At 44.6% G+C, this 144,179-nt stretch overlaps 4 protein-coding genes across 7 annotated transcripts; 1 reads left to right on the top strand and 3 right to left on the bottom strand.

Moving 5' to 3' along the window:
- Positions 1–26,142: 26,142 nt before the first annotated feature.
- LOC311239341 (uncharacterized protein) lies at positions 26,143–33,220 on the bottom strand (the record flags this gene model as incomplete). Its single annotated transcript, XM_084327647.1, has 6 exons — positions 26,143–26,575; positions 26,607–26,830; positions 31,095–31,258; positions 31,632–31,713; positions 31,923–32,033; positions 33,014–33,220. The coding sequence occupies 6 exons, from the start codon at positions 33,218–33,220 to the stop codon at positions 26,143–26,145; spliced, it is 1,221 nt and encodes a 406-aa protein (XP_084183773.1).
- Positions 33,221–57,785: 24,565 nt separating this feature from the next.
- On the top strand, positions 57,786–74,557 carry LOC311238815 (sentrin-specific protease 5-like). Of its 3 annotated transcripts, none has more exons than XM_084327014.1 (9): positions 57,786–57,835; positions 59,533–59,638; positions 60,264–60,414; positions 60,859–60,906; positions 61,106–61,183; positions 62,185–62,322; positions 62,583–62,666; positions 74,138–74,188; positions 74,377–74,557. In XM_084327014.1, exons 1-9 carry the CDS (start codon positions 57,820–57,822, stop codon positions 74,485–74,487), a joined length of 783 nt encoding a protein of 260 aa, XP_084183140.1. In that variant the 5' UTR covers positions 57,786–57,819; the 3' UTR covers positions 74,488–74,557. The 3 variants fall into 3 exon arrangements, with proteins under 3 accessions (XP_084183140.1, XP_084183141.1, XP_084183139.1); XM_084327015.1 differs by having other exon boundaries at positions 57,800–58,486; XM_084327013.1 differs by having other exon boundaries at positions 57,800–59,429.
- A 2,962-nt stretch (positions 74,558–77,519) lies between these two features.
- Positions 77,520–88,698, bottom strand: LOC311239340 (protein crumbs homolog 1-like; the record flags this gene model as incomplete). Its single annotated transcript, XM_084327646.1, has 10 exons — positions 77,520–77,784; positions 78,936–79,058; positions 79,232–79,273; positions 79,387–80,305; positions 81,919–82,084; positions 82,257–82,807; positions 84,416–85,387; positions 87,670–87,920; positions 88,028–88,166; positions 88,509–88,698. 10 exons carry the CDS (start codon positions 88,696–88,698, stop codon positions 77,520–77,522), a joined length of 3,618 nt encoding a protein of 1,205 aa, XP_084183772.1.
- Positions 88,699–90,046: 1,348 nt separating this feature from the next.
- Positions 90,047–111,224, bottom strand: cryz (crystallin, zeta (quinone reductase)). 2 transcript variants are annotated; one of them, XM_084327217.1, is made up of 9 exons: positions 111,206–111,224; positions 110,330–110,449; positions 107,514–107,666; positions 106,707–106,870; positions 105,937–105,988; positions 103,169–103,318; positions 102,762–102,863; positions 93,882–93,977; positions 90,047–91,186 (listed from the first exon to the last, which is right to left on the bottom strand). In XM_084327217.1, the coding sequence occupies exons 2-9, from the start codon at positions 110,435–110,437 to the stop codon at positions 91,025–91,027; spliced, it is 987 nt and encodes a 328-aa protein (XP_084183343.1). In that variant the 5' UTR covers positions 110,438–110,449; positions 111,206–111,224; the 3' UTR covers positions 90,047–91,024. The 2 variants fall into 2 exon arrangements, with proteins under 2 accessions (XP_084183343.1, XP_084183344.1); XM_084327218.1 differs by lacking the exon at positions 111,206–111,224 and adding an exon at positions 110,697–110,747.
- Between the last annotated feature and the right edge of the window lie 32,955 nt (positions 111,225–144,179).

Here is a 144,179-nt window from a genome sequence, read left to right as displayed (position 1 = left end):
TCCCTGTGACCCCTGTTATTTTTTTGGTAAACTACTGGATCCAATAACTTGCTGTATGCAAGGTAAATGTGGCATATAACTGACATTCATTGTTTGATTTACACTAGTTGTAGGTAATGCATGCCAACGGTAAAGCAAATGAGAATTACACTAGTGTCTTTCTCTTTTTAATTGAGTAATTATTTGAATATTTAACTGTTTTCCATTTAACCCTCTGAAACATTTCTATTTCAGGATGGGATGTTCACCATTGAGCTGACTGGAGAAGGGGAAATTCAAGTTTCCTGTCCATTACAGCTGGTCCCTGACCTTGATGACCCACTTCATCCTAAACCCACCCAAAGCCCTACCAAGCAAATTGAAAAAGTAGTGTACCCTCATTATGTTCCCTTTACCCTTGCTCCTCACCAACCCCAACAACCAGAGCTCAAGCCAGAGAGTGCATTTGGGACCAAGCCTACACCTGCTGTACAACACCCTTTCAACCCATTCTATCCTCTATTCCCCCCAGAGAATCGTTTACCTGGTATACATCCTCCAGCTCCAGGGGACAGAGAAGGGCAACCAGTCTATCCTCTACCATCTAGGCCAGATGCATCTCATGTTGAGAAGCCTACATATAACTCTGTCTTGCCTCCAGTTACCCAAGCTCCTAAGGGCCAAGTACACCAACCATTCTACCAGTACCCTTTCTATCCTTATCCATTCTACACACCAGATGAGCCCAAAATGCCTAGAATACCCATCTCTGGCACACAGCTTCCAGCTACTGAAGCTCCTAGGGGCCAGGCACATTACCCTCCCTATCCCAACTGGCCTCACAAACCAGAGCCTGTACCAAACCAACCTCAAAAGCCTTTCAACCCATTCTATCCTCTATTCCCCCCAGAGAACCCTTTACCTGGTATACATGAAACTGGCCCTCAGAAACCTGAACCACCTACAAAGACTCATCCAAATGCCAAAGGACAACCTTTCAACCCATTCTATCCTCTATTCCCCCCAGAGAATCCTTTACCTGGTATACATGAAACTGGCCCTCACAAACCAGAGCCTGTACCTAACCAACCTCAAAAGCCTTTCAACCCATTCTATCCTCTATTCCCCCCAGAGAATCCTTTACCTGGTATACATGAAACTGGCCCTCAGAAACATGAACCACCTACAAAGACTCATCCAAATGCCAAAGGACAACCTTTCAACCCATTCTATCCTCTATTCCCCCCAGAGAATCCTTTGCCTGGTATACTTCCTCCAGCTCCAGGGGACCCCAACACATTCTATCCTCGACCATCTAGGCCAGATGCATCTGCATCTCCTGTTGAGAAGCCTACATATACCTCTGTCTTGCCTCCAGTTACCCAAGCTCCTAAGGGCCAAGTACACCAACCATTCTACCAGTACCCTTTCTATCCTTATCCATTCTACACACCAGATGAGGTCAAAATGCCTAGAATACCGGTGGCTGGCACACAGCTTCCAGCTACTGAAGCTCCTAAGGGCCAGGCACATTACCCTCCCTATCCCAACTGGCCTCACAAACTGGAGCCTGTACCTAAACAACCTCAAAGGCCAGCCTCTGGCACACAGCTTCCAGCTACTGAAGTGCCTAAGGGTCAGGCACATTACCCTTACCCCCCCTATCCCAACTGGCCTCACAAACTAGAGCCTGTACCTAACCAACCTCAAAAGCCTTTCAACCCATTCTATCCTCTATTCCCCCCAGAGAATCCTTTACCTGGTATACATGAAACTGGCCCTCACAAACCTGAGCCTGTACCTAACCAACCTCAAAGGCCAGCCTCTGGCACACAGCTTCCAGCTACTGAAGTGCCTAAGGGTCAGGCACATTACCCTTACCCCCCCTATCCCAACTGGCCTCACAAACCAGAGCCTGTACCTAACCAACCTCAAAAGCCTTTCAACCCATTCTATCCTCTATTCCCCCAAGAGAATCCTTTACCTGGTATACATGAAACTGGCCCTCAGAAACCTGAACCACCTACAAAGCCTCAACCTTTCAACCCATTCTATCCTCTATTTCCCCCAGAGAATCCTTTACCTGGTATACATGAAACTGGCCCTCACAAACCTGAGCCTGTACCTAACCAACCTCAAAGGCCAGCCTCTGGCACACAGCTTCCAGCTACTGAAGTGCCTAAGGGTCAGGCACATTACCCTTACCCCCCCTATCCCAACTGGCCTCACAAACCAGAGCCTGTACCTAACCAACCTCAAAGGCCAGCCTCTGTCACACAACCTCCAGCTACTGAAGTGTCAAAGGGTCAAGTGCCCTTTTACCCATATCCCTTCTCCCCTCAACAACCCCAGATTCCAAATCCTGTAACGAACCCTCTTAACCCATCTGCAACAAAGCCAGGACCAACCACACAACCTCCAGCTACCGAAGCTCCATCTCATGCAGTGCATCCATATAATTTGCCTCAGAACCCTGCAGCAACCCTTCCTGACCCTGTTCCGGCCGTACATTGCCCCCAGTTTTGTCCATCTGGAGTTTCTAACTGCTGCCCATCCATTTCATTCCATCAACATCACCATCATATTGTCCCTGCAGGAATTAAGGGTGATGGCATGATTCCAATGTACCCTGGATTTCCATTCCTTCCTGCATCGGAGTACTCCATATCTGGTTATGGAAAAGGGCTTCATCCAAATGCCAAAGGACAACCTTTCAACCCATTCTATCCTCTATTCCCCCCAGAGAATCCTTTACCTGGTATACATGAAACTGGCCCTCACAAACCAGAGCCTGTACCTAACCAACCTCAAAGGCCAGCCTCTGGCACACAGCTTCCAGCTACTGTTCAGGCACATTACCCTTACCCCCCCTATCCCAACTGGCCTCACAAACCAGAGCCTGTACCTAACCAAACTCTAAAGCCTTTCAACCCATTCTATCCTCTATTCCCCCCAGAGAATCCTTTACCTGGTATACATGAAACTGGCCGTCAGAAACCTGAACCACCTACAAAGACTCATCCAAATGCCAAAGGACAACCTTTCAACCCATTCTATCCTCTATTCCCCCCAGAGAATCCTTTACCTGGTATACATGAAACTGGCCCTCACAAACCAGAGCCTATACCCAACCAACCTCAAAGGCCAGCCTCTGGCACACAGCTTCCAGCTACTGTTCAGGCACATTACCCTTATCCCCCCTATCCCAACTGGCCTCACAAACCAGAGCCTGTACCTAACCAAACTCCAAAGCCTTTCAACCCATTCTATCCTCTATTCCCCCCAGAGAATCCTTTACCTGGTATACATGAAACTGGCCCTCAGAAACCTGAACCACCTACAAAGACTCATCCAAATGCCAAAGGACAACCTTTCAACCCATTCTATCCTCTATTCCCCCCAGAGAATCCTTTACCTGGTATACATGAAACTGGCCCTCACAAACCAGAGCCTGTACCTAACCAACCTCAAAGGCCAGCCTCTGGCACACAGCTTCCAGCTACTGTTCAGGCACATTACCCTTACCCCCCCTATCCCAACTGGCCTCACAAACCAGAGCCTGTACCTAACCAAACTCTAAAGCCTTTCAACCCATTCTATCCTCTATTCCCCCCAGAGAATCCTTTACCTGGTATACATGAAACTGGCCCTCAGAAACCTGAACCACCTACAAAGACTCATCCAAATGCCAAAGGACAACCTTTCAACCCATTCTATCCTCTATTCCCCCCAGAGAATCCTTTACCTGGTATACATGAAACTGGCCCTCACAAACCAGAGCCTATACCCAACCAACCTCAAAGGCCAGCCTCTGGCACACAGCTTCCAGCTACTGGTCAGGCACATTACCCTTACCCCCCCTATCCCAACTGGCCTCACAAACCAGAGCATGTACCTAACCAACCTCAAAAGCCTTTCAACCCATTCTATCCTCTATTCCCCCCAGATAATCCTTTACCTGGTATACATGAAACTGGCCCTCAGAAACCTGAACCACCTACAAAGACTCATCCAAATGCCAAAGGACAACCTTTCAACCCATTCTATCCTCTATTCCCCCCAGAGAATCCTTTACCTGGTATACATGAAACTGGCCCTCACAAACCAGAGCCTATACCCAACCAACCTCAAAGGCCAGCCTCTGGCACACAGCTTCCAGCTACTGGTCAGGCACATTACCCTTATCCCCCCTATCCCAACTGGCCTCACAAACCAGAGCCTGTACCTAACCAACCTCAAAAGCCTTTCAACCCATTCTATCCTCTATTCCCCCCAGAGAATCCTTTACCTGGTATACATGCTCCCTCATCTATCTCGGATCCTCAACAATCTGAAGCAACCAAAGCACTTCCTCAACCAACTGAAGCAAGTACCACTTCAGAAGAGGGAACTGCTCCACCTGATTCCCAAAAGGGTTTTGGTGGGTACTGGAGTCACACTACATCTCCCTCACTTCCATTTGGAAGCCAACCTGAAATGCAGCCATATTTCCAACCAGGTAGCTACCCTATTGCACCCCCTGCAAGTGACCCCAACAATCCAATGCATCCTTTTTTGTTTTACAATTTGCAATATCTCAAGTGGGCATATGAACAGCTGCCCAACAAAACCTCAAAACCTCAGGCTCCAGTGAGTGACCCAATGCTGCCCTATTATCAAGTCTCTGATTTTCAGCCCCTGATGCCACATGGCCAGGCGTCCTCTGAACCTCCCATGCAGCCTTACTTCATGCCATATGTTCCACAACATCCAAAAGACCCAAGGCAAAATGTACAACCGCCAGCCATGAACCCACAGTCTCTTGCCAAAAGGCTCAGTGAACCTGAACACCCAGTACATCAATATGAAGGCAAATTATTTAATCCTCAATTGGTCCCTTATCACATACTCCAGGACCACATGCTTCAGGACTCTCACGTGCCTCCTTATAGCAAGCCACCAGGCAATATAGCTGACCAACCTGTCAAACCCCAGCCACCTGTTGGTGACTCAAAGAAGCTCTCAAAAAACAAAAATGACTCTCCAATGAACCAATACCATCAGCCAAACGGTTATGTATTGCTTCAACATGGCCCGCCGCTTAGCGAACCCAACAGATCCCCTGAATATCTGTTGCCTGCCACAGACTCCAATGACTCTTCTGGACCTCTGCGTTCAATGCCTGTTTATGACCCAAATATGTTCCTGGCCCTTGAACCTCCATGGCATGGCAGTGGTAAGCCCCAGAATCTCCAGGAACCACAAGGAAAACCCCAACCACTTGAACATCTGGGCATGGGAACGTATGGTGATTTACCAGACGATGGTGCCTCTATTACAACTGAAGGTTATGGTTTGCCATCGTATTACCATGCTCCCTCTAGTCCTCATCACCTCTCCATGCCACAGAAGCCTTTCAGTCTGCCCCATACATCTTTAATGCCTGAATTCCCACAGTCGCTGAAGCCCGTCATGCAGTCGGGCTCTAGGTATAGGACTCCACCCCCTTATTCTGGCCTGCCATCAAAAGGACAAGACTCTGCAATTGATGACCAACCAGAGGGTAAGCACAGTATGTGGACAAACCTAAACTGATTTTTAAATGACAACTTTCAACTGATCTAACAGTTTGCCTTTTGCAGGGTACATGTACCAACCCATCCAGAGACACGGTGGACAAGACTCTGCAATTGATGACCAACCAGAGGGTAAGCACAGTATGTGGACAAACCTAAACTGATTTTTTAAATGACAACTTTCAACTGATCTAACAGTTTGCCTTTTGCAGGGTACATGTACCAACCCATCCAGAGACACGGTGGTCATCGGAAGCTAAATGGATCTTGACACTTTCTTTATATTTTGAGAATAAAATGATCGAAATGTACTTAACTGTGGCCTGTTTTTTTTTTTACCCTTGTGTTTTGGTAAAAGTGAGTTAAACTCATCTGTTTCTGGAAGGAATGAGGGTTGGAGCAGAGTAGTATTGGAACATTAACAAAGGTACAGTGTCATAGAAGTGTCATGACAAATTCTCAGTCAAAGTACGAGAAGCTGGCAAGTGGATCCAACTGTTCACTTCAAACCCAAGTCTTATCTAACAAACGCATTGGGGAAATGCTGTTGCATTGAGTAACTTGTAATGTATCGCAGCTTGAGGTATAAATTAGTTTTAAAGATGTTATAAATGTATAGCAATCTCCAAGAGGCTGGTTTGACTCCTCTCTAATATGTGCTTATTACAGGCGGGTGTGGCAAGGGTGTCTTGTATTGTTAGGTGTGGCAAGGGTGTCATTGGTGTATATAATTGACCACATCTGCAGTTGTACAGCCCTGGCCTTAATTTTTTGCTATATACACGGGTCCATTCCAAATTGAGGAGGTGATAAAGGATCCTATAATTCTTGATTATACAAGGTCACCTTCTCTCTGAACGCCTCATTTTAATCAACTTATATGGACCAAATAATAACTTTTATAATTTATTTCTAAAAATCTCAACACTACCAGGCAAATATATTATCGCTGGGGACTTTAACTGCACCCTCAACCCAAAGGATGATAGATCTTTTGGAGTGGATAACACTCACACAAGATGCAGGAAAACATTACACTATTTTATGAAAGAGAATCCATCAAAGGGAGAATGTTCCTGCTACTCGAGTACATACAAAAGGTTACTCCATCAGCAGAACTATTATCTAACGTAGAGGATGTCAACACAACAGCATAGTCATATCAGACCACGCAGCTGTGTATGTGGAACCAAAGCTGATGCACAAATCCCATAAATGGAGATTTCAAACAAAATTTAAATTTAAAATTTTTGGGAGAACAAATTTATATATACTTCAAAATTAATACGACTCGAACGTCGGCCACAATTAGATGGGAAGCCTTCAAGGCTAGAGGTCAAATTATGACAAGAGAGAGAATGGACATCTGGAATCCAAAATCAAAATGTTTGAGAACAAACGGTTTCAGAAAGGACAGAACGAACATGTAATTTCAAAACAATGATTAATACTTAGAACTCAATACAACGAGATAAAGTTGCTGCAAATTTGATGAGGCAAACAGAAATATTACAACCAAGGAGAAAAGCCTGGTAGACTCCTTGCATGGCGCATCAAACGACAGCAGACTGAGAGAACAATCACTAACATAGAGGATGGAAATAATATAATCGATCCATTAGAGATTAATACAGCATTTAAAACCTTTTATGAAAAATTATATAGTTCAGAATATAACATTAGTGAAGATACCCAAACTGAATTTCTTGATAAACTTAACATCCCCAAAATTTCTGAAAGAGAACCCTGGATGAACAATTAAACATAACGGAGATATCAGAGGCCATAGGTGCATTAAAATCCGGAAAAACAGGCGGTCGGGTGGTGTAGCGGAGATTGCGCTCGTCACCAATGCAAGAGGCTGCGGTCTCGACTCCCGGAGTCAGCATTGCCCTGCGGCTTGGGCCATTCGTCATACTAACTCGTTTGGCTGAGTTAGGGGGAGGGAAGTCGTGGGTGGTAATCTGGCATTGTGGACAGCGACGCCTACAGGTCAGGTCTGGGCGCCTGCTCAGCGAAAGACAGGAAGTGGTGAAGGCAGCGTGACCTCCCACGTGTTACGCTTCACCAATGAGAGTCCTCGCTGCCAGGTGAGAAGAGTCACTGGCTGTCTCCACATGTGTCGGAGGAAGCATGTGGTGGACTTCAGGGTTCCCTTGTACCGACCAGTGGGAGGAACATGCGCACAACAACCAGGTAGGGGAGGGGGGGAATTGGCATAACCAGGGGTGCAGTCGTGCACACACGCGGATTACAAGCCGTGTTACTAGATCACTGAGGCAGAAGTACGCGCGATCGCGCACGGATGTGTACTCGCGTGTACGTGCACACAAAAATGCGCTCTATCCATTTGTTGTGCGCTAAGTACCCGGCCACCCATAACAAAAGCGCGTCTTCAACCACGCCCCCGCCCGCAAAAAAGAAACTGATCATTTGACAATGATCCCACTGTCCCCCACAACAGAGACGGCTGTGCTGCCACTCCACAACAAGGCAAGTAACCGCATTTAAAACAGCTTTTCTTTTTTTCTAGTCTATAGGCCCTAATGTATTTGTCCAGATTGACTAAGGTAGGCTATTTGCCTGTTTGTTTATCTTGAAATAAATAATCGTGGCACTGGAAATAATCATGTTTTAATTCAATGTGATCACTGATTAATCTTGTACTGACAAAATGCAGATATATTCTTACAAAGAAATGTATTTGCCACACAATCACATTGGAAGAATAATAATACAATCATTCAGTACATTGTAAAAGCCATACTTGGTAATTTACTGTACAACTGGGTTAGGACATTTGTAGGGGCCAGTTTAGAATTGCAGTCTCCCGTAGTTGTTTTTTGATAGTTTTTGAAAGTGGGTAGTGATTCCCATTCCTTTACAGCTTTGGGTAGAGCGTTCCACATTGAATCCCTGATTCCCTGCCCCCTCATCAAGTTTGGTGTGAACGATGGGCTGTGTCTGTGATTGCCATGGAATGCCATTCCATCCATAGAGGCCATTAGTGACAGTGTCATTGTCTTTTAACCATATCTGTTGACAATATAATTTCTTTATATTGAAGGCTACATCCTGCTACCTTTTTCAGCTTCGCTATTTTATATAAAAAAAAAATCTGTTTTGTGCGCATGCACGTACCCACGCGCGGCGTGTTACCAGTTCCCATATTACCACTGCACCCCTGGGCATAACTACTAAATTGGAATGGGGAGAAAAAATAGAAAATCAGGCGGAGGATTAAAAAAAATTATAATAATCCGGAAAAACAGCGGGACCAGACGGCCTCTCAATTGATTTATATAAACATTTGAAAGATAAATTAGTGACCCCCTTTTTTTTTTAAATGTATCTAGAATCCTTTGTTAATGGCTATTTACCCGCTTCAACGAAAGAGGCCCTGATTATTCTGCTTCCAAAACCAGGCAAAACCAATACTAAATGCGAGAACCTCCGTCCTATAAGTTTGATAAACAACGACACCAAAATTCTTAGTAAAATCCTGGCCAAAAGACTAGAGGACGTGCTCCCAGAGATAGTGGGAGACGATCAAAATGGATTCATAAAAGGGAGACAGGGGTTTCACAACATCAGACAGGTTTTCAATATCCTCTACAACCAAAAAGGAGAAAGGGATACGGGTCTTCTCTCGCTCGACACAGAGAAGGCCTTCGATAGGGTTGAATGGGCCAATCTTTTTGACGTTATTGATCTATTTGGATTTGGAAATTACTTTTTTTTTGCCCGCCTTCGATAGGGTTGAATGGGCCAATCTTTTTGACGTTATTGATCTATTTGGATTTGGAAATTACTTTTGTAACTGGATCAAATTACTACACCTAAACTCTGTAGCTGAGGTACTAACAAATGAAGTGACATCTAAACCCTTTAATATCACCAGGGGTTGCCCTCAAGGTTCGCCTTTATCACCGCTTCTGTTTATTTTAGCTATCGAACCGCTAGCAATAGCAATCAGGGCTAACAGGCAGTTGCATGGGATTGAAATCGGTAATAATGATCACAGAATAGCCCTTTTTGCTGACTATGTCATTTTGTACCTAAAAAACCTAGACAATTTAAATTAAGATAAAAGTAAAAAAAAAAAAAAAAAAAAAAAAAAGGGGCGGACATCACATAGGGTCAAACATAAGACGGAACATAAAACAATAATACAATATATCAGACAGGCTAGCGGTTGTTCCTGGGGAGGATCCTTTACATTAGATCGTTATTACTTTTAGCAGAAGTCAGATCGTGTGTGTTTGACATATTCTGTCCATTTCGACCAGATCCGGTAGAACTTATCCTGCTGAATTTGTATTGAAAATGACATCTTTTCCATTATGTAGATGTCATGAGTTACGTCTATCCAATCATCTACTGTAGGTGCCTCTGGTTTTAACCATCTTCTTGTGATAGCTTTCTTGCTTGCTATCAGAAGTATCATTATCAGTTTTTTGTCGTTGAAGTCCCATTTTTCATAGGGAATATTTCCTAGGTATAGGGTGTTAAATTTGAAGGGGATGTCAATCTCAAAAATTGCTTCTAGGTTCTTGTGTATCTCTTGCCAGTATGGTACCAGGGTTTGGCATTCCCAGAATATATGTGAATGATTGGCTTCGTTTAGCCCACAGGATGGCCAGCATTTTTCCCCGGTCCCCTGATGTTTTTTTTGCCATGGGGTGATAAAAAACCTTACTAGGTTCTTCTAGCCAAATTCCCTCCAGTTGTTTGAGCCTGTTGTTTCCCATTGTTGTGTACATAATCTGTCCCATACCTCTCCTGAGATTGACATATTGCGTTCTTTTTCCCATTTCTCCTTTATGTACATTGTGTTAGTTGATTTCGATTTGGCCTGGCAGAGTCCTCTGTATATTCTGGAGACGATCCTATTACATTTTGATGATTTGACTGCTGATGTAAACACTTCCATGATTTCTTGTTCTCCTGTTCCTATTTCTCCCACTACATTTTTATTGAAGTAATGTCGTACCTGCAGGTATCTAAAGAAATCTTTTTGCTCCAGTCCGTGTCTTCTCTGTAGTGATTCAAAGCTCTGAAACACCCCTTTGTGGACAAAAGTAAAATAATTTGTTAGGCCTTTATCTGTCCATACTTTGAATCTGCCATCTGATTTATTTGGGGGGAAATTGGAATCGAATGCGCACCATCTCAACATTCTGAGCGGACCCTTCACTCCACACAGCTTGATCGTGTCCTGCCAGATTCTCAGTGCTACATTAATCCAGGGGTTGTTTTTTTCTTTCATGTTGTCTATTAATTTGTTATCTGCCACTATTGCTGCTAGTGGGACCCCGTCTGTCATTTCGCTTTCAATTTCCTTCCATCTTGCTGAGTACGATGGGGCGCACCAGCAAACTATTGGCCTCAGTTGGGCTGCATAGAAGTAGTCCCGTAAGCAGGGTAGGTTTATTCCCCCTTTTTCTTTTCTTGTCTGTAGCGTTTTGTATCTGATTCTGGGTTTTTTTCCCCTGCCAGAGGAATCTTGATATTAGTCTATCCCATTCCATGAATTGCTTAGTGGGTATCTCCACTGGGAGTGTCTGGAACAGGTATAGCAGTCTTGGTAAAATGTTCATCTTTATTGAGTCCACCCTGGAGGTTAAACTTAGGAAGGGGATGAGGCTCCATCTTAATATGTCTGACTTTAGTTTTTCATTTGCTCTGTTTTTGCTTTGTGGAGCATTTTTCCCTATTGTTAGGTTTTAGTGAGTTTTTCCTTACCTTCGTGTGGGGTATGTCTGGGAGTGCTTGCATTCTTTCATTTATTTGCATTTATCTTAAATTTTTTGGACCTTATGGTGTTCTTGTTCTGTTCTTGACTTATTTATATGTTTTCTTCTTGACTTGTTTAAAGAAGACCTGTACGGCCCATGGGGACATTAACGTGTGTTGTCGGGCCTTATAAATAAATTTGATTTGATTTGATTTGATTTAAAGGGCCATAGTTGAGATAAAATATTTTTGAGATATCCCTTGGCAGGTTCACACCCAGGTATTTTAGTGAGTCTACATCCCATTTCAGATTGTATTTCCCTCTAATATCGTTGGGAGGGTTGTAGTTGAACGTAAGAATTTGAGTCTTCAGGATATTTAATTTATAACCTGAAAGCGTCCCATATACTTCTAGTACGTTCATTAGTTTTGGTATTGTCTGTGTGGGTTGCGTTAGGCACACCATGACATCATCTGAAAAAAGGCTTAGTTTATGTTCTCCGTCTGCCATGCCCACTCCTTTTATGTCAACATTTTGTCGTATCCATTGGCTCAGTGGTTCTATAAAAAGCGCAATTTTTTTTTTGTCCTTGTTTTTATTATTGATTCTTATTTTTGTTTGTCTTTTATTTTATCTTTTATGTTTTCTTCTTCTCTCCTCTCTTTTTGTCACCTCCACCCCTTCCCCTTCCCTCTTTCTCTCCTTCCCCCATCTTTCCTCCCCAACTTCTGCTCACTCTATGTTACCTGATGTGTACCAAAGAATTAATCTAGTGGCCATTGCCCACTGGTAAAATAAAAAATGTAAAAAAAAAAACCTAGACACATCTATACCCGCACTCAGGGGCGTAGCTGGGGGGGGGGGGTAGCTTAGGACGATTCCAAGCGCCCAGCACTGGCCCACCTAGATATCACTCAGGTGTATTATTGATGCTCTCATTGATACTATGTTTGTTTCTGAAGTGTGTGTGTGTGTGTGTGTGTGTGTGAGATATATAGAGAGAGAGGGGGGGCTTTGGTAGACTATTGCATTGGTCCATTCATTGAAGATGAACGCAATGCGACATCCTTTACTAGGCTCACCCACCAACAGTGCAGGTGCTGAACTGCTGATCCGAATGTATAGGTAAAAACCATATTATGCGTTTTCATCAATAAAAAAATGGCAAAAAAAAAATCCGCTTACGCGCGCTCGCATTCACTGGGGGCCTACAAATACATTCTTTCATGGGGCCCAGTATCTGGAGCTACACCCCTGCCCGCACTGCTTGATATAATTGATCAGTTCTGTTAACAGAAATGGCTATGGGGCGACAATAATATGTACATGAGGCATGGTTTCCGTCTGTGGCCTTGCTCTGCTGGCAGCGTTTTATTCACATTGACTCATACCACAACAGCTCATGTGTGCTCCTCTCCGGGAGAGGCATTTGTGGGAAGAAGAAAAAATAGGAGGGAGCCAAGTCTTATATACTCCCAACCTGGCGTAGACTGTAGAAGCTCCGCCTATAGTGCCCTCCAGTGGACACAGATATATATGCAGTCATGGGAGCAGTAGAGGACAGTTAGTTAGTTACAACCATACATACACCCTCTAGATTCAACAAGTTCGGTAGTATCTCCCGATATAAACTGAATGCCTCAAAATCATCACTTATGCTGCTTAACGATAATGAGAGACAATCCGCTGACCAACAAGCATTTCCTTTCAAGCTCTCCCAACAGTTTCACCTATCTGGGCATCAAAATAATACCACAAATAGAAAATACAGCATCAATAAATTATGAACCTATGATAGACTCGGTATTCAAATCCATAGAGATGGATGTTCTTGCCCATCTCTGATAGGGAGGATAAACATATTAAAGATGTCCATATTACCAAAGTTCTTATACCTATTTCAAAACATCCCTTTGGCACCACCGGTAGGAATGTTCGGAAAGATTGCGTCTCTCATCTCAAAATGTATATGGCGTAAGAAGTGTCCTAGAGTCCGCCTATCTCTGTTGTACCTTCCATTTGATGCAGGGGGGTTGACGTGTCCTAACCTTCATTGGTATTATCTGGCTGCACAATTGAGAACTGTAATGTTTTATTTTTCTAAGGGAGACCCTCCATCATGGATGGAAGCGGAAGCATACTCAGTGCAACTACCACTACATTTATACATGTATTCAGCTGAGCCAAGAAAACATACTACACACCCCATAGTGCTTAACATGATTAATGTATGGTATGAGGTAAAGACATTTATGAAAATAACCAACTCCATGTCGCAATTCAGCCCAATTTGGGGAAACGTCTCATTTAACCTTCCTGCACCCCACCAATACGCTGCACACCTTTACCCCCTTGGGACGTTTTCTGTCCCAAAGGGACTTACATGTGATTTTTATATATTCTTTTATGAATATTCCTTTTTTTTCTTTTTTTTTAATCTCTTTATTAACTTCAGTCCTCAACATACATATCAAATATTCATTCATTTTCAGGATTTTAACCCCTTAAATACCAGTTTGTGTGATTGAAGCGTGGCTTATTTTCAAGACAAAAAACACTAAGGGTTAATTATTTTCCATCCCATAAATGCTAATGTCATTTTTTTGGGGGTGGGATTATGAGAGCCTGGAGTGTCGAAGATTGGCAAAAGAAAATAAGTTTGATACATAAAAATGTTTTGTGCAGTGACTGCACACCTTTACCCCTTTGGTCAAAAAACGTCCCTATTGACTCCCATGTTAAAGTTTTTTGAAAACGACGCCATTGCAGATTATACCTGTCGTATAATAGCAACTATATAAGGCAACGCTGGTACCGCCTGGAGACAATGGGTTCCCTCCGGGGTGTAAGGCCTGGAGGGTAGAGGAATGTTCGGATACTCAGTCTGATTCAATGAAGAATAAAGAGACTCCAGGTACAGGAGTCGGTCCTTGTAAATCCCTCGATCAGCAGCAAAGCAATAATTGTAATCCAAATGCTCGATAGCATTGATGACAGCTAGCCAGCCTCTGTCCACGAGGCCAGCCCGAGTTGTAATCCTCACGAGGTTGAATCCCAAACGATAGTGGAAATCAACGATGCTCTTCTCCGGGTAACACGTTCCAAATCAATATAATCCAACCAGTAATGGTTCTGCAATCGCCGACGCCGATTCTCCTGTGCACATGTCCAACGGTTCTCCGCCTAGGACTCCTCGGGTGTGGGCGACGTATTTAGGCCACACACCCTGGCTAAGTACACTAGCTAAAGACACGACGAACCGCTGGGTAATGCTACACACGAACGAACTGTGGCCGCACGATATACAATAAATGAACGACTATTTACTTCACATTAGATTAGGTCGAACTCGACGTTACTGCATTAAACTCTGACACTTTACTATTCTATTCGCACGTGGTTCTCAACGCTCTGTTAGACGCAAGGTTGCTCACTTCACTGCACGTTGACTCGTGATGAAGGTGGGGTAAGGTACTGAACGTAACGGTGTGCGCACCTTGCGCTGTATTTATACTTAAGTGAATATCTAGTCCCAAACCGCAGTCTTTGTCTGGTATCAATACGCTGACTCCGGGCATGTCCTGACATGCCTGAACTTGTCTTTGAACCTGCCGTTGGGGGCCTGCGCGCTGGCGCCTGGGGGCGCTGTCCAATAAGGAGAGCGAATATTACTCTGGTTTGAACGCAGGTAAAGGGATATTCCGTGTATATATATAAATAATATACAAAGTATATCAAACGATAAAGGTAGATTCTCAGTTTAATCTGGCCCTTCACAACATTGACCATACCCTTTAGTACTGGCATCTGAGAAATGATGCAGCTCCACCTTTGAGACTTTTCCAAATCCAGCAGGTGAGTAGGTACGAGATATGGTGACGTTTTCCAACTGTGCTAGTTCAGCTTTCCATTTCTCCCATTTTGGACGAAGCTCCTCTAGGAGAGGGTCATCCCAGCCTGTTCCACGCCTGCACATCTCCTGGAGAATCATCTTCCCTTTGAGCAGGACCGGTGCCACAAACCCGAGGGGGTCGTACAGGGAGGCTACTGTTGACAGGATGCCGCGGCGTGTAGGAGGCTGTTCTTTAAGGTTGACGTTGAGACATAAGTTGTCAGACTCCGTGTCCCATTGAATCCCGAGAGCTCTTTCAAGTGGCAGCTCGTCAAAGGTGAGGCGCATGCACTTTACGTTGGTTGCTCGTTCAGAGAGCGGGATACTCTCGAGGACATCTCTGTTGTTTGACACAAACTTATGTAGACGGAGGCCACCTGTGGCACAGAGTTTGCGTGCTTCTTTGGCTAACTGAATTGCACTCTCAGTGTTTTCAACACTTGTGACCCCGTCGTCCACGTAAAAGTTTCTCATGACGAATCGCGATCCATGCGGGTAAGTGTGTGCCTTCTCCTTAGCTAAGTGCTTTAGTCCGTAGTTGGCACACCCTGGCGAGGAGGCCGCACCGAACAGATGCACCTTCATGTGGAACTCCCTGGGCGGTGAGTTCAGGTCTCCTTGCTTCCACCAGAGAAAGCGCAAGTAGTCTCGATCAGCTTCCTGGACGTGAAATTGATGGAAAAAAATGTCAACGTCGCACATCAGAGCAACTGGGTGCTGGCGAAAGCGGATGAGCACTCCACTCAAGTTGTTCAACATGTCGGGCCCATTGAGGCTTGTTCCTTTGTATTTTGCTAAGCAGTCAAACACAATGCGAAGTTTGTCAGGTTTGTTTGGCTGAAAGACGCCGTGATGGGGAATGTACCACCTTTCGCCTTCTCTCCCACCATCTTCGACTAGTTCTGCGTCTCCCTTTCCTATAACCTCTTCCATGAACTTGACGTATTTCTTCTTGTACCCTTCGTCGCGCTGCAGTTTCCTTTTAAGGTGATTAAGGCGTATCAGGGCTGAGTTCTTATTGTTGGGGAGGCTGGGTCTGTTTTTGAAGGGCAGGGGCATTTCGTAATGGCCTTGTTTGGTTTTCCGTATTCCTTCATCCATAATTTTCAGAAACGTGATGTCATCTTGAGACACTGTTTTTCCGTCTTCACTGCCGTCCTTAAAGTCTGACTCTAGAATGCGGATAACATTGGCCGGTGTGGCTGGGGGTAGCTCTTTAACTGTGGTTCTGTGGCACATGCGACTGGTGCTCAACGAATCCTGGCTTTGAGCTGAGGGCCCCACGATACTCCACCCTAGATCTGTCCGTACAGCGTATGGTTCCTCATCTGCTCCGAGGATGACTTGGCTTGGAGCCATGGCTCTCGAGCAGTTATAACCTATGAGAAGACCCACTTCGCAGTCTTTTAGTGTTTGGATTTCGTCTGCTATTCCTGCTAGATGACTCCATTTCTTAGCCGTCTTACAAGTGGGGATGTGTGCACGGTTTACGGGTATGCAGTCCTTAGTGTAGGCCACCGGAAGATCGACTTGAGTGGCAGAGCTATATCCTCTTACGCGAAGGCCGCAGACTCTCTCACTTGTGAGAATTGTGTCCTTTCCGCTCATGGTTGTCAGCTTCAGTTTAACTGGATGCTTGTCTGTATTAAGACAGTCACTCACCTCTTGGTCGATAAATGTAGTATCGCTTTGAGTGTCGAGAAGAGCGTAGACAAGTCTCTCCACAGTTGGGTTACTTTTGGAGGAAACCCATACTGGTAGAATCATTGATGTGCTGGATGAGCCTCCAACTGCTACACTGAGGGATCTTGCCTCAGGGTCTTGATCTGATTCTGTATCAGGTGCAGGCCTTTCTTCTCTTTGATAGTTGTTATCGTGGAGGGCTGTAGGATGTTTTCTCTTGCAGGTGTCACAGGAGTGACGATGGCGACAGTCTTTCGCATTGTGTCCTGGCTTTAGACATCCATAGCATAGTCTCTTCTCCTTTATGAATTTGCGTCGCTCATCCAATGACATCTCTGTGAATCTTTCACATGCATGGAGCTGGTGTCCATCATCTTCACACTGAATGCATGGAGCCTTAGTCCTAAACTTCCGGTTCTCATTGTCAGTGTTCGCTTGAGTGGCAAGAACGCTGGCTTTGTTTCTCTTAGAGTCTCTGACATTTCCCTTATCGGCGCTAGTGGCTGATGAGTGTAGAGCTTGGAAAGACGTGATTGGATTGCAGGCAATCTCCGCTTCAGTTGATATGAATTTTGTGAAGTCCTCGAAAGTTGGAAATTCTTGACATTCATTCAAGCGTTTTGTGACTTGACGGTTCCACTGGGCGGCTGCCCAGTCTGGCAGTTTGTAAATGAGCTTTCGGTTCTCCTCACAGTCGTTGAGTATGTCAAGACCCTTGACATGAGGAATGGCATCCCGACAGGCGTTGAGAAAATCAGAGAAATCCCTGAGTCCCTCTGCATCCTTAGGCTGAATCCTCTGCCAGTTGGATAGCTTCTCTCTGAATGATCTCTGAATGGCAAATGGCTGGCCAAAGCGATGATTCAGCTTATCCCAGGCGTCTTTGTAGGCTTCCTTGTCGTTACGATAGAACGTGCCCTCTAGAGCCTGGCGTGCTGGGCCACCAACGTACCTCTTCAGGTAGTAGAGTTTTTCAGCTGGGGTTGTTGCTCTTTGGTCGATGAGTGAGGTAAACGTTGTTTTCCATTCGATGAACTGTATAGGATCACCATTGAAAACGAATGGCTCTGGTGCAGGAAGCCTACTCAAGGCTATGCTGTCATGGAAGACCTGTGCGAGAGAAGTGATGTCAGAATGAGAGGTTGGTGCAGCATGAGATGGAAAGAGTGTGGCAGCAGGTGCGTTCCTCGTCTCTGCATCGCTTTCATTGATGTGTTCGGCAGCTTCATGTCTGATCTGATCGTCGTAGACCTTTAGTTTGACTTGGGCTGCGAACACTTCCTTCTTGGCCTGCAGTCGCTCCAACTCACGCCGTTGTACCTCCAGAGCCTTTCGTTGTTGTTCCTCTAGTTCGCGTATAGCTTCTCTTTGTTTTTCCTCTACTTGCATCATCTGATAGGTGGCTTCCTTTTCGGCTAGTTCAGCCGCTGCCTCCACACGCTTCGTTGTTATTATAGACGAGCCTTGTGCAGACCTGCTGCTCTGAGTTAATGCAGAGACGTCAGAGGCAGATCCATAGACCGACCTTGCGTAGTCATGGCGACGCAGTTCATGAAGTCTGCTCCTTTCCCGTTGGACATTGAAATCGTCTTCTGTACCTATGGTTCTATCATGAGCGATGTTGACTAATTCCTTGGTTACTGTCTCGCACGTATCCATTCGTCGTCTTATGTCATTGGGAGGCGCGGCGGAACCTCTGATTTCGACATACATCGTACAAACGTCCGTCTTAGACCTATTTAGTTTGTCGATGAGAGTCCAGAGCTCCTCCTCTGACATGTATGTCTTCATCTCATCTCTTGATTTGCAAATGTTGAGCTTCCATTTTTCATACAGGTACAGCAGTCTTTTCTCCCTTTTGCATGCTTCTTCCTCTTGGTGCGCACGCATCCTTTCTGTTGGGCGCAGTGCACGGTGGGAGCGTCGGAGACCTTCAGTTAGGTCATCCTCTTCCTCAGGGATATCAGTGGGACCTTTTTCCTCTTCACTAGCTTCCTTCTGTGGGTTTTCAGACTCTTCCAACCCTAGGCCTACCTCTGTATGATGCTCTTCTCCTAAGCCTTTGACCTCATCTGGGGAGCTAGTTTCCTTATATAACCCTCCTTTCCCTTCTAAGGATGCCACGATGAGCTAATTATTGCACCTTTCAAGGTTAGAATAAAGTGAATGTGGTTGCGCCTTCATACAGAGCAGCATAGACATGGACAGAGAAATAGCACAGTATGCATACACTTTGAATGGTAAATTAGGGCAAATAACCAGCATTGAATGTGTTATCTATGGGCATTTACATCAGTGTTCATGCCAAAGCAATGACTAGAATACACACAATAACAAAGGAAGCTCTACATGAAGTGTGCATTTTTAAAACAAAAAAGGTAATTAATGATCAGGTCTATAGTAAGGTAATGAAACGGTTCCTTCTCTTAACAACTCAAGTGAGGGTGAAGTTCAGTGCAGGGTCCGGGAGACGAATATCCGATGTTCCACTTCACCATAGAGTAAGCTCTTAATGTAGCATCCCTGGGAGAGTGATGGATGGACTCCTTTACTGGTGTTTCATGAATGTTTATTTTCATTTCACAACGTAAGAGCTGAAGTGAAAAGACAAAGAAAGACAAAGAAAAGATACTCAGATATATATACATTATATATATACAGATATACATTAGATATACATAAGTGCCACATTCACATTGTTCAATAAGCTAACATAACACTTGACACAAATGGCTTCCAATAACAGTGACATAGCCAAATACATAAATGAATACAAATATAAAATAAACAGCCCATATCACTAAATAGGACAAATTGACATCCCAGTACCTTGTCCTCTCTCTCCAACAGGGGGCTTAACCATAAACCACATGAAAGTCTTCTTTCCGGATCTTGTAAACCATTTCCAAATAACAAAAGAATAACGAAGATATCCACGGAGATTTCTCTTTTCCTTTTAGCTGTAACCTAAACTTTCATTTTTATCCGTCAAGCTGAGCTCATGCTCGCGGTATCTGCTTCCGGTTAGTTACTTCCGGTTTGGCGGTGCTTCAAAATAAGGGTTCCCTATCACACACAAACCGAATGACGCTACCTGGAGGGTCGTTTACAGTCTGCTAATGTCGCACCAATAGCGTCCAAAGCAAATTCCTTGTATGTGAAAAGTATACTTGGCAATAAAGACCATTCTGAATTTGTTGAAAGGCCCCCTACTCCCTCACACAAAGTGACCCTCATAATGACGGAAGCTTATTAAACACCAGGCCATGTGAGCGGCGCGGCGCGTGAGCGGCGCGGGGCGCGGAGCGGGCGGTTTTAAAGTGGAGGAGTGGGTTTTAAAATGAGTCGGCGCGACGTCCGGAGCGAGAGTTCTCCTCCGCTCCAATCCACTCCAGGCCGCTCACAGTGGTTTAACACTGTTGATGTAATATATACATGCAGTACAATGCCAAAGCAACAGATGGCGATGTACAAACATGAAGGCCATTTTCAACCAATGAGAAGGGTGAACCTGTGATATCCTGTTCAGGCTTTGTCACTCACTCCTGTTAGAAAAAGTATCGACGCCATTGTTGTTGTCGTTAGCTTACATGCTAACGTTAATGGCAGCGACCATAGCATTGTGGCTCGGCTAGCCTATCATCGCTTAATAGAGCTAGTGAATGGATAAACAACGTTATTTAACATTGCAGAATGGGTACAATTACAATGCGGCTCAATACAAACAATTGTTAAGGGGCCCAGGGGGTGTAGACTGTTGTAGTTTGAGCTAATTTACACCATGCTCCAAAAAAATTTAAAAATCTGCCGAGCGCTCTGGCGCGGGGAGCGGAGAGCGCTCGATTCAAGGTGAGTGGGGAGCGAGCGGAGAGCGACTTGGGGGCGGGGTCAACATGAGCGATTAGCGGAGCGGACCAAGCTTTAAAGAGCGAAGAGCGGATTTTTCGGCCGCGCCGATCCGCTCACGTGGCCCGTTACACACTAGATCAAATGTTTTCTTTTTATCTCTAAATGTGTTTGTTCCTTCTACATAGGCTTAATCCTGGTCATTGTTTCAACATTTCTAGGACAAAATCGCATGGCAGAGGGAACAAGGAGAAAAGTGTTAGGTTAGGCGGCATTTGCGCATCAAAAAAACGATGAGCACAAAAAAAGTACATGGATGTGCCAGGTTGTTTTTGGTACATCGGGCTGATGAGTTTCTAACCTGAAAGTAGAACATTAACAACCTACCAAATTGGTTAAACGATGTCGGAAACTCTTGGCCCTTTGACAAATGCCACTATTGCCTATAATCATTTGATGAAATTAAAACAATGTCATAAACTTGTTCCTAAAGCCATAGTTTCTTAGTCTCAAATATTTACTTAATTATTGATTTAATATTTCTCCCGACTTTGGCATACGAACTGATAGATTTAGTTCATTGATGCCTGGTAATATCTTATATCTGTGCTTAGGCTGCTCTCTGTGTCTCCCTTTGTGCATGTGGCGTGACCTGATGACCTCTGGCTGAAGGCTCCTTCTACACAGGGCCCCCTGTACATCTCACGTGCACACACACTCACGTACACACGCGCACACCCAGCTGTCGCCCATGAGGATTTATGGAGATGTTGTTCAGAGAATAGGGGCTCCCTGAGTACATCTGGAACAAATTAGCCCCCCTTCTTCTGACCAAGTACACACACACACACACACACTCACACACTCATACACACACCCCCCTCCCCTGTCTCAAGAGTGTATAAAATGACATGTAATAAGGACATTCTGCATTCTGCCTCCTTTTTCTACTGGTGATGTGCCCGCGCGGGGTAACTGTCTTCTCCTCTGATGAATAAAAGCTCCGTTTGAGAAATACTCTGTCTTCCGCTTCGTCTTTCGGCCGACTGGTCCACTGGCAAATCAATTAAGAATTCACGAGGGATAGGAAATCCCTAACAGAACGCAAGCAGCTCTGGTGAAAAATTTACAATTCTCCAGCTCAGACCATCAGAGTTCCAGAGGACAACGTGGCACAAGGCTACATCATGGTTGGATGGGGCCAGAGAGTTCAGTGGATCGCCCCATGCAAGGACTGTGCTGCTGCCCTGCTGCTGTGCTCATTTCAAACTTGTGCTAGCTAGAGACGTGTGTGATGATTTCTTTATTATTCCACTGTTTCAACATATCTTCAAACATATGTCCAGGTTCTTGTTACATGGACAACCAACATGCGAGTCTGCAGTACTTATATTCAGCTGGAATACTTTTCTAATTACATACAAGCACAAATGGGGATTTTTAGTTAGTCTCCCTCTGGCTCTGTCGTTACGGTTACAAAACCTGCCCTGTTTATTCATAACCCATTAGTTTACAACCAGGTCTGGGATTATTTCAGAATGAATTGCTATCAAGATATAGCCTGTTACTTAAGTACATTGATAAGTTTGAATGCAAGCTTCTGCTAAAGCTATAAATGAAGGACTCCTTTAGGGCTGACCTTCGATTTTTTTTGGGCATCGAAGCTTCGGGGCCGAGATTCGATTTTAATTCGAAGCTTCGAGATAAAAAAATTAAAATGTTTAACACATCCTGCGCCAAAAAGGTTGTACAACGTGTTTCAAGTTCATGCTAATTCTGCCAATCCACAGCGTACGACGTTATTGAGATCATATTTAATTTTTTCGCCATGTTATTCATATTTCTCTCACGGAGCCTGGTCTGATGCAGTGTGAGCCGGCACAACTCTGCAACGCTTCAATACTGCCCCCTGGTGGATGATCGGCGAGTTGCCAAACCGGAAATGGACGAGTCGATCTCGGTGCGTCTCCGAAAAGCATCTGGCCACTCGCATATTGTTGCGGGACTGTATACACACGTCCGTGTGGAGCGATCGCTGCCATAACGCAATAATCGATATGATTTGGCCGTGTATTATGATTATAATAATAATAATGCAGGACCTGTTGCAGAGGTCTTTATTCAGCATGCAACGACACTCAATGTTTTTAGCGATACACACAGCGGTTCGTTTTTTTTAGCACACACACCAGAACACACACGCATGCATTGTCTCTTTAGAATCGCCAATGCGATTCGTCTCTGCGATTAACCCATCCCGTCGTCCTTCCCCTCCAAGGGCAGCCGGGAGCAGACAGGCGTCAACGTGAGCCTCGCCAGGGGACCAATCCAAGTGCTCCTGTCCGTCTTCGTCAAGGACGCCACAGCGTTAGCGATCTGTTGTTGTGCATGTTTTTCCATTGGGTTTATCTTATCGGGGGGGAAACCCTTGCGAGCACGGGGAGAACATGCAAACTCCACACAGAAAGGCCTGGGAGATACCCCACCTGGGTACCTGGCATCATGGAAACCTGGTCCCCAAGCGGGAATCGAACCCTGGACCTTCTTGCTGTGAGGCGACAGTGTTAACCACTACACCACCGTGCCGCCTATACAAACCGGAAATGGAATTAGGCGATCGCCGTCAAATAAGTGGGATCTTTTTCCTCCAGTCTCATCGTCGAACGGTAAGAGGACGCTGACGTTACTGTCAGCCTGTTTGTTTATTATTATCCATGCAAACTGCTCCGATCAATATATCACCCATACTACATAAAGCATTTAACGACGATCACGGAATTATAAACACCCCCCCCCCCCCCCCCCCCCCCTCCGTTCATCCGCGCATGATCAGTCATAACGTTTAGGATCATGTACAGTTGAAATTTTTAATATAGCGTGGATCGGCAACAAACGGCATTTGATAATCTATATATGCGTTTATGCCTATATCTCACGTTCTAGGAATTACTGCAGAAAACGATAAAAACATATTTATACTCTAGACGTTATTTTCGTATGAATGTATGAATGAAAAAGTAAAACATTCCTACATCCTGAACGATAGATAATCGATGTTGAATGGGCCATAGTAATGTCAATTTAGCAATACAATTTAAAAAGTTATAGCCCTGCAAAGAAGGTGAACATCTCCATAGACTTACAGTGCTGGCAGAGAATGGTATAAGATGCTCAAATTGCGTGGCAGGGAATGTGTTAATATATATTCAAATATCATTTTCCCATTCGAATCCCATGCCCATCGAACAAAGCTTTTAAGAGCTAGACTCCTTTCTCAGGTGTAAAACACTGATGCCCCCCCCCCCCCCCTTCTCCTTCTTGCTCTCAAACCCACATGTGACGTGTGTGCATTTACAAAATACTCTAGTAGTTGGAGGTAGGATGAAATGGGGGTTCCTTTACTCTTCAAACTCTTATAATTTGAATCCGAGGGCTGAGGTTTGAATGTAAGGCGAATGGGATCCGGCCATGATCTGTGTGTTGGGGAAATTTACTGTTATGAGTATACCACCACCTACACGCTCTGATTTATTCTGTAATGAGGTTACTGATGCCCATTACTCTTTCCACTAAGTTTACAGTCCAAGTCCAGTGTTCCAACCATAGAGATAGAGTGTGTGCTTCTGAAGAATCCTGTTCCCGACGCCATTATCTTGTGTGTAGGTTGAAACTGAGTGTTCTCATGTGTATACTGTACCACCACCTAGAGAGGCTCTGATCAATTCTGTGATGAGGTTACTGATCTTCATCACTCTTTCCACTAAGTGGCAGTCATGCACTACTTTCAGTGTTCCAACCACCACTGAATCTCAAATGAATTTTCAGAATTTGCCTCTAATGGCGTGGTAGACTGGTACTGTAGCATTGGGAATGCTTTAGCTATACGGTGTAGATAGGAAGTGCACACTTTAATCTGTTTAGTGGCAACAATTTGGCTGTACTGTGTTGACAGGAACTTCCCCCTCTAGCTTTTCTTTGGGTGCTTTACATCTAAAAACCTTCGTAATTTCCCCTTTGGCCCAATGGCCATGTGACATCTTTTGTATTGTGCCATTCATCACTTTGTTTATGTTGTTAGCGCTTTCATTGATGGTATTCACTTTTCCTGAATAGAAATTTGGCTAAAGGTGCATTGTCCTTGGTTGCAAAATGGGTTGCAAAAATCCCTGAACCTTGACCTGTTCCATGTAAATGGGCTCTTGGTAATACTTACACATACGGGCAAAGTGATTTCCATCAGAATACTCTTGCGTAGAGCTTAGCTGATGCTCCATTGAGCAGATGTTGAACAGCCAGAACCATACCGCCATAACTGTATTGCCATTGCCATTTATTCTGCATTATAATAAATGGTTAAACTAATGAAATGAGTGATTCCTGACAGAACCAGCTGAAATGGCCTTAGTATGTCTGGTCAACTCCGAAACAAATGTTAGACGATTACATGGAAATGTAAACCCTTTTGTGATATCTGCTGCATTACTTCAGTAATGTAGCCCGATTTTGGTTGGTTTGGAGTTATTTTGCTTCCAAAATCCACTGAATCCTTAAGTTGACATGTTGCAGTTATAGTTTATAGTAGTTTATAATGTGAATAGTATACCTTAAAACCATAATTATCCTTTCAAGATGTGTAAAATGTCTCAAAATAAATAGTTTAATTATCTCAGTAAAAATGTCCTCTCCCCCCTAAAACAAGATACACCCTTATACCCTGCTTTAATCCCAGGAAGGCAAGAGCAACGTATTCTCTGTTCACAAGTTACCTGCATCAATTCGATAATTTACTGGATCATTTAGATATTACGTCCCTTTTAACCTGCTTTGACACAATCCAATTGGATAAGTCACTAGGTCCACAAGGTTGGCATGGGTATGACCAACGGCATCAGCAAACAGAGACATGTCGCTGTGTGAATACAGTGGATGGGGAGTGAAAAGACCTCATGGAAGAACTCTCTCACCTCCAGCCAACTGCTACTTGAAGGGTTGAAACCATTTCATATGCTGCTAATTCTTTGTATAAAGCTTAGGTGGAAGAACCACCTTTAAAGTAATTTGAAATGCTCTACAAATGTTGCTGTGTTTGCTATTTTATGATGCATTTAAATACCAAGAACATACAAGGCTCTCACCCAAGCGTTTATACAGCTGTATAGAATGCCAATCTTTATTATCCACAGATATTTCCAGAGATTTGCCATGCAATAGGCTACACATTGTACACTGTACATATCTGTAAAAATGACCCCCCTCTGACTTGAGCACTTAGAAGCACAGCTCCACCTAGTTAGCTGACATTGTTGTTTTGGAAACAAAATGCTAAAATGTCCCATGTTTACACATCCTTTAGTATAAAATGTCCCCACATTGGGGATGGTTACTCTGGACTTGCATATGAGGACTGCAAGAGTAAAACAAAAAATTGTGTTTTGTGGGGGTGGGAGGCCTCAACACTTAGAAGAATTTCTTCTTCCCTGGGCACTGTGGCATAAGTGGAACGGGTACTGCTTGAATATGTGGAACGGGTACTGCTTGAATAAGTGCAGCAGGTGCTGCTTGAATAAGTGCAGCGGGTGCTGCTTGAATAAGTGCAGCGGGTGCTGCTTGAATAAGTGCAGCAGGTGCTGCTTGAAGAGCAGCAAGTTCCAGAACAACAGGTTCAGCGTCTGAAGCATCTGCAGGCTCAGCAGCCTCAGGTGCAACAGCCTCAGGCTCAGCAGCCGCAGGTGCAACAGCCTCAGGCTCAGCAGCCGCAGGTGCAACAGCCTCAGGCTCAGCAGCCGCAGGTGCAACAGCCTCAGGATCAGCAGGTGCAACAGCCTCAGGCTCAGCAGCCGCAGGTGCAACAGCCTCAGGCTCAGCAGCCGCAGGTGCAACAGCCTCAGGCACAGCAGGGGCCACCGGTACAAACACAGCAGGGGCCACCGGTACAAACACAGCAGGGACCACAGGCACCACCTCGGACGACACCTCGGACGACTCCTCCGACTCCGACAGAAGGCCGCTGAGCTCGGGGTCGTGGATGGTGGTGAGTTTGTGGTGCCGCAGACCGTGGTTCACCGTCATGACGTTTTGGAGGATGTTGACTGGTGGCTGTGCAGGGACCACGTCTGTAGTGTTGGCATCTACGTAAGTCTGAAAAACCATGTATGAATAAATGTTGATAATCATCAGGTAATTATAAATGGTTGAAGTTAACAGATGAAGTCATAACAGGTACATACAGTGTATGTATGGATGTACAGATGGATAGTTACCATAGGTAAATGTGAACCAAATAAAGACTAGGAAAATGTCATTGTTGATAATCAGCTTGATCTTAGACTCAATGTGAGAGAAATCTAACCTTTAATTGAGTTAAAAGACATTTAAAATTAGATTTGTCTTTTTTAACAAAGTGGTTTGTTTTCTCCAAAACATAAAAGATTTGTATATATATAAGTCGGGAATTAAATTACCTTTATTTATTCATCTATTTATTTTTGGGTGGAATGTTCCTTTAAACATAATATGGATATGTGGTTGAATTATATGGACGGCATTCAAGTCCAGCCCCTGAAAATATAAACCATCAACCTTCTGTCACTACATGTGTCAGTGAGTTGTCCCTGTTCAATGTTATTGTGTAAGTCAATGGAGAAATCTGAAATCTCACCTCTGTGTATTTTCAACATATCGTTAGCCTCATATGATAATTGCCTAAGTAATTTTTTGGCTAAATTGAGATTTCTGCTGTAATCTCCTCACACTGCTGCATCGCCCTGGCTTAGTGGCTATGTCCTCAGCCAATCAGAACGCTTGTTACATTAAAAATCCCCATCTGCCTAACTCACTCGTGTGACTTGTGCATTTTAACGTTACATACACAGATGGCGATCGCATGACTTAGGCAATTATCGTATGAGGCTAACAAAATGGTGTGTGTATGACATGTATGTATGTACGAGGAAAAAATGCCTAAGTCACAATATATTTTGTTTAACTCTTTGGTGGCCATACCCGAGTATAGTCGGGTTATCTTGCCAACCGTTGAGCGCGAAAACCAGAGTATACTCGGGTTTTGATCCTTTGATCTTTTTCTTTGATCCCCGTTCTATACGGTCAGCCAGAGCCCTCTAGGTCTCCCTGGCTCATCTGCCTACGTTGGAATTGCAATGACGATCGAATCTCACCAGGTGGCAGTATCGCCTACCTTCTGAACTGGAATAGCTTGGTGTGGATACACCTATTCTCTTTTTTTTCTGCAAGGGCCCCTCCTCCTCGGAGTCAGAGCGATTGCTTCGAGATTTTTTGCCTGAAGCCTATTTCCCATATAGACGAGTATAGACATATACACGGGTAATAGCGATGGCGATGCGATCACTGGGAATAATTCTTTTTGGAATACCTTCTGGCTAAGGTAAGGTATATTCTATGTCTATTTTACCGAACCTGAAACATGTTTTTGTAACGATCACAGTGTTGTGTTTTACCGGACGTAAAACATGCTCTACAAACACGATCGCAGTTTCTAGACCCCCCCTTGATGATTTTGTGAAGACACATGTGTACATGGTATATACCTTTGATTTGGGAGTATTTGGGGTTTCAGGCGATCAACCAGAACGATTTGGGCTTATTGCATATGTAACGGGGAAGCCTGTGGGTATGTCCACAGTCACGGAAACAGGTGTGTTGACGAGTGACTGTGGCAGTGCGGGTTGGTAAATTAAACTAACTTCCCCATAACAGGGTTAACAGACGCATAGGTACGGTAGTTAGGAGTGAATTCACTTCTTAGTGCAGCGGCCTATGTCGTCGCCCGCGGACGCGGGAGCCCCCTGTTCGACTCCCCCTCGGGACATTAACATTTAACATCAAACACAACGCAGACCAGTATGATCCGTCACAGTGGTGCCCAGTGACCCGGATGTCCTGAGGGGCGTGAGTTTAGGGAGGTGAGTGTAACGGGGAAGCCCGTGGGTATGTCCACAGTCACGGAAACAGGTGTGTTGACGAGTGACTGTGGCAGTGCGGGCTGGTAAATTAAACTCACTTCCCCATAACAGGGTTAACAGACGCATAGGTACGGTAGTTAGGAGTGAATTCACTTCTTAGTGCAGCGGCCTGTGTCGTCGCCCGCGGACGCGGGAGCCCCCTGTTCGACTCCCCCTCGGGACATTAACATTTAACATCAAACACAACGCAGACCAGTATGATCCGTCACACATATATAACGCGTCATATCTCGCAATCTATGAAAAAAGACTGGATTATTTTGGAAAGGGGCGCTGTTTAGCGTGTAGCGTGTAACAAACTACAGTATGTAGAAATGAACTGATTAGTCAGTAATGGACTATGAACAATGCCTGTCAAATGAGCCATACTATTGTCTCCATAGCTATAATACAGAACACACGATGGGTCTGCAAACATCGCTAAAATGGTCAATAACGCTGGTGCCAGGCGGTACAGATGGCGAAAGCTGGTGGCGCTCAAAGAGTTAAAAGTCACCTTATTTTGTTACGCAATGGTTGTTATGTTTTTGTATTTTTGCAAACTTGTTGATACTTGTGGAACTTATTTTCACATTTGCTAGAAAATTCGTTTTTTCTTCTTTTCCAAAAATCTTGAAAAATGACTTAGGCAATTATCGTATGAGGCTAACGATATGTATATATAATTTTCTTCTCTTTTTAAAAGCCACATGAAATAAGAGCAGACATTCTGCCCCCCCCCCCCCCCCCCCCCCGGTAATCACAAAGGATTGATATCACTGTGAGTCCATAAGGCTGGCATGGCCATGTGCCCATAATGTCGGCAAACAACGGCATGGGTCACAACTTCAGTCCCGCTGTGTTTTGCAATCAAGCTCAAATAGAGACGGGACATGGTGGTAGTGGTTTGTTCATTTGGACGTTTAAACAGTGTATCATGGAGCGGTAAAAGACCTTGTGTAACCTAGGAAGAACCCTCTCACCTCCATCGACCCACTGCTGCTCGACTATAGGCCTGTGACTGTGTGTGTACTGTATATACTGTATACGTTTTATACTGTACATGTATTATCTTACCATCAGAGCGGGAAATAGATTGCAAGCCACTTCAGAACCCCTCGCTGTGCAGAAGCCACGTTGCTGGTGGAGAAAAGAAAGGAAAAATTATATGCCGTCCTTTCGTTCACACCTAATTGCTATCATAGTCAATCTAATATAGTCTTTGTTAGGGTTAACCCTTAGAGATCCACCATAGACCCGTTTGTCTTTTTTAAAGGGGGGGGGGGGTCTTTACAGGGAGATAGCAGGTCAACAGTATATGCCACATAGAAGTTATACATCATCTGGAAACTGGGAGCCTGAAGATTAATTAGTTTCTAGTCATACATCTGGATCTAGCCTATTCAAATGTTGAACGTTTCGAGTATATAGGGTTTAGAACATTGTGATGGAAGTGTATGATGGCCATTGCCATGCTCAATTATGTTTCATAATTGCAATTTCTGGGTTGATACCATTTTGTTACACAGATTTGGTGCAAAATGTAACCTGTTTAGAAATATTAAAATACACCATTTTTAGAATAGGTGAAAATAACACATTCATACTGCATGTAGAACACTGCATGGCTTTTGCCCCAAACAACTGCATGGCATTAGCATAAAGTGGACATGCCTACACTGAGACTTGTGGATAACATTCAGATATCTTGAAGTGAGTCTCCCCTTCACCAGAGTGTTGCCTAACTTTGGTATTATTTAGCCCCAGCAGACAAGCTAGCATGGCAGGGTACCAATGGATTCCTAGGGTCGTCTAGTTTCATATGATACCAGTGTCCTCACTTTAGCTTTAAAAACGAGCCTGCTACGGCCTCTGAAATACAACAATGTCAGCCGGGGTCTCTGAGGGTTTTACATTTACATTTACATTAGTTACAGTAGGCAGATTGTAGAGAAATTCAAACATAATGAATTGTGCTCGATACAATTTTAAAACATCCATCATTCCCTGTACAGTATTATGCACTTACAAACTAAGTATTTTTTTTGATTAAAAAAATTTAATTATACATGTTAAAATACATTAACTGATGTCCTGCATACTTACAGCCATATTATGAGCCAGGGGCACACAGTTTCCACCAGTGCAGTTTGCTTCTACTATAGCATATTCTGCTATATAGATAGGTTCACCAGACACCATCTGAAATCAGTTGAAAGATCTTTGTAGATTAATGGAGTCTTCTCTGTAATGCTTTTAAAAACATAGCATTTTAATAATGGCATTTGCCCATTGACCATACTCACACAGGGGCCATTTTGCATTTGGCATTAGAGCAAAATGGCAGCTGTGTGAATATGGTCAATCCTTGCAGTGTAAGTGTCATTATGAATTGCAAACAAACCAAATCAGAGTATGTTTACCTGTGTTGACATCCTTCCAATCTCCAACAGAGCGAACAACACATCTGATTGGTTTAATTGTTTTTCGTTGATGGATACCAAAGAAGCAGAGACGAAGTCCAGTGCAGCGGTGTTGTTCAGGGGAAGCAGCGTGGGGCAACCGAAGCAGAGGTCCTCTCTAGATTCTGAATATTATCAGGGAAAGAGATGCATTTATATTTGGTGTGTTTGTGTATGTGCCCTTGTTTTCCCATGAGTGATGAAAACAAGATTTATTGACAAGGTAAGGGAACTCTTTCAGGGTTAGGGTTAGGGTTAAGCAGTAGTTGCTATGGTTAAGGTTAGGGTAAGGAGTTTGAGATGTAAGTCAATGGAATGTCCCACACACGAAAACATGGCTGTGTGTGTGTGTGTGTGTGTGTGTGTGTGTGTGTGTGTGTGTGTGTGTGTGTGTGTGTGTGTGTGTGTGTGTGTGTGTGTGTGTGTGTGTGTGTGTGTGTGTGTGTGCATGTAGTGATGATGTGGTATATAGTTGACAATGTCAACCATAATCTTTACCATCTGTTTTACACTTGAACGCTGTGACCGTCAGAATTCCGCCCACCTTCTTCAACACCACATCACAGTCTCCCTCCACTGCCTGAGTGGAAACAGCAAATCAACACGCTCTTATACAGATGGCATTCACATCAATACCCTAATTGATTCTTTGTGGTAACTGTAGTGGAAAATGTATTACTATTATACTGTTATAGACATGATTCATGAGCACTGAGGTCTATTGGACTAAGGGACATGATGGAGGTTAAGGGAGGACGAGGGCCTGCGCTGTGTGTCAGTCGGCCTCACCGTCAATACTCTGGGCCTGACGGTGCAGTTGGCAACAGGTGTGGGGTCCAGGACGTGACAGTCAGTCTCCAGCAGCTCCACTTCCAGGAAATATATGTTGTCTCCATTAGCCTAAGTACAGTTAGAGTAGCACATTAGAATGTCCTTATCCAAAGCGCTTTACAATTTTGTTCCTCACATTTCACCCATTCACTCACACATGCACACACCGACAGCGGAGGCAACCATGCAAGGTGCCAACCTGCTCATCAGGAGCAATTATGGGTTAAGTGTCTTGCTCAAGGACACTTCGACATGCTGCCCGGGAGGTGCGGGAATCGAACCGGGAACCTCCGGATTTCCAGACGACTGCTCTACCTCCCGAGCCACTGTCGCCCCCCTGTTCTAGATAAGATAAGATAGTTCTTTATTGTCTGTTGATACAGAAATTTGTTTTGCGTCGTCATTATCATCTCGTCTTGAATGTCCATTGGATATGCAAATCAATTTCCAAAAACGTGAGTGGGATTCAGAACACGGCTGTGATGTCCGTGAAGCTCTATCTCCATCTTATCTGAAATGTTTGTGGAACATGGTACCAAACACAAACTCTTGAGTAATATACCTTGAATCACCACAACTACACAAACTATCATGTCTCCGGACCCTATTCAAATACACACACGCACACGCACACGCACGCACGCACACCACTCCCCCCCTCACTCAACCTGATTATGAGTCATATGGAACAAGCCATATTGCTGTTGGTCAAATGACTTTCAATCATCGGCAGAAGAAATACATTGATTAATACATTCTGCTGGTATACGCCCATGGTGCAAGGGATGTCTGCATGGAATATGCCTAACAAAAAATGCATTATTATGATGAGAAGCTATGGTAAAGTCTCACGTCAGAAACCACACAATCACAGCATGTTAGCTAGATGGTCAATATCTTCAGCTTGTTATTTCAACGTCTGTTTATTTTCTTTCCTTCCTATGCCTTCGTCATCCAATGCTAATGCAAAAGGTCAGTCATACATATCTTTTACGGCGCTTCCTCTGAAGGGTTTAGGCTACTTCGTTGTCCTACACTGGCTGATTTACCTTGGGAAGGACTTTGATGTCCTCGACCTGGTTAAGTGCATATTTGTAGAAATGGCTGTGCTGGGCGTTGAGATATTCCTGGGCCGCCAGGGCAGCACCCTCTGCCTCATCTGAGTCGCATGGCGGGCGCATCACGAGTGGCACCATCAGCTGTGCCCATGCCCCCACCAGGAGACCCAGGACCACAGTAACACCCAGGGAATTCATGTCCAGGTCAGGCGATGTGAAGGTATATGGAGGCACACGACACGTCGCCAGGAGGGTGAAGCGGTACAGTGCCCATGCAGCTGCTGGTGTATATATCTTGTACTTTAAACAGGGGAGCAGAGCCAAGGTAAACACCATGCTCATCCCCCGGGGTGGACTGGGACAAAAATAAATTGACTCTTTGAGCCAGATAATTCAGATAATGTCCTATTTCCATGGCCCAGGAAAGTTCAATCAATATTTGTGAACACGAGTTGCTCTCTCCCAAAACCAGATACCAAAGAAGTAAGACTCAAACTTGTGATGTCATCAAGTTTAAAGTCTGGAGCTGCTCCATAGATAGTGTGAGATTTTGTGGACCCACGGAATGTTGGTGTGAGTTTTTATACTCAGTTGACCTTTATTCTCTAGTAGTATTGTACACAGACCATTCACCTGCTGTGCTCTCAGTGTCACCTTTACCATCTTACCGATTCATTGTCCACACATCACTATTTAAATTCTATCAAATATGTGCTCCTTATATACGCGAAACAACAACAAATTTAGTTTTGAAAGATTTTCACATCTGTAAGATGAGCTCAGTGGTACACAGGTTGAAGAAACATGGCTTGGATTCAAAACCAAATTCACAGCAATACTCAACAACATGGCACCGATAAGAACCACCAGGGTTAAAAATCGCGCTGAGGCATGGATGCACACTGAAATACTGGCCGCTATGAAAACCAGAGACAAAAAATGCTCTGAACTTCATAAAAGTCAGACAAAGCTTTCCAAAAGCTCAAACAGTGAACTCCAAGCCCACGTGGTTGAACTAAAAATCCAAAGAAACAGACTAAGAAATGACGTAAACACCATGATCAGAACCGCAAAAAGAAATTTCATCAACGACAAAACTGAGGAAAACAAAAACAAACCCCGCGAACTTTGGAAATTACTCAATAATCAACTAGGCTGCAGTAAAAAACTTAAAACCAGATTCTCAAACATAAACATAAAGACGGACAACACGCTCATCACAGACAAGCTGGATGTAGCCAATTACTTAAACATCTTCTTCACAAACATAGCCACAACACTGGTAAACAAACTACCCTCCCACTCAGGGCATTATGGGGTAGAACACATAGTAGCATACTACAAAAACCTAGGGGTCCACAAAGACGACTTCAAACTTGAAATGGTAACAACCGATGAGGTACTCAAAAAATTGAGCGCCCTCCAACCTAACAAGGCCACTGGCCATGACAACATCCCCTCCAAATTCCTCAGAGACGCAGCAGCCGCCATCACCCCAGTCATCACACACATAATAAACCTCTCTATAAAACAGGGGCACGTCCCCAAGGACTTCAAAATTGCGAGAGTGACCCCTCTACACAAAAAGGGCAGCAAATTAGACCCAGGCAACTACCGCCCTGTTTCTATTCTTACCTCCATCTCGAAAGTCATGGAGAAAATAGTCTACGAACAGGTCGAAAAGTACCTGGCGGAAAAAAACCTAATCTACGAATTCCAATCTGGCTTCAGAACGTCCCACTCCACTGACACATGCCTCCTCTATTTGAACGACCACATCAAACAAGAGGTGGACGCTGGCAAATACTGCGGCATGGTCATGCTGGACCTACAAAAGGCCTTCGACACTGTCAATCACTCCATTCTAATGGACAAGCTAAAAGCAATTGGTTTTGATAGCCTATCAGTGAGCTGGATGCAATCCTACCTGGAGGGGAGAGAACAGATGGTAGAGGTAAACGGTACTCTATCCCCCCCCCTCACAGTGAGCTGTGGTGTTCCACAAGGAAGCATACTAGGACCGCTACTCTTCCTAATTTATGCAAATGACATGTCGTCAGCCTGTGACTGCAACTTGTTCCTGTTTGCGGACGACTCAGCCCTGCTGGTCTCTGACAAGAACAAATTGCAGGTTGAAAAAACCCTCAGCACGGAACTAGGCAAAATCTGCATATGGCTCGCTGATAACAAACTATCATTACACATGGGCAAAACAGAGTCCATTCTCTTCGGTTCAAATAACAAACTCAGCAAGACCGACGGCTTCTCAGTTACAGTGGGTGACAATATTGTCACAAGGAAAGACGAAATTACCTAACTGGGTTCCATCCTAGAGGCAAATCTTTCCTGTGACAAAATGGCATCCAATGTAATAAAAAAAGTCAACCAACGAACTAGATTCTTGTACCGGATCTCCTCTCTGGTAAACAAGAATACCCTGAGGACTCTGGCAGGAGCACTCATTCAAGGGTACTATGACTATGCGTGCACCTCATGGTACCAAAGCACCTCAAAGGCGCTTAAAACAAAATTACAAACATCACAAAACAAACTGGTCAGACTACTACTTGACCTGAACCCCAGAACCCACCTCACCCCTGCCCACTTTGCCAACCTAGGATGGCTTAGAGTAGACGACAGAGTACAGCAACTTGCAATGGGCCTGGTCTACAAGATACACTATACGACCGGGGTGCCCATGTACATGTCAAAATACTTCCCAAAGGTCAGTGAATACCACAACCACTACACCAGAGGAAGCTCAACAAATCATGTTAAACCCAGATTCGGCTCAAACAAGGGACTAAACACGTTTCGCAATTATGCCACAACAATGTGGAACGCCCTACCCAAAGCTGTAAAGGAATGTGAATCCCTGCCCACATTCAAAACCGCCCTTAAAGAGCACCTACGGGAGGCTGCAATTCGAAACTGGCCACCGTAAATGCCCAAAACCCCCCAAACACCACCTCCTAATAGACAGTCTCCTCCCCACCGCATGTATATATTCCCTCCCCGCCGTATGTATATTCCCCTCCCACCCACCCACCCACCCCCTCCTAATGTACAGTCCCCTCCCCATCATATGTATATACTCTGTCAGGATCTAGGGGTAACAGTACTGTATATTTGAATACCGCCTATGTCACAAATGTATCAGTACTAAATACCTATATGTCCCTATGCCATAAATGTCATGTATGTTATGTATGTCATAAATGTCTATACGAATTGAAAATGGGGGACCCTGATGGAAACAAGACAAACGTCTTTCTCAGGTCTGCATCCCCTTAACAATTGTATGTAATGAGCCGTACTGTATTGTACCCATTCTGCAATCTGTTAAATAAAGTTTTCATTCATTCATTCATAAGCTTTGCAATGGGACTCACTAGGAATTACTGCATTTAGGCGAAAGGCACCTATAGCAGCAGGGCATGACGCAGAAAGGGAAAATACCTCCTCCGCCTGTGTATAGAAGATCATCATTTTAGATATTTATTTAACTGCCATACTCAACATTGTTGCAAATGAGGGCAACCTTAACTTTTTTCTAGTTAAAATAAAGGGTTAAAATTAAGTGAATAAGGGTCAATGGTATTCCCAGAATGAAATAATGACCAACAGTGCAAAGAACTAGATCATACACCGTGAAACTGTATATAAATTGTTTACAATCAATCCAAAAGGTTTGTATTACTCATAAACTGTTAATTTATGTACATAAATGTGGATGACGAGCAAATTGCATTTCATATCTCTCATCCTCAGTCAGACATGTGGAGCAAACTGGCCAGCATAGCCAGATATTTCCTGTTACACATCATTATTGAGCAAAAGCTGAACTATTTCACAAATTATGACCACTTAATAATAACTTCATACAGGCTAAAATATTGTGAGATGCACACACTTCATATGAATGTACGATGTTGCTGACGTAGTTCTCGACGTGCACCTTCACACTGTTTTAATTTAATTATAGTTAAGTATAGTGGACTAATTATAGTTAGTCCACGTTAATCAAATACGCCCACTCGCTCGCTGTGTGAATTCTGCAAACAATTATCTGCTTGTGTGCCGACATGGGCTCAGTTTGGCATTACGCAGATTTAGGACTTGGGTGCTGGGAGATGTGCAGATTGTCAGGACTGGAGCCCAGTGCATACTGTACGTGAAAGGGGCTTCAAGTTGTGTGTTTTTGGGGGACAAGCATGCTATTGATTTCCCCCCCAATTTGCTGTGTGTGTATGTGTATGTGTATGTGTATGTGTATGTGTATGTGTATTAGGGGTGTAACGGTACACAAAAACCACGGTTCAATACGTACCTTGGTTTTGAAGTCACGGTTCGGTACGGGTTTTCGGTACAGTGGGGGAAGTTTGGCTTTCCATGTTCCACTCAGAGGTGATGTCGTGTGCAGTAACTAATTGTACTTTTAGGGCTGTCAACGAATATTCTATATTGAAATTAATAATCAACTTGTAAAGAAAAGAAAGAATAATAATAGTTATATTAGATTGTGAAAAAAACAGCCCCCGGTGGGCGGTTAACATACCGTTGTATTCGTTCGGTACACACTACAGCCGTTCGGTACGGTACACAGTGGGGCGGACTGGGACACAAATTCAGCCCGGGACATTCAGACGCACCAGCCCACGCACCGGCCTCGAAACCGGCCCACACAACGGTCGTTATGATACACTCGTCCAGTATTAAACAACCCAAGGCTGTGGCTAAGGAGTCAACATCAGGGAGACCAAATCTACACCCCGCCCCTAGATGTGCACTCGTGCACAGTGCACACACACACACACACACACACACACACACACACACACACATATACCGTTACTTCCTGTCATTGGCATACGTTTTATTTTTTTTACTAACATTTTTGTGCCTCATTAGCCTAGGGATTAAGGATACATGAAGTAAAGGAACACTCCAACATTTTGGGAAATTAGCTTATTTGCCATCTACCCTGGAGTTAGACAAGAAGATACATACCTTTTTCTTCTCTGTGCATGCAGTAGGAGTAGGAAGATGCGCACCAGTTAGCCTAGCTTAGCGTCAGTCACTGGAAGTAGGTTCCTCCATTAGCCTAGTTCCCAACGTCTTCCTACTCCTACAGAGAAGAAAAAGGTATGTATCTTAACACGCCAACATTTTGGGAACCCTGGAGTTAGACAAGAAGATACTCTGCATGCAGTAGGAGTAGGAAGATGTTGGGAACTAGGCTAATGGAGGAACCTACTTCCAGTGACTGACGCTAAGCTAGGCTAACTGGTGTGCGTCTTCCTACGCATGCACAGAGAAGAAAAAGGTATGTATCTTCTTGTCTAACTCCAGGGTTCCCAAAATGCTGGAGTGTTAATTAAGATACATACCTTTTTCTTCTCTAATAATATTGAGGTTTTGATCCATAGAAAGGTCTGTGCTACACAATTTCAGTTAGATTCGATTTATTGTCCTTTAATTTTGCACTCATGACATTAGTTGCTTGCCGTTTAATCAACATCGAAAGACCCCCCACTTCCTCCCAGACACCCATTCCAAGAGCCCGTTCGCTTTCCAGGTATCTCTCTGTGTCTCTCTCTCTGTGTGTCTCTCTCTCTCTGTGTCACTCTCTCTCTCTGTGTGTATCTCTTTCTCTCTCTGTGTGTGTGTCTCTTTCTCTCTCTCTGTGTGTGTCTCTCTCTCTCTCTCTTTGTGCGTGTGTGTCTCTCTCTCTCTGTGTGTGTGTCTCTCTCTCTCTGTGGGTGTGTGTGTGTGTCTCTCTCTCTCTCTATGTGTGTGTGTGTTTCTGTGTGTGCGTCTCTCTCTCTCTCTGTGTGTGTGTCTCTCTGTGTGTGTGTGTGTGTGTGTGTGTGTCTCTCTCTCTCTGTGTATCTCTCTCTCTGTGTGTCTCTCTCTCTGTACGTGTGTCTCTCTGTGTGTGTGTGTGTGTGTGTGTGTGTGTGTGTCTCTGTGTGTGTCTCTCTCTCTCTGGATTTCTTTCTCTCTGTGTGTCTCTCTCTCTCTCTCTCTATCTCTCTCTCTCTGTGTCTCTCTCTCTGTGTGTGTGTGTCTTTCTTTCTCTGTGTCTGTCTGTCTGTCTGTCTGTCTGCCTGTCTGTCTGTCACTCTCTCTGTCTCTCCCCCAATTAAACTTCCTACTCTACATCACCAGCATGTTTCGCAGCAAGTCACTTGTTCCTTCCTCTACTAAACAGGTCTGTAATTTTCGAATATTGTTCTCTCTCTCTCTGTGTGTCTCTCTCTGTGTGTCTCTCTCTCTCTCTCTCTCTCTCTCTGTGTGTGTCTCTCTGTGTGTGTGTGTGTGTGTGTGTGTGTGTGTGTGTGTGTGTGTCTCTCTCTCTGTGTGTGTGTGTGTCTCTGTGTGTGTGTCTTTCTTTCTCTGTGTCTGTCTGTCTGTCTGTCTGCCTGTCTGTCTGTCACTCTCTCTGTCTCTCCCCAATTAAACTTCCTACTCTACATCACCAGCATGTTTCGCAGCAAGTCACTTGTTCCTTCCTCTACTAAACAGGTCTGTAATTTTCGAATATTGTTCTCTCTCTCTCTGTGTGTCTGTGTCTCCCTCTCCCTCTCCCTCTCCTCTCTCCTCTCCCTCTCCCTCTCTCCCTCTCTCTCTCTCTCTCTCTCTCTCTCTCTCTCTCTCTCTCTCTCTCTCTCTCTCTCTCTCTCTCTCTCTCTCTCTCTCTCTCTCTCTCTCTCTCTCTCTCTCTCTCTCTCTCTCTCTCTCTCTCTCTCTCTCTCTCTCTCTCTCTCTCTCTCTCTCTCTCTCTCTCTCTCTCTCTCTCTCTCTCTCTCTCTCTCTCTCTCTCTCTCTCTCTCTCTCTCTCTCTCTCTGTCTCTCTGTGTGTGTGTGTGTGTGTGTGTCTCTCTCTGTGTGTGTCTCTGTGTGTGTGTGTGTCTCTGTGTGTGTGTGTGTCTCTCTCTCTGTGTGTGTGTGTGTCTCTCTGTGTGTGTGTGTGTGTCTCTCTCTCTCTTTGTGCGTGTGTGTTGGGCGAGCGAGCATGCATGCATACTATGGAATTTAATCCTGCCGGCGCCACTGCCGGCCCACACACCGGCCCACACACTGGCCGACACACTGGCCCACACACCGGCCCACACACGGCCCACACACGGCCCACATACTGGCCCACACACCGGCCCACATTAGTGGCCCACACACCGGCCCACACACTGGCCCACACACTGGCCCACACACCGGCCCACATTAGTGGCCCACACACCGAACCACACAATGGCCAACACACTGGCCCACACACCGGCCCACATTAGTGGCCCACACACTGACTCACACACTGGCCCACACACAGGCCCACACACCGGCCCACATTAGTGGCCCACACACCGACTCACACAGCGGCTCACACTGGCCCACACCGGCCTGCCGTGCAGACCATGTCACCTGGGAGATTACTGAAATCACTGCAAGAGCTAGTAGGCTATTTTTTTTTTTTATCATTTTTGAGCATCTTTCTGTGGCAATTTTCATTTTTACATCTAACTTTTTCAGCCCTACCCTAACAAAGTGGGCCGATCGGAGTGGACTAAATGGGCCAGTCATTCGTCCCGAACGTCCCGATGGCCAGTCCGGGCCTACACACTGAAACGGTTCGGTTGTGTATGTGTATATGTATATATGCACAAGTGATTGGGCAAGAAATGGAGAGGAACTTGTATTGTATCATTGTAGTCATTGGAGTTGTTGATTCTCTCTCCCCCAGCTGGCAGAACAGGAGGGAGAGAGGGGAGGAGAGGGGGTGATAGATTTTCATAAGTCAGTAGTTGTAACTCCTGGGCTGGTGCTTCCGATGGCCAGTCCGCTATTGATCATCCCCCTCACTCCTGTCTCATGTGGGGGGTTGGTGTGGTGTGGGATGGTGTAGTGTGCCACTTCCAAGTGATCTCTGGTTTGGGATCTGGCTACTGCCAAAATAAATCTCAACTGGTCAGAATGTTGGGTTACCTAGTGCAGGGGTTCCCAAACTTTTCAGGCCAGGGCCCAGAAAATAAGGCGTCAGAGAGCCGCGGCCCAATGCACATCGTCAGGCTTTTTTTTTTTTTTTTTTTTGCCAGGCGACCGATTTTTTAAGCCAAATATCACTTCAATCCTATTAAGTTAGTTCAAGTTAGTTATTCATTTATATGTGCTATTTATGAGAGGGCTAACTTGTTGCAAAATAATAATGATAATAATAATAGCCTCATTAAAATACTATTGTTGCTTCGGTTGTTTTCAGCGTTTTATGTGCATAATCTGTTATTTAGTTTGAAATGTTCGTTGAAATAAGTAGATTTTTCGTTTTTGTTTATTTATTAAGTTAATATAAAACCATATAGTCACATTTTAGAATACAATAGAATAGAATTTTAGAATACAACTAGAAACACTGTCCTGGCCTGCTTCTAAGTTCAGTGGCCTGACAAAAATAATAAAAAAAAAAAAAAAAAAAAAAAAAAAAAACGGCCCACCCGTGGCTGCTCGCGGCCCACCTTTGGGTCGCGACCCTGACTTTGGGAACCACTGACCTAGTGCATGTTGATCAGAATCTTGGACTTTAAACATTTACATTTTGTGATGAGGCATTACCGGTGTGCTACTGAGAGAAGGGAATAGTGATGCAAATCTATATACTGTATCACCTGATGTGACCTTAACTGGGTGTCCCCAGAGTGTTTCTAGGAAAAATCCTGCAGTGGACCAGTGCCAGGTGTTGAATTTGTGTAGAGCTAAATGTATTGATTGATTGACCTAGGAGTCGGGTGCAGGAAATGCACTGAAATGGTAGATTGGAAGGAAACTTTATATTCAAGTAATATAGAAACCAGTGGTAACTCCTTTATCAAATAAATTAAAGATGTATTGTCCTCTTTTTTCCAGCCAGGGTAGCCGTAGGACCAACAAGGGTAATACCTTACCCTGGCTGGCTGACCCAAACTTGAAATTTATTGGAAGGATAAACATGCTACATATCCCATAGGATACAAAACATACAATACAATACATAACAAAACAAAAAACAGGACAACAAATGCACTTATACACTGACAGACGCTCTCCCAAGCTCACCCCCACAGTCCACACTGATTCCTCCCAAGAGGATCACCAATATATATATATGTTCCCTTATAAAACACATACAAAATTATAATTTGATCTGTAAACGACATGTAAGATATCTTGAATAACCGGTAAGAAGTAAGAGATATGAGTGAACTAGGCAGTTTGTTCCAATCAGCTGGTGCTTTATATTTAAAGGCAAGTCGACCTGTAGAACTCTAATGAAAGCAAGAGATGCACTGCTCAAACAATGTCTGAAATCTGGTCTGGCTACCGACAGAAATTTACACATGCACGTAATATAGTTACACAAACCATAAGAAAAGCCTAAGCCAATTTATTTGTTTCCATCATTGAGAGTACAAAGGGCAATGTGGAAAAAACTTGGCAAATCTTAAATAAAGGGTGCGGCTGGGTAGCGCAGCGGACTAAGCGTCTGTCTACCACCGCAGAGACACTGGTATCGAATCCAGCTGTCAGCGGTGCCTCCGGCTTGGCCGGTCGTCATACTGACACAATTGGCAGTGTCAGCGGGAGGGAAGCCGGTGGGTGGTAATCTGGTTGTTGTAAACAGCGACTCCTACAGGTCGGTCAGGGCGCCTGCACAGCGAGAAAGGGATCTGGGTGAGGTAGTGTGCCCTCCCACGCGTTACACTCACCCAATGAGAGTCCTCGCTGCCAGGTGAAAAGAGGCTGCTGGCTGTCTCCTATGTATCGGAGGAAGCATGTGATAGACTTCAGGGCTCCCTAGACCGACAAGTAGGGGGCACATGCGTGCAACGACCAGGAAGGGGAGGGGGGAATTGGCATAATGACTAAATTGGGATGGGAGGAAAATACAAGAAAAATATGAGGAAAAAAAGTGGATAAAAAAAAAGAAATCTTAAATAAATTACTAGGTAAACATATTCAACAGGAGACGCAAGCCCTTGAGCTAGAAGTGAATAACACTCTGGTTAAGGATCCCACGGTGGTGGCAAACACTTTTAATAATTATTTTAGTGTATCCGATATTACTAGATTATTTGCACATCCAGCTGCCCCACCCCGTCCAATATGAAGACCTGCCCATTTTTAAGATAGAAAATATCACAGAGACAGAAGTGAAAGAGATAATTGAATCTCTCAAGAGTTCTAAAGCTAAGGACTTACGGTATCGACATTAACTTTGTAAAAACTCATGTAGATGGCTAGACGCACTGGTACAACCAATCCCACTCTTGGTTAATCAGTAAAAAAACAGTCCTGTCAACGTGGAAGGCATCCATCTTTAAATCTGGGTCTAAAACGCAGACGGCTAACTCTCAGCCTATCAGCATCCTGCCTATAGTATCGAAGGTTGCCGAAAAGTGGGTAGCAAACCAATTAATTAAACATCTTGACAAAGGCTTTACGCCACTGCATTAAATGCAGTTTGGATTCCGGGTGAATCACTCCACTGAGACAGCAAACTGCTTTTTTATTGAAAAGGTTAAACTACTGTTGGATAAGAACCCCTGTGTAGGTGCTGTGTTTTTAGACCTCGAGAAGGCATTCGACACCGTCAACCATGATGTCCTCTTGATGAAGCTCACATATATTTTTTTTTGTCCACTTTTTCTCCTTATTTTCTATATTTTTCTCCCATCCCAATTTTCGCTGTTTTCCAATTCTCCCCTCCCCTGTCTTGAACGTTGCTCGCATATGCCCCCCACAGGTTGGCCGTAGGGAGGATAGAAGCCTTGCATCACGTGTCCCCTCCGGTACACGAGGAGGCAGCCTGTCACATCTTTTCACCTGCCAGCGCGGACTCTCATTGGCGAGGTGTAACGTGTGGGAGGCTCACACTACCCCCGCCATTTCCTGTCTCTGCTATGCAGGCGTCCCCCAACCGACCTGTAGGAGTCGCTGTCCACAACGTCCAGATTACCACCCATCGACTTCCACCCGCTAACTCTGCCAATTGAGTTAGTATGACGGCTGGCCCAAGCCGGAGGCAACGCCGACAGCCGGAATCGAACCCGGTGTCTCTTGCGTTGGTGACAAGCGCAATGTCCGCTGCGCCACCCAGCCGCCCTCAAAGCTCACATATTTAAACTTTTCTACAGATGCTATATCCTGGTTTAAGTCTTATCTGTCAAATAGATCTCAATGTGTTACTATTGATGGTGTAAAATCCCCTTACCTCAGCAGCCATGTTGGAGTCCCACAGGGCTCAATTCTGGGACCTTTATTATTCTCACTGTACATTAATGACCTCCCAGATGTTTACCCTGATTTTAATGTTCAGATGTATGCGGATGACACAGTAATCTTCACACATGGAAGGGACTCACAGATGCACTGACCAAGATACAAGACTGGTTAAAAAGCACATGTCTTAAGCTTAACACAAAAGAAACCGTCTGCATGATGTTCTCCAAACAACCTGCGAAAGAAAATAGTAAGAAAGCTGTCATTCCATGTGTGGGGGCTGCTGCATCATCCAGCACAAAGAAAAGAGCTGGGGGGGGAAACACCAAGCGGCAAGTGCCCTGTGATGCTGAGCAAATCCGGTATGCTGAGCAAATCCGGTGTGTAGAGGGAGTAGACCTGGATCTGGTAACCGAATTTAAATATCTTGGGTTCGTACTGGACCCTAACCATAAAACATATCAAAAAGGTAACACCATAAAATTTTGCCTACAACATTTTTAACAAATCAGGCCCTTCATTACAACGAACAGCTGTACAAAAGAGCCATCAAGGTATTTGATAGGAAACCACAGTCATATCACCACTGTGCAATCTTAGAGAGGCACAGTCTTAAGCTTTGAAAATTGTAAGTTATTTAAAAGCACTTGTCTTATATAGAGAGTATTGACCGGTTTGGCCCCATCCACCCCTGGGGGACTTTATTAGGAAGAAAAAATAGTCAGCTTAGTACTAGGTCAGCCTCCATGGGGGAATGTGTTGTCCAACCTAGAAAGTCTACTTTTGCACAGAATGTTCTATCTATTAAAGGTTGCACTAGCTGGAATGCCTTGCCTATGGCTATTCGAGAAAGTCCTACATTTGCTGCTCTAAAGAGACAGCTTAAATCATGGCTCATAGGCAGGCAGACCTGTGAACACTAGGCCTAGTGGCATTTGGGGGGCGATAAGCAATTTATGATAGCAATGAGCACTTTATGATAGCACTGCCTAATATGCACTTTAAAAAAAATAGAGCACTTTAGGATAAGCCTAGCTCGCACTTTAGCATTTGCACTTTAGGATATGACCCAGATAGCACTCTAGTCGCATTTTAGGATAAGTATTACTCCTGTCATTTCTACTTCTGCTTTGTCTTTTAACCTTGTAATTGTACCGTATGCATTCCTGGTTTTATGTATTGTTCTGGTTTCATGGTTTTATGTATTTGTGGTACAAATACATGTATTTCATGTATCGTATTTTTGGTTTTATGTGGTTTTATGTGGGGACTACTACACTATCAGCTAATTCGGGTGTATTAACATCTATGTTTTATTGCAAAATGCTGAATGTTCATTAATTAATTGTCCCTTACAAATAAACGAATACATTCTAAATTGATTGAAACTTTTATCTATTCTCATAATGGACATTGAGGTTTTACCCTCATTTGCAATGCCGTTGAGATTACAACACATGAAAGGGAAAAAAGACTAAATAGAACAAAAACACAAGTGAAAAGAGAAAAAAAAAGAAATAGAATAGAATAGTGGCACTGGCATATTGATTTTTCCAGGAAGCTGGTGCATCAAAACAAATGGCAGACTTCAGACTGAACTCATGGGACCATACTAAAAAGTCTGCCATTTGCTTAAGCTAATCATTTGAGCGGGTCAGATAAGGTCCATCTAGCATTGTTGTGATACATGGTGGAAATGTTCCATCAATGGCCTTAAAGATAAACAGATGCCAATGTCTATTTTGTCTCTGATAGGGAAGACCAACCCACCTCATCATACAGGATGCAGTGATGAGTGCTACAACTATCAATCTAAGAGCAGAATGATAGACCATGTCTAGGGGTAAAAGAGTGGAAGGGGCAGCATTTCTATAAATTACATAATCATAATAGATTGGCTATGTGGTGTTTAAAAGTACATCAAGCCAAATTCCAAGATATTTCTATTCAGTGAATTTCTCAATAGTGGATCCATTTAGAGTATAATACTGTAAGTAAACAATTAGATATGTATGATCTATATATATTATGATCTAGAAAATAGCATACATTTAATTTGACTACCATTCAGCACCAGTTTAAGCTTGATGAAAACTTCCTGCGGAGCATCAAAGGAATGTTTGAGGTTATCCATTGCTAGCTGAACGAGTCAGCAATACAATAAATGATAGTATAATGTGCATACAAATGGGCTTGACATCCATTGAACAAAGAGACTATATTATTTAGATAAATGGTGAAGAGGATTGGGCCCAAAATGTAACCTTGCGGTACACTCTTTGTTATCTGCAAAAACTCAGACTGGGCAATCACCTGTTTTACATTACATTTACATTTTAGTCATTGACGCTTTTATCCAAAGCGACTTACAAGTTCCGTACAACAAGTCATCAGGAAGGGCACAACTTTATCAGCTGAGTAACAATGTTCATCAAAGTGTTGAGTGCTACAGTGTAGGTTAGTTTATTAGGACAAGTGCAAGACAGTTAGGGTTCGATTTTTTTTCTTCAGATAATGGTTGAAGAAGTCGACGGCAAAAGATTGGATGGGTTTTGGCTGTCCTAACTGGGTCAGTGGGGTGGGTAGTTCATTCCACAATTGTTTTCACACACTCACGCCTCCCATACAAATAGTCACAGAATGAGCCACTCATGCCACTCTATCAAGTCCAATATTACCTAGTTTTTGCAGGAGCAGATGAGGGTCAACTGTGTCAAATGCTTTATAAAAGGTCAACAAAGAGGGTAGCACAGTGTTTTCTAATGCAGTTATTAAATCATTATTGACAAAGGTGACAGCTGAAATAGTACTATGATTTGCTTTAAAACCAGATTGGTGCAGGCTTAAAACAGAATAAATTGAGTTGAATTGGTCGTTTACTAATAATTCGATGACCTTTGCTAAACAGGGTCATTTAGAAATTGGTCGATAGTTGTTTAGCTACTCTATATCACCACCTTTATTTATTTTTTTTTTTTATTGATCTTTTTCCCCCTCCATTTTCCTCCGATTTTCTCCCATCCCAATGTTAGTCGTTATGCCAATTCCCAATCCCCTTCCTGGCCGCTGCGCACTTACCCCCCACAGTCGGTCTGGGAGAGTGGAGGCTATCACGTGCTTCCTCCGACACACGTCCAGCCAATCAACCGTTTCTTTTCACCTGGCAGCACGGATTCTCATTGAGAGGGCGTAGCGTGTGGAAGGATCACACTATCCCACTCAAGTCCTATCCGCGCTTAGCAGGCGCCCCGACCGAACTGTAGGAGTCGCTGTTTACAACGACCCGGACCCACCCCGCCAGCTTCTCCCACCCTCTAATACTGCCAATTGTATTAGTGTGAACGGCCAGCCAAGCTGGTGACAACCCCGGAGCTGTGAGCTGGATTCGAACAGGCGAATCTAGCCGCTCCGGGGTTTGGTGACGAACGCAATCTCCGTTACGCCACCTGACCATCGGCGTATTTAGACCACTTGACCATCGGCGTATTTAGACCACTATCAGTAGGGCACGTGCCCTACTGATGATCATCTGTGCCCCACTGATTAAAAAAAATTTAAAATTAAAAAAAATTACAAATGTTTTTTATTTCCCCTTTTTTAACATGATAAAATGACCATTTAACATGATCAAATAATTATTATAATATTTTTTACTTCACTTTGAAATATTATAGTGAAATATTTTGCAATGTTGTCGCATTTATCTTGTTGAAATCCTCCAACAGGCTCTTTTTTGTAAGTTGACTGGTTTGCACACCAATAATACAGTGCAATAATAGAATAGTAGAATAGATAGTAAAATTATGCAATAGAATGGCCAGAGTAAAATAGTGCTACAGTACAATCAACAGCGGGGTGTATTAGAAGGCTATGGTGAAGAGGTACGTTTTTAGCTTATTTCTGAAAATATTAAGAGATCTAGCTTCCCTAATGTCCATAGGTAGTGTGTTCCATAACTTTGGTGCATAGTTAGCAAAGGCTGCATCCCCGATTTTCTTTAGACTGTGGCTTGGAACCTTCAATAGTAGATGATCGCAATGTTTATACTTTGTATATAAGGAGGAGGACCTTGAAATCAATTCTAAATGTTACCGGAAGCCAGTGTAGGTTATTTACTTGTAACTTTGGGTTTGATCCAAGGAGTAAGTTGCCCCATATTGCTCTGTAACATTTCTCTTTTTGTTATAGGACCGACTAGTAGGATTTCAGTTTTGCCCTCATTTAATTTTAGGAAGTTGTTCGTCATCCATTTGTTTATTGCTAAGAGACAGGCGGAAATGGAGTTTATAGCTGTGTGATCATTTGGTTCAGCGGAGATGTACAATTGTGTGTAATCTGCGTAACTATGGAAACATACATTGTGCTTTCTAATGATGTCTCCTCAATGTTCAATGTTCAATGCAATGTTCAATGCAAGTAAAGCACTTTAAACTTTAAGTATGACTAAATGCTTTCTTGACTATATATATAGTAACTGTTCCAAAATGCATAGATTTCTATGTATTTTAGGGGTTTGGGGGGCTAGCTCTTTTTAATATAAATGTCAGATTGTTTTATTTATTTCATAGATTTCTATGCATTTCAGGAGTTTGGGGGGCTGGCTCCCCAAAATAATTAAATAACATAACCCTAACCTAACCGAAATAAAGTTAAAAAAAAATAGTTACAAAATCCACCCATTTTCGCCCACAAACCCGTCAAAATCGGCCAAATTCTTTTCGCGGTCGCGCTACGCGCTCACGCTTCATAGTTTTTGGTGCCCTTCTGTGCCCTACTGGAGTGCTGGGTCTAGATACGCCCCTGCACCTGACCGCCCTATATCACCACCTTTATATAAAAGCGTCACATGTGTAGTTTTCCAAACACTAGGGAAACTACCTCCTAAAATGTAAAGATGAAATATATAATAATAATAATAATAATAATAATAATAATAATAATAATAATAATAATAATAATAATAATAATAATAATAATAATAATAATAATAATAATAATAATAATAATAATAATAATAATAATAACTTTATTTGTATAGCACTTTTCATACAGAGGTTGCAGTTCAAAGTGCTTCACAACAGTAAAAAATACAGGCATAAGCGAGCATAAAAAGATAGACAGGTAGAATCACAGTGTTTCACATTAGGATCTAGCATCCCAATAGGCTCTCCGCTTACAGTTTTCAGTAACAAAAATAGTAAAAATAGTTTAAAATGATTCAGTTTAAAAATAGTCAAAAAATTATAAAATAGAACGGACATAAAAAAATACAGGCATGAGCGAGCATAGCAAGGTATGGCAAATCACAGTGTTTCACATTAGGATCTAGCATCCTAATAGGCTCTCTATTCAGTAATACAAATAATCACAGTGTTTCACATTTGGATCTAGCAAATAATAAAAATTGTTTAAAATGATTCAGTTTAAAAATAGTCATCAGTAAGAAGTAAAAAGTGCAATAACCGACACATGAATTTGATAGGCAGTGTATAAGAGTAGGCAGGGTAAGAATAGTGCAGGTAAATACAAGTTGTGTCAGGATATCCCTGATGTTTCCTCTTGCCACTAGGTGGTAGCAGATATCTATCAGTGAAATGCCTGAGCAAAGAGATAGGTTTTAAGTAGGGATGTCCGATATTATCGGCCGATATCAGCAGTAAAATGTGATATCGGAAAATATCGGTATCGGTAAAAAAAAAAAAAAAAAAAAAAAAAAACTTTTTTTTTTACATTTATTTAACCTTTATTTACCCAGGCAAGCAAGTAAGAACCAATTCTTATTTTATTTATTGTCAAAAGTATGCATGTTGGTTTAATTCAACAACAAGAGATATGTAATGTTAATTTTTACTTTTTTAATTATCATATTTTGCACAGATAATGCTTACATTTAGAAAGCCTTTTGAATGCATCCAGTGAAATTATTAATTACCTGAAATTATTCAGTTTTTTTGGGGGGAAACCCTGCATATATCGGTATCGGTTGATATCGGTATCGGTATCGGTATCGAAATTAAGAGTTGGACAATATCGGAATATCGGTATCGGTAAAAAAGCCAATATCGAGCATCCTATAGTTTTAAGCTGTCTTTTAAAGATGTCTAGCGAGTTGGCTTCCTTGATGTTTTGGGGTAGTTTGTTCCATAGTTTTGGGGCATAGTTGATAAAGGCTGCATTACCGATCCTCTTTTGACTGCTTCTGGGAGCCTCTAGTAGTCCAGCAGCTGATGATCGCAGTGTTCTTACTGGTGTGTAATTTATTAGAGTGTTGGCGATGTAGCTAGGTCCCTGTCCATTTAGAGCTTTGTATGTAAGGAGAAGGACCTTAAAGTCAATTCTAAATGTTACAGGAAGCCAGTGTAAAGCAGCTAAGACTGGACTAATGTGCTCTCTCCTTTTGGTTCTAGTTAGCAGTCGGGCTGCAGAGTTTTGGATTAGCTGAAGCCTCTCTGTGGTTTTCTTAGGGAGACCTGTGAAAAGTGCATTACAGTAGTCTAACCGGCTAGATATGAATGCATGAATTAGCTTCTCAGCATCATTCTGATTAATAAATGGTCGTACTTTTGCTATATTTCTGAGATGGAAGAACGATGTTTTCGTCACTTTGCTAATATGAGAATTGAAGTTCAGTTCTGAATCTATGATAACCCCAAGACTAGTGACCTCAGATTTGATCCAAGGGGTTAGTCCCCCCAGGTTCTTTATTAATGTTTCTTTTTTAGTTTTGGAGCCGATAATTAGAATTTCAGTTTTGTTCTCGTTTAGTTTCAGGAAGTTCTTACTCATCCATTTATTTATTGCCAGTAAGCAGTCTGTAATGGAGCTAATCGCTGTATCATTTGGTTCAGCAGATATGTACAGTTGTGTATCATCCGCATAGCTATGGAAATCTACATTATGTTCTCTGATGATATCACCCAGCGGTAACATTTAGGGAGAAGAGTAAAGGACCTAAGCAACTCCCTTGTGCAACTCCATAGTTGTTGTCGTATATATCAGACATGTGATCTCCTAGTTTAACATAGAATTTCCTCCCTCTGATGTATGTTTTAAACCAGCCCAGCACATGTTCTGAGAAACCGACATGGTTTTCAAGACGATCGATTAGAATATCGTGATCGATTGTATCAAATGCTGCACTGAGATCTAACAGGATAAGGATGGAGATCTTATTCTCATCAGAGTTTAGTCTGAGGTCACTGATTATTTTGGTGAGGGCAGTTTCAGTGCTATGATATTTTCTGAATCCTGACTGAAATTCTTCTAAGATGTTGTTTTCTTCAAGAAAGGAATTTATTTGAACTGAAACTATCTTTTCAAGTACTTTACTAATGAATGGTAGGTTGGATATTGGACGATAATTTGCCATTTCATTACTATCCAAGTTAGGTTTTTTTAGTAATGGCTTTACAACTGCTGTTTTAAAGGCATCCGGGAAAATACCAGTCCTAAGGGAAGTGTTTATGATATCTAGCACAGGGCTTGAAACACTATTAAATACCCGTTTGAAGAAAGCTGTAGGTATAGGGTCAATGTCTGAGGTGGAGGAGTTACATTCTGAGACAGTTTTGCAGAGTACATCTAATGTGATGCATGTGAAACTTCTCATGGTTACATTGCGCGGTTTGCCGCAATCAGCTTTATTTCCATCATGAGTAATGCGTTATTTTGTTGTTAAAGAATAGTGCAAGTTCTTCACACTTAACCGTTGATGACTGAGGAGGTGTAGGGGCAGTGTTGAGTAGTACATTAATAGTGGAAAAAAGGATTCTGGAGTTTCCAGCATTTTCTGTAATGATTTTAGAGAAGTAATCTTTCCTTGCTAAGCGGATGGTTTTATTATAAGCAGTTAAAGCATCTTTGTATATATCACAGCATATGGTGGTTTTTGTTTTTCTCCATTTTCGCTCCGCTGCACGACATTTCCTTTTTTCTTTGTTGACCGTATTATAGTTTAACCAGGGCGAGGCTCTAGTTTTCTTCTTTTTCGTTTTTAATGGGGCGACAGAATTTAATATAGATGACATTGCATCATTGAGATTTTCTACCATTTCATTTAGAGAGCTGTCATGATTGTGTGGTTCATGTAGTCTGATAAGATCAATGAACTTTGATTCAGCTTTGTCGTTTAGGAGCCTCTTTTTAACTATGATTTCTTTTTTTGTTTTAGTAAGGGTTATTTGAGTATCAAAAAATATCCAGTGATGGTCGGAGAGAGGTAATTCAGTTATTGAGATATTTGTTATGCTTAGCCCAGTTGTTGTTATAACTAAGTCTAGTGTATTCCCAAGCCTGTGAGTTGCATTTGTTATATGCTGTATTAGGTCAAAGCTATCCAGTAGATTTTTTAGTTCTATAGTTTTGGAGTCTGTTTTCTTATTAAAATGGATGTTCAAGTCTCCATTTAGGATCACTGTATCATATCCGGTAACACATAGTGAGATCAGTTCAGAGAGCTCCTGTATAAATATTGGTGAGTGTCTAGGCGGGCGGTATATTGTGACAATAATAGTTGATTCTGTTTTTAGTTCAATGGCAAGATATTCCATTGACATGAACTCGCCTAGTTCTGTGATTCTAAACAAGAGTTTTGAGGAGAAGATTGCTGCAACTCCTCCGCCCCTTTTATTTTTTCTGGGTATTTGAAAAAAGTTATAGTCTGGTGGACAAGCTTCTATCATTATTGATGTAGCTGTGTCATTATTTAGCCATGTCTCTACTAGGCAGATGCAATCTAAGTTATTTTCTTTAATCAGATCATTTACTAAGAATGTTTTATTATTCAGTGATCTGACATTTAGGAAAGCTAATTTTATTTGTTGGACTTCTTTAGAGGAGGTCTGCTTTGGCTTGACCTTGATGGCCCTGAGGTTAATAGCAGGTAAACGCATTGATGGCGTATATTTTTCACCATGCCATTGGCTGGTTATGATTACCGGTATGTTTTGAGAGATGGCATGGCAATTGTGCTATACTGCACCGTACTGACTGTACTGTGCTTTCGGGGACATTTGATCAGACGAGATGGCCTTGTGTGATATGGGGGGGGGCGGGGCGGGACGGGACGCCTTGTGCTGCTGCTGCACTTTGTGGTGAGATTGTGTCCTTCATGACTATCTCTCGTGCTGGTATGAGCTTAATATTCTTGGAGGCCATTAAGGCATGACGCATGTTTGCTGCTAGGAGCTTTGAACCTAAGCAATTTGGGAAGAAGCCATTTCTTTGAAAACGTTCTGGGTTATTCCAGAAAACATTGAAGTTGTCAATGAATTTCAGGCCGTGTACAAGACATGCAGCCCCTAACCATGAATTAAAATTTAGGAGTCGACTGAATGCTTCTTGTCCTCTGCGAAAGCATGCAATTGGTCCACTGATGGACACATCAGTGTCTATGTACACAGACTGATGTTTGTCTAGTGTGTTCATTAAACGTGTGAAATCGTCTTTCAAGGTCTCTGTGCCAGTCTTCTTTCGCAGGATGTCAAACGATCCAGAGTGAATGACAATTTTTGTTATTCCCGGTCTGATTAGATTAGATATGAGTTAATTGTTCCACAGTAATTGGAGCAGCAATAAAAATAAATTAGTTTAATAAAGATTAATTTGCACAAAACACTCGAGTTAAGATTGTCCTTAAAATCGTAACTTTTAAGTATTCCTTTAAGTATTCTCCTTAAAGTTGCCTTAAAATGTACACTGTACATTGGAATATTGACAAAGCCATACTTGGTAATTTACTGTACATTGGAGGGGGTTGGGTTAGGACATTTGCAGGGGCCAGTTTCGAATTGCAGTCTCCCGTAGGTGTTCTTTGAGAGTGTTTTTGAAAGTGGGTAGTGATTCACATTCCTTTACAGCTTTGGGTAGGGCGTTCCACATTAATGTGGCACAATTGCGAAACGTGTTTAGTCCCTTGTTTGAGCCGAATCTGGGTTTAACATGATTTGTGGAGCTCCCTCTGGTGTTGTGATCGTGGTATTCACTGACCTTTGGGAAGTATTTTGACATGTACATGGGTACCTTGGTCGTGTAGTGTATCTTGTAGACCAGGCCCATTGCAAGTTGCTGTACTCTGTCGTCTACTCTAAGCCATCCTAGGTTGTCAAAGTGGGCAGGGGTGAGGTGGGTTCTAGGAGTCAGGTCAAGCAATAGTCTGACCAGTTAGTTTTGAGATGTTTGTAATTTTGTTTTTAGTGCCTTTGAGGTGCTTTGGTACCATGAGGTGCAAGCATAGTCGTAGTACCCTTGAATGAGTGCTCCTGCCAGAGTCTTCAGGGTATTCTTGTTTACCAGAGAGGAGATCCGGTACAAGAATCGAGTTCGTTGGTTGACTTTTTTTATTACATTGGATGCCATTTTGTCACAGGAAAGATTAGCCTCTAGGATGGAACCCAGGTAGGTAATTTCATCTTTCCTTGTGACAATATTGTCACCCACTGTAACTGAGAAGCCGTCGGTCTTGCTGAGTTTGTTATTTGAACCGAAGAGAATGGACTCTGTTTTGCCCATGTGTAATGATAGTTTGTTATCGGCGATCCATATGCAGATTTTGCCTAGTTCCGAGCTGAGGGTTTTTTCAACCTGTAACTTGTTCTTGTCAGAGACCAGCAGGGCTGAGTCGTCCGCAAACAGGAACAAGTTGCAGTCACAAGCTGACGACATGTCATTTGCATAAATTAGGAACAGTAGCGGTCCTAGTATGCTTCCTTGTGGAACACCACAGCTCACAGCAACTTGCAATGGGCCTGGTCTACAAGATACACTATACGACTAAGGTACCCATGTACATGTCAAAATACTTCCCAAAGGTCAGTGAATACCACGACCACAACACCAGAGGAAGCTCAACAAATCATGTTAAACCCAGATTCGGCTCAAACAAGGGACTAAACACGTTTCGCAATTATGCCACATCAAAGCTGTAAAGGAATGTGAATCCCTACCCACATTCAAAACCGCTCTTAAAGAGCACCTACGGGAGGCTGCAATTCGAAACTGGCCACCGTAAATGTCCAAACCCCCCACCCCCTCCTAATAGACAGTCTCCTCCCCACCGCATGTATATATTCTCTCCCCGCCGTATGTATATTTCTCTCCCACCCACCCACCCCCTCCAAATGTACAGTCTCCTCCCCACTGTATGTATATTTCTCTCCCACCCACCCACCCCATCCTAATGTACAGTCCCCTCCCCATCATATGTATATACTCTGTCAGGATCTATGGGTAACAGTACTGTATATTTGAATACCGTTTATGTCACAAATGTATCAGTACTAAATACCTGTATGTCCCTATGCCATAAATGTCATGTATGTTGTGTATGTCATAAATGTCAATATGAATTGAAAATGGGGGAGGGGACCCTGATGTAAACAAGACAAACGTCTTTCTCTGGTCTGCATCCCCTTAATAATTGTGTGTATTGAGCCGTACTGTATTGTACCCATTCTGCAATCTGTTAAATAAAGTTTTCATTCATTCATTCATACTCTCACTTGTTTTCGAGGTGAGTACTCATTCAAGGGTACTACGACTATGCTTGCACCTCATGGTACCAAAGCACCTCAAAGGCGCTAAAAACAAAATTACAAACATCTCAAAACAAACTGGTCAGACTACTGCTTGACCTTACTCCTAGAACCCACCTCACCCCTGCCCACTTTGACAACCTAGGATGGCTTAGAGTAGACGACAGAGTACAGCAACTTGCAATGGGCCTGGTCTACAAGATACACTACACGACCAAGGTACCCGGCATGTACATGTCAAAATACTTCCCAAAGGTCAGTGAATACCACGATCACAACACCAGAGGGAGCTCCACAAATCATGTTAAACCCAGATTCGGCTCAAACAAGGGACTAAACACGTTTCGCAATTATGCCACATCAATGTGGAACGCCCTACCCAAAGCTGTAAAGGAATGTGAATCACTACCCACTTTCAAAAACACTCTCAAAGAACACGGGAGACTGCAATTCGAAACTGGCCCCTGTAAATGTCCTAACACAACCCCCTCCAATGTACAGTAAATGACCAAGTATGGTTGTCAATATTCCAATGTACAGTTTTGTTTGTATAGTTGTACAGTGCGCCTGTCTGCTCCCGGCTGCCCTTGGGGGGTAAGGACGACGGGATGGACGACTATGCGTGCACCTCATGGTACCAAAGCACCTCAAAGGCGCTTAAAACAAAATTACAAACATCACAAAACAAACTGGTCAGACTACTACTTGACCTGAACCCCAGAACCCACCTCACCCCTGCCCACTTTGACAACCTAGGATGGCTTAGAGTAGACGACAGAGTACAGCAACTTGCAATGGGCCTGGTCTACAAGATACACTATACGACCGGGGTGCCCATGTACATGTCAAAATACTTCCCAAAGGTCAGTGAATACCACAACCACTACACCAGAGGAAGCTCAACAAATCATGTTAAACCCAGATTCGGCTCAAACAAGGGACTAAACACGCTTCGCAATTATGCCACAACAATGTGGAACGCCCTACCCAAAGCTGTAAAGGAATGTGAATCCCTGCCCACATTCAAAACCGCTCTTAAAGAGCACCTACGGGAGGCTGCAATTCGAAACTGGCCACCGTAAATGCCCAAAACCCCCACCACCTCCTAATAGACAGTCTCCTCCCCACCGCATGTATATATTCCCTCCCCGCCGTATGTATATTTCCCTCCCACCCCCTCCTAATGTACAGTCCCCTCCCCATCATATGTATACTCTGTCTAGGATCTAGGGGTAACAGTACTGTATATTTGAATACCGCTTATGTCACAAATGTATCAGTACTAAATACCTATATGTCCCTATGCCATAAATGTCGTGTATGTTGTGTATGTCATAAATGTCTATATGAATTGAAAATGGGGACCCTGATGGAAACAAGACAAACGTCTTTCTCAGGTCTGCATCCCCTTAACAATTGTATGTATTGAGCCGTACTGTATTGTACCCATTCTGCAATCTGTTAAATAAAGTTTTCATTCATTCATTCATTCATTCATTCATTCATTCATGGGTTAATCGCAGAGACTAATCGCATACATGCATTGCATGCATGCCGATTAATGACCTCTGAGCAGGTCCTAAATTATTATTATAAATTAAATTATTATTATCTGTATGTCATGTATGTCATATATGATATGATGAATTGAAAATGGGGGACCCTGATGTAAACAAGACGAAAGTCTTTCTCTGGTCTGCATCCCCTTAACAATTGTATGTATTGAGCTGTACTGTACTGTACCCATCTGAAATCTGTTAATAAAGTTTTCAATCAATCAATCAATCAATCAATCAGCTCAAACACGCCTCTACTGTATGCCGCGTGATTTTTTAACCTTAACCGAAGAGACCCTTCGGCGCTAAACCAATCAGAGAGGGTCTTCGCTGTACGCGAGTTAGCCAATCAGAGAGCGTCTTCGCAAACCCCTTCCTCCCTGTATTTATTTTGCGGCGTCATCAGCGTGCGACTGAACGATGGCGATCAGGTATATGACGTAATCAATACCAGCTGTCCGCGATGTTTAGCTATCGTGGTAATTAGAAACAGATCTATTTCAGACAGAAGTTGGGTTATCTCTTAGTTACCACTTGTTATTCAATTGTATCAAAATGTCCCTTTGGAAACGAACAAGGAAGCCTGTGTGATGCTAGCTAATCATTTGCTGGGTATCGGCTGTATGGTATGCAGCGAGCAAAGCGTAGCGGTACATAATACTGCCCACTTCTAGCAACCTTGGGTCTTAATTTACAGCATGTCAAGATTACACAACTCGTTTACTGTAAAGCTGCCTAACCAGTTATCTTATATCCATAATATAGCTATTTAAATCGCCTGCTATTGCCAACCATCTTCTACAATGATTTGTCATACAGCGTGCGTTCGTTATTTTAAACGGCAATGTTTACACTGCGTGTCAGCAAAGGGAAGCTAAAGAAGAAAATTCGCGGGCAACTAATGTGAATACCCTTTCAAGTATGAGCCAAAGGAGGACCAAGAGACACTTACCCTCAACCTTTCTGCCCCAAGTCTACCCTGGAGGAACCATCTGCAGCGATCTCTGAGAATGGAAGGAAAACTCCAGGACTTCCCAGTCCCTCATTGGCCTCTGGACAGTGGTCTTGAACCTGACGACCTGTTTATCATATGCAGGCCACAAGCGAACCCAGATCCAGACCCGTCTCATGTGAGCAGCCCTCTCTGTAGTCTTAATAAGACTCATCCTGTCATGATCTCACATGGTCCTCCAGCCATAGCTCTTACCAATGGGCAGGTCATCCCTGATGCACAAACCACGACCACAGCCAATAAGGCAAAGCAAAGACCTAACCAGAGAAAGAGATTAAAATTCCCCATGAAGGGAGTTTCCTACCTTTTTGTGCGATCCAAGAGATGCCTGCATTGTAATTACCAGTTCTGGATGCGGAGGAAGTGGGAGAAAGTAAAGTTTCTTCTCCAGAAATCTAAATCCAAGAGTCAAACAACAGTTGGAAGTAGTTTACTCGGTCTCAGTTGGTGTCCCAACCCCAAGCCAAAGAGACGAGCAAACATCACAAACCCATTTCCTTGTCCTGGCCCAAACCCTGGCTGCAGTCACAAGAAAGGATTAAAGTTAAAAAATCACTTATCTAGTTCCGACCGCAACTCCAAGGCACAACAATTGCAGAAACATACAGGGGAATTTCAAAGGTGCCACCTACAAATCCCAGAACAGCTACAAGAAAGAAAGTCATTAGGTTCAGGTTCTTTGGGCATTCAAGGAGGCTCAGAGGATAGGTTGCACAATGAGACCTCTCCCCAGAATCCTTGTAAAGCTGCTCGTTCAACAGAGCTATGTACCACTACCAACTTACTGCAGAGCCATGCTGCACATGGAACTATAGGTGTGGGTATTACAGATGAAAAGATGCCAGAGAAAACATTGTCTTCAAGACATGGAAAAGAATGGTCTTTCCAGAAGCTGGGTGAACCTCCTGGCTCAGAAGACCAATTTGGTACTATCAACTCGCTGCATGACCAAAATGCTAACAGAGATATTAGTGAGGGGATCAGTAGTAAAAGGACACATATGAAGATGGTGCCCTGTCAAACTCCTGTCAGCCATACGTTTCTGATCAAGCATATTCATGGTATACTTACTTTCTTTGTAATATCCTTTTATTTATTTCTTTTTCTGGATTTTACTTGCTTTGTGTGTGTATTTTTTCCAACCTTTTCTTTCTTTCTTGTTAGAATTCCTTGATGGCTTCTATAGAATATATGGAAGTTTCATCCCACTACAAACGGAAGATGTACTGAGACACTTGAAGAAGATGTCCAACATTGACTTCAACCAGAGGTAAACTCACATGGTCAGTCATGGTTGTGAATCTGTGACTTGAGGAACGACACCATTGACCATATTTGCGGGGGCGACAGTGGCTCAGGAGGTGGTAATAATAGATCAAATTACTATAGCGCCTTTCATGAAACCCAAGGTCTCTTCACAATCGCAACAAAAAATAGGGCTAGGAAAGTAGGGAAAAGGGATGAGAGCAGGTAAGGGATAATGAACCTAATCTAAACTAACTAATGGGGAAAAGCCTTGGTGAAGAGGTGTGTTTTGAGAGCAGTTTTGAAGGTGTCCAGGGTTGGGGCGTCTGGTAATTGAAAGGTTCCCGGTTCGATTTCCAGGCAGCGTGTCAAAGTGTCCTTGAGCAAGACACTTAACCCCTAATTGCTCTTGATGAGCAGGTTAGCACCTTGCATGGTTGCCTGCGCTGTTGGTGTGTGAATGTGTGAGTGCTTTATAAATGCACCATTTACCATATTTATATTCACACTGTCGCCATTTTGTTCTCGTGTCATGCTCGGGGTGGGAACAGGGTGGAAAGGAATCCCAACCTGAGCATGACTAGGAGCAAAATGGCCACTGTGTGGTAAATTCCTGCTATGACCGTTCTATATTTTGTCCATCCCATTAGGAAGAACTTTGTCTCCTCGGAGGTGAGAAAGTACCAAGCTTCACTGGTACAGAGACCAGCGCTGCCCTCCTTCCGAGTGGCCTACAAGAAACACCTGCTGACGCTGGATGACTTGTCTACACTGGAGGATCAGAACTGGCTCAATGACCAGGTTGGATTCTGACATACTTAACTTGTATAAAGTGGCAGAATGCATTAAAATAGCAGCATAAACAATGGAAGCTCTCATTTACAATACAAAATAATAATTCAACACTTATATTTTTTTATTGATTTAATTTATTTGATAACCTTGAAAAAACACATTTGAAGCAAGTTTCTAATACTCATTCTTAAGAAAAGTTAGCAAGGATAAACACAAAGCTAAAAGCTTATTTCCACTGTGGTGCTTAATGGTGGGGGGGCTGAGCAGCATATTGAACAATACGACCACCTACAACATCAACAACCATGGAAACAACAACACATGAAAAAACGCCAAACATCTAAGGATATCCATCTATACCTTTTCTACAGTACAGCAACAACAATATAACTAATTTTCAAAGTAGAACTTGCTCAGTGTGATATAAATGTTTGTTTCTTATATTTTAAGGTTATCAACATGTATGGAGAATTGATTATGGACTCTGCTCACAACAAGGTAATTTGCAGCGCTATGTGGATGATTGAATAGGACTCCCAATACATCTTGAGAGGAAGAATGTGGAGCAGAAAGGAACTTTTTATCCTTTAAAAACTCAAATCTAATTTAAACTAAAATACTTTATATAACATAGTTCTAGATTCCTTCCCTTTCGTTTGTGGCTTCATTTGTCTCTGACTCTTTTTTGTCTTTCAAGGTCCATTTCTTCAACACCTTCTTCCATCGACAGCTTGTGACTAAAGGGTACGAGGGAGTCAAAAGATGGACGAAACAGGTCAGGGCTGGATTGTTGTGAATCCCTCCAAACGAATAAAAAGACGTATGAGCTCTTAACTGTAAATGTTTAATATACATCCCCCACAAGGAGCATTTAGAGACGAGGAGTATAACAATACAGAATTTGTACCCTTGAATAGCTAAATATTCTGCAAACACAAAGCCTCTGAAGATGAGAGTACTGATCTAGAGTCAACTTCAGTCTGTTAGTTTGAAGAAGGTACTACACTGCTGATCCCAGACCAGCACTCCTACTCTCACCTTCACACGTGGGAGTAAAGGCCTACACTGCTGATCCCAGAGACCAGCACTCCTGCTCTCACCTTCACACATGGGAGTAAAGGCCTACACTGCTGATAACCAACTTATGTCAGTACTACAAACAGTTAGAACTATATACTGTATTTATACGACTATATATGTATACTATATATTTATGTTTGTACAGCCATATGTCTTGCACTATCTACACACTCTCAATGTGAGGTCCTCTGTGCGTCCTAGTTTGTTGTGTGATGTGTCCCAAAAGCATTTTAGCACAAAGATGATCTTTGTCCATTTGGTTTATAATGTATTATCTTACCCACTAACATGCTTTATGGCAGTGGAGTCCACTGCCATAAAGCATGTTAGTGGGTAAGATAATACAGATACAGTGGACCCAGATTGATGCATAGGAAGCCACGTCCCAAAGACCCCCATTTGTTATTTTATTGGATTGTTATTATATTTGGATATGATTTAATGCAGAATTCTACCCGCAACTGTCTATACTGCAGGTGGGGGAAATAGTAGAGAATGAGATCTAGGATCCCAATAGTCATTCTTATACATTCACTCATGAACCATTAGTGAATAAAATAGGAGTGAAATTAAACTATTCATTTTTGTGGGGGGGACCAGGGACCCCTGAATCCCACTTTTAGAACCACAGCTTTACGGAAACCCAGCCGCAAGTCAAATGTTCTTGCGATTCTGAATCGTAACCCTTTTCTGCAGGTGGACCTGTTCTCCAACAGCCTGCTGCTGGTGCCCATCCACCTGGACGTCCACTGGTGTCTGGTGACGGGCGACACAGTCAGAAAGAGAATCCGTCTCTATGATTCCCAGGGCAATGTGTTCACGGAGGTTGCAATGGTAGATTTCATGTAACAAACCATACATTCATACCAGTGTTTTTAAGAGCTAAAGCAGGTTGTGATAACTACTAGTACAGTACTGTTTGTTATAATGGGATTAGGAGGACACTAAACGTAAACAGCCAAAAAAAGACTGTTTTTCTTACCTCCATCCTTTATTCTTCCATTTGCAGCCATTCATCCCTCCATAAAATATCTAAACCAGTGTTCTAGTGGTGCGCATCTTGACAACTTTCTTATTCTTTTTTCTTACTGGAGAACATCCTGAAATACCTGGTGACGGAGGCAAAGCGCCGGCAACAATCTGCATTTCAGAGTGGCTGGACGGTGTCAAACGATGAGGTATGTTGCATTCATTTGTGGTTGTCTCTGTGTTTAATCTTTGTGATATAACTGCACAATAGATGGTCTTGATAAGCAACAAAGGATAAGTCAAAAAGAGATTAGTTATTGATGCTTTGTTACAGGGTTCCCACTCATCCTGGAAAACCTGGAAATTCAGAAACTAGATTTCCAGTCATGGAAAACCTCATCAACCTTTATTTATTCTCGAAATTACAATTGAGGTCACCCTCATTTTCAATGTAGTCGAGACTTTCGAGACTTTACAGACATTTCAATGCACACATTTCTACAATATAACAATAATAAATATTAATAGCTATCTACATAGTACTCTCAGTCCAGAGTGCACCACAGCAATTAGTATACAAAAATTTAAAAAGAAAATAAAAATGAGCATGGGCATAAAATCAACACACAAATTGACAAAATAAAAAAATGAATAGGTATAAAAGACAATAAAAGTAGTGTAATGTAGACGTGCAGATTTAAGAATAGGCATAAAATAAGTATAATGTCGCTCGAAGGCATGTGAACTAGTGGTCTGCAAGGGCCTTGAAATGAAGCCTGTGCCCAGCCCGAGCCCATGACGTTCAGGCCCTGCCCGACAATAAGCCCGACTGTAATGCAACATTTGAAGCCCTAGCCCGAATGAAAACTTATTTTTATTTAGACTTAAATTGTTTCTATTTTATTTTTAAATATTCGAACACGGTTTTATATGAACATAATAAATAAACAAAAACGAAAATGTTCAATAGGTCTACCTAAATAACAGATAGGCGCATATCGCGCTGAAAACTAACGAAGCATTATATTATATAGCCAAATATAAATGTTTGTTTTTGTTTTAGATATTCGAAACACTGTTTATATATTAACTTAATAAATAAACAAAAACTAAAATGTCCAATAGGTCTACCTAAATAATGCATATCACGATGAAAACTAAGAAGCATTATATAGCCTGTTTCGCTCTTTCTTATTAGAATGCCGTCTATTTCCAGCGCTCGCGTTAGACTGACTCACACGGCAGCCTCGTAAAACATATTGAAGGCTATATGGAATCTTCTTTGACACACACACACACGACACAATAGCCTACTCAGTCACTATACAAACAAACAGAAAACAGAAATCAGATTTCGAGCAGAGCAACATTTATATAATGAAAGCACAACAGAACAGGGCAGCGGCGGCCCCACACCAGCAAATAATACATCAGACTCACCACTTCGCTGTTGATGTCAGCAACGCATTGAACAATGTTAACAAAACTTCGCCAACCGGCTACATACATCCAAGAACAAATTAAAACGTTTGCCAACTGGCTATATTCCAACTTCAAACAACGAACCACTTCGGTCCGGTTCATTTGTTCATCATCCACCTGATGGCTTCATCACTGTTCTACTCCCCTCGAGTTCTTCTCCCTGCGGTAATTACATTACATCCAAATGTTTCCAAAAATGCAGCTTTCCCAGACGCATTGGGAACTTTCAAAAACTCTCCCTTTCCCTTTACTATTTAATCTGTTAACTTATACATCTTGACTCCTCAGACACGAGGCGTTCACTCTCTGATGACGGCACTACATTACGCAAAACAGAAAGTGAAAGCAGCGTGAGGCGAGCGCGCAATAAAAAAATAAAGAGGGCGCTGCCCGGCCCGGCCGAGCCAGAATAATTTATTTAAAAACAAAGCCCTACCCAGCCCGAACCCGTCGGGTCGGGTAGGGCCCCGTCGGGCTCGGGCAGGGATGCAGTGCACTAATGTGAACCCCCCCGGAACAGTCGGTCCCCTGAACACCTCACACATCAATCCCTACCACACCCCCATCCAAGACACACCCCCGATAAAGCACGCCATGACCGAAGGAAAACACAAACAGCCCGCGCGCCACTCACACCGCCATGCACGGCGATGGGAATGCCAACCCCACGGGCCGCTCCATCTACCCCAGCCCCGGCGCCTCCGCCACCACAAGGAAAACCAGAGAACACCACGCCCCCACCCCCAAACTCCACAGAGGAATGACAGGCCACGTGCCCCAGGACCTGCAGCCACACCAAAGGAGACACGACTGTTTTTTTATTTTCTTTATTTTTTTATCTTATACCTTGCATCACACTATTTTGTTTTTATCAACTTGCTTGTGAAGCACTTTGGGGTCAGATGCCGCTGCCTGGAAATGTGCTATATAAATAAAACTGACTTGACTTGACTTGACACTCAAGCAGACAGACACAACAGCGGCCAAAACGAGAAGACATGCAGGGTCGGGACGGTCCGAGACGACACCGGGACCCCCGGGACACCCCGGAGCACAGCAGAAGCCACAGCGAGCCCCCCACGCAAGGAACCTCAAAACCAGTCAGCGAACCGAGGGAGCCCAACGCTGAAGACCAACCAAAAATCCACCAAAGCACACGCAAGAGACCAATACCCAACTCCGGGGAAGGCCCAGGAAAGGTCCAGTCGAAGCCACAGGTGCCATAGGCTCCAACCAAACCCCCCCCCAGACCTCCCCCAGAGTCGAACACCAGCCCCCCGCATGCACCCCGAAGGACCCCGGCCAGCCCCCATCGCTAAACTCCCCCAACCCACCGACACCACAGGGATCCCCCGCACAAAGAACCCACCATAACCCCTACAGTACCCCAAAGTGCTCCAAAGGTCCCAGAGCCATCCCAGACCAACCACAACGCCACACGCCCCCCCATCCAACCACCACCATGTCCATCCTCCCAAACATCCAGAATCACCGCCCCCCTCGGCACGGCTACAGGCCATGGGGCACACGAGACACGACCCGCCACCCCCCCCCCCCCATATAATCCGAAAGAAAAAACATAGAATCCACAGATCCCCCCGCACTGACGAGGCCACCAGGACCAGAGGCAACAAAGCAGCCCACAGAAACGACACCCCCACCACTACACACAAACAATCCAAGTACACTCAAACTACCCGTGTCACCCTCCAGCCACGACACGCCCCACCGGAAACTGTGTCCCAAATGACGACAACAAAGACCAATGTGCGAAACACCTGAAAGACCATATACTGCCCTAAACCAATATAAATAGGCTAAGAAAAACAGTTACAGACTGTTGCAGGCAGGCCTGCAAGTAAACCTCTAAACTTCCCCTGCGTTATAGGTAGTTTCATCTTAAGTGAGAGCTGAAGAGAGTTCCATGTAGTAGGGGCACTATAATGAAAGGCTGATTTTCCAAGTTGGGTCTGTACATGGGGGACCTCCAGTGTAAGCCAATCATTAGAGCGAGTCATATAGGATCTAGTGTTCTGATCTAATAGTGATGTGAGATAAGGAGGTAATTTCCCGTTAATGGCCTTAAGGATAAATAAATAAATACCAATGTTGATTTCGCCTATTTGCCAGAGAAGACCAACCCTTTTTCTCATATAAGATGCAGTGGTGTGTATCATATCTGTCACCAGTGATGAATCTAAGAGCAGAATGATGAACAGAATCTAGTGGTTTGAGAGTCGAAGGGGCAGCATTTCTATAAATCACATCTCCATAATCCAAGACAGATAGAAAGACTGCTTCAGTAACCCTCTTTCTACATATCATTGGGAAACTAGATCTATTCCTGTACAGGAAACCAATTTTTTGCCTCAATTTACTGGCAAGGTTGTTTATATGATATTTAAACAAAAATATTTATATTCAGTTACCCTTTCTAGTCGATATAAGTAAATTATTTTGATCTATATTTCTGGCCCGGGAGAACACCATGAATTTAGTTTAGCTTGCATTTAATACAAGCTTAAGGCCTATAAGCTTATCTTGCAGAGCATTAAATGCATGTTGTAAGTTGCCAATAGCTAATTGTACAGAATCTGCGGTACAATAGATAATTGTGTCATCCGCATATAAATGCGCTTGACAGCCCTTCAAGGACAGAATAATATCATTAATATAAATAGTAAAAAAAAACGGGGCCTAGGATCGATCCTTGTGGAACACCTTTTGTAATGGGCAAGAATTCTGACTGGGTTTGGCCCACTTTCACACATTGGTTTCTGCCTGATAAATAGTTCTGGAACCAACCGCAAATCTTTTTTATTTATTTTTTTATAAATTGAAATGTATGGTTGAAACATGCAAACGTTCAAACGCGCACACACTAATAAGCATTGGAGGCTTTTAACCAGGGCCGGACTGGGGAAATCATTCAGGTCAGGAAATATAGTGCGAAATATAGCCCCAGTCAGGCCACTTTTTAACCCTTTCTCTGCCACGCTTATATCCATCCTTGTAGCCAGTCTGCCAGCTCTATTTGTCTATGGAGAATGGAGATGTTCACCTACTTTGCAGGGCTATAACTTTTTAAATTGTATTACTAAATTGACATTACTATGGCCCATTCAACATTGATTAGCTATCGTTCAGGGTGTAGGAACGTTTTACTTTTTCATTCATACGGTCTAGACTAGTATAATTATGTTTTTATCGTTTTCTGCAGTATTTCATAGAACGTGAGTTATAGCCATTTATGCATATATTAGATCATCAAATGCAGTTTGATAGCGATTGACGCCAGATTAAAAATTTCAATTGTACAAGGTCCTAAACGTCATGACTCATCATCTGCTGGTGACTGGAGGGGGGGGCGGGGGGGGGGGTTGTTTATAATGCAATGACGACTGTAACTGAGGGGTTACAAAACCCTGACTGTATTAAAGATTGTGATAGATTAAACCACTGCTAGTTATGTACTTTAATTACTGGCCAGACAGTACATCGAATATAGATGGTGAACACTCACAAGAACACGGCATTGACAAAGAAATAGTATTTGAGGGTATTTTATTATTATGCAACATTAGGTTACAGAATGAGAATTAGGGTCGCGCTTGTATGGCGAAGAATATGCATAAAGTCAGTCAGTAGCATGAGTCACTGGGAATAGCAGGAATCCTACGATGGGTCTAAGCTGACGCCACCTGTTGTATAATAGCAATTATAGAAGGCAACGCTGGTACCGCCTGGAGACACTGGGTTCCTCTCAGAGTTGTAAGTTCTAGAGGATAGAGGAATGTTCGGATACTCAGTCTGATTCAATGAAGAATAAAGAGACTCCACGTACAGGAGTCGGTCCTTGTAAATCCAACGATCAGCAGCAAAAGCAATAACTGTAATCCAAATGCTCGATAGCAATGATGACAGCTAGCCAGCCTCTGTCCATGAGGCCAGCCCGAGTTGTAATCCTCACGAGGTTGAATCCCAAACGATAGTGGAAATCAACGAGGCTCTTCTCCGGGTAACACGTTCCAAATCAATATAATCCAACCAGTAATGGTTCTGCAATCGCCGACGCTGGTTCTCCTGTGCACATGTCCAACAGTTCTCCGACTAGGCCTCCTCGGGTGCTGGCGACGTATTTAGGCCACACACCCTGGCTAAGGTACACTAGCTAAAACACGACGAACCGCTGGGTAATGCTACACACGAACGAACTGGGTTGCACGATATACAATAAATGAACGACTATTTACTTCACATTAGATTAGGTTGAACTTGACGTTACTGCATTAAACTCTGACACTTTACTATTCTATTCGCACATGTTCTCAACACTCGACGCACGGTTGCTCACTTCACTGTTACCGAACACAGACAGACTTTAGACGAACTTGTCACACTGCTTGCTTAGACGAACTGCTGCTGTGCGCACCTGCGCCGATATATATACTTAAGTGGTTATCTAGTCCCAAACCTAACCACTTGCCCGGAATCAATACACTGCCAAGGGCATGTCCCGACTTGCCCCAAACTCGCCCATTGCACCTGTCTAAGTGCGAGACTGCCTGGCGCCGCCGTCAGGGGGCATTATCCCTAAGGAAAGTGAATATTACTATGATTTACACGCAGGCTTAAAGGGACATAACGTGTATATATAACAATAAAGGTAGATTCTCAGCTTTAATCTGGCCCTTCACAACAACGACGTTAAATGAATCATGTATGGGTGATATATTGATCATAGCAGTTTGTATGGATAATAATAATCAAAAACGCTGAAACTCACCGCAGCTTCCTCGTAGCGATGGGGGATGATACTGGAGCAAAAAGATCGCTATTATGGGATGTTGATCTAGGCGAACCATTTCCGGGTTGTATAATACTATATACGTCCAAATAATGTTGTTTATCGAGTTATGGCAACGGATCGATTATCCAGTGTGTCCAGATGGAGGGAATAGGGAGACACACCGGCGTCACAATTATCAACATCCGGTTGTAACTCGCCGATCGGCCACCAGGTGGCGGTGTTGAAGCGTTGGAGAGTTGAGCGGAGTCCTACAGCACCAGTCAATGATCCGTGGGTGAAATATGAATACCATGACAGAAATGTGAAATATTGATCTCAAAGACGCTGTAAAGCGTCATTGGCAGATTACGCATGGCGAGGAATGACGTCTTAACACGTCATTGGCGATTAAAGGGTTAAGTGGGGGTCTGGGGGTCCCCCACCACGATTTTTTTGTTACAAAGACTTAATTTCCTGCATTCTGGTGTAGGAATTTTTTTATTTGTACTAGGGGTGGACGGTATACGGTATAAACGGTATGAATTTGCTCTACGGTATGGATTTTGACTATACCTTGTAACCGGTAGAGCAGCTCTAAAATAGCAATGACGTCATGTAACCACAGCGCGACTATTTCACTCGCATTTGCCCCTAAAAATAGATAGAATTAGTCATAGATGATAGATATGTGCGGGCGGCTACGTGGCGTAGTGGGCAAGGCGCTCGCCACGAATGCGGAGACGCTGGGCTCGCCTGTTCGAACCCAGCGCTCCACATTGCTTTCAGTTTAGCTGGTCGTTCATACTAATACACATTGGCCGTATTAGGGGGTGGGAAACTGATGGGTGGGGATCGGGCGTTGTGGACAGCGACTCCTACAGGTCGGTTGGTGCGCCTGCGCAGTAGAATCAGGAAGTGTCGGGGGTAGCGTGAGCCTCCCACGCGTTACTCCTCGCCACTGAGAGATCGAGCTGCGCAGGTGAAAAGATGCGACTGCTGTTACCTCAAGTACCGGAGGGGACTTGTGCTATGTATGACTTAGTCCACATTGCAGCCGGCTTGTGGGAGGCAAGAAACAGCGTTCGTGACAGGGGAGGGTTGAATTGGATGATACGAAATTGGGATGGGAGAAAATATAGAAAAATGGGAGAAAAAGTGGATCAAAAAAAAAGATGATAGATATGTGCAAACTGGAAAAAGTTATTTAGGAGGCTTCGCACAGTGGGCGTGTCAACACGCAATTGTCATTTCATAATAAACACATATCACCGCAGCGCACAGCAAGTTTCAATTTCAGTTCCTGGCATTTTTAACCAGTGGAGAAAGGTAAGAGATTTCCCTATCGTTTTTCTTATATGAATTATTCTACGTTAATAAAACATACCTGGTGATCAACTACAGTTTGCTGTGAACATTATGATATGCGTGTAGTGTTCTGATAACGACGGCTGGGCAGCGGGGCTGGATGCTGGATTTTGCGAGAAGCATATGCAGCTGCAGAATCCACCATAACCCACCCATCTGTACCGGCACAGTGCAGTACTCCAATTCAGCCATTGGCAATTCAGCCGTTGGGTGGGGGGCGCTGTTGAGCCGGGCCTTTGACCGGACCTGAAAGCGCCCCTACTCTGCGGCTCTGCAGTTGCATACTATTGGGATTCGTTTGGAGCAGCACAGAGTCTCGACTCGGGACTTATTTTATTTGGAATATAATGACTGTATACGCAAAAGTAGCCTAGTTTTAAGTTAAAATATTATAAATCTACATGCCTTATTATTTATATAGCCTGCCTATCAGGCAAAAAATTCTAACGGAAACACTGATACCGTGATATATACCGTTACCGTCTATGCTTCAAATTATACCGTGATATAAATTTTAGACCATACCGTCCACCCCTAATTTGTACCCTTTAAATGCCGGTGTTTGTGATGGCATCACAAATTATTGTTAAAAAACAGGCTAGCTGTATGATTAGCAACAACACTGATTTTGATGGATTTTCAGTTTTTTTTGTAATGTCAGATTGAAAAAAATACTCACTTTAGGGCCTAAATTGTCCTCTTCAAAAACGCCATAAAAATATTAATATATGTTGAAATACCACTTTTTCTTTCATAAATCTTTTATTCAACTTCAGTCCTGATCATGCAGTGATCTCCTGGTTGTTCCCCACCTAGGTTATCTAACTATTGCGCCACTGCAACTAGAAACACTGGCCTGGCTGCTTCTAAGTTCAGTGGCCTGACTGCATAACATTTTTTAATTATTTTTGGAAATCTTTTTTTTTTGTGGAAATCATCTGGCGACCCCCACTTTGGGAACGACTGGTCTATTCAACAGAAGAGAATGATCAACATATCAAACGCTTTGCATACATCTATAAATAGGGCAGCACAATGTTTCTTTTTGTCCAATGCAGAAACAATATAATTTATAACTAAAGTGGTGGCTGAGATTGTACTATGGTTGGCTCTGAAACCAAATTGATGAGGGCTTAGAATAGAGTTATTAGAGAGAAATGTTTTGAGTTGGTTATTCACCAGTGATTCCAGAATTCTAGCTAGGCAGGACAACTTGGAAATTGGACGATAATTGTTCAGGTCAGTTCTGTCTCCACCTTTATGCAAAGGAGAGACATGGGCCATTTACATCCCAAATACTGGGAACTATGCCTGTTAATATAGAGAGATTAAAAATATAGGTTATTTGCTCTGTGATTACAGGAGCAGCTAATTTAAGAAAGTAAGGGTCCAAGTTGTCCTCCCCAGTCGACTTTCTGGTATCAATAGACACCAACATATTAAAAACTGCATTAGGAGTAATAGGCTCAAAGAAAAATGTGGTGGCAGGCCCTTCATTTTGCTCATAGCAGTCACCAGGAGGAGGCCCTTCACAGTCAGGCTCACAGTCTACTTCATTAAACAAATGTCCAGCTTGGGCAAAATGGCTATTGAAGGCTAAGCAAATCTCTTTACCTTCAGTTATCAAACAGGCAGGGAAATGGTAGTCTTGGTTTTATTTGAATTTACTGCTTTCCAAATTTTTGTTGGGTCTGAGTATGAACTTGTGATTAATTCTAAATAATAGCTTGATTTAGCATTTTTTACAGATGATGTACATTTGTTTCTAATCTGTATAAAAGATAACCAATGGGATGGATCCCCAGAGCGTCTGGCTAGAGTCCAGGCTCTATTCCTTTCTTTGAATAGCAATGATAGCTCGGGTGTAAACCAAGGAGTTGACCTATCCTTCACTCTGAGTTTCTTAAATGGTGCATGTTTATCAATGATTGATATGAGACTTTTACTGAAGTAAGGCCATTTCTATATCCGGAATTTCCGAAGTATATGAGATGTCACTATTGAGTAGATCAAATAGGAAAGCTTGATCATTGAAATGTTTTAGATTTCTTTTTATAATATTGTGTGATTTTGTTTTCTTTAGCTTAGTATTCCTGATGCAGGCTATTGGGCAATGATAACTGATTCCTAAATCAAAAACTCCACTAGCAGTGATCCTGTCTAATCTATTGGAGAAAATTAAATCAATTAAAGTAGATTTTGTGTGATTTTTGGGGTTTGGCCTAGTTGGTTCCGTAACCAATTGGGTTAGGTTTAGATTTTCACTAACCTCCTTTAGATACCCAGAATTACTACCCAGAATTACTACCCAGCCAATCTAAATTAAAGTCACCCATTATGAGCATTTCAATATCAGGATACAGAGCTAAAATATTAGCTATTTTATCAACAGAGCTAGCATTAGCCGATGGCGGTCTATATACTCCAATGACAATTAGTGAATTATTTATACCCAAGTTAATTTTTAAAACAAGCATTTCACAGCATTTGACAATAGTGATTGCATGTAGAATGGTAACAGAAAAACAAACTTTCACATACATGATCACCCCACCCCCCCTTCCAATTCTATCTATTCTAAATACATTATAATGGTTTAATGCAATGGAGGAGTCATCATCAGATTTCTTTAACCATGATTCTGTTATTACTACGACATCCGGATCTGTCTGGGAGATCAGGATCCTCAAGTGGTCAAATTTTTGGTGTTGTAATATACTCCTCACATTTAAATGTATAAAACCCAGGCAATAATTTTTTTTTTTAAGAGGCTGACTGTGGATTCGGGTAAATTAATTGGCAATTTAGAAGGTGTAGTAACAGATGATTCCATAGGGATTGTGCTCAAGTCAGAGACAGTAGCTGTATGAATTGTAGTCTGAACCGTTACTAGGCTACTCTGATTATTTGTGACCATCCCTAATTTATGGCTTGTAGGTCTATTATTTACAATAACATGTATATTTGAAATGACATTATTAATATCAATGTTATAATGGCACAGGCTACAATCCATACGACTATCAATACCAGGAATAACTGCTGTGGGATTTCTAACAGGGGTATAGCGTCAGTCTACAAGACTGGCTAGATGGCAGGTTAAGTTGAGAGATAGAACTGAGACTCCTTTATAGCTGGGATGAAGTTTATCATGTTTGTACAAATCCGTCCTGACTAAAATGACCAAATATCCTGGAATAAAAAAAAAAAAAAAAATTGCCCTGGAATTATTTATTGTATTTTAGCCCCTCACTCAGATGGCCTATGTAAACCTAGGTGTGTATTTAGTTTGAAACTAGACTGTTGGTCGGGTTATAGCAGCGCCGCCCAGTTTGGGGCCTGCGGGCCATGTTTGGTCCATGCTCCCTTTGTTTTGGCTGCCATGGCATTTGACAAGCTCATGGTCATGACATCCTAATCGTAATGACTACAAAACGTACATTTTGCAGCTAAAAAGTACATAATCTGAGTTTCATTGCAATGCACAGTGCTACTTCCCTATTAACCTAATTATGTACGTAATTTACGAGGAATTATCGTATTCTCTCTGAGTTTGAGTGATTGATGAATTTACACCTTGTTCGCGTGGTTTGCGTGGTCACCTGTTTAGTTCAATATGATCACTGACCCCAGATCAGTTCATATGAGGGACCTGGAGTATAAGCCAGTGTTTGGAGTGAGTATTGTAACGGCCACAATTCAGGTAAGTGTAACACTGACTGAACATGTTGTTTGTTCGTTGAGGAGAGCTTGTCTAACAACAAGAGGAGGCCAGAGGACCTTATTGTACAGTTAGCAGTGATGGGTGTAGCAGTCACCTGTAATGAACGTGATACTTAATCATGAACCCTGCATCATTAAAAAAGGAGGAATAAAAGTGAGGTTAAATGTGTCGATACTAGTCCGTCCTACCAAAAAGAGTGGGAACCCTGTTTGTAATGTCCAGCATTACATCGCCACCTGCTGGAGCCCCACAGAATGTACCTTGTCTCGGAGCCTGTAATGATATGGTGTCTCTTTGTCTCCTCCTACTGTCCTTTGCAGAGAATTCCACAACAGACCAATGAAAATGACTGTGGAGTTTTCATCCTCGAGGTATAGTACCTGTGCCATTTATAATTATACGTGTGTAATTATTCATTTGAATATGAATTCCGTTGTTAGATCATTACATTTTCTCTCTCTCTCTCTCTCTCCTCTCTCTCTCTCTCTCTCTCTCTCTCTCCCCCCCTCTCTCCCTCTCCCCCTCCCTCCCTCTCCCCCTCCCTCCCTCCCTCCCTCAGTACTGCAGGTGCCTTGCGTTGGGGAAACATCTTCGATTCAAACAGATGGACATACCAATAATACGAAAGAGGATCTACAAAGAGCTCTGTGGCTGTAAGCTCCAGGAGTAAGGATGCACGTACCTCCACAAAATAACAAAAAATCTGTGCTTTTTGTTTGTTGTGTGTTTGAAATAAAACATTCTCAAACAAGTTCTATTTCACTGTGACTGCATTTTTTTATTTCATTTTCATTGCAATACTGGCAGTTAGTTCACAATGATATAATTATGTTAACTACCGCAATATTGTTATTGTTATTATGGACATCGACCTACAAAATGCCCCTTTCAGTGCAACATTTCCCAAAGTTTATTGTACATCTTCAGCTTACAGATCAAGTATTGTATGTACAGTATGCATATTCAGTTTTGATAAATACAATTTCTAAATATACAGAAACATTTAATTAGATTGTTTTATCACTGCTGAGCCCACTAGAACATGACTGAATGCAAATTTGTCTCGGAGCAGTTACATCACATTATAAAACATGCATTGAATTAGAAAACAATGGCACAGGAATGGCACAAGAACAACCTTATGGGTTTCAGTATGAAAGTCAAATGTACCGTTAACTATTTATATATTACATTTAGCAAATTGAGATATTCCTAAGCAGGCAAATTTGTTCACAACAGAGTAAAGATACTGACCTCATCAATGCACTAGTTATGGTACATTCAGTACAATTGAATGCAGTGTAGTACATTCATTGCATATAATAAATAATCAATGTGTAAAATATCCATGTAGTTCTGTTGTTGGCTTGCATGATTCTTGAGTTATAGTAGGATTATGTGTGGTGTGTGTTTTCATATTTCCAGAAAGTAAGTTAAGTCCCATGTTCACCCTGTTCACCTTCCTATATGTGCCCAGGTCCTTTTTATAGCTCCCTTCCATAGTTATAGGGAGTGTTTATAGAGACAATGTTGGTAATCAGCCAAGATAATTGCTAATGCTTTCACCCTGAGAGCCCAGTTGGGATGAGCCTTAATCCTGTGTATTTTGGAAATTACCCAACAACCAACTAGGCTGCAGTAAAAAACTAAAAACCAGATTTACAAACATCAACATAAAGACAGAAAACACTCATCATAGACAAGCTGGATGTGGCCAATTACTTAAACATTTTCTTTACAAACATAGCCACAACACTGGTTAATAAACTACCCTCCCACTCTGGGCATTTTGGGGTAGAACACATCCTAGCCTTCTACAAAAACCTAGGGGTCCGCAAAGACGACTTCAAACTCGAAATTGTAACGAGGTGGTCAAAAAACTGAGCGCCCTACAACCTAACAAGGCCACTGGCCATGACAAGATCCCCTCCAAATTCCTCAGAGACTCAGCAGCCACCATCACCCCAGTCATCACCCACATAATAAATCTCTCCATAAAACAGGGATACGTCCCCAAAGACTTCAAAATTGCAAAAGTGATCCCCCTGCACAAAAAGGCAGCAAATTAGACCCAGGCAACTACACCCTGTTTCTATTCTTACCTCCATCTCGAAAGTTATGGAAAAAATTGTCTACGAACAGGTCGAAAAGTACCTTGCGAGGAAAAAAGCCAATCTACGAATTCCAATCTGGCTTCAGAACATCCCACTCCACTGACACATGCCTTCTCTATTTGAACGACCACATCAAACAAGAGGTGGACGCAGGCAAATACTGCGGCATGGTCATGCTGGACCTCCAAAAGGCTTTCGACACTGTCAATCACTCCATTTTCATTTACAAGCTAAAAGCAATTGGTTTTGATAGTCGATGAGCTGGATGCAATCCTACCTGGAGGGGAGAGAACAGATGGTGGAGGTAAACGGTACACTGCCCCCCCCCTCCCAGTGAGCTGTGGTGTTCCACAAGGAAGCATACTAGGACCGTTACTGTTCCTAATTTATGCAAATGACATGTCATCAGCTTGTGACTGCAACTTGTTCCTGTTCGCGGACGACTCAGCCCTGCTGGTCTCTGACAGGGACAAGTTGCAGGTTGAAAAAGCCCTCAGCTCTGAACTCGGCAGAATCTGCACATGGCTCGCTGATAACAAACTATCATTACACCTGGTCCATTCTCTTTGGATCAAATAACAAACTCAGCAAGGCCAACAGCTTCTCTGTTACAGTGGGTGACAATATTGTCAGAAGGAAAGACGAAATTACCTACCTGGGTTCCATCCTATAGGCAAATCTTTCCTGTGACAAAATGGCAACCAATGTAATAAAAAAAAAAGTCAACCAACAAACAAGATTCTTGTACCAGATCTCCTCTCTGGTAAACAAGAATACCTTGAAGACTCTAACAGGAGCACTCATTCAAGGGTACTACGACTATGATTGCACCTCATGGTACCAAAGCACCTCAAACTCAAAGGCCCTAAAAACAAGACTACAAACATCACAAAACAAACTGGTCAGACTACTGCTTGACCTTACTAAAACCCACCTCACCCCTGCCCATTTTGACAACCTAGGATGGCTTAGAGTAGACGACAGAGTACAGCAACTTGCAAAGGGCCTGGTCTACAAGATACACTACACCACTAAGATACCCATGTACATGTCAAAATACTTCCCAAAGGTCAGTGAATTCCACGACCACAACACCAGAGGGAGTTCCACAAATCATGTTCAACCCAGATTCGGCTCACACAAGGGACTAAACACAATTATGCCACAACAATGTGGAACGCCCTACCCACAGCCATAAAAGAATGTGAATCCCTATCCTCCTTCAAAACCGCTCTCAAAGAGCACCTACGGGTGGCTGCAATTCTAAACTGGCCCCTGTAAATGTCCAAACCCACCCACTCAACCCCCTCCAATGTACAGTTTCTTCCCCCTCAAATGTATATATTTTTTTTTATGATCTCTTTCTCTTAAACAGTACTGTATATTTGTATATATTATCTTGTATGTCATAAATGTCTTGATGACACAGTACTGTATATCTGTATGTCATAAATGTCTTGATGAATTGAAAATGGAGGACCCTGATGTAAACAAGACGAAAGTCTTTTTCTGGTCTGCATCCCCTTAACAGTTGTTTGTATTGAGCCGTACTGTATTGTACCCATTCTGCAATCTGTTAATAAAGTTTTCAATCAATCAAATCCTCGTATTGTTCGAAGCCCCAATCAATCTCATTAAGCTCCTCCACGTGCATGATGAGGTAAGACAGAACATGTATCCAACCCTGCCAGAAGCACAAAAAGATGTACACGTAGAAGTCGTTGTGGTCGATTTGGCAGAGGTGGCCTCTGTGAATAATGTTACACACACACTTAAAGCTGTTGTGGTGGTTGAGGCAGACCCCTCCGTTCTCACAGGGGCCTGCCCTGCACTCGTCTACATCCTGCTCACACCTAGAAAGCAAAGTAAAGAAAGGAGAGGGAATACGACACGTGTTTAACAGAAGGCATCATTGCCCAGCAAGCTTTCAAAGTGCCTGTAATGCAAGGCAGTGAACCCTTAAAGGAACATGCTAACATATAACAAATGTGCTTTACCATCTTCTCCAGAGTCAGACAAGAAGATGGATACCAATTTCCTCTCTGTGTGCTGTAAATTAGCCTAGCTTAGCACAAATTAATTGAAGTGGATATGGACCAGCTAGCCTAGCTGTTGGCCAAAAACGCCTCCCGGAGTTTTAAGCTAGGCTAGCTTGCAGCCGGATCACTTTCTACTGAACACACAGAGAGGAGATTGGTATCTATCTTCTTGTTATTTCCCATAATGTTGGTGTGTTTCTTTAACGGCTCCAAGGGATGCTGGCTCTGAGCTCTGAGCTTCTTTGGTGATGTGCATGTGTGAAGCAAAGGGGCTTATGAGTGTATGGCTCTTGGAAAGGGATCCAAAAAGACAATATTGCCTGGTGAAAATAAGCCAATAAATGCTTCTTCTAGAGAGGAAGGAGATGACAACTCAGGAAGCATAAGAAAGGAATTTTGGTAAAGAGATTTGGCCACCATACCAGCCAGAAACATATCTATTACTACATTAACCTGTTGGAAGTGCCAGAGATAAAAATAAATAATAATAATAAAAACACTCACCTGTTATAGCCATTGGCAGATAAAATATCCCAAGACTCATAATGAGCTTATGTATTTATATATATTTTACATAATAAAGGCTCTGTGCAACACAGCTTTGCAAAATGTAGGCTTATTGTGCAAGACCAGAAGTGGTTTTGTATTGAGCCTCTGTTACTTAAATTTGTGAATCTCTTCTCCTTTTGCCACACATATTGGTCCAGTGTGCAGATTCCCCTTTTGCTATATATTGCATGATATATATATATGTTCAGAACATTTTTAAAGATACACAATGAAAGAAAAGAAATACAGCTACAAATTAGAGCGTTTCATTTAAGATCTTTTTATGTTTTATCTTTTAAGATGATTTGGAAATACTGAATGCTATTATTGGTAGAGGAGACTGTATGTTGTTTGTAAACTTAGTACAAGCCTTATTAAAGAGGCATAAGGAGGATTAAGTGAAGTGATCTACCTACCATTGGCCTAGGAAACCAGGAAGGCAGTCACAGGTGTTCTCCACTGTAGAGCAGTTCCCTCCATTGAAGCAGCGGTAGTTCCGTTTCGTACCCAGGCACTCAGACACAGGCAATTCAGGAAGTCTGGAAGTAAACAAAATACACAATAAACACAATAAAAGTGTGATATAACCAACATTTGATGGCCTACAATCTTGGATTGTCGATTTGGATTTACTGTATAGATTCAGTTTGTTTCAATTTAGTAAATGCAAGTAGCCTACACAAGGTTAATTTTATGATGTAGTGGTACTTACGGAATAGTCTCAATATACCACGGGATTTCTGGAATATTCTCTCTGTGAAAGAATGATTTAGATATCAACACCCAAATGTAAAATGTAGAGATCTACACCAATGCATTCTGGGTGTGCTACTGTATTTGATGTCCATGTCATTGATTGAAACTCACTCGCAGTATTGGCCTGTGGTGTTCTGGGGACAGAGGCATGCGTAGCTCTGCAGGCCTCTGAGGCACGTAGCAGCCTTGTTGCATTTGTTGTCCTCACACATATCCATTTCGCTCTCACACTGGCCACCCCTGTACCCTAGCTCACACGCACAATCATATCCCTCCGACAGGAAGGTGCAGTTGCCATGGACGCAGGGGCTGGAGGCACAGCTGTCCGCCAAGTCTCCGCACAGCGGACCCCTCCATCCGGACGGACACCTACACTGGGATAAATCAAACAGGTCGACACACACACCCTGGTTCTGGCAAGGGTTGGGTTGGCACACGGTGGCTCCCCAGCAGCCATGTCGAGGTGCTGCGGCGCTCGTTCTCCTCACAAACTGCTCCTCCTGGGGCCGGGGCAGGATGAGTTCCGTGTCACTGTGGAAAGGCAGAGGAAGCCCGCCGATCTCCACGGGGCCCAGACACCCAGCTAGATTCCCGCCAGCTTCCATGCCCAACCCCCCCAGGAAGATGTCCACTCCCTCCCTCAGGAAGTCCAGGTTGCCAGTGCTAGTGTTAGAAACATGGGTCCCCTTTCTGCCTCCGTCCAAAACCATGATCCACCTGGAGCTCCGGAGGGCCTTGTTCTCCATGCTGAGCTTGACGGTGTGCCACTCTCCGTCACTGATTGGACCTGGGCTTTGTGCGGTTAGCTTGGGGTAACCCTCGTTGCCCCCGGCCTGTAGCTGGAGGAGCAGGTGGGAGTCCTGGAGGGAGATGGTGATGTAATCTGAGTCCTTCTCTGCGTGTAGCAGGGTGGCGTCGGCCTGCCTGGTACGGAGACTAAGGACAACGCTGGCGAGGCCCTGCTTGATCTTCCCGTTGCCTCGGTAGGACAACACGCCACTGTCGCTCCCAAAAGTGATGTTGGCCATACCTGGAGTAGAAAGGTGGAAGAGACCGCTTTATAGGTGCACTCTGTAAATTCAAACTTTCTGAACACCAAAAGAACTTTCCAACTGGTTGTTTTCACTCGCATAATTGACCTATCTCATACCCCATCCTCTTTTCTTGATCCCCCAATCGCAACTGTGGGCGGGGTTTGAGATAGGTAATTTTTTGTATTTAATGTACCAAATGTCATAAATAGAATGCTTGCTAGGAGGGACATACTGTAAAATGGCCAGCGCAAAAGGGTTTGAGAGGGGTTAAAAACATGGTGGAAAAACATGGTTTATTTATTTTTTCCATTTATTCTACTATATTTCTGCCCGGTATTTCAGTTGGTCCAGGGCTGAATTCCAAAAAAAAAAAAAAAAGATCACTCATCCTGGCTGAAGATCCAAGATAGATAGGATGAGTCTATAAAGACACAGTGACCGGGGACAAATTCCGTTAGGTAACACTGTGTCTTCCACGGGGCCCTTGAGGGTGAACCTGTGACATCTCTCCAGGGGGCCTCATCGCTTGAAACGTTGTGGCAGGAGACTTAATCCGACCAGGGATTATCACGTCTTAATGGAATCCTGTGTTGGATCTTTGTCTCAGCTCTGTGTCCTCACTTAATTAACCACACTGTAATTAACCGGTCCCTATTTTAATGGATACACCCGGGGGGTTAGACTGTAGACACTCCCTTCCATGGCTACACACAATAGAAACAGGCTAATATAGTAAGCTACACTTATATACACAGAATTCTATGTCTGACATTAATCCTATTACTGACCATGTCTTTTCATGCTCATACCGGGTAATAGTGTCAATCAATCAATCAATCAATCAATCAGATTTATTTATATAGCACATTTAACATGACACGTGTCAACCAAAGTGCTGTACAGAGGGTAGATACATTATAGATACATATAGACAACAATCACAACTCCGTTTTATGGGAGTGCACACAGGCAAGCACACAGGAAAACAGGTCATGAGTCAGTGAACGGGAAAGGCTAGTAGGTAGAAGTGGGTTTTGAGCCTAGATTTGAAGGCATCTATCGAGGGGGCAAGCCTAATGGAGGTGGGGATGCTGTTCCACAGTGCAGGGGCTGCGACAGAAAAGGCACGGCCCCCCCTGAGCTTGAGGTTAGACCTCCGGACTGTCAGGAGCCTCTGATCGGCTGACCTGAGGGACCTGGTGTTGGAATAGGGGGATAGGAGGTCTGAGATGTAGGAGGGGGGGTGACCATTAAGGGCTTTAAAAACAAATATGAGAACCTTAAAATCTATCCTGTAGCGTACTGGAAGCCAATGAAGGGAGGCAAGGACAGGGGTGATGTGGTCTCTCTTGCGGGTTCCGGTCAACAGTCTGGCAGCAGTGTTTTGTACCAGTTAACCAGGGAAGACTGGTTGATGCCTATATAGAGGGAGTTGCAGTAGTCTAATCTAGATTAAATGAAAGCGTGGATAACGCTCTGAAGGTCTGCAGGGGAGAGAAGAGCTTTGAGTTTAGCAATGGTGCGTAGTTGGAAAAAACATGCCTTTACCACTGAGTTCACTTGTCTGTCGAAGTGTAACTAAAAGCAGCTATTAGGCCGAAATACTCACACTCAAAGCCGTGGGGGAGGCCACGGCAGGCCGCAGTGGAGGGGCATGGAGATAGCTCACACCACTTTAGCTCCTCGCACTGGCGCCCTGCGGTGTTGGGGGGGCAGCTACAGGTGAAGTCATCCCACATGGAGTAACACACTCCCCCATTCAGACAGGGGTTGACCTGGTGAGGAGAAACCGATATGAGCAATGCCTCCCAATCAGTCAAAGCACAACATCATTGTACCTCCGTCGTCATCCTCATCACAGAGCAGGGATAAACAATCTATCAGAAAGGGTGATGTTGATATACTGTAACAGCATTGACAGAGAACTGATTCTGCGTTGCCACTTACAATGCAAGCGTTGTCACTGTTGCATCCTTGCGCGACGTTCACAAGTTGCTCCAGGCTGTATGACCCCACTGGGGTTGCGATGGGGTAGAACTGCAGCGGTTTGCTATGAATCCTCAGGTCCTGGATGCAGCCTTTGAAGTAGCCACCAAACGAAGCTGAGGCCCTCTGGTCCGGCAGGCCCCCGACATAGACCAGATCCCCGAATTGGACCTGAGCAGGTCTAATGGAGACAGAGCCCTGGATCTGGGCTGAATGGAACAGGACGGCCTTCTCTCCCTCCAACACGACGGTCACCAGGTGGAAGTGGCCGTCACTGACCACGCTTTGGCCCACAAGGCTCTCAAAGTTGTTGACCTGAACATTGACCTTGCCCTCCTCCAGCCAGAGGCGGAGGTACTGGCTGGTGCTGTTGGCCAAGACGAGGAGCAGGCCTGTGGGCTGCCGCGTGCGCAGGAACATGGACACAGCCACAGCCTCTCTGGGGTGGTCATCCAGTGAGAAGACAGCGTAGCTCTCCAAGCCTTGGTTTCCAAACCTGGCAGTGATGTACTCTGTGTGCAAGAGAGACGGCCATTGTTGTGTTGTTATCATCATCATCATCATCATCATTAACAAAGTGAAGCTATCTGTCTGTCTGTCTGTCTGTCTGTCTGTCTGTCTGTCTGTCTGTCTGTCTGTCTGTCTGTCTGTCTGTCTGTCTGTTCCAATGATGAAACAATAGACAATTCCCTCTCTTGGTTCAATAATACAGTTCTATTGTATTGTATTATTTTCTTTTTCAGTTAATTGAAATGAAGAGTTGGCTGAGGGTGGCCTTCTACACATGTCTACGGTGAATGGCAGGTAAATCTAAATCCTTAATGACGATCCCTGGTTCCTGAAAGGGAAGGTGTTCCATGTCACCAACTGAATCCCACGTCACTGTGTGGGTGAACTGTAAGTTCTATTTCTAATGGCCCTTTAAGCTCCTTTAAATGTCCGCTGGCTAGGTTTACCCCCTGGGAGCTAGCCATTGAGTTCAATTCAACTTTGAACTTGGGTTGACCTGCAAGTAGAATGTCAAATTCCTGTCTTCAAATATAAATTCTACATCTACAGAAATTATATTTTAGATTTCAAAATGTGTGGACCCCCCCCTGCCCCCCGAAAGGGAGACTCATAGACCCATTTATTGACCACCCTGAGTGTCGGAGGACAATCAACTACACGTTACATACGTGTCCCCTCCTCCTATGTGTCCCCTTCTCATACATGTCCCCTCCTCATATGTGTCCCCTTCTCATACGTGTCCCCTCCTCATATGTGTCCCCTCCTCATATATGTCCCCTTATCATATGTGTCCCCTCCTCATATGTGTCCCCTCCTCCTATGTGTCCCCTTCTCATACGTGTCCCCTCCTCACACATGTGTCCCCTCCTCATATGTGTCCCCTTCTCATACGCGTTCCCTCCTCACACATATGTGTCCCCTCCTCATATGTGTCCCCTTCTCACACGTGTCCCCCCCTCACACATGTGTCCCCTCCTCATATGTGTCCCCTCCTCATATGTGTCCCCTTCTCATACGTGTTCCCTCCTCACACATGTGTCCCCTTCTCATATATGTCCCCTTCTCATACGTGTCCCCTCCTCCTACGCGTCCCCTCCTCCTATGTGTCCCCTTCTCATACGTATCCCCTCGTCCTATGTGTCCCCTTCTCATACGTGTCCCCTCCTCCTACGTGTCCCCTTCTCACACGTGTCCCCCCCTCACACATGTGTCCCCTCCTCATATGTGTCCCCTCCTCATATGTGTCCCCTTCTCATACGCGTTCCCTCCTCACACATGTGTCCCCTTCTCATATATGTCCCCTTCTCATACGTGTCCCCTCCTCCTACGTGTCCCCTCCTCCTATGTGTCCCCTTCTCATACGTGTTCCCTCCTCACACATATGTGTCCCCTTCTCATACGTGTTCCCTCCTCACACATATGTGTCCCCTCCTCATATGTGTCCCCTTCTCATACTGTACGTGTCCCCTCCTCCTATGTGTCCCCTTCTCATACGTGTTCCCTCCTCACACATACGTGTCCCCTCCTCACACTATGGACTTCTCTTTTATTTTCTTTTTATGTTACAAAATGTCACAGAACATAGTTATTACACCCTGTTCCCTTCTTACCCTCTGCACAGGTGGGCCCCTCGTATGGTCTGTGGCACTCACACACATAGCTCCTCCAGCCCTGGCTGACGCAGTGTCCTCGGTTCCGACATGGCCCCTCGTCGCACTTGTCTTTGTCGCTGCAACCCACGGTGACGTTCACCTGGGTGGGCGAATCTGCCGGCATCATGGCAGGTACCACCAGCCGCGAGTCCACATACATGTCCAGGAAGCATCCCAGAAAAGCAGTGGGGGGGTCGGCCTCATCTGCCGCTTTGTCCGAACCCCAGCTCGCCCCCACAGCTCCTATGAAGAGGCTTTGGCGGACCGAGCCTGGCTCGGGGAGACTGGACACGAGCTCAAGGTGGGGGGTCACTGCGCCGGTGTCCCTGGCACATCCCCTGCCAGTGCAGAGCAGCTTGAGCAGGCTGACGACGCCGCCCAGTGAAGCTTCCACTGTGTGCCACCGGTCATTAGACACATACATCGGGAGTTCCTGGACCAGTGTGCGTGACCCTTGACCTCTCAGGCTGCAGAGACGGATACGACCGTGCATCAGCTCCACGGTGAGGAGCAGGTCGTCCACCCGGCTCTGCAGGAGGGTACCGACGGGCCGTCCCGTCCTGAAGCTGAACGTGACGTTTAGCGGAGCCTCTGGGCCTGGAAGCTGAGTCTCTAGGTACATGTAACCACGGGACTCAAATGAGAAGACGGTAGGGGTCTGGCATCTTGGGCCCGTGAAGCCAGCAAGGCAAATGCATGTGTAAGTGTGCTGATCATCTACAAGTAGGGGAGAGCATATTCCTCCATTCTCGCACTGGTTGTCATCACAGCCCAGAAGTGCAACTGTGCAGGTCCCCCCACCATACAGGCGCCCATTTAGGCTCCGTTGGGAGCAAAGGCATCTGAAACTTCCTTTTTGGCTCTCACATATGCCACCGTTTTGGCACGGTTGATGTTCACATCCATTGATGTCCTCATCAGAGAACGTGCCTGTGAGGATTACATTCTATTATATGTCCTGCTTTTTAAACAGTTTAAAATAAAGCTATTTATATTTCAAACCATGTGACCTATACAGTAAACTGCTATACTATATAGACTGCAATACAAACAATGTTAGATGCTTGCCAATGCCATCAGAGTAGAGAAAGAACAAAGATCAGCCTTCAAGTAGATCAGTCAATCATTTTCAATTGTACCCAAATATTTGAGTGTAATTAGCTTTCATATTGCCTCACACTTAAAGAACATGCCACACTCTCTGTGCGTTCAGTAGAAATCTATCTGACTGCAAGCCTAGCCTAGCTGATGGCCAAAAACACCTCTCCCAGAGTTTTAAGCTAGGCTAGCTGGTCCGTATCAGCTTCCATTAATTTATGCTAAGCTAGGCGTCTTCCTTTAAGTTCCTTTCCTACCAAATAGGTGTCAAAGAGTGAATGAAGTATGAAGAAGGCTGAGGCCTAATACAATACTTGGTGTACAGTTAGCTACACAGTCATGCCACTTGTCCCAGCAATGCATGATGGTCATCAATATATAATATAATATGATAATAATAATAATAACCATCATCAATATATCCAACATGCACTTTGCTGCCTAATACAATAATCGTCAAGACATTAGAGGAGTTGAAAGGATTACCTGCACAGAGCAACCATAAAATCCAAATGTACAAGTTGAATCTGAACATTGTCCTTGACAAGTCCTCCAGACCAATAGAAATCTGATTATGTGTCCATCTTTTCCCGCGGAAAGGTGGGAAATATGGTTGTGTAAGTAGCCATCCTCTGTTTTGCTTCCCCATGCACGCATTGGCCGCTTGGTCTAATGCCCAGGGGCGCTGCTGACCAGATAGGTGGGATTAAACTAATGCACTTACAATGTCTTAGACATAACTGTTGACCAGGGAGGCGTCAATAGGCTAATTTGAGCCACAATCACCTTCACTAGACAGAGTTGTCACGTAGACTTGTATAAGAGACTGGAGCCTGCCAAGATACCTGAACCTGGAAACAAGTGATGCAACAGGTTAATACAGTGGCTGGTGAATGGATACAAGGAGGGATGACAAACAAAAGGTGCACAGGTCAGATTCAAACTCAGGGTCAGTAAAACAACAGTCTGAAGGCGAATTTAGCCACAGCTAACCCAACAAATCTGGTTAGCACCAGGGAATTGGGGGATGTGCAACAACAAATAGCCGCACAGGGTAAATCTTGGACCACTCTTCCTTGGCTGAATGAGTGGCACATTCATTCACAGTTCAACATCCAATACCAACATATTGCAGAGAAGAACGCTACTTAGCTTGGGAGAGATCAAGTGAGGACATATCCCAAGCCAAGGCATTGAGCTGGTTTTGCTATAGTGTAGTTGGATTGGAAGTAGTTTTATTTTTATTTTAAATCTTTATTTCAAACATGTAAATGAATACAAACAAAATAAATAACTAAACAAAATCAAAACATAACTCAAACTAAATAAATAACTAAACAAAAGCAAAACATAACTAAATTTACATGTTTGAAAAGGAGTAGGAAGAAGTATACACTTATTTAATCCTACCCCTTTTCCACTACTCAAATGAGTGTACTAATTTAAAACATTTCAAAACAAATATATATATATATATATGCAAAAAGAATAAATAAAAAACTATATATGTAAAACATGAAAGAATAAAATAAAAATGTAAACACCCGTGAATATCAAGTCCCTTCCTCATCCCTGTACCTCGTGAACATAATTTCCTTATAAATCAGTTTGAATTGTCTCATATTTGGACATTGCTTTAGGACCACATTCAGACTGTTCCACAGTTTCACTCCACATTGAGATGCAGTGTCTTCTCATGGTAGTGCGTACACTAAGAACTTTTACATTGAGTTCTCCCCTCAGATTATAACCCCCTCTCTATCAAAGAACAGTTCTTGAATATTTCCTGGAAGTACATGACCTTTTGCTTTATACATTAATTGTGCCGTTTTAAATGCCACAAGATCATTTAACTTTAATGTTTTTTACTTTAAAAATAATATGTTTGTGTGATCACAATAGTTGGCCTTAGTGTTGACAAGGCTGAAGTACTGTCATTGAAGATACGGTATTGTTGTGAGACGTCGTCATGGAACCAGTCCGTCAGTCCATATCTCCCTCCTGGTTTTAAACCCCAGGTGCCGACCCATTATGTCATCAGAATCCTATAGGGAAGCTTGAAAGAACACCAAATTGTAACGTTGGGACAGACGGGGTCCTACTTCAGTCCCAACCACAGTAGATGGAGGTGCTGAGCACAGGGGCTGTGTACTGGGGGTAGAGAGATGGGGCCACATGGGCTGTGTACTGGGGGTAGAGAGATGGGGCCACAGGGGCTGTGTACTGGGGGTAGAGAGATGGGGCCACAGGGGCTGTGTACTGGGGGTAGAGAGATGGGGCCACAGGGGCTGTGTACTGGGGGTAGAGAGATGGGGCCACAGGGGCTGTGTACTGGGGGTAGAGATGGGGCCACAGGGGCTGTGTACTGGGGGTAGAGATGGGGCCACATGGGCTGTGTACTGGGGGTAGAGAGATGGGGCCACAGGGGCTGTGTACTGGGGGTAGAGAGATGGGGCCACAGGGGCTGTGTACTGGGGGTAGAGAGATGGGGCCACAGGGGCTGTGTACTGGGGGTAGAGAGATGGGGCCACAGGGGCTGTGTACTGGGGGTAGAGATGGGGCCACAGGGGCTGTGTACTGGGGGTAGAGATGGGGCCACAGGGGCTGTGTACTGGGGGTAGAGAGATGGGGCCACAGGTTTTGAGCTTGGAAATTCAGTTTGTATTAACATTGCTACAGAAAATGCAGAGGGGCCTATTTAGAATGGTTATGTTGCCAAGTTAGAAAAGGCCTAGGGGTATGATTCTCGCTTTGGGTGCGAGAGGTCCCGGGGTTCAAATCCTGTGACGTCCACTTCTAACAATGAGTCCTTTGATGGCTGTGTAGTCCTATCCTGGATCCACAAGTCCTATTGCAGGTAGGACATGTAAATGTTGTGGTAGTGGTAACAGGAGCTGCAGGTGTATTCCTCCTGAGTCTCCTCTCCTGGCTGTCCTTTCCTCCTCCATCATACGGGTCCCATCCAGGCATTGCCGACGCCAGGTGTCAGCAGCAGCATCCTCCAGGGCCTCAGGTCTGATTCTGCACTTCCTTAACGTGGTCTTCAGCTGGTCTTTATAGCGCTTCTTCTGCCCTCCAGCAGAGCGTTGACCATGATGTAGGCCATATAATAGCACTCTGCGAGGCAGCCGGTTTGAGGGCATCCTTACTACATGGCCCAGCCATAGTAGCTGGTGCTGGGTGATGGTTGCCTCAATACTCCAACAGGATGCGCTGAAGGCAGCGTATGTGGAACTGCTCTAGGGCCCTGATGTGGCAGCTGTAAATTACCCAGGATTCACAACTGTAGAGGAGGGTAGTGATGCATTGCAGACGGCTTGATAGACAGAGATCTTCATGCAGAAATGGAGATTTTTGTTCTGAAAGACCCAAGGCCGGAGTCTACCAAAGGCAGCTGATGCCTGCTTGATCCTGTTCTGGACCTCATTGTCAATGCTGTTGTTTTCACATACATACATACATACATACATACGTAACGGTTGTCATATCGTCACCTTAAACTTCGATGCCCCGAGGGAGTTTCGAACCGTGGTCTGCCGCACCGCGGGCTACAGCACAGACCACTATACCAAGAGGTGAATTCACTGCTTTGTAACTTGTCTATGTGTCTTTTAAGGGTGAGAGTGAGTTTAACCCATAGTACCGCTACTCACCCCAGTCACATATGATCTTTGTCCGATGATGTAAGATCGTATGATTTAAGGGAGGACATACCTGTTTAAACTTGTCATTTGATCAGCTGGTCTTGAATGTCTATAAATATCAATGTTATTGTGAAATGTCTTACTTCTTTCCGGGGAACCGGCCGGAGATCCCATTCTATCTTTCTATTCTGTTGTGAACTACAGTACTCTAATTGAATAAAGTACTAGTTAATCTGATTAAGTCCAGCCTCGTCTATTTTCCTTAAAGAAGCTCCATTCTCCTTCATTAGCTAAATAAAAGCCCTCATCTCTGAAATTGTAATTCAATTTGAATTGAAATTTAATTCATGTCTTATTCCCATACTTTAAATGTATGTAAAATGTTAATTCAGTAATGGAATGCTGCTGGCCTTTATACCTGTATCACTGTACCTATTAATAATACTACAACTACATCTGATACTGTACTTGTGCTGTATGATGACAATACATTTTAATCCAATCTAATCAAAACAATTATAATAATAATTTTCTACCACTTTGTTTTCATAATCATTTAAATAATTTGTCATATTGAGTCACCTGTTACATTACAGAAACATTCTTCCCATTTCAGAACCATCCAACATGATGGTTTCCACATAACGGTCCTAATTTCTTTCCTCTCCTTGACAGAAAGATGTTTCAGTATGTTACTGTCATTGGTTATGAATGTTCCTGCCTCTGTCCCGAACCAAACTATTACAATACCCATAATCCATTTAATGATTGATTGATTGAAAATGTTATTAACAGATTGCACAATGGGTACAATACAGTACAGCTCAATACACACAATTGTTAAGGGGATGCAGACCAGAGAAAGACTTTCGTCTTGTTTACACCAGGGTCCCCCATTTTCAATGCATCATAACATATATGTCATACAGATAGACAGTACTGCTACATCTTGTTTAAGAAGCACAGTGAAGTTACCGGTTGTTATTTGATTGATTGATTGATTGGTTGGGTAGGTGGGGTGGAAACTGTACATTGGAGGTGGTTGGGTATGCGGGGTGGGGGAAACTGTACATTGGAGGGGGTTGGGTTTAGACATTTACAGGGGCCAGTTTTGAATTGCAGTCTCCCGTAGGTGCTCTTTGAGAGTGGTTTTGAAAGTGGGTAGTGATTCACATTCCTTTACAGCTGTGGGTAGGGTAGCTCCCCAACCAAACTACAATACCCATAATCCAGATCCCAACCAAACTACAATAACCATAATCCAGCTCCCAACCAAACTACAATACCCATAATCCAGCTCCCAACCAAACCACTACAATTGTCATAATCCAATGAAAATGGATTGAGAGTATGACTGGCCAATGAGATGCACCTGCCTTTCAAACTTTATTTTCAAACTTTTTCAAGTGTAAATACTAGGGCTGACCCCTATTAGTCGAATATAATAGGGGAATATACTTTTTAAGATTTTATTTATAGCATTTTCAGCTTTTTTGGTCAATGCAGGACATTTTGGCCACGCAGGACCGACAGAGGAGAGAGGGTGAAACGGGAGGAGAAGAGGGGAAGACATGCGGCATATGGCCACCGGGTCGGGGAATCGAACCCGGGGCGACTGCTTTGCGACTCAGCGCGCTACAGTATGTGGTGTGCTACTGGAGCGCCCGAATTGTTTTTATTTTTAAATGTTTTATTAACAGTCAACAATTATTATAGTGTACATTTATCAATATCTGGAGACCTGGTTGAAATATACTGCTTCCTGATTGATTAAAGTGCCAGAATGTCAACGCCTTCAGTAACATTTGACCACAGTGTCACATGGTCACATGGACAGCACCATCTTCCCAGCAGCCCCGGGACACTCCATGATGTCATGGTGAGCCTGAGCGGCCATGTTCAGCGGGTACTGACGACCGACAACTGGTCTCAGCCAACCGGCTTCCATCCCTGCATAGAGTACCGCCCCACATTCTCTGTTCTCCTCCTGATTGGTTAGAAGGGGGAGAGGGAGGGAGAGAGATATTATCAATAATCAATAATTTTATCATACCAACTGTTGAAGCTTCTCAGTATATTTCAGTTGCTAAAACTGCTTCACCAAAAATGGGTTCAGCTAGAATGGGTGCTCATTGCTATAGTGGGTCATAAATAGTTCCCCTCAATGAATGAAGGACGTATGACATGTACACATACGTTTTATGTCGTCTCTTGTGGCCTTTTTATTTTAAGCTAGAGTCCCTCATTGGAATTCTTGCCATGGAGTTTTTTAATATTATATATATAGTCATGACTATAAATGTAAAACGTAATTTTTAATGATACAAATATTGTAGTATTTATTATTATTATTATAATAATTAAATTGTCGGGCGCGAGGGTGGCGCACCGCATACAGCATTACGATGCAACACGGCCGACCCGGGTTCGATTCCCGGACCCGGTATTTTTTGCCGAATGTCTTTCCCCGATCTATCTCCCTTTCCTCCTCTCTCTCTCTATCGGACTGCCCAATAGCAAAAATCAATAAAAACGTACAAAAGAATTACTTGTCCGCTAATTATGTGTCTAATCTGGCCGTCGCTTATCAATGACTTGTTTGCAGTCAACATTGTCGAAACGGATTGGTTTTTTAATCGGTTCATTTCCGTTTTATACCATTTTGAAAAACGCTAATTTTTTTAAGTTTCAGGAAAATATAAAGATTCTGTGATAATCGCCCTTTACTGGAATATTCTGGAATACACAAAAAACTTTTAAATTTTTCTGCCTATTTATGAATCGTTTTCAAATAAACGCTAGAGTATCGATAGTATATGTGTACTTATGCACGTTATAGAAGCGGGCTGAAAAATCGAATCTCTTATTTCCTGATCTCGCACACACACACACACACACACACATAGGGCCCACGTTGATATCTCTGTGAAAAAAGTTCTGATTATCCTAAGACTGGTAAAATAGATTCCTTACCTCAGATCAGATGTTCACCAATAAGATTATTCCAATTCCTGATCGCCATTCCAAATATCGATTGCGTTTATTGATCCAACGCTGCGTACTGGAAATATGTATTCCACGCTGTTTTGGGGCTCTGCAATGAATCCGATCCTCTCGGATGACTTGCCTGAGAAGTAAAATGAGGAAGCTGGATTCCCCCCCCCCCCCATGTGTTTCATGCAATCCATTCCAAAGGGGTGCAGTACAACAGGGAGAGACGATAGGGGGCGGTATTTTCCCAATGGAGCTCAGAGAGTTTGCAGCACTAACGTGAGACTAGATTGATGAAATATGAATTCAAATCGCTAATAAAAAAAAAAACGAGATTTATCGTCGCTGGCACTCAACGGTCGGCATGAACTAAAGATAAATATCGTCGCTGGCACTCAATGTGTTAAAAATAAAAATAAATAAATAAATAAAATAATTTTATTCTGAGGATGTCTGTAGAATCGTCGTGAACGCAATCACCATGATTTCTCCCAAATAAAGCCCTTAACACATTGGGCGCCAGCCATTAGACGGGTCCCGTTGTAGCAATGCCACACTTTAAAAGATAGGAGTGCGTCACCTTGTTTGTAGAGCTATAACTATATTCTATATTATAGCTATGGATACAATACTATGGCCCATTTGACATCAACTATCTATCGTTCAATATGTGAAAAAGAATAAATGTTCTCATCCATACGTTCCCGTGTTATACCGTGGTGAATATAAGTATAGTTTTAGAGTGGTCTGGGGTAATTCCAGAAAGGCTGAGTTATAGCCTAAAACGTGAATCCTACTATAAGCGTTGCCGTTTCTTGCCTGGACACGCTACTATTCCCAAATCAAATGCATATCATAGGTATTATGTTTCATCATGAATGCATGAAAGGGGGGGGGGGGTCGTTTCTGATTATTTGATTGCCAGTAACGGCATTCGTATTGAACACTAAAGATGCTGATCAGCTCGATCGGTATAAAAGCATTGCACGATCAAGCCAGAATTGACGTCAGATAGTCCTTACCTGTGATCGGGAGTATTCCAAAAATAATATTCCAATTGTTTGATCGCCATCTGGTCCATCCGATGTCCATTTGGTCCACGACATAACCCACCACAACATATGGATCGGGAGCATTTGACACACTGCAATGCAACCGGGAGAACCGCTCGACTGGCCCGACCCAGAAAACTGCGCCCGGAGACATTTGACCGTTGCACAGGCCAAGATATAAGGTTTCAAAGGATGCTCGATACCGCTGTCTAGCTGGATGCGGCCGGTATTGCACTTTGGCATTCTCAGGATGATTCCCCATGTTAACCCAGAGTCCGCGTGCCTGTAATGAATAGAAATATTGAATAAAAGACATAACGATCAAATAACGAGTATACTTGTTGTTGGCGTTCAAGCGATGGCACCCAATAACGAGTATAATCGTTGTTGGCTGGGAATGTGTTAAGATCACGGGCGCACACCAGTCTGTCCGACCGATGTGATTACCCTGGTTAACTTTCTGCGCCAAAGCACTGGCTGATCGGCCTCATAGTATGCAAGATACTGTGCGGATTCACACACACACACTCACCCACACACGAACCCTACCAAAATTCATAATGTCCTCGGATAGGCTCCACCTACTGCAGACATAATAAGCATGTAGTCAATGTGAGGCCCTGCTGTGGCGTCTCTCACCGGTGTAGCGCAGAACAGAGCCACTCCCACGATGCTGCTCTCTTTCACCATGGTGTCTCTGGGGTTGATCTCTATTGGACCTCTACTGCCTACTACCTAGAAACACACACACACACAAACACAAACACACACACACACACACACACACACACACACACACACACACACACACACACACAGTAGCTAGATTAATTAGGCCTGTCGTACCTGGTACAAGTCAAGTCAAGAGTTTTATTTGTCACGGCATACAAGTATACAATGAAATGCGGGTGGTCTTGCCCGCAACGATGTGCATAATACAATAGTAATAACATATAATAGAATCCAATAGAACGACATTGTGCAATAAAACAAGTAAACAGAGTAGGGCATATCGGTATATGTACATAAGTTATTTACAGAGCATGGTAGGACATGCTAGGTCCTGTGGTAGTGCAATACACTGTTAGCTACGGGTGAGGCACTGGGTCTTTCTGTACATGCTATTTTATACAATCTCAGGTTATACTATACTATTCTTAAAGTGACCTTTCCTTAGTGGCCATAAGTGTGGGCGTGTGCAGCATGAGTGTGTGCTTGCTCATGTTAAAGTGGCTGCTAGTGTGTGAGCGTGTACAGTGTGTGTGTCGTGTGTGTGCTCATGTGTGCTTGTGTGTGGAGAATTCAGTGTTCAAGGCTCTGATGGCCTGGGGGAAGAAGCTGAGCCGAAGTCTCTCTGTCCTAGTAGCTGGTGTTCACAGGCGTCTGACTGACCTCAGCAGCATGAACAGGCTGTTGTTGGGGTGGTGAGGGTCTTTCATTATTCTGCATTATTCTGTACCAACCATATCTAACAGATATGACCATATCTAATATATACTGATCATATCTAACAGATACTGATCATATCTAACATCTACTGACTATATCTAACAGCAACTGACCATATCTAATAGATGCTGATCATATCTAATAGACACTGACCATATATAATATACACTGACCATATCTAACATATACTGGCTATATCTAATAGATACTGCTACTGACCATATATAATAGATACTAGGGGTGTAACAGTACACAAAAACCACGGTACGGTACGTACCTCGGTTTTGAAGTCAAGGTTCGATACGGTTTTCGGTACAATGGGGGAAAGTTTGGCTTTCCATGTTCCACTCAGGGGTGATGTAGTGTGCATTATACAATGGCATGCAAATTTCTTGATTCTGATTGGCTGAAACAGTGAAGTTGCCGGTTGTACTTAGTATAACACACTCCACGTGACCCCAGATCCCTCCGACAACCGAATAACTTTCTTTTCTGTCTGAATCAATCCGCCATAGATAGAAAAATGGAAGTATGAATAGCTTTTGAACGAATCCTCCAAAAAAGATACAGTCAACTGGAATATGTTAGTTCGTTACATACACATGGATTATGTAATTAATTTGTCATGACTCATTGTGGAACAAAAGAAAAATCGCGGGGGAAAAAAAGAAAAGAAAATGGCAGACGTTTTTTTTTGTTGTCAGATTTGATTGACTGATTGATTGAAAATTGTATAACAGATTGCAGAATTGGTACAATACAGTACAGCTCAATACACAAAATTTGCAGACCAGAGAAAGACTTTCATCTTGTTTACATCAGGGTCCCCCATTTTCAATTCATCATAACATATATGACATACATGACATACAGATAGACAGTACTGCTACATCTTGTTTAAGAAGCACAGTGAAGTTACCGGTTGTTATTTGATTGATTGATTGAAAATTGTATTAACAGATTGCAGAATGGGTACAATACAGTACAGCTCAATACACACAATTGTTAAGGGGATGCAGACCAGAGAAAGACGTTTGTCTTGTTTACATCAGGGTCCCCCATTTTCAATGCATCATAACATATATGACATACATGACATACAGATAGACAGTACTGCTACATCTTGTTTAAGAAGCACAGTGAAGTTACCGGTTGTTATTTGATTGATTGATTGATTGAAAATGTTATTAACAGATTGCAGAATGGGTACAATACAGTACAGCTCAATACACACAATTGTTAAGGGGATGCAGACCAGAGAAAGACTTTTGTCTTGTTTACATCAGGGTCCCCCATTTTCAATGCATCATAACATATATGACATACATGACATACAGATAGACAGTACTGCTACATCTAGACATTTATGACATACCAGATTTACAAATACAGTACTGTTTGTGATACAAGAAGAGTCTAAAAAAAGAGAGTATATACATTTGACGTCTGTCTCGCTTTTCTCTATCAAAACGCTTCTCGTTTAGGAGCGTTTAGTCCGTTGTTTGAGCCGAATCTGGGTTTAACATGGTTTGTGGAGCTCCCTCTGGTGTCTACTAGTCAGGGGTTCTCAACCTTTCTGCTGCCAAGGCACCCCTGTGTTCAATAAAATATTCCAGGGCACCCCTACATACGATAAAGACTTTTCCGGTCCTGTCTTTTTTGCTACAATGATGACAAAGGTGCTTGCTTTCAAAATAATGTTTATTTAAGAAACCGGGAAACACATCTGTGTGTATACGCAGGCTATATAATGCATTATTAACAGGTGTTTCAGGTCTAAATGGCTTAGTACTGTTGACATTACACTGCTTGTAGTAGTAAATCAAATAGCATATTTCTTTAAATAAAATTATAGAAAATTATCACTAAAGTGCTATCTGTTGCAGCTGCACTCTTTTTCCATAAAAATATCATATTTGGATAAGTGTGACCATTTCTCAAAAACTGAAAATCATGTATTTTTTTTAAATACAGAAAAGGATCACTAAATTGCTATCTGTTGCAGCTGCACTGTTCTCCATAAAAATTGCATATTTGGATAAGTGTGACCATTTCACAGAAAAGGATCACCAAGTTACCATTTCTCAAAAAATATAAATAAATACAGAAAATAAGCACTCGTTCACTCAGTGGACATTTCTAGCTCAATGCGAGGTCTGCTGCTGCTGGCTAATAATACGGTCAATACGTGGGGAGATCTTTGACAAGGCAACACGCATGTCATCCTCAAGGCTCAACTTGGCCCTATATTTTGTTTTCAGAGCTGTCATGGATGAAAAGCCAGCTTCACAGATATGTGGTGCTGAATGGTATCAACACCTTAACTGCTGCATCATGAGATACTTGGTACTCAGCACCACACTCTGAAACGAGCTCTCCAGGTGGTATCAGATGAGATTTCAATGAGTTATTCCAAGAGTTTGGATGGAGATGTGTCAGGAAGCTTTGTCTCAATGTTGTCTGTAAAGTTTTTTTTTTTATCCAGAGTAACTTGGTGATCCTTTTCTGTGTTTTATTAAATAATGATTTTCAGATTTTGAGAAATGGTCAAACTTATCCAAATATAGTATTTTCATGGAAAACAGTGCAGCTGCAACAGATAGCACTTTAGTGATCATTTTCTGTAATCCAAAAAGAGTAAAAAATACTATTTTTTTTAAAGATTTTTATTTATTTTTTAATCTCAAGGCACCCCTGGCAGCTCTCTGAGGCACCCTAGTGCCGCGGCACCCCTGTTGAGAACCGCTAGTGGATCTACTATTGGATCTACTTTCTCTGTGGATGGTTTTGTGAATAAATCTCCATTATGCTTCAATTACTGTGTGTTTATTCTATAGCAATAAGGTTGGGTGAATTCGGCCATTGTATAAAAGACATTACACCACTTGTAGTCGTGTGTTATAGGAATTAGATCATGCCTAGGGGGGTCTAACGACCCTCCGCTGTGCGTCGGGCCTAACAACCACCCCTAGGCATGATCTAATTCCTCAGTGTTGATGGCTAGCCATCAACACTGAGGAAGGAACATAATTGTTCCGAAACATGTTTGTTTCAGGCTGCCATTAAATATACCAAAATCTGTGAGTGCTGGTCCAAGCGTATTGCTTTCTTTTTCTATTATACTCGACGGGATTTCAGCACCCAGTGTTATAATTTGTGAGCGCAGTCTATCTTGACTTTATGATCTAATTCCTATAACACACTCCTGCGCGTGATGTAATGCTTAAGTAACTAATTGTACTTGTAGGGCTGTCAACGAATATTCTATATTGAAATTAATAATAGACTTGTAAAAAAAAGAATTTAAGTATAATAATTATATTAGATTGTGAAAAAAACAGTCCCCGGTGGGCGGTCGTTAGTGGTTAACATACCGTTGTAGCCGTTCGGTACGGTACGGTACACACTGAAACGGTTCGGTTCGGTACGGATACGTGTAACTTTACACCCCTAATAGATACTGATCATATCTAATAGATACTGAGTGAAATGCTAGTTCCCGCCCGGTTTCGAACCAGGGACCTTTCGCGTGTGAGGCGAACGTGATAACCACTACACTACAGGAACTGCTCTGGTATTATTTTTGATTGAGGAAAAGCGGCTAATCAAAACAATACACAAATAAGCAGTATTGTGTCAGCCATTAACCTAGGGCTGGGCGATATGGCCTCTAAATGATATCACGATATGTTTTTGCTCCATCACGATACACAATATATATTGCGATATTTTGATATTTCCTCTAAAGCACTTAAAAATGCTTGATTTAACCCTTTGATGGATACAGTCACGCCAATATGATGATTATATAAACCTCTGTTGTCAAGCCTCGTCAATATAACCCCCCCACCCCCCCTTTTCTCACTAATGGAACTGGTGTCGTGGATCACTCCCCTGTGAGCGTTTTCCAGGGTTAGCGGCTAACGTTAGTTAGCTTAGCTTAGTTAACGGCTAATTTAGTTACCACCTCTAGGCGTGTGTGCGTGTATGTGCGTGTACGTGACGTAAATTGGGCGAGTGTGTGTGTCTGTGTGAGGGAGAGAGGAAAGTGCTGCGCTAAAGTAAGTCTCATCTCAGCCGCGGCGGCTTAGAAACGGACGTGAGGTTTTGTGCAAAACATCACGATGTCCACGATATGTTTAAAAAGTGTATCGTTAATGAATTGTACCCAATATTTATTTAATATCGTCATATTGCCCACCCCTAATACTGACCACATCTAATAGATACTGACCATATCTAACAGATACTGACCATATCTAACAGCAACTGACCATATCTAATAGACACTGATCATATCTAATAGACACTGACCATATATAATATACACTGACCATATCCAACATATACTGGCTATATCTAATATATACTGGTCACCATATCTAATAGATACTAACCATATCTAACAGCCACTGACCATATTTAACAGACACTAACCATATCTAACAGACACTGACCAAATCTAACAGCTACTGACCATATATAATAGATACTGACCATATATAATAAATACTGAGTGACCATATCTAACAGATACTGATGATATCTAACAGCTACTGATCATATCTAATAGATACTGACCATATCTAACAGATACTGATGATATCTAACAGCTATTAATAATATCTAATAGATACTGACGATTTACTGAACATAGCTAACAGATACTGACCATATCTAACAGATACTGACGATTTACTGACCATATCTATCAGATACTGACCATATCTAATAGATGCTGACCATATCTAATAGATACTTATCATATCTAATAGATACTGACCATATCTAACAGCTACTGACCATATCTAATAGATGCCGACCATATCTAATCTTTGACAAGGCAACACGCATGTCATCCTCAAGGCTCAACTTGGCCCTATATTTTGTTTTCAGAGCTGTCATGGATGAAAAGCCAGCTTCACACAGATATGTGGTGCTGAATGGTATCAACACCGTAACTGCTGCATCATGAGATACTTGGTACTCAGCACCACACTCTGAAACGAGCTCTCCAGGTGGTATCAGATGAGATTTCAATGAGTTCTTCCAAGAGTTTGGATGGAGATGTGTCAGGAAGCTTTGTCTCAATGTTGTCTGTAAAGGTTTTTTTTATCCAGAGTAACTTGGTGATCCTTTTCTGTGTTTTATTAAATAATGATTTTCAGATTTTGAGAAATGGTCAAACTTATCCAAATATGGTATTTTCATGGAAAACAGTGCAGCTGCAACAGATAGCACTTTAGTGCTAATTTTCTGTAATCCAAAAAGAGTAAAGAAAAAAAATTTAAGATTATTATTATTTTTTTTAATCTCAAGGCACCCCTGGCAGCTCTCTGAGGCACCCTAGTGCTGCGGCACCCCTGTTGAGAACCGCTAGTGGATCTACTATTGGATCTACTTTCTCTGTGGATGGTTTTGTGAATAAATCTCCATTATGCTTCAATTACTGTGTGTTTATTCTATAGCAATAAGGTTGGGTGAATTCGGCCATTGTATAAAAGACATTACACCACTTGTAGTCGTGTGTTATAGGAATTAGATCATGCCTAGGGGGGTCTAACGACCCTCCGCTGTGCGTCAGGCCTAACAACCACCCCTAGGCATGATCTAATTCCTATAACACACGCCTGCGCGTGATGTAATGCTTAAGTAACTAATTGTACTTGTAGGGCTGTCAACGAATATTCTATATTGAAATTAATAATAGACTTGTACATTTCTTTTTTAAAGTATAATAATTATATTAGATTGTGAAAAAAACAGCCCCCGGTGGGCGGTCGTTAGTGGTTAACATACCGTTGTATTCGTTCGGTACACTACACAGCCGTTCGGTACGGTACGGTACACACTGAAACGGTTCGGTTCGGTACGGATACGTGTACCTTTACACCCCTAATAGATACTGATCATATCTAATAGATACTGACCACATCTAATAGATACTGACCATATCTAACAGATACTGACCATATCTAACAGCAACTGACCATATCTAATAGACACTGATCATATCTAATAGACACTGACCATATATAATATACACTGACCATATCCAACATATACTGGCTATATCTAATTTGATTTTATTTTATTTTATTGATGGATTAATATATACTGGTCACCATATCTAATAGATACTGACCATATCTAACAGCCACTGACCATATTTAACAGACACTGACCATATCTAACAGACACTGAGCAAATCTAACAGCTACTGACCATATATAATAGATACTGACCATATATAATAAATACTGAGTGACCATATCTAACAGATACTGATGATATCTAACAGCTACTGATCATATCTAATAGATACTGACCATATCTAACAGATACTGATCATATCTAACAGCTATTAATCATATCTAATAGATACTGACGATTTACTGAACATAGCTAACAGATACTGACCATATCTAACAGATACTGACGATTTACTGACCATATCTAACAGATACTGACCATATCTAATAGATGCTGACCATATCTAATAGATACTTATCATATCTAATAGATACTGACCATATCTAACAGCTACTGACCATATCTAATAGATGCCGACCATATCTAATAGATACTGATCATATCTAATAGATACTGACCATATCTAATAGCTACTGATGGTTTACTGACCATATATATAATTTTTTTTTCGATTAGTTTTTTGGCTTTTTTATTGCTTTATTTCGGATGGGCCCGGCAGAGAGGAAGGTTGGGAGAAGATATGGGGGGAAGACATGCAGCAAAGGTCTCCGGGTCTGGGAGTCGAACGCGGGACGCGTGAATATTAAAGGCAACCAACTTGTGTTCAGCTTTTCGTTCAGCGTTTCTCTGATTGGCCACACGGCCAATCAATCAATCCACTAGCACACGCCCTTGCGGCGCGGCAGAAGCGCTGGTCGAACCAGCGGTGTTCTGTTGTGTGACTGTACTACAGCGGTGTTCTGTTGTGTGACTGTACTAAACTCTTCCACCACATGACCGACATTTGACATACAGTACACCTCCTATCTATGTTGGGATTATGTTTGGTCATGACAAAACAATAAAAATCGCTACTGTTAGTAATGCTGCCACCACCCACTTCAATGACATAGCTCTCATATTTGCGAATGCATAAACTATATCTTAAATTATGGCGATGTGTCTAATATGGCTGTCGCAAAGTCATTGATAAGCGACAGCCATATTAGACACATAGCCATAATTTAAGATATAGTTTATGCATTCGCAAAATATGAGAGCGCGCCGCTGTCATTGAAGGGCTTCCTACAACAGAGCACCGCCGCTGCTGCTGCTGAAGCTGTATCAAGCCGGCGGCGGCGCACGAAAGCCGGGGATAAACCACCGCGTCGCCCCGCTGGCGCTTCAGGCTCAGCAGCCTCCACGGGCAAAATAACATATAACGTTACAGTTCCACACTGATGTACAGTGAGTGTCTAATATGGCTGTCGCGAAGTCATGCCTCTCCCTCTGACAATATCATAATGATGTGTTTTCTATATTATATCCACAATCATTCATCTAAAAAATTGTATGGGCTTTGATTAAACATGTAACCTACACCTACTGTAACTTACTGTACCTCTGCTTCCTACAGCACAGCAGGTAATGGCGTTAATCAATGGAACGCGAAACATAATAACGTTACGCTTTCTAGTTCAGCGCATTTCATAACTGTATGGGCTTTGTTTATACACGAGTGAATCTGGTAGTTGGTTGTTAAAAACGCGAAACATAATAACGTTACGCTTTCTAGTTCAGCGCATTTCATAGCGCTCCACTGCTACCGCAGCCCAACACAAGTGCGTTGGAACAGCAGCCACAAGTTGGTTGCCCGCGCTGCCGCTCGCGCGCGCTCCTTGGATTTCATTTGGGACGTGGGACGACTGCGCTTGCCTGCGCGTGGGGGCGCGGCCAATCAGAGAAAAGCCGAACACAAGTTGGTTGCCTTTAATATTCACGCACCCGGGACGGCTGCGTTACACTGACCATATCTAACAGATACTTACGATTTACTGAACATATCTAACAGCTACTGACCATACTTCAAGTACTGACCGTGACTCTTCCTCCGTAGGCCAACATCTGCAGGTCTCTACTCAGGTTGACATTAGACAACATCTCCACTATCACATCTACACCTTTACCACCTGTAGACTCCTAGACACACACACACACACACACACACACACACACGCACACACACGCACACACACACACACACACACACACACACACACACACACACACACACACTACATATTATTACCACATCAAGGCAGGTTTAAAATGGTTACAATCAACAAGGTCATTATGTGTTGTATTTGGTATTATGATTAGTATCATTAGGCACCAAGCTGTGCTTTGTAACCTATTTATTTATTATTGTGTGTGTGTGCGTGTGTGTGTGTGTGTGTGTGTGTGTGTGTGTGTGTGTGTGTGTGTGTGTGTGCATGTGTGTGTACCATGATCTTGTCAGTGTATCCAGGCTCTCTGTGGTTGAAGGCCAGATGAGCTCCGTTCTTTAGGATCATCTCCAGGCCTTCTGCTGTTCCTGCCGTCCCCAGAACCCTCAGACCCCGAGACCGAGACAGCTGGCATGCTGCTACACCGACCTAACACACGCACACACGCCCGCCCGCCCACACACACACACACACACACACACACACGATTTAATAGTTGTTATAATAAAATATAATTATGATTATAATAAGGTTTTATATTGATGTATCACCTTATATTTGAATAATTTCTTAAATGTATGTATCGAATTACACAAATTATATCGAATTTGTATTCGTTGTCGCAGTTATTCCATAGTTTTACCCCTTTAACAGATATACATCTGCTTTTTATATTTGTCCTTGCCTTTGTGATATTGAAGACACAAGTTCCCCTGAGTTTATACCGGTTCTCTCTTGGAACAACTCCTGAATGCAACTTGGAAGTCAGTGGTTATGTGCTTTATACATTATTTTTGCAGTGTTAAGATCAACAAGATCTTCCAATTTTGTTTTCCCATACCTCCACACAGTATGTATGGAACTATGAGCGAACAGTACAATAAATAGAGTGAGTTCTTGTTTAAAATATATTTCATTTTGTATAGTATTGCAATGGTTTTGGATATTTTTCTTTTTACATAATTGTCACTCCCAAATATTTTTTTTTCATACACACGTTAAATTTCAACATCATCAATCATTAATTTAACCTGATTATACATTTTTAGATTGCCAAAAATATATATTTAGTTTTACTTATATTCAGTGACAACTTATTTATGTCAAACCACTTTTTTAGTGATCTAAATTCCTTTTCCACTACATTCAAGGAATTCTTCCAAATCTTTTCTAGAGCAATACAAACTTGTGTTGTTGGCAAATTAGACACATCACAGATATCATTTATATACATAATAAATTGTATTGGACCTAGCAAGGGGTGGGACAATACATCGATCCAGATCGATATATCGATCTATTATCAATGATCCAATAGGATCGATGCAACGTAAAAAGATCGGTTCATATTGCGATACAGCAGTCGCATGTGAAATATTTTGCGACCCGAAATAAGTCAATGCTGTTTTTTCCCGCAACGGGTCAAATGCATCTAACATGCGTTGCATCCTCGCCATTCCTTTATGCCCACGTCACATTAAAGACCGAAATTAACGTTACGTTACCCTGATCAGAGCCATAGAGAGAACAGCAGAGGTCCATTAGTGGGGAAGGGGCATTCTCCCTTTCTGTGTGTGTGTGTGTGTGCGCGTTTGGAAAAACCAGATGAAGTCAGGAGTATTATATTGATAGTAAATTTGAGGATGGACTGAGGATGGACAGATAATGTTGATATTTAAACATAAAAAATACAATACATAATAAATGTATTCATGATCATCATGCAACATAAAACAATTGTAGGAACAGTTTGGGAGAGGAAGGGGTTTTAGGTTGCATGTTGTGAGTTCCAAAATGTTTTACTTAAAGTTTAAAGCTCAATATATCAAAACGTGGCACTTTACAGTGAACAGGAGGTTTATTTGTATGAAATACAATAGATAGTTTTTCATTTAAATGTCTGGAAGAGCTCAAAAATAAAAATGTCAAATGATATTTCCGTTGCCTTTTTTGAGTTGATCTAAATGTTACTGATTGTGTTAAATGGGCATATAATATCGTCTCATATCGATCGCAGGCACCTGAATCTAATCGTATCGTATCGTGGCAGACTTTGTGATATCGGCAAATATCGTATCGTTGTCCAAAGAATCAATGGTGTCAAATGCTTTTTTATTTTATTTATTTATTTTTTATCAATGAACACCCCCACAGTATATTCCCTGTTATCTATTGCAGTTGAAATCTCTTCCACCAGTTCCATCACTGCCATCGAGGTGGACCTGTTAGCTCTAAACCCATACTGGTGGTTAGGTTACTCAGTAGATTGTGTTTATCTATGAAGTTGTTGAGTCTTTGCACAAACAGTTTTTCAATGATTTTGGAGAATTGTGAGAGCAGAGAGATTGGCCTGTAGTTGGAGAGTTGATACCTGTCTCCACTTTTGAAAATGGGAATGACTTTAGCTGTTTACATTTTGCTGGGGAAGATGCCGGTAAGGAAGGATTGGTTGCAAATGTGTGTCAATGGTGTTATTATGCATTCTATTATATCTTTGACTAACATCATGTCTATATCAGCCCAGTCAGTGGACTTTTTATTCTTACAGTTTTTAACAATATCAAGTATTTCGTTTTCATTTACACTCATAATAAAGATGGAATAGGGTTTTCACTAACAATTTTTTCATCCAGGCCTTCCTTATCACTCGGCTCCACAATCTCATTTGCCAAATTATGTCCAACATTTACAAAATACTTGTTAAATTCATTAGTAATTTCCTTTGTTTTGTTTATATTATTCTCTTTTATAAAGTAATTAGGATAGTCTGCTTTTCCAGTACCCTTTTTGATTATGATATTTAGTACTTTCCATGTTCCTTGGGTGTTACACACACAGAACCCAGACACACACACGCACAACCCAGAGACACACACACATACATATACAGATTAGAGGGGAAACGGATTTCTTCTCAAAGAAAGAAAGAAAGAAAGAAAGAAAGAAAGAAAGAAAGAAAGAAAGAAAGAAAGAAAGAAAGAAAGAAAGAAAGAAAGAAAGAAAGAAAGAAAGAAAGAAAGAAAGACATTAATTAGAACTAGTCTCACCCCTCCACTGGCTCCATGGATGAGGACAGTCTCTCCAGGTTTGGCGTGGGCTCTACAACACACAAACACACCACCCAACACACACACACACACACACACAACACACAACACACACACACACACCACAATAAGGTGTGAATAATGTTCAACAGTCAAGACGCAGTGTGAAACCTCTTTGATGAGGCCCCAGGTGTGGCAATCACTCTACTGGCAGACTGCCCCAGGTGTGGCAATCACTCTACTGGCAGACTGCCCCAGGTGTGGCAATCACTCTACTGGCAGTGGCAGACTGCTCCATGTGTGGCAATCACTCTACTGGCAGACTGCCCCAGGTGTGGCAATCACTCTACTGGCAGACTGCTCCAGGTGTGGCAATCACTCTACTGGCAGACTGCCCCAGGTGTGGCAATCACTCTACTGGCAGAGTGCCCCAGGTGTGGCAATCACTCTACTGGCAGACTGCCCCAGGTGTGGCAATCACTCTACTGGCAGACTGCCCCAGGTGTGGCAATCACTCTACTGACAGACTGCCCCAGGTGTGGCAATCACTCTACTGGCAGTGGCAGACTGCTCCAGGTGTGGCAATAACTCTACTGGCAGACAACTCCAGGTGTGGTAATCACTCTACTGGCAGACTGCCCCAGGTGTGGCAATCACTCTACTGGCAGACTGCCCCAGGTGTGGCAATCACTCTACTGGCAGACTGCCCCCAGTGAGGCCTACTGCCCCCAGTGCAGTGAAGTAGGGTATTCTTATACGTGGCATCTTACTTGTGGACGAGGGCTCTATAGGCAGTGAAGTAGGGTGTTCCTATAGCGGCTCCCTGGAGGAAGTCTAAGGCATCAGGCAACCGGTGGACAAACTCCTCTGCTGTGACTGCGTACTCTGCGTAACCTCCCGTCTCTGTAGCGCTGGTGAACACACGTTCTCCTGCCTGGAACACACACACACCACACACACACACACACACACACACACACACACACACACACACACACACACACACACACACACACACACACACACACACACACACACACACACACACACACACACACACACACACACACACACACACACACACACACACACACACACACACACACACACACACACACACACACACACACACACACACACACACACACACACACACACACACACACACACACACACACACACACACACAAATATCAACGCTTGGTGCTATCTCAACCACATTCAGTGAACATGTGTAGATACAATGTCTGAGTGACCGTGACAAATGCAATGCCATTTGGCCAATAGGTGGCGGCGTGGCACTGTTTAAAAAGCCATAATGGTCCTATTTGTCCCGTGTCAATTTGTTACCTCACAATGTGAGAAGTCACATGACCCACCATGTCCTTCATGGCTCACAGTGTAAGTCAACTCACCTGATTCGCAGGATGAGCAAGTCCTCCTCCTGAACATCCATCTCCCTAGAATCATCTCCTTCTCCACCAGAAACATCTCCTAAAGCCTCCATCTCCATAGAATCATCCCCTTCTCCAACAGAAACACCTCCTAAAGCCTCCATCGTCCTCGAGACATTCTACCTTTATTCCAGTGACTCCATCTCCCACAGCCTCCACCACTCCAGACACGTCACTCCCAGGGGTGTAGGGCAGGGGGGGCTTACGGCCGTACGTCCCAGAGCGAATGTAGGTCTCCACCGGGTTCACTCCACACGCATGGATGTGGATCAACACCTATAGGACAACAGATATTCAGTCACGTTTTCTTTTTAGACAGGTCATAAACGAGGAGACGACTGATCCCATTCACCTTAATGTCGGCCGAACTGAAAGTTTCCACATTTGGCATCAATGATCCTTCCTTCTTTTATAGTTTCCTTGGTTCCTGCGCGTTGCAACAAGTTCCATTTAAATCAAAATCATATTTAAGACCTTTTTATGGCCTAAGATTCAGAAATGTCTGAAAAGATACTTTTTAAGACCCCGCAGGATGGAACCCTACCCTGGATTTCATGAGTTTTGGCATTAATCTCAAAACACCAGCTGACCTACTGTATATTGGGAATTATTTCCGGCTCCTAGCGTTCACATACACTCATTACCACACATGTATCAATCATATATTTCTCAATGAACTCAACGGATTCCTTGAGATATCTAGTTTCATATATAGTAGTAGTTTCATACTGTATATAGTAGTAGTAGTTTCATTATAGTAGTAGTTTCATACTGTATATAGTAGTAGTAGTTTCATACTGTATATAGTAGGTTTCATATATAGTAGTAGTTTCATATGTAGTAGTAGTTTCATATGTAGTAGTTTCATATATAGTAGTAGTAGCAGTTTCATATGTAGTAGTAGTTTCATATAGTAGTAGTAGTTTCATATGTAGTAGTAGTAGTTTCATATGTAGTAGTACTAGTTTCATAGTAGTAGTAGTTTCATATGTAGTAGTAGTTTCATATATAGTAGTAGTAGTTTCATATGTAGTAGTAGTAGTTTCATATGTAGTAGTAGTAGTTTCATATATAGTAGTAGTAGTTTCATATAGTAGTAGTAGTAGTAGTTTCATATGTAGTATTTACATTTTACATTTACATTTAGTCATTTAGCTGACGCTTTTATCCAAAGCGACTTACAAGTTCTGTACGACAAGCCATCAGGAAGGGTACAACTCTATCAGCTGAGTAACAATGTTTATTAGGACAAGTGCATGACAGTATGGTTAGTTAGGGTTCGATTTTTATTTTTTTAAATTTTAAATTTTTTTTAAATTCAGATAATGGTTGAAGAAGTGCATCTTTAGTCGACGGCGAAAGATTGGACGTGTTTCGGCTGTCCTAACTGGGGTGGGTAGTTCATTCCACCATTGTGGGGCAAGGACTGAGAATAGGCGACTTCTCTTTGATGACCCTCCCGGAGTAGTAGTAGTAGTAGTAGTTTCATATATAGTAGCAGTAGTAGTAGTTTCATATGTAGTAGTTTCATATATAGTAGTAGTAGTAGTTTCATATGTAGTAGTAGTAGTTTCATATAGTAGTAGTAGTAGTAGTAGTAGTAGTTTCATAGGTAGTTTCATATAATAGTAGCAGTAGTAGTTTCATATGTAGTAGTTTCATATATAGTAGTAGTAGTAGTTTCATATAATAGTAGTAGTAGTAGTTTCATATGTAGTAGTAGTTTCATATATAGTAGCAGTAGTTTCATATGTAGTAGTTTCATATATAGTAGTAGTAGTAGTTTCATATGTAGTAGTAGTAGTTTCATATAGTAGTAGTAGTAGTAGTAGTAGTAGTAGTAGTAGTAGTAGTAGTAGTAGTAGTAGTAGTAGTAGTAGTAGTAGTAGTAGTAGTAGTTTCATATGTAGTAGTAGTAGTTTCATATATAGTAGTAGTAGTAGTTTCATTTAGTAGTAGTAGTTTCATATGTAGTAGTAGTAGTTTCATATGTAGTAGTAGTAGTAGTAGTTTCATATATAGTAGTAGTAGTTTCATATGTAGTTGTAGTAGTAGTTTCATATATAGTAGTAGTAGTTTCATATGTAGTTGTAGTAGTAGTTTCATATATAGTAGTAGTAGTAGTAGTTTCATATGTAGTAGTAGTAACAGTATGGTGACCAGACGTCACGGTTTATCCGAGATTGTCCCGGATTCTAGCTTTGTGTCCCAATTCCTGACAAATATCTGTAAAACACTAAAATGTCCAGTTTTTCAACATTCACTACCAAATTGTCCCGGTTTTCACCACAATTAAAATAATAATTATAATATTATACTTGTTTTCAGTGCTTGGTGCACGTTCATCATGTTCTGCCCCACTCATTATTACCTAACCCACTATAAAAACATAAACAATGCACCACGCGTCTGTCATGCCGAAGAGAAAGTCAGTCTTTTCTAAAAAAGCTCCAGGAGGCTTACTCCTTCCTTCACAAAGTACCCAGCAACAGATATGTTGCGTTCTGCACACTGCAAGAGGACATCTTCAGTCTTGTACGGCGAAAATGCCCATATGGTGGATTTTGGGAGACAAAACATAAGTAGCAGTAGTAGTAGTAGTAGTAATACTGGGTAGTAGTAGTAGTAGTAGTAGTAGTAGTAGTAGTAGTAGTAGTAGTAGTAGTAGTAGTAGTACTGGATAGTAGTAGTAGTAGTAGTAGTAATAGTAGTAGTAATAGTAGTAGTACTGGGTGATAGTAGTAGTAGTAGTAATAGTAGTAGTACTGGGTAGTAGTAGTAGTAGTAGTAGTAGTAATAGTAGTAGTACTGGATAGTAGTAGTAGTAATAATAGTACCGGTAGTAATAGTAGTAGTACTGGATAGACCAATTATGCCAAAATAATGTGGAACGCCCCCCTGTTGCTCCAGGTTGAGAAGCCGGGGTTAGCTGCTGTCACCTGTCTGTGTCCGGGGCTTGGTACAGGAACATCTGAACACAGTTTGAGGACAGAAGGAGCTCCAAACTCACTGACTCTGATGGCCTTCATCACCCTGGAGCTGGCCATGGCTGGATGGATCTGTAGACACACACACGCACGCACGCACACACACACACACACCTAGGAACCTTGATGTAATAACAACTGTATTAATCCCTTGGGAAAACGAGTCACTTAAAACTGGAAACTGGTAGATTTACAGATGACTTTTGATGGGAGTCACGAGTCAGATTGTAAATTGAATTTAAATCCAGCCTCCAAATATATCCATCTGCAAGCTAGCACAGCACAAATAAATGGAAGCGGATACGGACCACTAGCCTACCTTGCAGCCAAATCGTTTTCTACTGAACACACAGAGGGAAATTGGTATCCATCTTCTTGTCTGACTCTGGAGAAGGCGGTAAGCCCATAATGTTGGCATGCTACTTTAACTATGAGACCGACAGCTACAACACTGATTTACTTTGTTGCACTTGCAGTTATTACTTCACCTAAATGTTAATAAAATAATAAATGATGTGCACTTTTTTTTTTACATACAGATATGTTGATGCATTTCAATCAAGCGTGAATTAACCTGTAACATGAGTGAGGGGCAGAGAATGAGGGAAATTAACTTTGGACATGAAACTGTCTGAGAGTGACAGTTCAGGCAGAGACAACGTTACTTTGTACTCTATCAACACTAGAATGATAATACACTTGCAGTATTTTCGAATTGTAACATACATAGAGTGTAACCAACGTCATATGTGTAATTTGAAGGTCACGTTTAAGGTTTAATGACTTGAGTTATTAATCAATACAACATGGAGCAGAGAGCTTCCTTACCACGTGCCGTCTGCACAACTGCTACCCCAATACGTGATGACGTAAAGTAATTTTCAAAACATCCGCTATCTTCTTCTTCTTCTTCTTATATATTTCCGGTGGACTACGCGACTAGGCGTATTGCCGCCCTCCACAGGACAGAGGGAGCACTATAGATTTCCAGCCCTCCCTATAATATATATAATTATTCTGTTATACAGCCCCGCGGCAAGCAGGAACGGCACAACATCACTATAGTAAGGGAAATATATGAAAATCTGCAAACTAAATCCTTACCAATCAATTTCTTCACTAATGTGTTTGTAAAGGTGTGTAGTAAGATGTATTAAAAAGTTGTAGTTAAAATCCTGTATGTTTTTCTCATAAGAACAACTGCTCAAAGTTGAGGTACCGAATACAGATTTCCCAAAAAATCTAAAATGTTCTGTTTGGCATTGGGTAACTTGTGAGGAGTCAAACTAGTTTTTTTTCATGATTCTGAGTTGATTGCAATCATGTATTTTTCACCAAAATCATTCCTTGATTTGATTCCTTGAAAGTAGCTTTATTTGTAGTTATAAGTAGTTACAAGTGCTGATCACTTCAGGAGTCAATCTCTGAGTCTTCTCCAGACTCACCACCATCATGACCACAATTATTGCATGAAATTCCTTTACAGACTCCACATGCTGAGATGCACTTAACGCCATTCCTCTTGCAGCTGCACCGCCGGTTGCTGCAATCTCTGTTACAGTTGCAGCTTGTGAACTGCAGTAGCTCCTCAGGAGCCATGGGGTCTAGTGTTGGGACTGGCTCATAGCCATGTACACCTAATGTCCATCCATAGTCACTGGGTCTGGGGTTCAGAGACATACTCTGCAGAAGGATCCAGTCCTGGGTTTGGAGATAGGCACGGAGAGAATGCTGTTCAGCTGCACCCTCTGTTGGAGGTAGAGTTTCTTGTTTGATCAGCCCTGCCGCTGCCTTCCGTGAGAACATGTTGTGTCGAATTTCACCCAAATCAGTACCTGGTGCATGGTAAATGTACTGGAAGATGGTAGTACCAGCCTGTATCACTGCAGTGCATCCTTAGTAGCTTGTGTGTCAATGAAGATGTCCATGGGTTCATCAATGTCCCCTGCACAGAACCTGCAAAAGAAATGCACTTTGAGATTTGTTTAAAATATAAAGTGAAATAGAAAAAAAATACATTATTATTATTATTACCTGTCAAATAAGGTTGTTTTCCCATGGCCAGCTATTGCAGAAACCGTATCACAACCAGTGAAGGTGTAACAAAAGAGCAGGTAGCATCTCTTTCTTTCAGAGAAAGCTTCACTTCTGACATAGGAGCCCTTTGATGTTGTGAAGAAGAGTGGATGGTTGGTGCTTGGAATATGGTGTACTAGCATCACCAGCACATCTGCATCTTCTGCCCACACCTGAAAATAGAACAAGATATGCAAAGCGTGTTGCACTATACAATACCAGATAAAACTATTCAAGTTTGAATACTCGAGAGTGAATACTTTTGTTTCCAAAGTAATTGCAGTTTATAAAAATAAAATAGGCTACCTACACAAATGCTACTAACCTCAACAGAGTCATCTGTAGCAGTGGCCAATGCCTCTCTCACAATCGAAGTGTCAGCATGTTGAAGAGAGGAGGTGGATTAGCTCACTCTTGTTATTGGTGTTGTCCAGAAACGTTGCTCTTGGTGTCCAGTGTATCATATCCGGTGGTCATGATCTTTTGGTGATCGGCTGTAGCCATCAAAGACAACAATGATCTTCTGAGAGCGGCGGCCTGCTGTACGTAGCTCAAGTAACTGTTGGCAATCTCCTGCCAAGTCTGACCATGTTCCCACTTTACCATGTAGAGAAGCCATCCGCCATCAACTACAAGAGTGGAGCAGGATTGGTTAGTGAGGTCAAGCGGATCAGTTAACTCCTTCAGGCTAGTCTTGGAAAAGCCTGCCTTGTTCATTTTTTGATCTTTATTGCTGAAAGGGACAATGGGAAGGGAGTCAGCTCATACTCCAATCATGGCTGGAGTAACAGACCACATGGTTTCCATGGGCAGTGAAACCTTCGAATGTCTCCTTGTAAGCAGGCAAAGTTTCGAGTTGCTTCATGACAGTACAGCCGTGCACCCTTGGTATATTGATGATGCCCTGCAGCCACAAAGATGTCCAGCATCCTGCTAACAATGCAGCACAGGTGGCCGTTGTGATCTGCAAGCCGCTCAGTTCTGATGAAGACCTTGATCACATCTACCATGTAGTGGTACTGCACCCAGAGAGCAGGCGTTCTTCCTCCTTCAGCAAGTCTTTTGAAGGTTTCTTCAAACCGCTGTTCAAACAGTGCCACTACTGGATCTGTCTGTCTGGCTCCCATCTTCCCATCAGCTACCTTCTCCATGAAAGTCCTCATTTCACCGAGTTCCTCCTCGGTGAAGGCATGTTTCATGATGTGCTGATAGATGGCTGCATCGATGAGGAGGTGAGCATGGATTGCCTTGTCAAAACATCCTCCATCCAGGATGTGATTGGCTGTCGTACTCCCTGGATAGATCAGCTGGATCAGCTCCAGTAGTCCAGAATCCTCCATGATGTTTCCAATGGATCCAAGGTAGGACTTCAGCAGGTGAAATCCACCCAACCTCGGAATGATAGGTAGATTTGTCTGTTTTATGATGTCCACAGCCTTCAGCCAGATCGGAAGATAGAATGTCACTGTAGTGACTCTGTCTGCAGAGAGCCGCGTGCACTCTTTGAGAGTGGTGAAGATGGTGTTGAGGTCATTAGGGTCACCATCAATGATTGGGAGGAAGTCGATCTGTGTGCGCTGCTTGACATCATCTGCATGGATACTCTTCATCCAGCCATTCCAGTTGGAGTGTGGAACTCAGGATCCTGGGCTTTGTTCGCCCACCCTGCTGCCCAGAGTGTATCGCCCAGAGTGAGGAATAGCTGGTCATGTGTCACAGAAGAGGCGAGCTCAGTAATGGGAAGAAATGTGATGGTGTTTATCCCTGTCCTTGTTCTGTTGGTGAATGGAAGAATCTTCACTTCAACTCCTCTAAGGATCTTAGCTTTGTCAAGTGCCTTCAACCTCACTCTGTGGACAGCTGTTGTCGTCACGGGATCTGGCAAAGATGGTGCCGGAGAGGTGACTTTGATCCAACCCATTGAATGGAAAGGAGTGTTTCCCTGAGTGAATACATTGGTTGTTTCCCCAACCTCCATGGCCTCCATGACCACCCGATTGTCATGGCTAGTTTCACATCCACTGGCTGTTGTAATTATGATAGATCCTCAAGTGCAGAGTCAACCGCAACCTCATAGTCGATCTGCTCATCAGTTTCTTCCACAATGGTATAAAGAGTATCAGAAGTATCTTGGATGCCATCTCCATTCCTGTCATTAAGGAAGCAGTATTTTGCAAAGTTGACAACTAATCATGGAGTAATACATCATGGATTTAACGTTAGCTAGCTAACCATGTTATTGCGCCTACTGTTACACAGCTAACAAGTAAGCAAAGTTGACAACTTGTACAGTATGTTACATTTCATTACCAAAGTAGTGACATGAAATATTTCAAGTAAAAAATGTAGTTATATATCGTACTTGCATCGCGTCCCGCTCTTAAGCCATACCGAGATATACCTCATCTCATGTACCTATTGTACTCCATCAATGAATAAAAAACCAAATACACCCACCACCTGCCAGGCCCCGCCCCTTTAGTGGCGTACTATAAAGTACTAGGCGTGGTCACCACTCACTCTTCCTCTATTTTCGTTTCCATCATAGCGGATGCAAGACGCCCTATGCAACTAGTGATATGAAAAGATTAGATAAATTGCGTAATATTGAATGCTTACCGGAGGTTTGCTTACCCCTGGAATCTTCGGGGCATGTTTCAACGACACGTCGGGCCTATTCTGATGTTTCCTCATCTTGTGTCAGCAGATCGAGGAGCAGCGTGCAAGGTTTGGCTATCGAGCCGGCTTGCACACAGGTAGGCCCTGTGTCATCAGGCATTGATGCTAGTGTTAGTAATGCTGTGAAGTGTGTGTCGGCGCCAGGGGCGGGATGGCTTGGTGAACGTTCCCCTGAAGTGGACGGTTTCCGGGCGATCCTGGAGCATGCTGCTAACACTAATGCTACTGCTAATGCTAATGCTAATGCTGAAATGGGTCACTGTTCTAATGTTCCCCGCCATGGGATGTTTGCCGCTTTTCCCTCCTCTTGCCCGGTTCATTAATGAAGGTCAGTCAGTAGCTAATGTGGGGGGTTTTGCTGAGTCCTATTTACCCTTTTTACGGGTAAATGGGTTGACAACAGGGTGCAGGCCGGGTGTACCGTGGCTAAGTAGCCAGGTAGCTTTGATCCTGTGCCCCGGCGGGGTTGAACGATGTCCCACCCGGCCGATGCTTGAGAGCGAATCAACTCGGAGGGTGGCAGTATGGACGGATGAGAGCTATACTGCTGCAGGATGGTATTTAGCGGCGGCCAGTGTTATGGCTCAGCTGACTATTTTTCCTGTCCACATTAGCGTCGGGTAGTGGGGCTACGGGACCAGCCGACACTGAAAACATTTTGCATGTTTGTGGTGTTATAGAGATCTTGACTCAGTCGCAAGCTATAACTGCGGGGAGGATTAGGATGCTATCAACGTTTGTTAATAGGCATATCTGGTTGGAGCAATCTCCTCTTGGGGAAGAAGATAGATTTTCTCTCCTCACGGCTCCTTTTTCCACAGAAGGACTTTTTGGTCGTTCTGCGGAGGCGCAGGCGGTTGTTGATCTGGGTCCCACACCGCCTCACGCTATGCAGCCAGAGGTTGGAGCACGGCCTCGTCAGCGACTGTGGCGAGGCCCTCGACAGGCGGCCATGTTTCCCCCGCCAGTGGTACCCTGGGCGGAGAGTCAACAGGGGTCCACAAGGCCGACAGCCTTGGCGGCCGAGGGATCGGCCATTTTGGGTGTACTCGGCTTGGGAAATACAAGCCGTCGTCATTCTGCCATGAGCAGCCCGCTCCCCGTTCACTCCTCTCTCCGTTACCCACGGAAGCGGGGCTCTGATCGTTTTCCTTTGGCTGCGGGCCGCGAACCTTCTTTGAAGCGCATGCGGCCCCACTTTTTGCTTCTCATGGGGACAGGGGCTGACACCCAGTTGATGGCTGAGCCTGGGTCTGTCCGTGAGAATGTTGTGCTGTCGCGTGGCTCCTGCACCACACGTTGTGTGATGGGTGAGCCTGGTGTTACGGCTGCCACTATTTACAGTGGTCAGCAGGGGGACTCAAGGCCTCTTCGGTTGAATTCTCAGCAAGGGTTACCCCAGCCTCGCCTTCGCCAGGCGGGGTATCACGCTGATGCCTCCCACTCCCGTGAGAGCGGCAGTGGTCTGCAAAGAAGAGGCGAGCGTGATTTGGGTGATAGCAATATCACTGCAGGGCTACGGCGTGTAGGAGCCCATGGGGTCCTCACGCCTTGCATGTCTAGCTGTAGAACAACTCCTCAGCATGCACTAGAGGGGTGTTCAGGGGGGGAGTGTGTGTCAACCAGTTTGATGGCAGCTTCTCCCGTATCAAACCGGCCCTTTCTGTCGGGGTCCCCCCTTGGGTGCGTCGCACAGCGGGAGGGACCGGGCCACCTATCTACTGTTCCTTGCGGCCCAGCGTCAGTTGACGGCGGGTGCACTGTGGGATTATTATCACATATGGCGACAAGAATGCCGTTTGGAGGGGTGGATAGAGAGAACGTTGAGGGAGGGGCTTGTTTTGCAGTTCGCACAACCGCACACTCCGTTTTCAGGTTTGGTGCAGACCCTATTGTCAGGGTCAGAAGCAGTGACAGCCCTGGCCGACGAGATTCGATCTCTGTTGGCGAAGCAGGCTATAGTCGTGGTACCGAGAGAGGACGCGATGTCAGGCGTCTACTCCCGTTATTTTCTGGTGCCCAAAAAAACGGGAGGGGTCAGACCTATACTGGATCTGTCCGCGTTCAATCATCTGATTGTGGCGAGACCATTCAGAATGTTGACCGTCAAACTCCTGTTGCTTGCTGTCAGAAGGGGAGACTGGTTCACCTCCATAGACCTGAAGGATGCGTATTTTCACATCCCGATTTTCCCTCCTCACAGGAAGTTCCTACGGTTCCTGTTTCAGGGCGTAGCATACGAGTACCAGAGGTTGCCGTTCGGCTATTCTCTGGCTCCCCGCACATTCACCAGGTGCGTAGCGACTGCGCTGGAGCCTCTACGTCGTCGGGGAATACGGGTTCTATTCTATCTCGACGACATTCTACTCCTCAGCCGGTCGGAGGAGGTTGCCAGGTCTCATACCAGGCTGGTGGTAGAATTCCTCACCAGGCTGGGTTTTGCTGTGAACTGGAAGAAGAGTACGCCTCTTCCCAGTCAACAGGTGGAGTACTTGGGCTTGACGTTGAGGTCGAGGCCCATGATTGTAACCCTCTCGGAGCAACGGAGGGTGTCTATCCTACATGCGCTCGGGGGTTTCCGTCTGGGAGGGACGGTCACGGCGCTGCAAGTGATGCACCTGCTCGGTATGATGGCATCTGCTCACACGGTGGTTCCTCTTGGCCTCCTCTTCATGAGGAGGATACAGAGGTGGTTCTTCAGTATGGGAATAGACTCGGTGAGGGACAAATGGAAACGGTTGACGGTTCCTTTGTCGATATGGGGAGATCTCGCCCCTTGGGGGAGGCCTGGTATCCTCACCATTGGGGTCCCCATGGGCAGCAGGCGCTCACACGTCACGGTCTTCACCGACGCTTCTCTCACGGGTTGGGGAGGGACGTGTCGGACCAACGCAGTGGGGGGCAGCTGGACGGTCCATGCTGCCCCGTCTACCCTGCACATCAATGTGTTGGAATTGAGGGCGGTCCTACTGGTCCTCAAACGGTTCGTCCACCTGGTGGTAGGCGAGCACGTTCTGGTCAGAACGGACAGTATGACGGCAGCGGCGTATATCAACAGGCAGGGTGGGACTTGATCCATCCGCCTGCACCGGGCGGCGGTCAAACTCTGGCTATGGGCATCTCGCAGGCTGCGCAGTCTGAGGGCGCTCCACATCCCTGGTGTGGAGAATGTGGGTGCGGATATGATGTCTCGGGGCGGTCCTCGTTGCGACGAGTGGGAACTGCGCCACGATATAGTCAGACAGATCTGGGATCGCTTCGGGGAGGCCTCAGTGGATCTGTTTGCGAGCCAACACTCTCACAAGTGCCCCTTGTGGTTCTCAGTCAGTCGGGCAGATCATCCCCCCTTGGGGGTGGATGCCTTCTCGATGTTTCCATGGCTGCCCGGCCTTCTGTACGCCTTTCCTCCTCTACAGCTGTTGAGTCAGCTGTTGGAGCGGATACGGAGGGAGCGCAGGATGGTGATCCTGGTCGTGCCGGACCGGGGCACGGCAGTGTGGTTCCCGGTCCTGATCCAGCTACTGGTAGCTCCGCCATGGCTTATTCCTTGGTCGGCGACGGCCCTCTCTCAAGCACACGGTCGCTGTTTCAGTACCCGGTGGCCAACGTCTGATGGTGTGGCTGGTGAGAGGGTAAATCTGGAGCGGATGGACCCTTCTGTGGTTGATACCATCCGGAATGCGCATGCTCCCTCCACTGTCGCGCTTTACGCGGGCAGATGGCGTATGTTCCAAGAGTGGTGTAAGGCGGGGGGCAGGGACCCGGTGTCCTGCCCCCTGGATGCTGTCCTTGTCTACCTTCAGTTTCTCCTTGATAGACTGTCGGCTTCGACGGTGAGGGTATATGCAGCAGCTATATCCTCTTATCATGAGGGATTTGAGGGTGATGTTTTGTTCAGCCACCCTCTTGTGAAGCGTTTCCTGCTTGGCGCTTGACGCCTTAAGCCGGTAAAACGCTCTTTGGCTCCGAGTTGGGATCTTCAATTGGTCCTCGGTCGGTTGTCCTTGGCCCCGTTTGAGCCTCTTGAGCAAGCGCCGTTGGGACAGCTGTCGTTCAAGATCGTGTTCTTGCTGGCCGTCACCTCCGCTAAACGCGTGGGTGAGCTTTGTGCTCTCTCGGTACGACCAGAGTGCCTGTCTTTTCGTTCCGATTGCGGTGCCACTCTGTGGCCTAATCCTGCCTTCGTGCCTAAAAATATCCGGAGTTCCTTCCGCTCCAGGGATATTGTGGTTCAGGCGTTTCATCCGCCTCCTCACGCTAGTGAGTTGGAGGCGGGCCTTCACCTGTTATGTCCGGTCCGTGCTTTGGGGATTTACCTCAGCCGTACTCAGGGCCTCAGGGCTACCGATCAGCTTTTTGTCTGTTACGGTGGTTCTCGTGCCGGTAAGGCACTATCGAAACAGCGCCTGTCCCATTGGTTGTGCGAGGGCATTGCCCTCTGCTACACGTTGGCCGGGCTGGCTCCCCCTGGGGGTGTCAGGGCGCACTCCACTCGTGGGGTGGCGGCCTCTGCCGCTCTGCTGGGTGGGGCCTCGGTGGAGGACATCTGTGCTGCAGCTTCATGGTCCTCCCCGGGTCCCTTCGTAAAATTTTACCTCATGGACATGACCGGGGGTTCTGTCTCCCAGGCGGTTCTAAGGTCTGTGGCCTCTCCTGCTTCCCGTCCTTTGGTGGGGTAGCAGGGGTGTGTGGGTATGGGCCACAGTGTGTTGTGTCACACGTGGTTCCGCCTGTGCTGTGTGTTCAAGGGGTTCTTGTTCCCTCTTGTTTGCACTCGGGTGGAGTTGACTGCGCCCCCTCTTCATTAGGAAGGATGGGGTGACGGGACTCCCCTTCCCCCTTGATGTGGGCTTACGGGTCCTCAGGGGGTGCATCTGTCGGGCCTCGCGTCCGCCCTACCCCATATCTCGGTATGGCTTAAGAGCGGGACGCGATGCAAGTACGATATATAACGACAGGTTATGTATATAACCTAGTTATATGAGTACTGGCAATGCGTCCCGCTCTTAGCGTGCCCTGAGTTCCCTTGGGGAATCTTTTCCTGGAAACGATTTTTTCAGAGGAAGAGTGAGTGGTGACCACGCCTAGTACTTTATAGTACGCCACTAAAGGGGCGGGGCCTGGCAGGTGGTGTGTGTATTTGGTTTTTTATTCGTTGATGGAGTACAATAGGTACATGAGATGAGGTATATCTCGGTATGGCTTAAGAGCGGGACGCTTAGCCAGTACTCATATAACTAGGTTATATACATAACCTGTCGATAATACTTACATATCAGGCGTAAAAAGCAGACTGTCCATGATCAAATGAAGGTCGCAAATGGCTTCAGCATGTTAACTCTAAACTTCCTCACCCTGAATGCCAACCAACTAGCAACTACCACTAAACAATAATAAGTCCTAAAAAGGGCAAATAGTAAAATAATAAAAAAAAATGTATGCTAGCAGTGGAAAGGCATTGTGGGGGGGTGGGGGGGGCCGAGCAGGAAAGGTGGGCGTGGCCGTTTTTCCACAAAGGAATGATTTTAGTGAAAAATAAATTATTGCGATCAACTCAGAATCATGAAAAAACCCTAGTTTGACCCCTCACAAGTTACCCAAGGCCAAACAGAACATTTTAGATTTTTCGAAAATCGGTATTCGGTACAGTACCTCAACTTTGAGCAGTTATGAAAAAACATACAGGATTTGAACTTCAACTTTTTAATACATCTTACTACACACCTTTACAAACACATTAGTGAAGAAATTGATTGGTAAGGATTTAGTTTGCAGATCGGTCAAATATTTGATAAAATGCCCTTTGTGAGGTTTTGTCCGTTGCTCACCTACTCGCTCTGTTCCTTTAAGCCTACTCGCTCTGTTCCTTTAGTTTTCTGTTAATCAATTGCATTCTCCTATTCACACGCTTCTTCCCGTAGACGCCGTTTGATTGGTGCTTCCCCAACCACACGCTTGTCAATCTCATCCCGCAGCTGTCACAGCTTGTCATTAAGCATTCCTCTGATTATATATACCCCGATTCCCCATCAATTGTTGTTGGATCGTTTTGATATATCATCAGCATTCGCCGTTCCTTCCTTGCCTGCTGTTTTCCCCTGTGCTTTGCCTCCCAGGATTTTCAAGAAGTATTCCGCTTGGACAACCCGTTCCCCGTGGCGACGCGCTCGCCCTGTTTGATCCTGCTCTCTTTACGCACAGCGTCAGGTGAGTTTTTGCTAGACTGTCTTTGACCCTATTCGTTTTTCGTGTGTGTTAAACACTGAAGAGATCCTGCTTTTTGTCAGACTGTCACTCACCCTGTGCCTGCTTTTTGGATTGTTCATTTGGGATAATATTTGCTTGAACATCGCTCACTGTGTGTATTCACACCGAAGATATTATCACTTGGATTATTATTGGGACTTCGCTCACTGTGTGTATTCACACCGAAGATATTATCACTTGGATTATTATTGGGACTTCGCTCACAGTGTGTGTTAGCACCGAAGATTCTATCACGTGGATTTGTTGTTGGGACATTACTCACAGTGTGTATTTACACCGAAGATTCAGTCACTTGGATTACTCTGTTTTGGGACAAGTCACTTCTCCTGTCACCTGCTCTGTTCCCAACTGTACTCTGAGCTAACCCGCTCCCTCTCTCCCTCTCGGTCCCGTTACCACCTCGGAGAGCTGCCGAGAGGATTCTGCAGAGCGGCTCTGACGTCACCGTCTGATTCCTCAGACGAACCATCCCGGGAGAAGCTGCAGAGCAGCAACATTCTTCTATGCTTGTATCCCAGTCTTCGTTTGTTCTCAACCAAGTTTATGCTGCTATTTAGTGAAATAAAACAAGCCCTTGTTTTTGGCAACTCTGAAACAACTCTCTGTGTGTCGTAGCGTTTGGGGTCGGTGTCAAACCATAACACCCTTACTACTAGCGTTCTCTTGGTGGTTCTCAACCAGGCCTAGAAATGAAGGCAAAGAGAAAGAATTAACTCTCTGAGAAGAAAGAACTCTAAAGAAGGATTTTCGTTGTTCTCTGTACTTAATACAGTCCATCAGGACATGCTGCACTGACTCCACCCCCCCCCCCACACTCACACAACCCAGAAGGATGTTTCCCTACTGTTGTGAAGGATCAGATTAAACCGAATATATATATTTATTTATATATATATATTTAATAGTATTTGTATATCGTTTGATATCCCCTGTATATTCCTTGTACAATATGCACTGAATATCCCTTTAGTCTACTAAACAGCCCATAATAGTTTCATTCTACCATTGGACGAGAACCTGGCGCCAGCAGCCATACCCCTAGGTTCAAGTTCAATCGTGCCGCCCAACATGTCGTGGCAAGCCCGGTTCCGCGTAGGAATACGTCTGGCGAAATACGAATGGTACTATTTGTTCACAGCGCATATATATATGGCGCAAGTAAAGTAGAACTTTCTTTTAGTCCATTAGTTCTTTACCCTCCAACCGAGTAACAGACGCGAAGCCTCACCCACGACGCACGTGTGGTGCAGTAAGGCCTACTTGGCCTCAGAATAGGCATTGAGATATCGTGTGGATTAATAGTTGAATTGTCATAGTTTGGCACTATACCGTCGAGTTGGACGTATTCTATTAAGCTAATAATAGTCTATTTATGTATAGTGCATCGTTCGGTTAGAGTTATAAAGTTATCAGTACCCCCATCGTTCCTGACGTTATCTGGAGTCTTAACCAGGCTGGGCAGACCACTAGTGGTGCTTGCATCCGAGGAGCTCCGGGCCAGGGCGACTGGACCTGTACATTGGATTACTCTACCCGGACGACGGCGAGCCTTCCACGGCTTGGATTATGCTTTGGGTGCTTTGATTATTCCATGGATAACGGCCAACACTGCGGAGTGTTGGAACTACCCCCCGGAGAGGAGCAAGGTGAGACGGCGCTCTACACCAGTGAGGTCGCCTCACGTCTCTCCGTTGTGGACCGGCAGCTACCGTCCACCAGAGGGTCCAGCTGTATTCATCTGCGGACCGAGGTTCTGTGGGCACCGTGTTCAAGACTTTGAATTCTCCCAAGAAACCGTCGGCCAGATGGGATACCGCCAGCGGCTTCTCTAACCCCCCCCTCCTACTGTCTTACAACCAGCGGGACCCCCCCCCCCCTTAGTGTATCCAGCTATAATCATTTAAGTACCATCGCTATAGTTTCCTAAAGAACCGGGTTGTATACTTACTCCCTGCGTAACCAGAGATTGGACATTCAATGTTGATTTACCTACGAATACTCATTTGCCATACAAGTGCATTTCAAATCATAAGTGTAAACAAGTGAACGTTGTATATACCTTTTGCTATATTAAATATTCGATTTGTACATTTGTGTGGACTTCGTTTCATCAGGTGGGAAAGTGTTCATCATATCTATATCATGTACTGGATGGCCAGAAGTTAAAGTACAAGAGGTAGTGGTTTAATAATACCATACTTAACAATACAGTCAGGGAATTGTACCCCTCAGTTACAATTGGTCCTTCGAGCCGGATGGTAACTAGTGTAATATTAATATAGTATTATTAATATTAAAATGGCCTATGATGAACACTCCACGAAACGGTCCTCCTAACCTAGAACGCCCGCGGCGCAGACGACAGACACCTCAGTACTTAGAGGATTACGCTGTCAGTCAACTACCTAGCCTTCGACAAACGGTAAACGCGGTAAAAGTAGAAAGTAAAATTATGTCTGACCTTAACGACCAGGTTTCCCCGACCACAGAGGCCCTAGTGGGTCCTAATGTAACTGACCAAGCTCACGTGGGGACCAGGAGGGAGCTGACATGCCTTTACCCCCCGCCAATACCGAAGAAGTAGTCCCCGACCAGCCCCGGGAGGAAGACAACCCTACAGAGAGAGAACTCTGCACGGAAGAAGAGGAGGAGAGCGCCGAGGAAATAGAGCTCCAGGACTCCCCAACGAGTACACCCAGGAGCGGCTCACCCAGGAGCGGCTCACACAGGAGCGGCTCACCTCCACAACCGCCTTCCCCCAGCGAAGCGGAGAGGATGCTACAACAGGCGTTCCTCGTCAGCCTGACAGCCTCTACCGAACGCGATCGACTCCAAGCACAGACGCTTAGCGAGCGCGAACATTTTATCATTGAAAGAGAATGCCTCCAAGCGCAGCAACGGAGCGAAGAAGAGCGCACACGCCTGGAGATGAGACGCCTTCAGACGGAAGAGAATATGGCAAGAGACCGGGCCGACGCCCAGCGCGCCGCTGCCGGTGCCCAAAGAGAAGCAGATCTCACCAAGCGCGAAGTCGAGCGCGACAAGTTACAAGCGCAGCTAATGGAGCAGCTGATCCGCAAGGCAACACCCTCTCCCTCCGCCAGGGGTTCAAGGAACTCGTCGAGACAACAGTCAAGGGCAGCGTCTCCTCACCGAGCAAGCGACCCTGAACTTGACCAACAGACCGAGCCTATACCCCCCGCAGATCCCCTTCCCAGACCGGTCCAAGCGAGACCCAGCTACAAGGAAGGAGCGGCATACACTGCGGAGAAGCTAAATAAACGATTACAGGATCTGGAAGACCTGATAGAGGAAGAAGAGGGAGAGGAGGAGAACCAAGCCCGACGACAGCACAGTACTCCACCGGACCAGGAGGTCCAGTACAGCCCAGGCTATACCCCCGCGGCGCTGCGCTACAGACCCCCGACTCTATTCACGGGTGAGCACGACGCACGACCAGCCCCGAGGAATAGCACCTGGACCAGCGGGCCATGGTACCCTGTCAGTACCAGCCCACAGAGAGGCGCAAGAGGGGACTCGCCTAGGAGGTCTCTCCCCCAACGCTCGCCGATGTATCAGCCATCCACGGCGTCATACATTGCCACGCCGTCATTTCCAGACTTCGCCTATGAGAGTCGAGCACAGTACACGGAGCTCCGGATGTGCTTAGAGACAATGATGGTGGATGTCGCTGATGAACGCCACAAGTATGCAATATTACTGAAGCACCTGAAAGTACCGCGAGCGCACAATATAGCGCTAGCCTATGCCACCTCTACGACACCATACACAGCGGCCCTAGCGGCGCTGGACCAGAGATATGGACGTATATGGGATTACGTAATCCAAGAGATAAGGCATATTGATCGCCTACCCCCAGCAACAGACAATCGCTCACTAGACGACCTGTCAATCAAAGTGCAGTCCCTGGTAGGGATGCTGGGAGCGCAACGGGAAAAGGGCATGCATGAGCTATACGCCAACTCTAACGTCGAGAGGATTTTGGAGAAGCTGCCACCCGCAAGACAAGAGCGTTTTAGGCGGCAGAGGGACTACCGGGATCCTAACGGCCCCGAACCATCCCTCCTTGATCTAGCCGACTTCCTGGCGAGAGAAGTCAGCAGCTTACGACTGGATACGTTCGGACGGAGCACGCCAAGCTCCAGAGAGGGACCCAGGAGAATAAATGATGGAAGAAGATCGGTGACTGTCATGCACCAATCAGAGTCAGTACCGAGCAGTAAGAGCCACAGTACCCCCTCAAGAAAAGAGAAGTGGAAGATGGTATGCCCCTACTGTGAGAAAGAACACTGGCTGTCACAATGTGACCTGTTCACAAAGATGAATGCAGAAGAAGTGAGTCAATGGATAAAGTCCAACAGGCGCTGTTACCGATGTGCGCGACCACACATGGCAGCCGAATGCCGCCTAAAGAAAAGGTGCAGTCGGTGCGACGGAGCCCATCTAGATATACTACACGACAATAACAGAAGACGGCCTTCACCTGCACCATCGAGCGGCACCAAGGCAAGTGTCATGTACATTGACCCCGCCAGCAGCAGCGGCGCCCAAGTGCTCTTAAAGGTAGTCCGTGTGACATTGAGCTACCAAGATAAAGTCATGGACACTTACGCCGTCCTTGATGACGGGTCAGAGAAGACCCTTCTGCTCGCGTCCGCTGCGGCCCAGCTGGGACTGCGGGGGAGCGAGAACGAAATAACGATTCGGACAATAAGAAGAGATTTAAAGACGATAAAGGGCGAGAATGTCTCCTTCACTATCGCAGCAGACGGGCAGCCAGAGCAACGGTATAGGATTACAAATGCTTTCACCAGCCAAGAAATAGGACTATCGCAGTACACCTACCCTATCGCCAAGTTGATGGATAAATATGTGCACCTGCGACAACTACCTATCCCGCTCATAGACGGCGCTACCCCGACCCTGCTGATAGGCTCCGACCATGCAGAACTCATAGTCCTGATTGACCGGGTCCATACAGGACCCCGAGGCTGTCCTGCAGCAGTCGAGACCCGCCTAGGGTGGACCCTACAAGGCCCCCTCGCTAAATCTCTCAACCGAACAGCAGCCACTAGCTGCCTCCACTCCAGAACGACAGAAGAAGACACCACTCTCCTGCAACATGTCGAGAGGCTATGGACACTAGAGACAATGCCCTTTAAGAACGAAAAGAAAGATATTCGTTCTAAAGAAGACATTTACGCCATCAACCTACTCGAGCAAGGGACAAAGAGAGTCACAGTCGGCGGAGTGATGAGATACGCAACTCCACTCCTGAGGCGAGAGGGAATGCCCACCTTTCACGCAAAGAAAGACGCCACGGAGCGCTATCTATTGAACACGGAGCGGCGCCTAGCCAAAGACCCCGCTCAAGAGAGTGTGTACCGCGCTGAGATTGAGAAGCTAATCACAGCGGGACACGTGACAAAGATTGACATTAAAGAGGCCGATCAGACGACCGAATCATGGTACGTGCCGCATCACAAGGTCCACCACAACGGCAAGGATCGCATTGTGTTTAACTGCAGCTACCAGATCGGATCCCAAAATCTGAATAAAGAGCTCTTGCCCGGCCCCACACTCGGCCCCTCCCTACTAGGCGTGCTACTGCGCTTCCGCCAGGACAAGGTGGCTATCAGCGGGGATATCAAAGGGATGTTCCTGCAGGTGAGACTAGTGGAGGAGGACAAGCCCCTGCTGCGGTTCCTATGGAGAGAGAGGATCGGAGATGAGAACCCAGCCATCTACCAGTGGGAAGTACTCCCCTTCGGAACCACATGCAGCCCGTGCTGTGCTACATTTGCACTACAGAAACACGTCGCAGAGGACCCAGCAGCAGATGAAGAGGTCCGACACAGTGTGAAGAACAGTTTCTACGTGGACAACTGTTTACAAAGCGTTTCGACTCAAGAAGAAGCCGAGGCTCTCCTAATCAAGCTACGCGCCTCCCTGATCAAAGGCGGCTTTGATCTCAGGCAGTGGGCCAGCAGTGACCCGCACGTATTGCGCAGCCTCTCCCCCGCGGACAAGGCTGCCAGCAGCGAGACCTGGATGGCGACCATCCCAGGAGAAGCCCAAGAAATGACACTAGGACTAGTCTGGCGCTTCAAAACAGACTCGCTCCACTATAGACACAAACCCCTGGCTCCAGAGCAGGGAAGGTCGACGGCGACACCGACCACCAGACGGAGTGTGTACAGAACACTCGCCAGACAATATGACCCGTTGGGATGTATTCTACCTTACACCACCAGGGCAAAGATGATTGTACGAGCACTATGGGACAAGGACCAGGGCTGGGACGACCCAATACCCGCACACCTTGCCTCAACATGGAGAGAGTGGGAGACGGAACTCCGCTCACTCCCAGGCGTCAATATACGCCGCAGCTACTTCCCATCCACAGTGAGGCCAGAGACATGCAAGATTGATCTACACGTCTTCAGCGACGCCTCCGAAGTAGCCTATGGATCGGTGGCCTACTTGCGTGCCCAAGAGAAGGGAGGAAAGATACACACTGCTTTCATCCTGGCCCGCTCAAGAATAGCCCCACGAAAGCAACAATCTATCCCGCGTCTAGAGCTCTGCGCAGCCCTAGCAGGAGCGCATCTAGCCACGTTAATCCAACGTGAACTCACCATTCCGGTGCACAGAACAATCTTGTGGTCAGATTCCACGACAGTACTCACATGGATCAAGTCTGATTCATGCAGATACAAAGTCTTCGTGGGAGTCAGAGTCACCGAGATTCAAGAGTTAACAGAAGCAGCGAGCTGGCGGTATGTGGACACCAAACACAACCCAGCTGACGTCATCACCCGGGGAATGTCTCTGGATGACCTCACCCGTCGCAACATCTACAGTGACGGACCAAAATTCCTCAAGCTCTTCGAAGAAGAGTGGCCTACGCCCACCCCACGGGAAGCAAGTAACGAGGAGGCTGAGAACAAGAAACCTATGTTCTGTGGACTGAGCACAGTCGCCTCCACAGACCCCAACATAGATGACTGCATTACCCTAGAGAGTGCGCAGCAGAGGACATTCCTGTGGCACCACCCAGAGATTCAGTCCACCACTGACATTTCAGCAGCTGACTACGAAGAAGCAGAACTTCTTCTACTACAACGAGCCCAGAGAGACTCGTTCCCCGATGAGCTAGACTGTCTACAGGGAGGAAAGCCCGTCCCATCAGACAGCAGACTGCTCCACCTGGCACCCGAGAGTGACGCCCATAATCTCATCAGAGTGGGTGGTCGCCTGCGGAGAGCCCCCGATCTACCGGATGACATTAAGTACCCGATAGTTTTGAACAGCCGACACAAGGTCACAGAGCTGATCATAAAGAAATACGACGAGGATGTACACCACGCAGGAGCAGAGAGAGTCTTCGCGGAGATCAGACGTCGCTATTGGATACTTCAAGGAAGAGAAGCGGTGCGACGCTTCCAGCGAACCTGTCTAGACTGCCGAAAGTGGCGCGCGCAGCCCAGCATACCACGGATGGCTGACATACCTCCCTGTCGCCTCCGACTCGGCGACAAGCCATTCCACTCCACAGGCATGGACTGTTTTGGCCCGTTGTATATAAAGAGAGGAAGAGGAACCGAGAAGCGGTGGGGTATTGTATTCAAATGCATGACCACCAGAGCGATACATATCGAGCTCCTTCCGACCATGAGCACAGACTCATTCCTTATGGCCTTCCGAAGATTCACATCACGGAAAGGAAAACCGTCTACATTGTTGTCTGATCACGGGACAAACTTCAAAGGCGGAGAAAGAGAGCTGAGAGAGAGCTTCCAAGCTATGGGCCCAGAACTTAAGACCCACCTAGCTCCATCCCAGATTGACTTCCAGTTTAATCCCCCGAACGCACCCCACTTCGGTGGAACCTGGGAACGAGAAGTACGTTCTATAAAGACAGCCCTGTACGCCGTGCTTGGGGCCCAGACTGTGGCGGAGGAAGTCCTAATGACAGTCCTCACGGAGATCGAGGGAGTATTGAACTCAAAGCCCCTCGGTTACGTCTCCAGTGATGTAGCAGATGTCGACCCAGTCACCCCCAACACACTCTTAATGGGGCGGCTGGACCCCGCGCTACCCCAGACAATGTACAGGCCTGAAGAAGCGAACGGCCGAAGAATGTGGAGGTACAGTCAAGTACTAGCTGACAAGTTTTGGAGCAGCTTCCTACTCCACTACCTACCGTCTCTACAGACCCGCCAGAAGTGGGTAAAAGAGAGAGACAATTTGACAGAAGGAACAGTCGTCATGATTATTGACCAGTCACTACCCAGAGCTATGTGGCCGGCTGGCCGCGTAAGCAAAGTGATCACCGGTGCCGATGGCAAGGTCCGAGCAGCTGAAGTACTCGTCCAAGGGCGCACTTACACACGACCCGTGGCGAGGCTAATAGAACTGCCCCGACTCCCAGATACTATCGATGATGACCATGACCCCATGACTTTGTGAGTTGACTGACCCTTACAGCGGACCTTGAGTGGTAGACAGTGCGGTTAATCTGTCTCTGCTTAGCTAATTAGGTGGGACTAATTAGGGGGCGGCTGTTGTGAAGGATCAGATTAAACCGAATATATATATTTATTTATATATATATATTTAATAGTATTTGTATATCGTTTGATATCCCCTGTATATTCCTTGTACAATATGCACTGAATATCCCTTTAGTCTACTAAACAGCCCATAATAGTTTCATTCTACCATTGGACGAGAACCTGGCGCCAGCAGCCATACCCCTAGGTTCAAGTTCAATCGTGCCGCCCAACATGTCGTGGCAAGCCCGGTTCCGCGTAGGAATACGTCTGGCGAAATACGAATGGTACTATTTGTTCACAGCGCATATATATATGGCGCAAGTAAAGTAGAACTTTCTTTTAGTCCATTAGTTCTTTACCCTCCAACCGAGTAACAGACGCGAAGCCTCACCCACGACGTACGTGTGGTGCAGTAAGGCCTACTTGGCCTCAGAATAGGCATTGAGATATCGTGTGGATTAATAGTTGAATTGTCATAGTTTGGTACTATACCGTCGAGTTGGACGTATTCTATTAAGCTAATAATAGTCTATTTATGTATGGTGCATCGTTCGGTTAGAGTTATAAAGTTATCAGTACCCCCATCGTTCCTGACGTTATCTGGAGTCTTAACCAGGCTGGGCAGACCACTAGTGGTGCTTGCATCCGAGGAGCTCCGGGCCAGGGCGACTGGACCTGTACATTGGATTACTCTACCCGGACGACGGCGAGCCTTCCACGGCTTGGATTATGCTTTGGGTGCTTTGATTATTCCATGGATAACGGCCAACACTGCGGAGTGTTGGAACTACCCCCCGGAGAGGAGCAAGGTGAGACGGCGCTCTACACCAGTGAGGTCGCCTCACGTCTCTCCGTTGTGGACCGGCAGCTACCGTCCACCAGAGGGTCCAGCTGTATTCATCTGCGGACCGAGGTTCTGTGGGCACCGTGTTCAAGACTTTGAATTCTCCCAAGAAACCGTCGGCCAGATGGGATACCGCCAGCGGCTTCTCTAACCCCCCCCTCCTACTGTCTTACAACCAGCGGGACCCCCCCCCCCCCCCCTTAGTGTATCCAGCTATAATCATTTAAGTACCATCGCTATAGTTTCCTAAAGAACCGGGTTGTATACTTACTCCCTGCGTAACCAGAGATTGGACATTCAATGTTGATTTACCTACGAATACTCATTTGCCATACAAGTGCATTTCAAATCATAAGTGTAAACAAGTGAACGTTGTATATACCTTTTGCTATATTAAATATTCGATTTGTACATTTGTGTGGACTTCGTTTCATCAGGTGGGAAAGTGTTCATCATATCTATATCATGTACTGGATGGCCAGAAGTTAAAGTACAAGAGGTAGTGGTTTAATAATACCATACTTAACAATACAGTCAGGGAATTGTACCCCTCAGTTACACCTACTGTACACAACGTCTGATTAAGGCCACAGTGCCCCAACCGTAATCTACAGATTATAACAGAGTCTCTTCTCGCCCCCCCAAAAGAGGCCCCCATCCTCCTGACAGAGGGCTGGATAAAAATTCAAAGAAACAGACTAAGAAATGACGTAAACACCATGATCAAAACCGCAAAAAAATAATTCATCAATGGCAAAACTGAGGAAAACAAAAACAAACCATGTGAACTTTGGAAATTACTCAATAATCAACTAGGCTGCAGTAAAAAACTTAAAACCAGATTCTCAAACCTAAACATGAAGACGGACAACACGCTCATCACAGACAAGCTGGATGTAGCCAATTACTTAAACATCTTTTTCACAAACATAGCCACAACACTTGTAAACAAACTACCCTCCCACTCAGGACATTATGGGGTAGAACACATAGTAGAATACTACAAAAACCTAGGGGTCCGCAAAGACAACTTCAAACTAGAAATGGTAACAACCGATGAGGTACTCAAAAAACTGAGCGCCCTCCAACCTAACAAGGCCACTGGCCATGACAACATCCCCTCCAAATTCCTCAGAGACGCAGCAGCCGCCATCACCCCAGTCATCACACACATAATAAACCTCTCCATAAAACAGGGACACGTCCCCAAGGACTTCAAAATTGCAAGAGTGATCCCTCTGCACAAAAAGGGCAGCAAATTAGACCCAGGCAACTACCGCCCTGTTTCTATTCTTACCTCCATCTCGAAAGTCATGGAGAAAATAGTCTACGAACAGGTAGAAAAGTACCTGGCGGAAAAAAACCTAATCTACGAATTCCAATCTGGCTTCAGAACATCCCACTCCACTGACACATGCCTTCTCTATTTGAACGACCACATCAAACAAGAGGTGGACGCAGGCAAATACTGTGGCATGGTCATGCTGGACCTACAAAAGGCCTTCAACACTGTCAATCACTCCATTCTGATTGACAAGCTAAAAGCAATTGGTTTTGATAGTTTATCAGTGAGCTGGATGCAATCCTACCTGGAGGGGAGAGAACAGATGGTTGAGGTAAACGGTACTCTATCCCCCCCCCCTCACAGTGAGCTGTGGTGTTCCACAAGGAAGCATACTAGGACCGCTACTGTTCCTAATTTATGCAAATATTGTCACAAGGAAAGATGAAATTACCTATCCTTGACAAAAGCAAATATGTGATGTAATAATCTGTATATGTTTTGTTGTCTAAAATAAATACCATACCATACCATACCTACCTGGGTTCCATCCTAGAGGCAAATCTTTCCTGTGACAAAATGGCATCCAATGTAATAAAAAAAGTCAACCAAAGAACGAGATTCTTGTACTGGATCTCCTCTCTGGTAAACAAGAATACCCTGAAGACTCTAGCAGGAGCACTCATTCAAGGGTACTACGACTATGCTTGCACCTCATGGTACCAAAGCACCTCAAAGGTGCATGCTAAAAACAAGATTACAAACATCACAAAACAAACTAGTCAGACTACTACTTGACCTTACCCCTAGAACCCACCTCACCCCTGCACACTTTGACAACCTAGGATGGCTTAGAGTAGACGACAGAGTACAGCAACTTGCAATGGGCCTGGTCTACAAGATACACTATACGACTAAGGTACCCATGTACATGTCAAAATACTTCCCAAAGGTCAGTGAATACCACGACCAGAACACCAGAGGAAACTCAACAAATCATGTTAAACCCAGATTCGGCTCAAACAAGGGACTAAACACGTTTCACAATTATGCCACATCAATGTGGAACGCTCTACCCAAAGCTGTAAAGGAATGTGAATCCCTACCCACATTCAAAACCGCTCTTAAAGAGCACCTACGGGAGGCTGCAATTCGAAACTGGCCACTGTAAATGTCCAATGAATTTGAATACCGTATATGTCACAAATGTATCAGTACTAAATACCTATATGTCCCTATGCCATAAATGTCATGTATGTTGAGTATGTCATAAATGTCAATATGAAATGAAAATGGGGGACCCTGATGTAAACAAGACAAACGTCTTTCTCTGGTCTGCATCCCCTTAACAATTGTGTGTATTGAGCCGTACTGTATTGTACCCATTCTGCAATCTGTTAAATAAAGTTTTCATTCATTCATTCATTCATTCATTCATACAATAAAAGTGCCTCCCCATGGTCTCCGAGTCCCACCTACACTGCCACTCCCTCAAAACCCCCTCCCTAATTTTCCCCCTCAGCTCAGCCCGCCCTAACTGTACAGACAGATCCGGGGCCATTCTACCTAATGAGCCTTTGGCTATGCCATCCACAATTTCATTCTCTACAACTCCTGAGTGCCCTGGGACCCAGCAGAACTTTACCTTACAGCCAACCTTCTCCAGCCTAAACAATACCATCAAAATCTCCTGGATCAGGTCAGGCCGAGCCTTTGACTTGCCCTCTCTCAAGGCCACCAAAGCCGCCGCTGAGTCCGAGCACAGAAGTACTGTTCTGAAGGATCAGATTAAACCGAATATATATATTTATTTATATATATATATTTAATTGTATTTGTATATCCCCTGATATCCCTTGTATATTCCTTGTACAATATGCATTGAATATCCCTTCTAGTCTACTGAACATCCCATAATAGTCTCCATTCTACCATTGGACGAGACCTTGGTGCCAGGTCGCCATACCCCTCAGACCAGGTTCAATCGTACCGCTCAACATGTATGGACAAGTCCTAGTTCCGCGTAGGAATATGTCTACCGCACCACTAATGGTACTATTTGTTCATAGTGCGTATATATACTGCGCTATTAAAGTAGAGCTTTCTTTTAGTCCAGTTCCTTACCCTCCAACAGAGTGACAGACGCAAAAGCCTCCCCGCGAACCACGTGTGGGCAGTAAGGCCAATTCGGCCCAGTATCGGCATTGAGACATCGTGTATATTAATATTTGAATAGTCATATTTGGCACTATATCGTCGAGTTGGACGTATTCTATTAAGCTAATAATAGTCTATTCATATGTAGTGCCTCGTGCGGTAAGAGTTCTATAGTAATCAGCACCCCCATCGTTTCGGGCATCAGCTGGACGCTTATCCAGGGTGGTTGACCCCACGTGAAGCTGCACCCGAGGAGCTCCAGGCCAAAGAGCGAGTGGACCTGTATATTGGATTATTCTACCGACGACGGCTAGCCTTCCCCGGCTTGGATTATGCTTTGAGTACTTTGATTATTCTATGGATAAAGGCCAACACTGCGGTGTGTTGGAAATACCCCCCCGGAGAGGACGACAGGTGAGAAGACGCTCTACACGACAAGGTCGCCTCACGTCTCTCCATCGTGGACCGGAGGACGCCGGCCACAGAGAGTCCAACTGCTTTCATCTGTGGATCGAGGATCGCTGGGCACCGGGTCGCACGACTGTGGGCTCTCCCAGGATACCCTCGGCCAGACGGGATACAGCCAGACTCTACCCCCCCCCCTCCAGCTGTCCTACAAGCAGTCGGAACCTTCCCCTAGTGTATCCAGCTATATAATCATTCAAGTATCATTGCTATTGTTCCCTAAATATTCCAGGTTGTATATTTGCTTCCTGCGCAATCAGAGATTGGACATTCGATATTGATCTACCTACGAATACTCATTTGCCATAAAAGTGCATACTATTTCAAATCATAAATGTAATTAAGTGATCGTTGTACATACCTTTTGCTATGTATTATTATTAAACGCAGACTTTCGACTTGGTACATTTGTGTTGGATCCGTTTCATCAGGTGGGAGTGTTTATCATAATTATTTATACCTAGTACTGGGTGGCCAGAGTCTAAAGTACAAGAGGTAGTGGTAGTAAGTATCATATCTAACAATACAGTCAGGGAATTGTACCCCTCAGTTACAATTGGTCCTTCGAGCCGGATGGTAATCAGTGTAATATTAATATAGTGTTATTAATATTAAAATGGCCTATGATGAACACTCCACGAAACGATCCTCCTAACCAACAACGCCCGCGGCGCAAACGACAGCTCCCTCAGTACCTAGAGGCTTACGCTGTCAGTCAACAACCTAGTCTTCTACCAACAGTAAACGCGGTAAAACTAGAAAGTAAAATTATGTCTAACCCTAACGACCAGGCTACCCCGACCATAGAGGCCCCTATGGGTTCTAACGTAACTGACCCAGCTCACGGTGGGGACCAGGGGGAACCAGACATGACTTTACACCCCGCCAATGCCGAAGAAGTAGTCCCCGACGAGTCCCGGGAGGAAGACAACACTACCGAGAGAGAACTCGGCACGGAAGAAGATGAGGAGAGCACCGTGGAGATAGAGCTCCAAGACTCCGCACGGAGTACCCCAAGGGACGGCTCCCCTATACAACCGTCTTCTCCCAGCGAGGCAGAGAGGACACTACAGCAGGCATTCCTCGTCAGCCTGAAAGCCTCTACTGAACGCGATAGACTCCAGGGTGAACGCGATCGATTGCAGATACAGCAACGGAGCGAAGAAGAGCACATACGCCTGGAAATAAGACGCATTCAGATGGAAGAGAATATGGCAAGAGACCGGGCCGACGCCCAGCGCGCCGCCACCGGTGCCCAGAGAGAATCGGATCTCACCAAGCGCGAAGCCGAGCGCGACAGAGCACAAGCGCAACTAATAGAACAGCTGATCAGAAGGACAACACCCCCTCCCTCCACCAGAGGCTCCAGGAACTCGTCTAGACATCACTCCAGGGCGGCATCCCCTAGCCGAGTAAGCGACCCTGAACTTGACCAACAGATGAGGTTTATACCCCCCGCATACCCCCTTCCCCAACCGGTCCAAGCGAGACCCAGCCACCGGGAAGGAGCAGCATACACTGCGGAGAGGCTAAATCAGAGACTACAAGCCCTGGATGACCTAACGGAAGACGAAGAGGAAGAGGAGGAGAACCACGCCCGACGACAGCACAGTACTCTACCGGACCAGGAGGTCCAGTACAGCCCAGGCTATACCCCCGCGGAGCTGCGCTACAGACCCCCGACGCTATTCACGGGTGAGCACGACGCACGACCCGCACCGAGGAACAGCACCTGGACCAGCGGGCCATGGTACACAGCCGGTACCAGCCCACGCCAAGGAGCAGGAGGAGACTCGCCTAGGAGGCCTCTCCCCCAACGCTCGCCGATGTATCAACAATCCGCGTCATACATTGGCACACCTATGGTACCAGACTTCACCCAGGAGAACCGGGCCCAGTATACGGAGCTCCGCATGTGTCTGGAGACAATGTTGGTGGATGTCATTGATGAACGCCATAAATACGCGATACTACTGAAGCATTTAAAGGTACCCCGCGCGCACAACATAGCGCTCGCCTACGCCACTTCCACGACCCCATACACCGCAGCGCTGGTAGCGTTGGACCAGAGATATGGACGTATATGGGATTACGTGATCCAGGAGATCAGGCACATCGACCGCCTACCCCCAGCAACAGACAATCGAGCACTGGACGACCTGTCCATCAGAGTGCAGTCCCTGGTAGGGATGCTGGGAGCGCAGAGGGAAAAGGGTAGGCATGAACTATACGCCAACTCAAATGTAGAGAGGATCTTGGAGAAGCTACCGCCCGCCCGACAGGAGCGCTTTAGGCGGCAGAGAGACCACCGAGACCCTAATGGCCCCGAACCGAACCTCCTCGATCTAGCCGACTTCCTGGCGAGAGAAGTCAGCAGCTTACGGCTAGATACATTCGGACGGAGCACCCCTGGCTCCAGAGAAGGAACCAGGAGACTAAATGATGGAAGAAGATCGGTGACTGTCATGCACCAATCGGAGTCAGTGCCAAGCAGTAGGAGCCACAGTACCCCCTCAAGAAAGGAGAAGTGGAAGATAGTGTGCCCCTACTGTGAGAAAGAACACTGGCTGTCACAATGTGACTCATTCCCCAAGATGAATGCGGAGGAAGCGAGTCAGTGGATAAAGTCCAACAGACGCTGTTTTCGCTGTGCGCGACCACACATGGCAGCCGAATGCCGCTCAAAGAAAAAGTGCAGTCGGTGCGATGGAGCCCATCTGGACATACTCCACGACAGTAACAGACGGCGGCCTCCACCCGCACCATCAAGCAGCAAAGCAAGCGTCATGTACATCGACCCCGCCAGCAGCAGCGGAGCCAGAGTGCTCTTAAAGGTAGTCCGTGTGACATTGAGCTACCAGAATAAAGTCATGGACACTTACGCCGTCCTTGATGACGGGTCAGAGAAGACCCTTCTGCTCGCGTCCGCTGCGGCCCAGCTAGGGCTGCGGGGGAGCGAAAACCAAATGACAATTCGGACAATAAGAAGAGATTTGAAAACGATAAAGGGCGAGAATGTCTCATTCTCTATCGCAGCAAGCGGCCAGCCCGAGCGACGGTACAGGATTACAGACGCTTTCACCAGCCAAGAAATAGGACTCTCGCGGTACACATACCCCGTAGCCAAGCTGATGGAGAAATATGTACATCTACGCAAGCTACCGATCCCACTCATAGACGGTGCTACCCCGACACTGTTGATAGGCTCCGACCATGCAGACCTCATTGTCCCGATAGACCGGGTTCATACCGGACCCAGAGGCTGTCCTGCAGCAGTCGAGACCCGCCTAGGATGGACTCTCCAAGGCCCACTCGCCAAATCTCTCAACCGAACCACAGCCACTAGCTGTCTCCACTCCCGAGTCACAGAGGGAGACACCGCACTCCTGCAGCATGTAGAGAGGCTATGGACCTTAGAACAAATGCCCTTTAAGAACGAAAAGAAAGACATTCGCTCTAAAGACGACATCTACGCCATTAACCTCCTCGAGACGGGAACAAAGAGAGTCCCAGTCAGCGGCGTGTTGAGATACGCCACGCCACTCCTGCGGCGGGAAGGGATGCCTACCTTTCACGCAAAGAAAGACGCCACAAAGCGGTACCTACTAAACACAGAGCGGCGCTTAGCCAAGAAAGTGTATACCGCGCTGAGATTGAGAAGCTCATCACAGCGGGACACGTCACAAAGATTGACATTAAAGAGGCCGACCAGACGACTGAATCGTGGTACGTGCCCCACCACAAGGTTCATCACAACGGCAAAGACCGCATCGTGTTTAACTGCAGCTACCAGATCGGATCCCAAAATCTGAATAAAGAGCTATTGCCCAGTCCTACACTCGGCCCCTCCCTACTAGGCGTACTACTCCGCTTCCGCCAGGACAAGGTGGCTATCAGCGGGGATATCAAAGGGATGTTCCTGCAGGTGAGATTAGTAGAGGAGGACAAGCCCCTGTTGCGGTTCCTATGGAGAGAGAGGCCAGGAGATGAGCACCCAGCCATCTACCAATGGGAAGTCCTCCCTTTCGGAACTACATGCAGCCCATGCTGTGCTACATTTGCACTACAGAGACATGTCGCAGAGGACCCAGCAGCGGACGAAGAGGTCCGACACAGTGTGAAGAACAGCTTCTACGTAGATAACTGTCTACAAAGCGTTTCGACCCAGGAAGAAGCCGAGGCTCTCCTACTTAAACTCTGCGCCTCTCTGATCAAAGGCGGCTTTGATCTCAGGCAGTGGGCCAGCAGCGATCCGCACGTACTGCGCAGCCTCTCCTCCGAGGACAAGGCAGCGAGCAGCGAGACCTGGATGGCCACAATCCCAGGAGAAGCCCAAGAGATGACACTAGGACTAGTGTGGCGCTTCAAAACAGATTCGCTCCACTATAGACACAAACCCCTGACCACGGAGCAGGGAAGGTCGACGGCAATACCGACCACCAGACGGAGTGTGTACAGAACACTCGCCCGACAATATGACCCGTTAGGATGTATACTACCGTACACCACCAGGGCAAAGATGATTGTACGAGCATTGTGGGACAAGGACCAGGGCTGGGACGACCCCATTCCCGCACACCTTGCATCCACCTGGAGAGAGTGGGAGATGGAACTCCACTCACTCCCAGGCGTTAATATACGCCGAAGCTACTTCCCACCCACGGTGAGGCCAGAGACATGTAAAATGGATTTACACGTCTTCAGTGACGCCTCCGAGGTCGCCTACGGATCAGTAGCCTACTTGCGGGCCCAAGAAGAGGGGGGAGAGATCTACACAGCATTCATCCTCGCCCGCTCGAGAATAGCCCCACGCAAGCAACAGTCTATCCCACGTCTAGGGCTCTGCGCAGCCCTCGCAGGAGCGCATCTAGCCACGCTCATCCAACGTGAGCTCACCATTCCGGTGCATAGAACAATCCTGTGGTCAGATTCCACGACAGTACTCGCCTGGATCAAATCGGATTCATGCAAATACAAAGTCTTCGTGGGAGTCAGAGTCACTGAGATTCAAGAGTTAACCGGAGAGTTAACCGGAGAAGCAAACTGGCGCTATGTTGATACAAAACACAACCCAGCTGACGTCATCACCCGGGGAATGTCCCTAGATGACTTAACCCGTCATAACATCTACAGTGACGGACCAGCATTCCTCAAGCTCCCGGAAGGAGATTGGCCCACGCCCACCCCGAGGGAAGCAAGTGACGAGGAGGCTGAGAATAAGAAACCCATGTTCTGTGGATTGAGCACTGTTGTCTCCGCAGACCCCAACATAGACGATTGCATTACCATAGAGAGTGCGCAGCAACGGACATTCCTGCGGCACCACCCAGAGATTAAGTTCCCCGCTGATATGTCAGCAGCTGACTACGAGGAAGCAGAACTGCTTCTACTGCAACGAGCCCAAAGAGACTCGTTCCCCGATGAACTAGACTGTCTACAGGGAGGAAAGCCCGTCCCATCAGACAGCAGATTGATTCATCTGGCCCCCGAGAGTGACACACATACCCTCATCAGAGTGGGTGGTCGCCTGCGGAGAGCCCCCAATTTACCGGATGACATTAAGTACCCGATCGTATTGAACAGCCGACACAAGGTCACAGAGCTGATTATAAAGAAATACGACGAGGATGTACACCACGCAGGAGCAGAGAGAGTCTTCGCGGAAATCAGACGTCGTTACTGGATACTTCAAGGAAGAGAGGCGGTGCGACGCTTCCAGCGAACCTGTCTAGACTGCCGAAAGTGGCGCGCGCAGCCCAGCATACCACGGATGGCTGACCTACCTCCATGTCGCCTCCGACTCGGCGACAAGCCATTCCACTCAACAGGCATGGACTGTTTTGGCCCGCTGCACATAAAGAAAGGAAGAGGCACCGAGAAGCGGTGGGGTATTGTATTCAAATGCATGACCACCAGAGCGATACATATCGAGCTCCTTCCGACCATGAGCGCAGACTCATTCCTTATGGCCTTCCGAAGATTCACATCACGGAAAGGAAAACCGTCTACATTATTGTCCGATCACGGGACAAACTTCAAAGGCGGAGAAAGAGAGCTGAGGGAGAGCTTCCAAGCTATGGGCCCAGAACTTAAGACCCACCTCGCTCCAGCCCAGATTGACTTCCAATTCAACCCCCCAAACGCACCCCACTTCGGTGGAACTTGGGAACGAGAAGTACGTTCTATAAAGACAGCCCTGTACGCAGTACTTGGGGCCCAGACTGTGGCGGAAGAAGTCCTAATGACAGTCCTCACGGAGATTGAGGGAGTATTGAACTCAAAGCCCCTCGGTTACGTCTCCAGTGATGTAGCAGATGTCGACCCAGTCACCCCCAACACCCTCCTGATTGGGCGGCTAGATCCCGCGTTACCCCAGACAATGTACCGGCCTGAAGAAGCGAACGGCCGACGAATGTGGAGGTACAGCCAAGTATTAGCCGACAAGTTTTGGAGCAGTTTCCTACTGCACTACCTACCGTCTATACAGACCCGCCAGAAGTGGGTAAAAGAGAGAGACAATTTGACAGAAGGAACAGTCGTCATGATTATTGACCAGTCACTACCCAGAGCTATGTGGCCGGCTGGCCGCGTAAGCAAAGTGATCACCGGTGCCGATGGCAAGGTCCGAGCAGCTGAAGTACTCGTCCAGGGGCGCATTTACACCCGTCCTGTGGCGAGGCTCATAGAACTGCCCCGACTCCCAGACACAATCGATGATGACCATGACCCTATGACTTTGTGAGTTGACTGACCCTTACAGCGAACCCTTGAGTGGTAGACAGTGCGGTTAATCTGTCTCTGCTTAACTAATTGGGTTGGGACCAATTAGGGGGCGGCTGTTCTGAAGGATCAGATTAAACCGAATATATATATTTATTTATATATATATTTAATTGTATTTGTATATCCCCTGATATCCCTTGTATATTCCTTGTACAATATGCATTGAATATCCCTTCTAGTCTACTGAACATCCCATAATAGTCTCCATTCTACCATTGGACGAGACCTTGGTGCCAGGTCGCCATACCCCTCAGACCAGGTTCAATCGTACCGCTCAACATGTATGGACAAGTCCTAGTTCCGCGTAGGAATATGTCTACCGCACCACTAATGGTACTATTTGTTCATAGTGCGTATATATACTGCGCTATTAAAGTAGAGCTTTCTTTTAGTCCAGTTCCTTACCCTCCAACAGAGTGACAGACGCAAAAGCCTCCCCGCGAACCACGTGTGGGCAGTAAGGCCAATTCGGCCCAGTATCGGCATTGAGACATCGTGTATATTAATATTTGAATAGTCATATTTGGCACTATATCGTCGAGTTGGACGTATTCTATTAAGCTAATAATAGTCTATTCATATGTAGTGCCTCGTGCGGTAAGAGTTCTATAGTAATCAGCACCCCCATCGTTTCGGGCATCAGCTGGACGCTTATCCAGGGTGGTTGACCCCACGTGAAGCTGCACCCGAGGAGCTCCAGGCCAAAGAGCGAGTGGACCTGTATATTGGATTATTCTACCGACGACGGCTAGCCTTCCCCGGCTTGGATTATGCTTTGAGTACTTTGATTATTCTATGGATAAAGGCCAACACTGCGGTGTGTTGGAAATACCCCCCCGGAGAGGACGACAGGTGAGAAGACGCTCTACACGACGAGGTCGCCTCACGTCTCTCCATCGTGGACCGGAGGACGCCGGCCACAGAGAGTCCAACTGCTTTCATCTGTGGATCGAGGATCGCTGGGCACCGGGTCGCACGACTGTGGGCTCTCCCAGGATACCCTCGGCCAGACGGGATACAGCCAGACTCTACCCCCCCCCCTCCAGCTGTCCTACAAGCAGTCGGAACCTTCCCCTAGTGTATCCAGCTATATAATCATTCAAGTATCATTGCTATTGTTCCCTAAATATTCCAGGTTGTATATTTGCTTCCTGCGCAATCAGAGATTGGACATTCGATATTGATCTACCTACGAATACTCATTTGCCATAAAAGTGCATACTATTTCAAATCATAAATGTAATTAAGTGATCGTTGTACATACCTTTTGCTATGTATTATTATTAAACGCAGACTTTCGACTTGGTACATTTGTGTTGGATCCGTTTCATCAGGTGGGAGTGTTTATCATAATTATTTATACCTAGTACTGGGTGGCCAGAGTCTAAAGTACAAGAGGTAGTGGTAGTAAGTATCATATCTAACAATACAGTCAGGGAATTGTACCCCTCAGTTACAAGTACCCTCTCCGGCTTGACATCCTCCACCCACCATAATGCCCAGAGGATAGCCAGCACTTCTGTCACAAAGACTGAGCTCCCATCTGAAATCCGAAGCCCAGCCCGCAGATCCCACTGGGCCACATATACTCCAAACCCAGCCCTCCCAGAGACAGGGTCCCTGGACCCGTCAGTGAAGACCCCCAGGTACACCTCCAATTGCTGTTTTAGGAAGGATTCCACACCCGCCTGAATCCCATCCCTATCCACCTCTAAAAAGGACAGGTTGACATCCCGTTGACATCAGCCAGAACGGCACCGGAGTCCAGCTCCTACAAGGAGGCGGGTCCTCCTGAACCAGCCCCAATTTACCGGCCCATTGGTTCACCTCTTCAAAGAAAGGCCTGCGTTTGACCCTACCCCCGACTCCCATGACCCCTGAAGCAGCCGCCTAGCAGGGAAGGCCAGGCCGGAGGCACTCAACTTCACCCAGTACTGTAGCCCTAACTTGACCCGCCTCAATGCCAAGGGCATCTCACCCATTTCAACCAGCAGGCCAGGGACCGGAGAGGACCTAAAGGCTCCACAACAGAGCCTCAGAGCCCTTGCCTGGAGAACGTCCAGCCTACCGTCTCAGAGGCCGCCCCATAAATAAAACACCCATAATCCATATAAGACCTTAACATAGCTTGATAGATTAGGGTCAAGGACTCCCTGTCCGCCCCCCAGTCACACCCTGCCAGGCACCTCATGGTGTTAACGACCTTCTCAGCCTTATCCACTAATTTGCTGACATGGGTGGACCAGGTCAACCTCTCGTCTAGCCAGACACCCAAGAACTTAAACTCCTTCACCCTAGCCAGGGGCGCCCCATAAATCCTTAGCCCCCCCTCCGGGAGCTTCCTTTTAAAACCAAAAATCATATACTTGGACTTTGGGGCCGAAAGCCTAAAGCCCCACTTCTCCCCCCAGGCTTCCACTGAGTCCAAGGCTTTTTGGACCTGCCTTATCACATACTCCACATTCCTCCCTCTCTTCCACAAGACCCCATCGTCCGCAAACAAAGACTGCCTGAGCCCCCCCTGCACGCCACTGAAAATGTCATTAACCATCAAAGGACCGGGCTAATTACGCTCCCCTGCGGGGTGCCGTTCTCCATCTCCACGGTCTCCGAGCAGACGCCCCCAACCCTGACCTGAATAGTCCTCCTTCTCAAAAAATTCTGAATCCA

The sequence above is a fragment of the Notolepis coatsorum genome (assembly GCF_963971535.1).
Source record: "Notolepis coatsorum genome assembly, chromosome: 13".
NCBI classification, from domain to species: domain Eukaryota; kingdom Metazoa; phylum Chordata; class Actinopteri; order Aulopiformes; family Paralepididae; genus Notolepis; species Notolepis coatsorum.
The sequence above is the reverse complement of the archived record's forward strand: the minus strand, read 5'-3'. Positions and strand labels throughout refer to the sequence as shown.

Bases quoted from the DNA above. Each gene is read 5' to 3' on its own strand.
- LOC311238815 (XM_084327013.1), top strand. From the start codon at position 58,367: ATGGAAGGAAAACTCCAGGACTTCCCAGTCCCTCATTGGCCTCTGGAC. The intron at 62,323-62,582 runs GTAGATTTCATG...TTCTTACTGGAG, and splicing joins TGTTCACGGAGGTTGCAATG to AACATCCTGAAATACCTGGT. The intron at 74,189-74,376 runs GTATAGTACCTG...TCCCTCCCTCAG, and splicing joins GTGGAGTTTTCATCCTCGAG to TACTGCAGGTGCCTTGCGTT.
- cryz (XM_084327217.1), bottom strand. From the start codon at position 110,437: ATGGCCAGCTCCAGGGTGATGAAGGCCATCAGAGTCAGTGAGTTTGGA. The intron at 107,667-110,329 runs GTGACAGCAGCT...GTTGTCCTATAG, and splicing joins CAAGCCCCGGACACAGACAG to GTGTTGATCCACATCCATGC. The intron at 93,978-102,761 runs GTCAGTACTTGA...GTGTGTTTCTAG, and splicing joins CCTACGGAGGAAGAGTCACG to GTAGTAGGCAGTAGAGGTCC.